The following is a 144,179-nucleotide window of genomic DNA, read 5'->3' as shown; positions in this document are numbered from 1 at the left end:
TGTGAAATAATAAATATCTGCTGTTGATTTTCCTGTGCAGATGCTGATGATTAGGCTTCATTCTGTCATGCATGTGTGGAAGTCATGGACACCCTTTTAAAGAAACTTCTATGGATGTTTCATATTGATAGGGCTTTGAGAAAGAACATTTCCTCTAAAATTCATGGTAGCCAGGAATTCAGGGCAACTGTGTACAAACACCTAAGGATATTGGTGCAGTGTAAAGATTTAGTTGAATTCCACAGTAAGTTCAGCAACTTCTTAGATGCTTGAGAAAATGATGACACAGGTAGAGAGTTTTGTGTGTACTTTAAAAAGGAGTATGCTAGTAGGTGGGATCAGTGGGCTGTTACCGATTAGGAATGCACACCGTATGCACCGTATGCATTTAGATGCCTTCCACTAAGTCCTAAAGCAAGTGGTAATGAAAGTTCTCCGAGTCAGAACGATGGATAAGAGCATAAATGCTCTGACTGTCAGTGGTAAAACACAAAGTGTTTGATAGGTTGCTAAAAGTAAATAAAGGAAAACTTAGCAAATCTGAGCAACATATAAGGCGGAGACACAAAAAAGTATTAAAATGTGTATTGATGATATGGCAGTGGAAAATTTCACTTTATGTAAGATTAAAAGCAGGAGGATAGCTGAGTTTTATAGCATCAGGAGAGAATGTGTAACATGTTATTCTGCTGTCCATTGATTTGCCTTGAATGTAAAATGTGTATTCATGGGTATTCATGTACATGATGTGACTATTCTTCATATTCTACAATATGCAAACATAGTATTTATTTGTTTTTGAGGAGATTCTCTTGTACTCATCTGTCCTGGAGTTCCTAAGTTCTTCAAATATTTTGTAACATTTCCCTAGGTGCAAATTTGTGCCCATGTACAATTTTATTTCACTTGTTCATGGTAGTTCATAGTTTACTCAACATATCTATAAATGTATTGTCATTCTCCTTGAGGAGGTAAGATTATTTTCCAGTTTACACACATTTTCTACAGTGTCTACAAATTAATCATTCAGTATATTTCATAAAAATGGCTACATGCCCCTTTTTTACCTTCCTACCAGTTAAATTTTTCTGCTCAGCCTGTCTTACATTTATTTTTAGAATCTTAAACGAATTTATAACTGTCACTTATTTTTCATTTTTCAGTGTGTCTTCTATACAGCCTAATTATTTAATAGCATTCTACCTTTCTTGGCCTTCCAAAATACCCTGCTTACCTTTAATGTAAAACAGTACCATTGAATCTCAATGGCTGCAAGAAGGGGAGTGTACCGTTTTGGCATGTTTTTTGATAAAGTATTATATTAACATTTTATTAAATGTATGTACATAAAAATAATGAGGTGACATTTGTTGAAAATAGTTGCTACATACTGAAATGCAGTTCGTGTTTCAATGCTGATAATAATGATCCTGCAATCATTAAATAGAGATGACTTAAATGTGTTAGTGATGAACTGTAGAAGTAGTAAAAAAAGGAAGAGAATTAGGTAATTTAATAGATATATACTTACCAGATATTGTAATAGGAGTTGAATCACAGCTGAGAAATGTCATAATGGATGCAGAAATATTCTCACGGAATTGGAGTGTGTATCGCAGAGACGGTATAGGAACGGTAAAGCGGGGGAATATTCATTCTGGTGAAAGAAGAATATCTAAGTTACAAAATGTTATAGGTGACAAACATGAAATTCTAAGTGTAAGGCTCAGCTGTAAAGATTACAGGCAACTACTTTGTTTTCAATTTTGCTTTACGTCGCACCGACACAGATAGGTTTTATGGCAACGATGGGACAGAAAAGGCCTAGGAATGGGAAGGAAGCGGCCGTGGCCTTAATTAAGGTACAGCCCCATCATTTGCCTGGTGTGAAAATGGGAAACCACAGAAGACCATCTTCAGGGCTGCCGACAGTGGGATATGAACCCACTATCTCCCGGATGCGACCTCACAGCTGCGCGCTCCTAACCGCACGGCCAACTCACCTGGTATAATAGGCAACTTGATGTCTTTAGAGAGTAGAGACCGGGAAAGGGTAGCTCTGATGCTGATTCAGGATTATTTGATAAGGTAATCAACTATGTGGGGAACGATATGAAAAGGAATATGACTGTAACGGATGATCTCAATTTACCAAATGCCAATTGTGAAGGTAATGCGAACGACAGGGAGCATGACGAACAAATCGCAAATAAGTCAATATGAGAAGGACAGCTGATTCTGAAAGTGGTTGAACCAACTAGAAGGAAAACATACTGGACGTGGTCCTGGTAGAACCAGATGAGCTCTATAGAGAAACCGAAGTAATAGATGATATTAGTGATCACGAAGCTCCTCTTGTAGTCGTTAAAAATAAATTCGAAAGAAAGAAATAGGGTTTTCACTTCTTGTTATAAAAATAAGGGACATTTGCCTAAAAATGCGGGATTTTTCACAAAATAAGGGACAGTTCATGAATACTTGAAAATCAAAAATTACGTAGTGTACGCTCCAGCGTCGACACGAGCACTCTACACTCAGGGTCTTTGACAGGTTCTTCTCGTTAGGGGGCTACTTCCGATAATTGCGACTGGTTAGTGTATAATTATAATGGTTCACACCCCCAATATTGAATAGTGATGAAACCCATCGATTATGAGATGTTGACCTGGGAATCCTATTGGGCAATCAAAGTGTCAGGTCGAAAATATGAAGTATCAAATCAATTAAATAAATTGCTTATGTTATATAGCTTCAAGTACATCGATATACTGTTAATATTTCCAATAATCGCAAATCATCTGATGTTTACGATGAGATTGATCATCTTACTAAAGTTGGCATTACCTTATGACTTATTTAGAACATTATGTAGGAACGAATTCACAAATATGATTGATTACAACTAAATAATATTGATAAGAACTGAGATATTCTGGATTGGATCAAGTTTATTCAAAATAAAGTCCCTAACAAAATTAAGACGAAACCAAAGCGTATCTTGACATCCCAAATATACAAATGTTGAAAGCTCAACCAGTCATTTATCCAAATTCAAAACAATGTAACGCAATGATAGCGATGCGTAATTTTCATATTCATATTTTGGAATGATTTACTGTCACGACGTCATGATTACCGTGTCTGACATCCACACCCCGTTTGATTTATGTTTTATGACTGATTTTGAAGCGGTATACTTGCGATATTTATGTTATTCGCCACACACATAGCTACGAGGATGTGTACCATGATATCTTATACAGGTTAAGAGTAGCACTTTAAGGACATAGTAGTTATTTAGTATGTAGATTAGATATCATGTGATATTTTGACTTTGCTATTTGAATGTGTTTGTGTTGTATTGATATTGTGTCATGTCATTTCATCTTTCATATCACCCATCGTTTTGTTAGGTTAGATAGATCCTCGAAGGTATGTGTGAGGATTGTTACGTGTTTATTTTTGCGTTTATACGAGCATCTTCAGCACAACTTAGTTTATTTAGGGTATAGTCGTCAACATTTGATTTCATTTTATTTCATTTGAACCATGAAAAAGCATTATTATCAGGACCAGATCTATGAAAATGAATGCAAATCATCAAAATGTACAACATGTATAATACTAAGTCTGGCATATACGTTTGAACGGTAATGCAATCAGGCAATGATTTTTACAACGCAGGTCATTATACTCAGGCAGAGTGTACCCAATGAGGCCACACAATGTTTTAACAATCTTTAGGATAATATTAATCATCACTGTGAACTACTGTTCGTATCAACTCCTATCCTTTTGAAACATGAAAATTACGCAACGCTATCACTGCATTACATTGATTTGAATTTGGATAAATGACTGGTTGGGTTTTCAACATTTGTATATTTGGGATGTCAAGATACGCTTTGGTTTCGTCTTAATTTTGTTAGGGACTTAATTTTGAATAAACTTGATCCAATCCAGAATATCTCAGTTCTTATCAATATTATTTAGATGTAATCAACCATATTTGTGAATTCGTTCCAAAATTATGTTCATAATAAGTTATAAGGTAATGCCAAATTTAGTAAAATGATCAACCTCATCGTAAACATTAGATGAATTGCGATTATAGGAAATATTAACAGTATATCGATGGACTTGAAGCCATATAACATAAGCAATTTATTTAGTTGATTTGATACTTCATATTTTCGACCTGAAACTTTGATCGCTCAATAGGATTCCCAGGTCAACATCTCATAATCGATGTGTTTCATCACTATTCAATATTGGAGGTGTGAACCATCATAATTATACACTAACCAGTCAGCATTGCTAGCTGTGGCGTCGCAATTATCGGAAGTAGCCCCATAACGAGAAGAACCAGTCAAAGATCCTGAGTGTAGAGTGCTCGTGCCGACACGGGGCGTTACATTTTGGCGCCCAACGGTGGGTCATGATTGATTGATGAACGAGGCGCCTACATTATGGCGCCCAAATTGGTGGCTTGATCGTTAAGGGAGTCTATATTTTGATGACCAACGTTTGAGCACGATTGTTAAGAGTCCATAGGTAATGACCAACATTTAGGCAGGATTGTTAAAAATGCATCGTAACTCCCAACGAGTTGACTTGATTAATAATGACGTATTCGTGGAACCAAACGCATGGTTATAGAGAATTATCATGACGCCGAACACAAAATTTTGAAGAAGATGAAATATGCACATATATATAATAATGTGATGACCGAGATACAAGATGTTCGTTATGAGATGAGATGACCAAGATGAAGATAATGATGAACACGAAAGAATAATTATAATATAGAGATGGAAGTTATTTTTGGAATGAAATAAGAAAACTGTAAATACCACAAAACTCTTGTAAAGTATTATTGTACCATAATTATCTGAGACTATTCTGGAGAGGTGTCACGTACGGAAACAATGTTAGGCAGTGATGTTATCAATGGCCAGGGATGATTTATTTGTTGGTAACACAAACGAACACGGTATTTAGGTTTACATTTGTTTTCGTCAGGTGTAGTTTTCCTCCATTTAGCCGTAGAGTTACCGCGGAAAGGGCTTGCTTGTTATTTATGGTAATAATTTCATTGTTGTGATATCGTTATAGAGATTGCTGATATACATATAAACATATAAAAGCTAAGTTGATAAACATGAGTATTATTAAGGAAGTTAAGGCACTCTTTGAAATATTGAGGGAAGAGATACGTAAAGACCTCAATTCCGTCAGAGGAGAGATCAATGAATGCAAGAAAGAGGTGATAGAAGTACAAGAAATCATGCGCAATGAGATCAGTGAAAGCAAGAAAGAGATGATAGAAGCACAAGATAACGCTCGTAAAGATAGAAGCGCAAAACAACGGGCATAAAGAAAGTATAGAAGCTCAAGAAATCATGCGTAAAGAGATGAGGGAAGCTCAAGAGATTACACGTAAGGAGAACATGGAAGCACAAGGAATTATGCGCAAAGGAAACATGGAAGCAAAAGAAACCATACAGAAGGAGTTAGCAAATACACTAGAAAATTCGGAAGAAAAATTGAAGGAAGTTGCACAAACGATAAAGGAGGAAATAAGCTCAATAAGAGAGGAAGTGAACATATTTGGATTGAACTTATTTCAGGTCCAGGAAGATATGAAAACCTTGAGATCAGAAGTAAATGATTCAATTGTAGCGAACCAGCAGGATATACTCCTGGTTGTAGAAACAGCAATACTGCAAAACATGGCATAACTGCAGGGAAGAATTAACATAGACATAGACGGGATTAGGATAATATTGATCATCACTGTGAATTGGTGTTCGTATCAACGACTAGCCTTTTGAAACATGAAAATTACGCAACGCTATCACTGCATTACATTGATTTAAATTTGGATAAATGACTGGTTGAGATTTCAATATCTGTATATTTGGGAGGTCAAGATACGCTTTGGTTTCGTCTTAATTTAGAAAGGACTTTATTTTGAATAAACTTGATCCAATCCAGAATATCTCATTTCTTATTAATATTATCTAGATGTAATCAACCATATTTGTGAATTCGTTCCAAAATTATGTTCATAATAAGTCATAAGGTAAATGCCAACTTTAGTAACATGATCAACCTTATCGTAAACATCAGATGATTTGAGATTATAGGAAATATTAACAGTATATCGATGGTCTTGAAGCCATATAACATAAGCAATTTATTTAATTGATTTGATACCTCATATTTTCGACCTGAAACTTTGATCGCCCAATAGGATTCCCAGCTCAACATCTCATAATCGATGTTATTCATCACTATTCAACATTGGGGATGTGAACCATCATAATTATACACTAATCAGTCACCCTAGCTAGCTATGGCGCCAAAATGCGCGCCCCTGCGTCGACACGAGCACTCTACACTCATTGTCTTTGACAGGTTCTTCTCGTTCTTATCGGGCTACTTCCGGTAATTGCGTCGCCATTTATCGCGTTCGATATGGTGAAGGCAGTTCATTCAGCTGACGTTACCACTGAATGTCTTGACAATTATTCAAGTGATGATGTTTCTTTGTCAGACTCAGAAAGTGTAGATGACGATTATAATAATCCAGCACCTCCAGTAAGAAATGTGCATTTTATACAAAATGGCCGAGTTTTTCATTGATACATAACTTTACACAATTTAATCTGTCCTTGGATCTAATGCACATGGAATCTTGATATTTACCCTGCTAGTAAACAGTAATATGACCTTTCTACTAACACCAATTACAAATTTATGCGTTGAACACCATTTTTCAAAATGACTTCAAAACTATCAAAATCTGAAATTTGAAACATTCTTTACGAATTTGTTATTTTTAAATTGAACTTTTCTGGTTCAAGGACATGGCTTACATTTATTGATAATAAGTGATATATAATCTATAAGTTTACAAACTTTCATGTTGATATCTTTATTTTTTTTAAATGTGCATTTTGGGGAAAATATGGCTGACAGTTTTCACACATCCATCAGCTGAGAGTTTGAAAGCGAAAGGGTTAAATAACGAAACAGATGCATTTAAACTGTTTATTACTGAACATATGACTGGGAACATTGTAAATTTTACCAATAAGGAGATTCAAATTCAGAAAGCTAATTATAAAGGTGACCAAAGTTTTGTGGGAGAAACATCAACAAGTGAAGTTCGGGCTTTTTTAGGATTGTTTATATATTTCGGTGCACAGCGCCAGAACCACACTTCGGCTGACATTCTTTCGCACAAGACGAGGGGTGTTCGAATAATCATAAGTGTGTTGTTTCAGAATCGTTTTGAGTTTTTTAGTGAACAATTTGCGTTTTGATGATAGAAAAACTCGGGCTGCAATAAAGAAAAGCGATCCTCTAGCAGCCATCAGAGAACTGTGGGACACATTTTTTTATAACTGTAAGGTTTCTTATACACCTGAAACTTACTGTACCATCGATGAACAGCTACTAGCGTTCAGAGGGAAATATTCTTCTAGGATGTATATCCCAAACAAACCCGCCAGATATGGAATGCAGATTGTAATAATGTGCAACAGTTGTAATGGGTATATGATAAATGCAATACCGTACACTAGCAAAAAGATTGACTCCAGAGGTAAGACTAAAGCTGAATATTTTGCGTAGAATATGTCGGAAAAAATTCATGGAAGCAACTGCAATATTACAGTCGATAACTGGTTCTCATCAGTTCCTCTATTCAAATGCATGATTGAAAAGCACAATATAACTGTTGGAGATCTCGCCTAACATCTCTTCTTTTACTCCGTGAACAAAGCATCTTTATTGTTTGTGTTCATTTGTTTATATATTGTCTCCGTAAATAAAGAGAAGTATTGCTACATAAAGGCGTGTTTCATTAACCTCGCTCTACCATCACGATCACGATTCACGACATTTTTGGCGCCGAAAACGCGGGATGTCAGGATAATCATGTCACGAAACACGTAAGTTTTGCGTTGTGTTTAAAACGTTTACATTTCGAGGTGCTAACAAATTTGTAAATTGTATAGTGCCACAACAACGCGTCACGAACAACAAGAAAAGAGCATACCGGTACTTCAGCACAAGAGATAAGTTCCCAACTAACACTGCATTTTATTTTGAACCCTTTGTAGATGAATTGAATGTCTGAAGTAGCTGTACAATTAGAAGACAATTACGTATATGGTTAGATTGCAACGGACCTGTATGCAGCCATCTTGTTACCGCATCTCCAAAGAGGTTATCTGGTAGAAACTCGATGCACTAAGAGGATTCTGGTTGAATTGACACGTGGCGCTATCTAGCGGACAATCGAGGGACTATTTGTACATCGGTCATCTTGTCAGAAATCAATCAACTGTTAACTTCGAATCTAATGTCCAAACATATTCTATCTATCTATCACACATAATTATTGCTCAACCTACGCAGCTGGACAAACTGAAACGAAAGCGCTCTACTCAACGTTCAAACGTCTCTCGCTTTTCTAGGAAGATAAGTAAATTTAACGATTCCTCACCAATTGACGAAGTAGAACACAATTTGAATAGACTGCAGGAAAGTTTTAATGATTTAATGCTTCAGGGCGATGCCATTCATGATCTCATAGCCGACGACGAGTACGAAAGCGACGTTCAGATATGCGAAGTGTATTTGGAAAGTGCCAAGCGTGCAATCCGCAAGAATAATAAACTCTTAGCAAGAAATAAATTCACTGATGCACGGGATTTAGGTCCACAGTCAGCTTCATTCACAGCCACGTCTGAAGTTAAATTGCCGACTATCAGGTTGGAAACGTTTACGGGGGACATCGAAGCACGGCCACGTTTCTGGGAACAATTCCACTCTTCCGTCGACAAAAAATCCGACAGTATCTACTATCAACAAAGACGTCTTTCTACGGGGATACTTGGACGGCGAACCGAAACGTCACAGCGGAAACGTATGAACAAACTAAAGGAATTCTTCAATCACGTTACGGAGACAAAAAACAGAATAATTCAGTCTCACTTAGGTTATCTCGAACACCTGCAGCCCGCAATCTCAGACAACCCTGATGTTCTCAATTCCACATTAAGGCCGGGCGCACATTGAGAAGCAGGTGGCCGCAGAGCAGGGCAGATCAGGTCAAGGCAGCGTAGCTCTGACGAAACTGCGAAGTGTATGTGAGCGCACATTGCCACGTAGTCTCGCGTCAGTTCTCAGAAGGATGGAGCAATGGCTAGCTACATTGATCGAAGTTCCGAATGAACAAAATTTTGATGGTGTTATGCATCAACTGACCAAGCGCCAAAATGGATTTTTTGTAGATTATTGCACCATCTGGTAGCTAAAGGCGTAAACTTTACATAGGTTATTGTTCAGACTTTTATTCTCAATATGACTTCGCGGGAAATGGATTTTGACCAAACGCCAACCTCTGAATCATTAAATTGAAGTTTTGCATCAAGTGACCAACCACCATTTCTGAGTCTGAATTACACATCAAATGACCACACGACAAGCGTGCAGTCGCTTGGTCGTGTGTTTGAAAATCCCGCTTCCAGCATTTGTGAATACTTTTGAACCATTGCCGTACGTTTTTGTTGGTGATGAGGACTTTCCATTGTTGGAAAATTTAATAAGGCCGTATCCCAAACGAAGTATAACCGGAAACTATGAAAATAAGATTTTCAATTACAGGCTGTCACGAGCATGGCGAACTGTTGAATGTTCTTTTGGCATACTGGCGTCCAGGTTCCGTGTTTTCCGAAAACCGTTCGAGATCAAAGTTGACAGTGTTGAAAAGCGGCTTGTGTGTTGCATAATTTTCTGAGATACAACACTTTGCGAAAGCCTCTCACCGCTGGGTTCCGCAGTTCAAATTCCAATCACTCCATGTGAGATTTGTGCTGGACAAAGCGGAGGCGGACAGGTTTTCCTCCGGGTACTCCGGTTTTCCCTGTCGTATATCATTCCAGCAACACTCTCCAATATCATTTCATTTCATCTGTCATTTATTAATCATTGCTCCAGGAGTGCGACAGACTTCGGCACAATTCCTATCCTCGCCGCTAGATGGAGGCTTCATTCACTCCATTCCTGACCCGCTAGAATAACATCCACGGTATCCTCTGCCTCAGGAGCTCTGAAATTTGGGTTGGCGACCACGGGGCCCTTAGCTGAGTCCTGGCATTGCTTCCACTTACTTGTGCCAGACTCCTCACTTTCATCTATTCTATCCGACCTCTCTTGGTCAACTCTTGTTCTTTTCCGACCCCGACGCTATTAGGTTTGAGAGGGCTAGGGAGTCTTTCATTTTCACGCCCTTCGTGGTCCTTGTCTTCCTTTGGCCGATATCTTCATTTTTCGAAGTGTCGGACCCCTTCCATTTTTCCCTCTGATTAGTGTTATATAGAAGATGGTTGCCTAGTTGTACTTCCTCTTAAAACAATAATCACCACCACCAGACCCGGTCGAATGACTGGATACAGGCTGTGCATTCTCACAACACTTTGCCTGAAAATAATGTAGACGAGGACTTTGTCAAAATGCCTGAGAACCAGTTGCTTCCATTGGCACACAAGAGGAGTGCATCCAGTGCTTACCAATTATTTCAACACGGTAGGAAGTGTGCCGTGGCAAGCGGATAAAGTTTCAAGAGCGAACTACTGACTTACAACGATGACAAGAAATTCCAGGTAACTGACAGTGTTCCTCTTTTTCAGTCTTATATGCATTATCAAAAATATACCTGGGGAAGCCGAATTACTGCCTGGTGTGCTGGCATATTCTTCACATTGTTTAATTTCTTTTTAATTTTCGTATTTAAGAAGATGACTTATTGTTTTATTGTCCGGCTCCATGGCTAAGTGGTTAGCGTGCTGGCCCTTGGCCACAGGGGTCTCGGGTTCGATTCCCGGCAGGGTCGTCTTCATCATCATTCCATCCTCATCACGACGCGCAGGTCGCCTACGGGTGTCAAATCAAAAGACCTGCATCTGGAGAGCCGAACTTGTCCTCGGACACTCCCGGCACTAAAAGCCATACGCCATTTCATTTCATTGTTTTATTGTATTACGATTATTCGTTTTCTACACATAAATGGCCTTTTCCTAAAAATAAATTGTTTTGATAGTACTTACTATTGTTAACATTCACGTCCTTGGCAATTTCGCTCCAAATATCTAGTTTTATTTTATTATTCACATAGTCCGCATGATTCACATCGTATAAAACAGGGTACGACCGCACGGCTTTGATATTTTTTTCCTCCATGCCTGAACTATTCAACTAACTACGCGACACGTGCGCAGGAAACTGTGTTTCGAAGACTGCGCGCGGTAGGCGGAAGTAGGTGCAGAACTGATGTGCTCTACTCTGACCTGACCTGTCTGTCAATTTGCGGTGGCGCAATGACTTGTGTGGATTACTAAAATCTGCTCTGCGCTGCGCTGCTTTAGCTGCTTCGCCTGCGTCCCAATGTGCGCCCGGCCTTATAGAATATCACCGAAGAGTTCAAGCCCTCGCCTCGCTAGGAGGAAACGTGGACTCGCATGGAAGAATGTTAGCTCCGAAAATCCTCCGTGCCTTCCCCGACGATCTTTGCCGATGTTGGCTTCTTCAGGCCAAAAGATCAGAATTCGAGGAAAGCAACATTTCACGACTAGTGGAATTTCTTAATGACGAGGTTCAGAGTGCCTTGACCACTCAAAAGATACGAGGGGATGTTTCTGTAACTAATGTGTGCGTACCGACAGCAGCCAATTTCAATATTAACGCCAGAGCAAGTAAGTCCAAATCTAACAACAAACGACCACCAAATTCATTTAGCGTGTTCTGTGAGAATAGCGGCCACTGGAGACAAGACTGTAAGAGAATGACAAACTTGAAGGAGAGAATTGAGAAACTGAAGGCTACGAACAGATGTTTTCTATTCCTAAATCGAGGACATAATGCACTACAATGTGTTAAATTAGACATGGCAAAGTGCACAAAATGTAAGAAACAATACCATGTTTCCATCTGTGACCACGGAGAAACTCTGCCTACTTCCGTGGGTAAAATTGACCCCTACACTCCAAACTTCACATTTCTTCAGACCGCGCGAGTATGGATAACGGGACCAACTGGGAAAAGTAAACTTACTCGATGCATTCTAGACGCTGGAAGCCAGTTGAGTTTCATCAACACATCCTTGGTTGATTTACTCCAGCTTATGGTTACTGACAAAAGAAATCTTGTAGTGACTTCATTCAAGACATCTTCCTACATCACAAGTTCCAGACAACAGATAAAATTTGATGTTACGGGATTTTCTACTAACGCCAACCTCTAACTCTCCGCCTTTGAAAGCAATAATACGTATTCACTCCATCCAACAGTACCAAACGACATGAATGCACTGGCATCAGTAGGTAAATTGAGACTAGCCGACCCGAAGGATGATTCATGTGATCTCCCCATCGAAATTCTCATCGGCGCAGACCATTATTGGAAGTTCGTGAAGATAGACCAACCAATTCGAGTAACGTCATCTTTAGTCCTCCTCCCAACGATATTTGGATGGGTCCTCAGTGGGAATAGATCAGACAGTACAGTCAATCAAATTACAGTCCAGCACATCTCTCTCTCCAACGAAATAACAACCAATAAGATTTCTCATGTATCACATGATACCCTACGAACATTCTGGGAACTGGAAGCCATTTGTACCACAAAAAATCAAGAACGTGTATTGACAACTAAAGACAATACCATTCTTCAAGAATTTCATGAATCTTATGGGATTGAAGATGGCAGAAGTGTTGTAAAACTTCCCAGAAAGAAAGACGTTCTACTCTCTAACAATATATCCATCGCAGAGAGACGCTTGTATAGCCTGGAGAAGAAGATGCAGACAAATTAAGAATTTAAGATTATTTAACACCAATTGATGCTTAATTACATTTCGAAAGCACAAGTAGAAATTGTTCCTGCCGACGACACAAGCAAAGAGAGATTTTATTTTCCACACCACGCGGTTAAGAAAGATAAGAAAGGTAGCACTAAATTTAGAATCGTTTTTGACGCTTCCTCGCATGAAAAGAGTTATCCATTCCTCAATGATGCCTTGGAAATGGGACCAAACCTGCAACCTGAGATACTTGCCAGTTTGCTGCGTTTCCGGTCGCTTGCTAAAGCAATCTTTTGCGACGGATGCCAGGCATTCCTACAGTTGAATCTTCACGACGATGACAGAAATTTGACTAGATTACTTCTGTACCGGGTGGCGCTGAATAACGAAGGGGACTATGTCACGAAGGACGACATCATTACATATCGGTTTACACGCCTTCCCTTTGGACTAACTAGTAGCTCGTCCTTATTATCAGCCACTCTACGAGAGGTAGCAGCACTGAAATCAGAGAGATATCCGAAGGCATCCGCCGTAATAGAGAAGTCTACCTTTATGGATGACTTTACAGCTAGTGAAGAAGACGATAACGAGGTCATTACGCTTTACTACGAACTCACTGCTTTACTGAAGAACATCAAGCTCCTTCTCTCATAATGGACCACAAGTTCTATATCTCTTCAAGATATATGGAAGGATGAAGGCCAGGATTATAAGTCAGAGACGAGTATTTTAGGAGTGGCCTGGAATTCCATGGACGACTATATCTTTACTGATCAGTCTGATATCAACGAGATCCTATTAGAAAATCCTGGATCTAAGCAAAACGTTCTTCGTGCGACATCCAAATTTTACCATCCTCTTGGTTTGTTCACTCCAGTCTCCATCATCGCTAAAGTTCTCTTTCAAGACTTTGGCTCAGAGGAATCGACTTCGCCGGCCCTCTCTACATCAATGTCTGCCACCAGGTCAAGAAATCATATATCGTATTGTTCACTTGCGCTACTACGCGCGCGGTACATCTGAAGCTAGCAACAGAGATGTCGACTGATAGATTTCTGATGGCTCTTCAACGGTTTGTGGGTCGCCGTGGGTTACCACACGCCGTGTACTCGGATAACGTACAAACTTTCCACGCGGCTAACAGAGAACTGATAGAGCTCCTCACTACAATTGAAGATCTCAAGGTACATCATTACCATGCCCATCACGCTGTCACCTGGAAATTCATACCACCACGGGCGGCTTGGTGGGGAGGATGGTGGGAAAGGATGATAGGTTCCTCCAAACGTTGCCTCAGAAAGGTGCTAGGCCGCGCACGAGTAGATGAATAGGGTTTAAATACAGTCTTAGTGAACATCGAATCCGCCCTAAACTCACGCCTCATCGTACGTGGTGGAGACGACTGCGAAGCCTTAACACCATCCCATTTCCTCAATGGAGAAAAGACTACCACTCTTCCGACAGGTCCGGAGCCAGAAACACGGAAAGATCTAAATAAGGAGTTCCGTATGATGATGAAATTCACGAATGTTCTCTGGCGGCGGTGGAAGAAGGAGTACCTCCTCCAACTGCGAAACTACCACGAGGTTAAGTATACTCGCAGTGGACATTCGAAACTACGAGTAGGAGATATTGTTTTGTTACAAGACGACGTGCTGCCCAGGTTGATGTGGAAAAGAGCTCGCACCGAGGAACTTCTCCGAGGAAGAGACGAACGAGTAAGAACAGTGATCCTGCGTCAGCCAGGTGGATCCAGAATTAGCCTACCGATTCAACTGGTCATCCCTCTGGAGATTGACCAGGGTGGGGAGGATGTTGGGGATCTCGCCTAACATCTCTTCTCTTACTCCGTGAACGAAGCATCTTTATTGTTTGTGTTCATTTGTTTATACAGAGTGGCCCACTTAAACCTTTCATCGCAGATATATCTGGAACAACAAGATACATTGAAAAATGACTTTCACAGGCATGAAGGCAGGGAAGGGGCTAATTAACGTAAATACTATGAGCCAGTCAAAAACGTAGGAAAATAGTATTTTCAACATCAAATTACGTATTATTTCGTGCGCAATCGTTAACATGAAAAATCACATAAGTAATGGCGTTTGTTTCATCACAATAGGTCAATTACATCCCGAGATTGCAACGTGAATTTGACGCTTGAGATAAACGAAACGTGCAGCAGTTGCATATCCCGAGAGTCAAGCGCGAACCTCACGGTCCTCTTACTCACGATATGATTGCCGTACTACGGTGCGACAGGCACTGTACTTAATGCTATTTGCACTGCTATCAAGAGGGATGAAAATAAGAGAAGGGTTTCCTGCCACAGCAAAAGGATACGTAAATAACGGTTTCTCCCTTGCGTGTTTTATTTACCTACACAGTACATTGCAGTACTCTGTACTGTACTATTTCAGAATGTACATAATTCGCACAGCAAAGTTACTGTAACGAAATTCTCTTATTTTTATCCCTATTTTTAGCAGTGCAAATAGCATTAAGTATAGCGCCTGTCACATCGTACGGCAATCATTTCGCGAGTAAGAGGACTGTGAGGTTCGCGCTTGACTCTCGGGATGTGCAACTGCTGCGTGTTTCGTTTATCTCAAGCGTCAAATTCACGTTGCAATATCTCGGGATGTAATTGACCTATTGCGATGAAACAAACGCCATTACTTATGTGATTTTTCATGTTAACGATTGCGCACGAAATAATACCGGGTGTCCATTTAAAAAAACGTAAGTTGATGTTAAAAATACTATTTTCCTACGTTTTAGACTGGCTCATAGTATTTACTTTAATTAGCCCCTTCCCTGCCTTCATGCCCGTGAAAGTCATTTTTCAATCTCTCTTGTTGTTCCAGATATATCTGCGGTGAAACGTTTAAGTGGGCCACCCTGTATATTGTCTCCGTTAGTAAAGAGAGGTATTGCTATATACAGATGTGTTTCATTAACCTCGCTCTCCCATCACGATCGCGAATCACGACAATAACTATGGTTGGAACACTCCATCGAAATAAACGTGAAATTCACACGTAACTACTTGCTACAAAACAGCGTAAAGCAGAAACGTTAACGTTTGTCCTTGATAAGGAACTTACATTGGTTTAATACTGTCCAAAGAAAGGAAAAAATGTCCTCGTCCTCTGTAACATGCACCAAGTCCAGTCTATGATGAAGAACTCGCAACTTCCCAGTTATGACTCACTTCTATAACGCTACAAAGGGAGGCTCGATGTATTTGACTAGATGTGTGGAACATACAACTTGTGGTAGGAAAACAAGACGGTGGCCACTTTGCCCTTTTTATGGATTGATAAACGCTGCATGCTTGAATGTGTACATAATCTACAGAGAGAACGTTTTTACACAAAATCAAGAAGTAAAATCTAGGGAATATTTTCTTTCCACATTGGGTGAAGAACTGATGAAAGCTTGGATGATACACAGACTTCACACCCCCACCCTTCTGAGAGGTATTCGCGTGGGCCTTATGGAAAAACTTGGAGTTGAGATGCCCACTAAGCCGTCAACATCCAATCGATCATCCGGAAGGTGCTCCATCTGCCCACGATCCAAGGACAACAAGACCACTGTGGTGTGCTCAGAATGCAAGAAGTATGAACGTAAACATCATAGATTGGTGTTTTGTCCTGAATGTGAGAAGTGAAAACGGTGATAATGATCAAAGAAAGAATGTCTACAAAGACATTGAACTATTGCTAATATTTTCTTTTTCTATTATATTCGCACAGTTATTTTCATTTTATAGTCTCGATAGTTAATGTATTCTGTGCTACGGGGTTGATTTTACACATTTGTATGTGCAGTTATTAGTAATATATATTTTTAATGGATCAGAGTTATGTGTCTGTCCTGGGGTACTCATGGATGATGATAAACGGTGTTCAGTCAGTTTGTGAGTTTCACTAATAGGAAAAGTCAACTCAGTTTTCATTACTGCATTGATAGGGTGAAAGTTCTTTATGGGGATCACTAAGTACCTCTGTGTTAATGTAAGGGAGGAACTTCTTTGGGGATTGTAAATAAAGTGTACCGATCTCTGCACATGATTTTGAGGGTATTTAGGTGTTGCCGCGAGGATGTACAGGAGATGACATATATGTCTCTGGTAAGATCCCAACTAGAGTATAGTTCCAGTGTATGGAACTCTCACCAGGATTGCTCTACGTGAGAACTGGAAAAAATCCAAAGAAAAGCAGCTCGATTTGTTCTATGTGGTTCCTGACAGAAGAGAAGCGTTATGAAAATGTTGAAAATTTGGGCTGGGAGACTCGTGAGAAAGGAGACTAAGTGGTACATTATGAGCTGTCTGAATGACATTGGTGATGAAATAACTTCGAGATAAAAATATGAAGATAAAGTTGGTATTCAAGAGGACTGACTGGGGAAAATTTTATGTGAAGAGGAATTAGCGACTGGAAGGATTTACCATGGGAGATGTTCAATAAATTTCAAAATTCTTTGCAATTCTTGAAGAGAAGATGGGTAAACAGTAGTTAGCGTGTCTGCCACCTGGGGAACTGCGCTAAATGCTTATCAATGGTGATTTTTTATTGACTCATTGATGGGAATGTCAGAAAAAACGACCAACAAATGGTGAATAAGTTAATCTGGAAAGTACAGCTGAATCAGATAGCGATGGAACAAATAACATAGAGAAGTTTTCTAGACATGGTGCTAATAAAACCAGTTGAGCACTATAGTGCTGAATTGATCATAAAGATCATGAAGAAATTTTCTCTTGTAGTTGAAAATAATGTGAGAGAATAGAAAGCTGTGAAAGTAAGACTATCAGGCAATATCATATGGTTGATAAGAGAGACATAGGGAAGTTTAAGAAAAGTAATTATGTTGAGTTAAAATGGTAAAAATATATATAAACAGACTATGGGATGGATTTTAATGAATTTGTTGGGGAGTATGAAAACAGCTAACTTATTATACTTTTTAAAAGTTGTGAAGAATGGTAAAGGCCCACGGTATTATAACAGATGTGCTAGTTAGAAAGAGAGGAAGTAAGGAGAGACTGAAAGTACTAGAAAATTTAATTTAGCAAAACGTCAGCTAAGCATAACATGATGGCAAGTACAATTGGCAGCCATGTGAATTTTAAGGAATAATGGACAGATACATAAAGGGCCCAGGTACTTTAAGACGGATATAAGTTCCAGGTAGGACATTCCGGGGAATATTAATGAACTATGAAAGTGGTTATGTGAGGACCTCCAGAAAGCATAAGAATTCAGTAAGCAGTATGCAAAGATATTTGGATGTAAGATTAATTTACAGGTTGAGTAAGTGACTAATACAAGCAAAGTAGTGAAATTTACCTATGATAATAAAGACATTTACAAAATTAATACAAAAGTTGAAAACTAGAAAAGCAGCTGGGCTTGTTAAGATTTCAGGGTAATCAGTTGGTATTTGCTGCCATATCTGAAATATTTATTTGATTACTGTTTGTAAGGAGGAGCTCTAGCCTCATTGTATAAAGGAAAGCAGATAATTACAGGCCAGTCAGCTTAATATGTGTTGCATTTAAGCTCTGGTTAGATAGAAGGCTGTTCATGTTTAGGAAAGGTTATTCCAGTTAGGTTCAACTTGTAAGATACCATCATGATAATGCAGATGATCTAGTTTCAGGTAAAATGGGCTGTATCGATCCAAGGTATGGTGGTGGTGGTGATAAATTTAAGAGGAACTGCGCAATCATCCTCTATTAACACGAATCAGAGGGAAGAAATGGAAGAGATCTGACATTTCGAAGAAAGAAGGTACCGGTAGCGGCCAAATTAGGATGAGGGCCATGAAGATTGTTAGAGTGAAAACCTCTCTAGACCTCAAAATTCCAATACCACTGGGGTTAGAAAAGAATGAAAAAATGACCAAGGGAAATCGAATAGGATAAATGAAAGTTAGGAGACTGGTTTACTAGTAATGGGAAGCAATGCCAGGACTCAGCCAATGTCTCAATAGTCGCCAACCCATGCTTGCAAGTTGAGAGTTCCTGGGCTCCTTTAAGTTGCCTCTTTTGACGGGCAAAGGATACCACGGATGTGTTCTGCAGCCCCATCAGCAGGGGGTAACAATTCAAGGATTTTGAAAGGGTAGATCACTAGAGACTACTGACAAAAGTGAGGGCTAATGGACGAAAGGATTAGTTGAATGGGTGGCTACATTTCTAGAAAACTAGAGTGGTTGAATCATTATCTAAGCTTGAAATGGTCATCTGGAATCATAGATAAGGCTTTTTAACTGATGACTTTATACGGTGTATTAAATGTTACAGGATTTTAAGGGACTACGAAAATAGATTAACAATGTTTTGAGATGGACAGCAGACAATGGGATGAAAAGTCACATTGTACACTAATTTCAATAAGGGGGAAAATTCCTCTCAGATTTCATTGCTCTGTTGATCAGGTGATAGTATCTCATGGGGATCACGGTCTAGGTGTTAATATAAGGAAAGATCTTCATTCATTAATGAAATATTACATAAAGTTTACACATCCCTTCGTATGTAATGAGGGTATTAAGGGGTTGAAGTACAGAGGTAAACCAGAGGGCATATACTGTGCAGTAAGTCCCTGGTAAGACCCCTAATTATAATGACTGAGACCCTCAACTGGACTGAACAAGTGACAAATACATGCCGTAAAGTGCAGAAATCCCTTTTTCCTCTCAAACGCTACTCTACTATATTTCCAAAAAATCTTAAAATACAACTGGTAAAATCCCTAATCTTACCAATTCTAGACTACTGCGACACTGTACTTACGGACATATCTCAAGACAGTAACAAGATGCTTGAACGGAGTTTAAAGACCTGTATTCGATTCATATTTAAGCTGCGATATGGTTCTCACATTTCACCTTATTACAGGGAGTTGTCATGGCTTCGTGTTCATGAGCGTCGCAGTCTCCACATGTTGTCTCTTCTGCATGGAGTTCTAAACACAGGTGTACCGAATTATCTCTCTTCAAAATTTAATTACCTCTCCTCCTATCATAACCACGATACACGATCTGGCTCCTCTTTAACAATATCTCTCAGTCACTCCAGGACCTACAACCGCTCCTTTGTAGTCACTGCCGCGAGGCTGTGGAATACCCTACCTGCTACCATTAGGGAATTGCGTTCTCGTAGGAGATTTAAGATGGATTGCCGAAATCACTTTCTGAATACCTCTAGCTGACTTTTCGATGTGTGTAGTGTGAATGAGTGCGTGAATGAGCATATATTCATAAAAATTAGAAATATATTTGCTAGTTATAGGTTTTTTTTCTGTGTTTCCGCCTCTTATTATCACTAGTGTCAGTTTTATATTTATTATCATGTACACTTAGATTGTAGTGTTGTACATTCTAATAGTTTTTTATTACAAACTCCAAATTTTCTATTAGTACCATATTATTTTAAAAGATCTGTTGTATTTAAATATTATATGTACGTTAATCATTTTAAATATTGTGGTTAAGTGTAAGAGAGGGCCTTGAGCCCTAACTTCGCCACGAATAAAGACGAATTACTTACTTACTTACTTACTTACTTACTTACTTACTTACTAATTAGAGGATGGATTCAGTGTGTGACTCCTGCCAGAATTACTTGATACAAGAACTGGAGAAGATCCAAAGGAAAGAAGCATAATTTCTTCTGTGAGATATCTGACAAAGGAGTAGTGTTCCAAAAATATTGGAAAGAAGGAGACCAGGGAGTAAGGAGACGAGATGCTCGATTAAGTGGGATGCTCTGAGCTGCCAGAGGAGAGATGGCGTATAACAGGATCATAGCCAGTGGGGGTGGGTTTACTGGGGTTTAGAAACCGCCATGGAAATTTTATAAAATGGAAAATAAACAGGAACTGAAAATAAACATGTGAAAGTCGACTGGCTGTTTGACTGGCTGGGTTGGCTGTTTTGAACATTCACATTCACCGTATTCTTTCGTATTTGAGTTTAAATTATGACTTTGATAAATTTAATTCTTCTATTTTAGGTTATCAGACAAACTTACGTAGTTCAAATAGCATGAACAGGCTGGATTTGATCAGTGATGCCCTAATCAGCTGATCAATATAAACAAGCTAGTTGGCATCACCAAAGAGAGGGGATTACGGAAATAAAATCTGCCACAGTCACATACACTGTGAGATAGATAGATAGATAGATAGATAGATAGATAGATAGATAAGGAATGGGTGAGCCCTGCCTTCGCAGAGCTCCACACGTAGGTCTGTGAAGACCCTTTGCGTCCCTTAGACGGGCTTGCCTAGCCCTAGTGCTCCTATAAAGGATACCAGTGTCCGGATGTTGGCATTCCTGATGTCTTCCAGGCTCACAAAATGTGAGCCAAGATATCGATGTCTAGTGCTTGCAAGAGCCTCGCACTGACACAACACATACGCGGAGGTCTCTTCCACCCTACCGCATCTTCTACACATCGGATCCTGACTGATTTTCATGATGTGTAGGTGTCTCTGTAAGGTATTGTGGCCTGTCAACAGTCCTACTACCATTCGTATTCTGGTCCTGTTCAAATTTATTAGGACCTTTTTATAACTTTGGCTAGGCCCTTCGATAAGTTCATATGCCTTCCTTGCTGTGGTTAGCCTCTTCTAAATGTCTAAGTGAGACTGGTTTGTCCACTGGGATATTACCAGTTTCACACTTCAGAGTGACACTCCCAGGAAGGGCTCTGGTCCTATAAAAGGACCTTTTGAGCCTTGTTTCGCTAGTTTGTCAGATTCTTTATTTCCTCTGATTCCTGTGTGCCCAGGAACCCATAACAGGGTAACTGGGCTAAGTTCACACAGCTTATCCTTTGGCACACCCATACCATTTTGGATGTTGTTCTAACTGCGCATAGTGCTTTTAACGCTGCCTGGCTGTCCCTGCAAATGGCGATGCATCTTCTACGTCCAGGCATGTTCCATATATGTACAGCACAGGCCAGTATTGCATATACTTCGGCCTGGAAAACAGTAGCATATTTACCCATGGGAAGGGAGAGCCTTGTCTTAGGCCCCCAGACCCCGGCGCCCGTGTCCGTCTCCGTCTCCGTCCGCGAGCCATCTGTGTACCATATACAGCCCCCAGACCTAAGACGGGCCCCAGCATCCGTGGCCCACTTCTCCCTTGTGGATATCACCACTGTGAACTAATAATTCAGGTTAAAACTAGGCTTCATCAGGTCCCCGATCATCATTGTATTAGGTCAAGTCTGGTGAAGCCTTATAAGAATAGAAGCATGACCTCTTTTCAGATTCTTGAAAGACAATCCTTCGAGTGACCAGAGGCAGTAAGAACTCATTCCCGCTACCTCCTTAACATATAAATGTAAGGAGGGAAGGCATAGAATGGCCTCCATTTCACATTATGATGTAGTATCCAGTGCCCCTGTTATTCCTAGACACGCAAGTCTTTGAACACTGTTTAACTTGGTGGTCACAGTTTTACTCCCAGAACCTGGCCACCAGACTAAAGATGCGAAGGTGATCGTGGGCCGTACAATAGAAATATAAAGCCATTGGACCACCCTAGGTCCTAGGCCCCAAGTCTTTCCGACGGCCCTGCGACAGGCCCACATAATCTTGCGAGCCTTATCTGCCTTATGGTCTATATGTTTCTTCCAAACTCAGTCTTGCCTCGAGAATTACCCTTAGGTACTTAACTGAGGTTGTGTTAACTAATTTCTTCCCAAATAGGAATGGCTCTGACTGTCCGTCTAGCCTCCTCCTCCTCGTCCTGGTAAACACCACGAGCTCCGTCTTGTCGGGATTAACCAACAAGTCCGTATCGTGGCACCATCTTTCCACCCTGCGTAGGGAGCTCTGAAACCGTACTGGGGAGATTTCCCACGGCCATCAGGCTAATGCCATCTGCATAGCCTTGGGCATAAATTCCTCCAACATTTAACCTGGTAAGTAATTCATCCACTACCAGACACCATAATGTTGGTGATGATACTCCTCCCTGTGGACACCCCCTGTCTATATTAACTCTCAGCATTACTGCGTTGAGGGTAAACAGAACTGAACGGCCCTGAAGTGAGGCCATAATCCATTTTATGAGTATCCTGCTCACGCCTCTTCTGGCTAGACTAAATTCTATGGAGCCCAAAGATGTGTAGTTAAAGGCCCCTTCTATGTCTGGGAATACCACCATAGCAAGTTGTTGCTAATCCCAGGCGCTCTCCGGCCTGGAAACAAGCTGGTGTAATGCCGTCTCAACCGACTTCCCTGATTGGTATGCATGTTGATGAGGATGCAGGGGACAGTCTCTTAATATTTTCTCCCTGATATGTCTATCCAACAATCTTTCCAAAGTCTTAAGAAGAAAAGGCGTTAGACTAATGGGTCTATAATCCTTAGGTCTAGTATATGAAGACCTTCCGGGTTTTGTATATACACTACCTTCGCCTCACGCCACAAGAAGTATACGTACCCCATGGTGAGACAGGCTCTACAAATTCTGACCAGGTATGGTATAAGGACCACACCCGCTTCCTGAAGAAGCGCTGGGAAGATCCCACCCATCCCTGGACTTTTATAAGGGGCAAAAGATTCTAATACCCACTTCACCCTTCTTGGGGTGACAATCTCTGAGGCTTCCATCCAATTACTTCTATCGGATTCGAGAGATCCGCTCGATTCTACTTCACTATTCGTGACTACTGAACCTGGAAAGTGGGCATCAAGCTATAAGCTCAGAGTCGCCCCCTCTGTGGATGTATATCCACCCGAAGGAGACTTCAATGAGCCCAGCCTTGCCCTTCCATCCAAGGTTAGAATTTTATGAAGACTTGCCGCTTCATGTTGACTCTCGATGGCGTCGCAAAACTGTCTCCAGTATTTCCTAGAAGCCTTTTTGACTTCTGACTTGTACTTTCTTTGTGATTCTTTGTAAGAATCTAGACTTTCTTGGTCTTGAAGTTCCCTGTATTTGTTCCAGAGCCTTCGTGTGTTTCTTCTCAGGCGTTCCTGATAACTGTTCCACTTGAAGCTTCCTCTTGTTCTTTTTGCCTTAACCACTGGGCAGTTTAAATCATAAGAGATAACTAGTGTCTGTGTGAGAAAACTCACACTGAGGTCCAGCTCGTCCTTATTCTTGATTACATTTGAGGGTCCTCCTACCAGCCCCTCCTCACATCCTCCCTAGAAGACGCCCAATGGGTTCGTCTAGGATTCCTGTAAGATGGGATCTCGAAGGAGCCCTCTATATTAAACACAATGTGTCTGTTATCTGACAAGGAAGGCTCCAATGAAACTTTCCAGTCTTTAAATTCCTGTATGATTCCCATGGAACCCTGGGTAAGGTCTATGATTCCCTCACTCCTATTATTGTTGAAGGTAGGGGAATCAGCTATGTTCATGATCTCAAGATCGGTTGTACATAGAAATTCAATGAAATTCTCTCCTCTTCGGTTTGTATATTTTCTTCCGCAAATGCTGTGATGAGCATCGGCGTCACATCCTACTATGAGGTTAAGTCCTTGTTTCCTACAGTATGTCTCTTGAATTCCTCCGGCGGGGGTGGAGATTCAGAGACTCCTGGGAAATATGCAGAACAGACAACCAAATCTCTTGGCTGTCCGCCCTCTTCATATCTCACTAGGACTGCTACTATGCCTCTAGTAATGAGGCCCGGTATAGCCCAGGCGTTATGATCCTTAACTAGTATACATGTTCTAGGCTTCTCCGCTACTCCACTGAAGAGAGTGAAGCCTGCATATTTTAGTCCCCTGATATGTCCCTGTCTAAGCCATGGTTCTTGTATCAGGGCGACCGAAAACCCACCTTTCTGCATACTTCTCATAAGTACCCTAGAGGCCGCTATACAATGTTGTATGTTTGATTGTATGAACGTAATCATTTCTTACCTTCATGCAATGGTTTACCTTATGCAGTCTGCGGAACATACAGCTCCGTCTCCCGCGATGGATCTTGAGGCTTGGCTGGCCCCGGCTCCCGTCCCGCTGGTCTCAGTATTGTCTGTGGTGGGGTTGATCCTCTGCTTGTCGCGTTTGTCCTCCACCAGGGTGAAGGCAGCAACATGCACCCCGCAGAAGATCTTCTTCCCCACCACTTTTTCCACATCCCTGGCGGACACCCTTCTTCTCCTCCTTGCGGCCGTAGATTCTCCAGCTACTGGGGTTAAGACCATGGTTCTGTCGTGGCATTCTTCCCAAAAGGACATTGTGTCCTTTGTTTGTCCTGGTATCCAGACCATGAGTCTCTCATAGGAGAGGAGTTTATCCATGCCTACAATTGTGAGCCTGGCTCCTTCCCACGGCTGCATATCTGTAACAAGACTAGAGAGCCATGCTACAGTCTCGTCATTCTCTGCAATAATGATGGCCGCACCTCCCGACAGATATCAGTTCAGGAACTGAAGCTTAAAGGGACCTTGCTCCGGAAGCCCATCTATCAGATTGGTGATTGCCTCCTCTACAGACTCCACCTGTTTTTCAGTTAGCTGCTTGTCAGGATATCCTTCTGGCACTATGGCCATCCTGATCCCAGCTTTAGCTGTCCTGGCATACTCCACCTTGGGTCTTTCGTGGACTTGCCGATCTTCTTCTGCGGTTGCCCCCGACAGGAGTCGTTTTCCTACTGGCGTCTTGATGGGAGGAGTCCTCTGTGCACTGGAAGCAGAGCCCTTTTCAGGGTCCCGCCTCTTGTGCCCATTGGATCCCCCCGCAGTAGTCGTTGCTATGGCAGTAGAAGGCCTCTCAGCTCCAGGAATTAGGCCCTCTTTGGCCTGCTCCCGAGCCTTTAAAGCCTTCTTGTACCTTCTCTTCTCAGTGCCGGAGCGCTGTTTCTTCTTCTTCCTTAGAAGATTGCCCACCTCTAGAGTGAGCTCTCTTACAGTCGAGGTCGTGGTATCCAAGGGTATCTCTGAAGAGTCCCCATCGGTTGTCGTCGAGCTAGTATTTCTCTCAGAGGCCCCAGAGGAGCTCTCCAGTTTTTTGGTTGCTACAGTGCTCATGTAGGTCCCACGAGTAGGTAGGGAAATATGACGTCCTCCCAGGCAGAGCCGAGGATGGTAGCCTAGTTGTACTTCCTCATAAAACAATAATCACCACCACCACCAGGCAGAGCCCCGCATACGGGGGTAAGGCTACTTACTTCGAGAGGGCGCCAGGTATCTCGAAGGCTCCGTTCATGACACATCTTCCATGTGCCATACACCTCACTGGCACGGGTCGCGTTACACCTTAGGGTTGGGTGATGCTTTAGCTTCCTTCTCTTTGTATACCGAATGGTTACCCAACGGGGCTCCATTTGGTATCTCAACAAAGGAGCTACTAGTCCCCCTCACCACGCAGAGGATCTTCAATTGAAGAGGGTAACCAAGGTTAGCCCCCTACAATTGTAGAAGCACACACGAGGGGGACACTATGAGAATGCGTTGTGACTGGCCAGGTCGTATTATCGTAGTGTTATATCGAGACGTTTGTATCGCCACCTTTTAAGTACGTCGATTGCTCAGTCCATGAGACAGCGTGGATGGGAGGTGCACAAGGAGCATCACTGCATCTCTACCGATGACTCTAATCGGAGGGCTGACATCATATCCATCAACAGAAAGGATAGTAAAGCAATGGTCTTATATCCCACCATTCGCTTTGAAAGAAACTCAAATCAGGCTCGGGATGAGGACCTAGAAATGTTCCGTGCGTGCCTTAGCTGTCAGCAAAGTATAAAATACCTATCGATCGGTGGATTCTCAGAGGCCTGTTATTCGGAGCAAGATGCACTCTCCCTAGTCAGAGATCGACCTTGCTTCAAACGTTGAAAGCTCCATCGTGCAAAATAAAAAATAGTAATACATGTAATGAGGGACACTCTACAAATCATTCATTTCCATACAAAACAAATATAAAGTGGCACTTAGGAAAGGTAAAATTTCTGTAAATATTAATTTCATTAAAAAGTTCCAAGAATTTGTGTAAAGCATCTTGGAGAGTAATTAAGGGTGTCACATCATCTAATACAGAGTCTGTCGCTATAAATGACCATAATTTGTTTAATAATTACTTCATCCATTCATCTGAAGACATCTGTTCTAAATTTCAACCATCAAGTAGTATGGCTATTGAGAGCCGAGAAGCTTAAATATCAAACTGACCACATATAACTTACTTTTAAATGGAGAATGCTTAAGTGTGAAGAAGTGGAAGAAGTTGTTAATAATATGAAACCTTCAAACAGCAAGGATCACTATGGCTTTACCAAAAACATTTTAAAATCGCTCATTCTATCTCTATTCCAATGACAATGTTCATAACTGAATGTCTTCAAATTGGTTACTTTCCAGAGCAACTAAACATTTTTAGGGTAGTTCCAGTATAGCAGCTACCGTTCAGTCTCTGTTGTTCCTGTTCTCTCTAAAATGATTAAATATGTGATGCTAGTGCATATTTATGAATACTTCGTGACATTTGACAAAATCTCAGTGTGACTTTATACCAGGAAAATCAACAATAAATGAACTGTATGGTGTTATTAGTTATATAATGACTAATTTTTAGGAAGGAATTAATGTTAAGGTTTTTCTATGCGACCTTAGTAGGGCCTTTCGTTGTGTATCACATGATATTCTGCTCGATATATTAGCATATTATGCCATGTCTTGAAATGAACTTAAAATGTTTAGATCATATATATTTGGTCGAACCCAGTATATGGAGGAAATGGGCTGTCTTCAAAAGAATCTGTGGTGGAATATGGGGTGCCTCAATTATCGGTCCTTGGTCCCTTTCTCTTTCTGATCATGATAAATGACTTAGATTAGATTGTACGAACAAATACTGTACTATATGCAGACGACTCTACGTTTTGATGACAATTTTGATGAACTATTTTTGTTGTCCGAATGCACATTTTAGGTAACTAAATCATGGTTTAAAATAAATGGTTTTCTCCTTAATGACGGGAAAACTCAAAACCTCAGAAATCAAGAGAATGAACTAAATATGTTAATCTTTTTGGATTACATCTTGACACAAAGCTGACATGGGAATACCACATTAACTATGATTGCGTCAGGCTTTCCCGAGTGGTATACCTACTCAGTTATATGGAACATGTAGCAAATGTCCCGTAAGTTTGCGCCACTCTGCGGAGATTATTTCATTCCTACTTTCTCTCCTCTCGCAAAGATAATTTTTTCCATTTTTTAAATTTACAATTTTTGCTTTACGTCGCACCAACGCAGATAGGTCTTAGGCAACGATGGGATAGGAAAGGGTTAGGAGTTGGAAGGAAGTGACCGTGGCTTGAATTAAGGCAGAGCCACAGCATTTGCCTGGTGTGAAAATTGGAAAACCACTATCTACCCGAATGCAACTCACAGCTACGCGACCCTAAACGCGGCCAACTTGCTGGGTAATTTATTTTCCACGTCACATCAAACCACCCACAATATTACCAACATCTTGTTTCAATGAAAAACAGGAGGGCAATTTTTCAATTAAAGTGAGGCAAAAGTAACTGTGCCTAGCTGAGTGGCTAGGACGGGTTGAGGCACTGGCTTTCTGACTCCAACGTGGCAGGTTCGATCCTGGCTCAGTCCGGAAGTATTTGAAGGTGCTTAAATACGTCAGCCTCGTGTCGGTAGATTTACTGGCATGTAAATGAACTCCTGCGGGACTAAATTCCGGCATCTCGGCATATCCAAAAACCGTAAAAAAGTATTTAGTGGAACGTAAATCCAATATTATTATTAAGAGTACCGGCAACTGTAGTTATGTCCGGCCCCGCGGTGTAGGGGGCAACGCGTCCGCCTGTCACCCGGTGGCCCCGGGTTCGATTGCCGGCCGGGTCAGGAGTTTTTAATTGTAAATGATTAATATCCCTGGCCTGGGGACTGGGTGTATGTATCGTCCTTAACGTTCCTTTCCTCACATTTAACACTTTACACTTCGGCCATTTACAAAATACGCGCAGGTTCCTCACATATGGGGCAAGTAGGGGCCAAAGATTTTTCTAGGTCGACGCCCCGAACAAATAGCATTTGTTATTAAAAAAAAACTGTAGTTATAGTGTATAATTAGCCTCTTATTTCCTGGATTATATTTTCCAGATAATTCAGTTTTATTAGGAATGTAGTTCATTCTTCTTCTTCTTAATCTGCTTATCCTCCAGGGTTGGCTTTTCCCTCGGACTCAGCGAGGGATCTCACCTCTACCGCCTCAAGGGCAATGTACTGGAGCGTGAGACATTGGGTCGGGACATACAACTGGGGAGAATGACCAGTACCTCGCCCAGGCGGCCTCACCTGCTATGCTGAACAGGGGCCTTACGGGGAGATGGGAAGATTGGAAGGGATAGACAAGGAAGAGGGAAGGAAGCAGCCGTGGCCTTAAGTTAAGTACCATCCCGGCATTTGCCTGGAGAAGAAGTGGGAAACCACGGAAAACCACTTCGAGGATGGCTGAGGTGGGAATCGAACCCACCCCTACTCAGTTGACCTCCCGAGGCTGAGTGGACCCCGTTCGAACCCTCGTACCACATTTTTTAAAATTTCGTGGCAGAGCCGGGAATCAAACCCGGGTCTCCGGGGGTGGCAGCTAATCACACATGTAGTTCATTTACGTTAATAGAGTTTGTCGTTATTTTTGTAAGCTATCCAAATGTGACACTGAAATTTTGGTGCAACGCCCAGCTTCAGATATCACCAGCCGCCACTGATCTTGAGGTATACAATAGATATTTTTATTACTGGAGTAAGCTCGTTAAGTTTGCATGGAGTATACGTGTATTGCATATTGTAATGTATTATGACAAAGGCTATTGCACTTGTGGTTTAATGCCAAATAAGTGAGTCAGTGATTCAATGATCTATACCTGAGAACGTGATTAACGTTCCTCCCGCCCCCCCTGGAAGAAAGGAAATAATAACAGCATTAACAATTACAATTCCTCGTTTTGTTGTTTTTGAATTCCATTGAAATTGTAACCTGTCTGTATTCCGGATCTGAATGGTCATCCTCAATGGAGGACAGACGATTTATTATTTCTTTAATAAATCTCTCTCTCTATCTGTCTCTCTCTCTCTCTCTCATGAAAAGAGTTACGATGTATTCTACAAGCACACATACGCCGTAAGGCACTCATAAGTGAGTAAAACAGAATACTCAATAGCTGAAGTAGAGAGGCTGGCTGCTTTCCTACCCAACAGGCTTCGTAAGCAAACCAGCATCTGCATTCCTATCAGTGGTGTATATTGAGGGCTACCAAGGCTATCTATCGGTGTTGAAACTTCAAATGAGAACGATGGAAATGTAAAACACATTATTATGTCAACATCTGACACATTGTTCCATTTACAAAACTTGAAGGCAATGAGAAGAAACGTCCCACATATTTCTGAGAGCAAGGCATCGGATACTGACCTTGCAGCCCAGGTTCTGCGTCCCTCTCCCCTCAACCCACCTCCCGCCGCTTGCTGCTGTACGGCCTATTGGTGCGGGTACAGGTGTGCTAGGCTTCGTTCTGACAGATCGCCACTGCTAACTTGAAACCATGCGTTACTCATCGTTTATTATTATTGTTACGGACTTTTCCGTGGTAGGTAGAGGTGAAAGAAGGTGCGGGTGTGAATGGGTTTCAAGCTACGAAATTATAGTGCAATGTAAAATTAATTTAAAAATTAACAAGGTTATATTTTCTTTTCGAAAACAAAGAAATAACAAGCATGGCAGGTACAAAGTAGCAATTCAAAAGGGGTTAGTTACAATATTTACAGAATTTGGGCTTCGCGCCCTGACTTCACAATGCTTGGGCAATCAGCTCAGTTTTACCTCAAACACAAGTTTTAACAGAGGGGGAGAAAACCCCATTCATACCTAGGAGCCCTTGCTCCAAATTACACTGAAAAACCTCCATGAGGCATACAACCCAGAATTTTCAAAAGAGCCACTCGCTCTCAAAATTTAAGCCTCTCCCAGGCCACACCAAACTCCACCTTCAAGTTGTCCTCAACGGACATAAACACAGGGGTAAAATACCCAATCTACTGAGGTCTATTAAAAGAAAAGCAGGTTAATTAAATGACCTCTAAAATAACAATTTGAGAGGAGGCGAACTAGCACTCCTAATACACTTTGATTAAGACCTACTTGGCACTAGGCCGTTAATACAAGGGCTAATCCCATGCTAAAGAGGTGACCTAAGAAAAGAACAATTTGTTTTACATTAACGAAGAATAGGTTGAGAAAATAAGTTCACCTCAAGACAATGTGAGTGGGAGCTCGAGAGGGTTAGCACTCTCTATCCCAATATGTCGTTTTACAAGAGAATAGATGAAAAGGGAAGTTACATTTTAGGAAAAGGTTACATGGTTGAACGCTTAGGACCCGCCCCGAAAGTTAAACTGCTGAGCTAGCAAGGAAAGAAGTTATTAATCGGCCATTACCTTGTGTTGAACGGCTGGAGAAGAAAGAGGCGCTTCCCGCCCCCTGCTATGTACTTAACACACTGAAAGATGGAACAGAAGTGGCCTAGAGACCCAAAAATCAGCAGTTTAAATACTCTCGCGGAAGTTTCTAGGCGTTAGGGGAAAGAAAACACCCTCCCACAAACTCTTTATTGGATAGGACCCCGCAACAGATTCAAGTTGGGGGAAGATACATCTGATTGGATAGAAATTAATTGAAGAAATTCGGGATTGGATACATCATAACAAGGGGAAGAAAGGGGTAAATATTGCCAACTTAAACAATGATAGAAAGAAGTTTAACAAAGAACAAACTCTTGAAATTAAATTTTCTCCAAAAAAATAGTTCTTTGACTCCGCACTAGGTTGCACTATTGTAGATCTTCAGTAGTGTCCTCTAGCAGAGAAAGTTCACACTTCTTACTTCAAGCGAAACAAAACCACATCAAAAATGACACAGTTCAAAAACTCAAAATTTTCCACGTGGTGACATCTTTTGAGAAGGTAGAAAATTAATACTGTCAATAAAGTTCAGACTTCCTCCAGCAGAGGAGTTTCACCTGGCGCACATTTTAAATTAGCGGAGTGGAGGTGTACCGCCCGGTACAATTATTATTATTATTATTATTATTTTTTGCTAAGGGCTTTACGTCGCACCGACACAGATAGGTCTTATGGCGACGATTTCATCGTTTTAAACTTCTGACTTAATTATATAGATAACAGAGTGCTGGTATTTCACTCCCGTTTACTTCTAAATCGCTCTAGGAAGAGAGTGCAGATCTGCTGCTATAGGAATAATACAGTTCTCTTTCCATAGGTAGATCTCCTAAAGCGAAATTCAATATTAGAGGTTTAGTGTTCTCTTTTGTTGATAGGAATCGAACCCGTGTTGGAATCGAACCCGTGATCTTGGGTCGCACACGACCACTGATCTCACGAGGAAGCTAATAAACCAGCGAACAATGTGTACGACCGCAGTAAAATTAATTTTAATTTAATTATTATTATTGACAATAATAATAATAATAATAATAATAATAATAATAATAATAATAATAATAATAATATCATCCACACGAATCTACAAGCACTGTGAGCAGAATAACGTCATAGCAATACAACAGAAAGTAGGGTAATTCCGAGAGAGTTGCCGCACGTTTTATGTCTTTTGTTATATCTCGGTATATTTACTTTAAAAATTGTTGCAAATTCATCGAGCATAATTTTAAAACATGTACATTTGATCAGGGATGTACAAAATATTGGCAATTGAAAGTAAATGGGAGAAAGGAGTGAACAAAGGAATTGTTGCATCTGCGGCGTCTCTCCCTGGATCCCGGTATAGATGCCGACTTTGCTCGGGAGAGATGCCGCGAGTAAAATAATTAATGACAAAATCAAATTTAAGCCAATTTCTTCAACTTTAATATAACCGAACACTAGAACGTACTACAAGACAATTATATCCACATAATATAATAATTCAATGGAAAAAAATCTATCTGATAATTTACAACATTAAAATCATATTTTAATTTCGATTTACTATAAATGTGCATGTGCAATGGATTCTTCACTGTGTTTTATAAAACCCCACGGCACTTAACACCCTTGAAATGGCTCTGGCCTGCACAACGACCGCTGCTCAGCCCGAAGGCCAACTATCAGAGAGAGACGCCGCACCCTCCTGTTTTCATACCTCAAGGCTATCATGGCCCAAAATTAGCTTACTCTCAACTACATTTATGCTTCTGACGTCTACTGTACTAAAAACGTCTGATTTAAGCATTTGAAGCCAACTTAATATACAATAAATTAACACACGCAAAAACTTTGTCAGGAGGAAACATGTACTCGCCTCATGATATCGGCTATAATTGGCGTAATATACGAGCAAATTTCGTCACACTCGCAGACAGTAGTTCTTCCTTAGAAACTGAAAAACCACACATATTGCCATCTAGCTGTAACGATGGGAACCTTTAGCTACAGTGTATGCGGCATCTCTACCGGGGCGGCATCTGTCCCGGATTTACCTTATGCCAACGCAGTTCGAAAGGATGTAAGGAACAACTTGCCGTTGATGCAGTTGTATGCGGACAGACCAGTACTATGCATCGCAGCCTGTGCATGGCATACATAGATTACAAGAAAGCTTTTGTTTCCACGCCGCATGGCTGACTACCAACGTGCTGGAGAATTATAGGGTTAATCCACAACTCATCAAGTTCCTGTCTCATGCCATGTTAACTTGGAGCGCAAGAATGCATCTCAGGGTACATTGAAACAGATACCATAAGCATACAGCGTGGAATATTCTAAGGAGACTACTTAAGTCCATTGTGGTTCGTCCTGGCAATGAATCCATTGTCAAGGATATTGAAACCCTCACGACTTGGCTATTCCATCGAGTCCAAATCATGAAACCAGTACCGATTGTGTCATCTTTTGTACATAGATGACATCTAACTGTATGCAGCCAACCAGCAACAGCTTGAACAATTACTGAGAACCCCTGATAACTTCTCGAAAGACATTCGTATGGACTTTGGGATTAAAAACTGCCATATTGTTAGTATAGTTCAGTGGCGTGCGGTGAACACATTCGTTACGCCAGCTATAAAAATGTTTTTAAATAGGGCTTATAAGCAGTCGTAGCCCCACTACACTCCCTAAAGTCAATAGTACCATTTTATAAGGCTGCGTTTTTCGTGGAAAGGTCTACCGGAAAGAGGTATTTTAAGAATATTTTCAAACACACATTCGCACACATTTCCAAATTGATATTCACGGGAGTGACGGCACCATCATAACTTAATATATAGTAGATTTTAAACTACCTACTATCTGCGCACTTTTTAGCGATAGATTTTGTACGGGTTTGAGGAGTAAGGAGGGAACACTTCCGGTTCCGTTAGTACTGCCAACTGAATGGAAATTAAATCTGAATTGAATTGATAATATGATCGATCGGTATGAATTTTCTAAACCTTTGTTATTTTAAGCCAACAACTGTGTCACACACACATTATATAACATTGCTCGATGCGAATCTTATTCCTAGAGTGAATTCTAAAGTTTGGCTTTGCTGTTTAAATAACAACAGTACTAGTACGTAAAGTGTACGCCAGATGTCGCACCGCGATGCGTAAGCGATTGATAGTTTGTGTTTCAAAGATTGCCAGTACGAATCGCGAAGATTGCCAAGGTCGACCGCTTCAGCACTAGGGTGCAAATCTATCGCTAAAAAGTGCGCAGATAATATGTACTTACAGTTTCACCCAGTGACACTTCGTGATAATTCAGTCAAGGTTTTCACAAAAACATACTGGGACTATATGTTTTTAACTTAGAAAGTCTAACCTAAACCGAATCAACAAATTTTAACTGACATTTTACCGTTGCCGAAATGTTATAGTCTTACTCGCTTACGAGTGTACCGGTACGTGCATCAACGACAAACCAGGGAAAAATCTTCGTTACGATGTATAACACACTTTATATTCATGAACAATGGCACAGAACTCACGAAAACTTCACCTATAATCCAAGAGCTACACCACAAAATTCACTATATACCACCATCACAGACAACCAAATACAACATTATTTTACTTCGCGCTTAACTCTGTGTTCATGCTGGGCAAACAAAATATTTTTCTGTGGCTGTCGGAAAACATACTCTACACGTGCCATCAATGGATTGCTGGGGAAAACTTTACAAGTGCCGAAATCCAAAAAAATAAAATATATTCTTCTATATTTCATAAACTGGCTCTGTTTTTATTAGCAAAACTATATACTGTCAACATGTTGATATTTTTTTTGTAGTCTTTAGTGTGTGGCGCTGAACACTTCGAGTGGCGAGTAGTAAAGCTAACATACCTTACCCGAGCTAGCTGGCTTGTCGCCGTACATTACTGTCGGGGGTGAGCGCACAGTCCCACCCCGTTCCTAGAACAAGGAAGCTTCAAGTGCATGCTTCAACCAAGCGACTTAAATTTCGCTAGCGTAGCTCTCTTTCACGTCTGCAAGGAAACCCAGTTCGCTTGTGAACCTGAACTGCTGTAGTGCGATCGGATTGTTGGGACAGCTATACTTGGCTTGGCTTAGATGTTCGCAGTTTTTAACATTTTATATAAAGCGTTCTAAGGAATAATAAAAAAAATGTAGGTAAACACAAAGATATTTACGCCAGTGCTTACCCCAGCTGCGCTCGGGTGGATGGGTTCAGTGCATGCCACTGGTACGGTTAAAGGTAAATTATGTGGAGAAGATTCGTTTGAGGTGAGAGATGGGTGATCAACGAAAACGATGATTTCAAACGAGCCTTACAAGTACTTGGGTACCTATCAAGCAAACATCGAACACAGAACACACAGTAGTTAAGTATGAATTGGTTGAGGAATTCGTTAGATGGAGCCGGTTAATCCTAAAATCAGGCCCGAACAAGAAAAATATGACTATCGGTAAAGTAATCAATACCAGTACCTATGCGATACCTGTTATTAGTTGCTCCTTTGGAGTTATCAAGTGGAGCTAGACTGACGTCGAAAATCTTGTAAAGAAACTGCGCTGCCTGATGACCAAGGAAGGAAAACACCCCCCAAAGTCAGCAGTAGAGCGACTGACTCTGCCACGCCGTATGGGTGGTCGTGGTATTGTGGACATTGGAACTCAGCTATCACGGCAATTAGTATCACTGAGGGAGTATTTTCATACATCAGCTGAAAACTCAGACCTCCACCGAGTGATATGTGAAGTGGATGATAGAACTCCGTTACTTCTTAACCACCGGGACTTAGAGCGATAACGAAAAACTGATTTTCAAAAGCTGGACGCGTGGCTAGCAAAACCACTACATGGGAAGAACCTCTACTCAGGCAAAAATGTCGATTTAGAAGCATCGAACTTTTTGGCTCACTGCAGGACAAATGTTCCCAGAAACAGAAGGTTTTATGTTGTCTACACAAGACCAAGTCATTCCAACCAGAAGCTACCTGAAAAACATGGTGAGAGACCCAACAGTCATAAGGGACTCGTGCCGATATGGCTGCCAAACGCAGGAAACCTTCCATCATGTTCCTTGTGAATGCTCGCACTTCTCAGGAAGGGAGTACCGGTACAAGGAACGCCACAACCCGGTTGCCAAGATTTGCACCAAGAACTTGCCATTAAATACAGACTGGTTGATGAAAGACTTCTCTATTTTAAGTATAGCCCTCAAACTGTACTCGTAAATGACCGAACAATTCTCACGGATAAAACGATTGTCTACAACAGACCGGATATAGTGGTGTTAGAAAAGGGAATAAAACGTTCTGCTCTGATCGACATAGCTGTCCTGAACACCGGGAGCCTCCATGAAAAGTATACTGAGAAAATCAACAAGTATACACAACTAGCAGAACATATTAAAAGATTATGGCACTGTGATAAGGTGATAATTCTACCAATCATCCTTTCGAGTACAGCTGCTATACCTAAAACTCTGGTGGAAGGACTGAAGAAGTCGGATGTCAACACCAACATCTACAAAACCATGCCGAAGACGGTGGTCATTGCCACGACTGGAATTATACGGAAATTGTACAGCCTCCGTAGCTCAGCCGGCAGCGCGTTGGCCTCTCACCGCTGGATACCGTGGTTCAAATCCCGGTCACTCCATGTGAGATTTGTGCTGGACAAAGCGGAGGCGGGACAGGGTTTTTATGCAAATGCGAGCCCCACACGTAGAGAGCATAATTTATGCACTTAATTTGTTCGATCTAATCTATTAACGCGCTGTAAGCGGAGGAAGTGTATGGCGACGCTATTTTGCCGTGGCATCACCCAGAGCGCTGTAGCAGCCATGTCATGTTAGCCACTCTAGCTCGTTGGCCTGCACATTAAATTTGTTACGGCACTATAAACATTTAGATCGTAATCTGCAGTCGCTCCCCAAATGCTTTTCTAAATCCAGCCTATTATACTGGCTAACAAAAGTCAAGCTTCTTCGTGAAGCATTCGGTTTGAGTGATAACAGCTTATAATTTACGATTACTGCATGGTTGAAGGAGCTATACGGTACCAAATGATTGGAGAGTTGCTATAGTAGCCCCTGTGTATAAAGGAAAGGGTGATGACATAAAGCTGAAAATTACAGGCCAGTCAGTTTGACATGCAATGCATGTAAGCTTCGGGAAAGCATTCTTTCTGATTATATTAGACATGTTTGCGAAATTAATAACTGGTTTGACAGAAGGCAGCTTCCACTGAAGCTCAGCTTGTAGGTTTTCAGCAAGATATAGCAGATATCCTGGATTCAGGGAGCCAAATGGACTGTATTGCGATTGACCTATCTAAGCCATTTGATAGGGTAGATCTTGGAAGACTACTGGCAAAAATGAATACTATTGGACTAGGAAAAAGAATGACTGAATGGGCGGTTATATTTCTAGAAAATAGAGAATTAGAGTAGGCGAAGGGGAATTCCTCAAGGCAGTATTATTGAACCTTTATGTTTTCTTATATATATCAATGCTATGTATAAAGAAGTGGAATCAGAGATAAGGCTGTTTGTAGATGATGTTGTTCTATCTGTACAGAATAATAAATAAGTTACAAGATTGTAAGCGGCTGCAGAGTGACCTCGATAGTGTTGTGAGATGGACGGTGGGCAATGGTATGATGATAAACGGGGTTAAAAGTCAGGTTGTGAGTTTCACAAATAGGAAAAGTCCTCTCAGTTTTAATTACTGCATTGATGGGGTGAAAGTTCCTGTTGGGGATCATTGTAAGTACCTAGGTGTTAATAAAGGGTACAGATCACTGCACATGGTTATGAGGGTATTTAGGGGTTGCAGTAAGGATGTAAAGGAGAGGGTATATAAGTCTCTGGTACGGTAAGACCCCAACTAGAGTATGGTTCCAGTGTATGGGACCCTCACCAGGATTACTTGATTCAAGAACTTGAAAAAATCAAAAGAAAGGCAGCTCGATTTGTTCTGGGTGATTTCAGGCAAAAGAGTAACGTTACAAAAATGTTGCAAAGTCTGGGCTGGGAAGAACTGGGAGAAAGGAGACGAGCTGCTCGATTAAGTGGTATGTCCCGAGCTGTCAGTGGAGAGATGGCGTGGGAGGACACCAGTAGACGAAAAAGTTTGAGTGGTGTCTTTAAAAGTAGGAAAGATCACAATATGAAGGTAAAGTTAGAATTCAAGAGGACAAATTGGGGCTAATATTCGTTTATAGGAAGGGGAGTTAGGAATTGGAATAACTTACCAAGGGAAATGTTCAATAATTTTCCAATTTCTTTGCGATCATTTAAGACGAGGCTAGGAAAACAACAGATAGGGAATCTGCCACCTGGGCGACTGCCCTAAATGCAGATCAGTAGTGACTGATTATTTTGATTGAGTGATTGATTAATAATATCAGATTTCGTTTCGAAGTGGTTGGTATGTTGTTTCGTATTGTATTAAGCGTATAAGGAAAATCGCGATACGTCGTACATTTTTATTCTGTTGTGTTACTTCTCCGTGGATTTTCATTACGGTATTGTGGTTCTATCACTTTATGCCGTGTTCCCAACCTCTAACATAGTGTCGGTAAAGTTCAAAGCTCAGTAATTTACTCTTGCCGATCTTCTAGATCTCAATAGTGAAATTCATATAGTACATTGTGTGAAGTCTTCATTAATCAGGAATTAAGCAAAACTGTTTAAGAATTCCACATAATTTGTGCTAGGTCTATTTTTGTTTGTTTAATCATATCACTTTATATCTTTTTGAAAATCGTTAGGTTTCGCTTTACATTTGCCGGTAAGTTGTATTAATGTATATACCATTTTCAACTGCATGGTGTATCTTAATTTAATCTTGGAAAGAAATAACAGCGCTTAGTGCATAATTATTGTATTGGCGTGTTATTTATCTGAAGTGTGTGTGTTTCTTTGTGTGCGATTTAAGAGGGATACTCGGAATATTGATGTATTTTTATTTAAAATTTGTAGCCTTCAAAACATGTTAACCCTGGACCGCGCGCGTAGGCGGTGTTTGGACCGCACTTTTGGATTATTGATTTGTATTATCGTTTAATGCACACTCAGACCGATTAGGTCCACTGCTAATCTTTCCTTACTCTTCTAAGCATCAGACAGCGCTATTGATATGTTGTGTAATGCTGCAGTTCAGCGTGGGAACAGTCGTGAAGACAGCCTCCACCGTTCAGCTTGCCGGCAGCGGTCCTAACACCGCAACGCGCACAGAAATGTAAGTATATTTTTGAGCTTATGTTTACTGTTCCAAGCGGTGTTATACATTATTTCCGCTGTAACACCATTCCATCCAGAATGTTTTAGTGACTAATGAAGGTGGATACTTCATTATGTATATAATTGCAGGTATGAAGTATTATACGTATATAAACATAGTAATCTTTTTATTTTTTTCGCTACAGGGATCGAAGAAGATATATCCAACCTGATGACATCCAACAGTGTCTTATGGAACTCTCGGAGCAAGACGGAGTAGACAGTGACTGTGATTTCGAAAGTGACATCGATTTTGAAGGAGAAGGGTTGGTAGATGACGATCATTCTAGTGACTCGGCACAACGAGTGATACTCCAATGGAAGAGTACACACGGTACAACGATGTCAGATTTTATATTGGAAAAGATGGTGAAACGATCTGAAAAAGTACTCCTGTGGTTCTGAATGATTCTAGAACCCGTTCGAAAAATATCGTGAAGACGTTTCCCGGGACAAAAGCGCGTGCACGAAACACTCCAACATCGCTGGATGCTTTCCTGCAAATAATTTCCCTTGAAATGATCGATGATATCGTAAGATACACTAACATTTACGTTGCCAAGTGTCGGTCAAAGAATCCGGAATCGCGAAGTAGGGACTACAAGGATACTACACGTACCGAGATTATGGCACTTTTGGGGGCATTATTTACTATTACAACTAAAAAAAAGGCAACCGTGCAGATACTTTAGAACTTCGGTCACGAGACGCTACTGGAATGATAATCCTGAGAGCAAATTTTAGCTCCAGGCGCTTTCTGTTTTTGATGGGATGTTTGCGTTTTGATGACGTAAGTTCTCGAAACGTACTAATTGCGACAGACAGATTAGCAGCCATCAGAGAATTGCATTTGAAGTTTGTTGCTAATTGTCAGGCTTTCTACTCTCCAGGGAAGTTTGTAACAATTGAGATGTTGGTAGCTTTCCGTGGCCACTGTGGATTTATCCAGTATATGCCTCTAAAACCAGCTAACTATGGGTTCAAATTCTACGCTCTGTGTGACAGTAGAACATTTTACATGTTCAATTTGGAACTCTACTGTGGCAAACAAGCCGAAGGTCCTTATAGTTGTTCCAACAAACCGATGCACGTCGTCAAAAGACTAACTGACCCAATAAAGAATTCACATAGGAATGTTACCACTGATAATTACTATAGTAGCATTCCACTGGCTGAATACCTATTGGAGCAAGGACTGACATTCATCGGGACACTAAAAGAGAATAAAAGGGAAATACCTCCCAAATTTCTAATGGAAAAATCTCGCCAGGTTTGCTCTAGCATATTTGGATTCCAACCTGATATGACACTAGTGTTCTATGTGACGAAAAAGAAGACAGTTGTCCTTCTTCTATCAACTATAAATGACACAGGTGAAATCGATCCCACAACTAATAAACCATTCGTGATCCTTGACTATAATGGGACCAAGGGTGGCACAGATACTGTTGATGTGATGTGTTCTACGTATACAACAGCAAGGAAAACCAGGCGATGGCCTCTTGTAGTGTTTATCCGTGAACTCGATATTGCAGGTATAAACTCGTACAAGATTTCTTGCCAACAGCCCATCAAAGGATTGTGTGAGAAGGAAATATCTCACTGATTTGCGACTGAGTCTGATGGAGGCAAATCTCCGAGAAAGAGCTCAACTTCTGTCTCTTCCAAGTGATTTACAGGTATTCTTATCGAAGTTTCATGAAGCCAAGGAGACTATGAAGTGTGCATCACAAAAGAAAGTCTGCTTCATTTGTGGAACGCACAAAAATATGAAGACTGGTGTTACCTGTGACCTATGTCGTCAAAATGTGTGCCGCAATCATAGTCGGCATAAGGTTACCTGTGAAAAGTGCAGCCAAGAAGATGAAGATGAAAACTAAATTTGCTTCATTTCATTGGGAACAGTAACCCGCTATTTGACTTCATAACTCTATGTAGAGCAGTCCAGTGTTTGAATTTCTTGACTTGTATTTGTGTATTCTCCAAAACATGCTCATTTTCATGAAGTGTATATATTTTTGACTTTTTAGAATACACATTACATCTTTCAATTATTTCAATACATTTGCATATAATGTTAGACAAAGCTGGCAAACTACGTTGTGCGGTCCGAACACCACCGCGCGCACAGGAGCGTGATATGGAGTGGCGCGCACGGTCCAGGGTTGATGAAAGTGTTTCAGGTTTGATAGTCCGTTTAGGTTTTCTGTAAAATCATCTGTATTTCTGTAGAATTTTTTGGTATATCAGTGTCGTTTTGGAGATTCTTCTGTATCATAGCAGTATCCCACAAAAGCTGTTTTCATTTCATAGCCGTATTTACTCCCGACATTCACTTTATATGACATATATCATAAAAGCAAGTTACCTCTCTTCTGTAAGATATTTTGTAAGAATTCTCAGTGCATGCAAGAACTTCTATAGGACTTAAATCTGACTCTGGAACCATAAAACCGTTAACATACTAATAGAATAACCAGTGTTGGTCAGAGCAAATAAACCGGGTACCCTGCAGTATTGTCCTGCAAAATATAACAAACATTCAAGGGTCTTCTTGATGTTACCATGATATAGTGTTATGGAGGGCTGATTTAAACCAGGATAAGGATCCAGGTATTTTGGGTGATAAACAAGTGGCCTAGTCAGTCGAATTTCATGAAGTTTGCTGTTATTGTGTCCTGATTAGTGCAATGGGGACCTTTAAATGAAAAGTCATACCCCTGTGGTTTAATATCTATGTAAATCTGTACATCCTATGGCTGATGGTTATGTAAAACTATAAGTTCTATGCCTATTATCACAATATTGTCAGTATTGTATAACTGTAATTCCTCATCATTGCTATATTGTCAATATTGTAAAACTGGAGGTCATATGATTATGGTCACAATATTGACAGTTGTGTGAATCTGTATGTCCTATGGGCATCATAATATTGTTAGTACCTACTGTAAAACTGTAAGTCTTCATCATCATAATATTGTCAGTATTGTAAAACTGTAAGTCCTATGGCTATCATCACAATATTTTTAGTATTGCGAAACTATATATCCAATGGCCATCATCACAATATTGTCAGTATTGTATAACTGGAGGTCATATGATTATGAACACAGTATTGACAATCATGTAAAATTGTTAGTCCTATGGCCATCATCATAATATTGCATAATTAGTAGTTATATCAATATGATCATGATATTGACAGTCATAAGAAACTGTATGTTGTATAGCTATAATAATTATATCAGTATAATATATTATTTCTGGACCATATTTCAGTTCATGGTCATTGGAAAAAATTTACAAACTTAGCACCTTCGAACTAATTTATTTGCAGTGTGAAATGGACCAGAAAATAGAGATCAAAGGAGAACTATTGTCGCTTGAAGGAACTGCAGATACTTCATTTGTATCATTCCAGATAACTTTTACTGAATAGAATTTAATGCTTAGTATTCAAATAAATTTGGCAGATTACTGTCACTATAGCACATCCCAAAGCAAATACCCTGATGATGGAGAAGAGGTGAGAGAATTTAATGATATGTCTTTGCTCTGTTGATTACTACACACAACACGTACCATTTTAATCTTCTGAGTGTGTACCTTCTAGTTCAGTGGCTCTTAACACGTTCAGTACCTGCTTCTGAGCGGGACACTTGAATGCCTGGACCGGCCATTTTCATGCCCGGCCCTCTTGACGTGCATCACTTATCACAATTTACAATTACTCCTAAACTATAAATGTTAGAAAAATGATACTTTGTGCTTACCTGTAGTAAATATTTAAGGTGTGATATCTGTTGTGACAGGTTTCAAAATACGTCTAATTTTATACAGCCTAACTGTATTTTCGGCATAACGATTACTGTCATCGAAGTGAAGAAATGAAAGAATATGAAGGAAGCGTATTCGGAACATTGTTTTAGAAAATATCGTAGTATGAATAACAGGGTCTTCGGTCCAGTACATTTCTATATCATGATTTTGGACTAATCGGTTTCCATGATTGCATGGTGGAATTCTTTGTGAAAGGCCGGGGCGCCGCACTTCTCACTTGACTCGCGTATAGATTGGTCTGCTCACACACATACTGATAAAATTCGTCATTCATGAAAATACTCACGTAACTCAAAATATCCTGCTTATTTTCTATTTGAATGTTAAACCTGAATTCTCTGTAAATGGTGGAACGGGTGGACAATAACTAGGATGATATGTATCAGGCACTTCACTTTTCTCTATAGGCCTATCGGATTCGGGAATCGCAATTTCCTCGTCATTCTCACTTTCTCTATCTGAGTCTATTTCAGGAATAAGTTCATCACCAGAATAATCATTGTGAACAATATCTATTTAATCTTCAGTAAGAAACTTTGTATTATAAGCCATTATACTACACTCGGTAAGGACGACACGCACTGCATTGGAATCTCAAGTACCGACTTGACGCGCGAGGAAGTTATGAGATTTTTCAGCTAAAACTGCTGAGATAAACATGAGCCCACTCAACGCGAGGGTTATCTCAACAAGGTCAACCAACTTCCTGCTACAATCAGTAACGCTGACTAAGGTGTAAGAATGCATAGATGACGAATATAAACAGCATTGCTTCGCGCGGAACATTAAACGTCTTACGCCATCCACGGCCCGCAGCATAGGAGCAAGCTTGAATGTCTTACGCCGTCCACGGTCCGCAATGAGTTAATCGTGACAGACTTTTTTTGTCCAAACATCAAAGTAATGTTGAAGAAATTAGTGCCACTGTCAGAGCTGAAATTTTACAAGTGAATGCCTTATTCTTAAGAACATGCTGTACTGAGTTATCTTAATGGATTCATTGCAGTTATAAATACTGTTATAGTTAACATAAACTGATGTTTGGTGCATAATAAAAAATTTACAGTTGCACAGTGCGTCTTCATTTCATCATATGGCACACATATAGGTGGTGGTCTAGTTAGGCTAATATAAGTTGTACAGCATTTTGCTACTGTTGTCCATCAGAGAAGCAGTGATGCAATCCCGGAGGTCATTCATTATTACTGAAAATTGTGGGTAGTTCCTGACTTTGGAACATTGATTTTATGCCATTTTCCTGCTCATTATTTTTTGACTTCACTGTTTACAAGTCAGCGTGTTGATGTCCAATTTCTTAAATATGTGACATAGCAACATATGCATAGTGCTCAAAGTGCAGTGTTTTCATACATTGCTAGTAATAATGACACTATCCGGTGGTGGGGCTTTGGGCCAATCTCATGACCTTTAGTGGGAGAGTTTAGTTAAATGTTTGGTTACTTTGTAGTTTTTACTGTCACTATCAAAATTCCACAGCTAGTTTATGGGTTTAGGGGTTACCTAGATGTTCAGGGTTATATTACCAGCCCGTTAGGTACCATTTTACTTGAATAGGAGGTCTGATATGATATTCACTAGGCCTACATGAAATCAATTCAGGAGTTATCTGAGGAGATGGTAGAGACTCTGGTCTAAAAAAGCGAAGGTGGCTGAACGTTCACCACCATACAATCTTCAAGCCTCAGGCTTAATAGCAGTCGTTTGGTAGAAAAATGATCACTTTTTTTCATTTGATGATAGTTTCTGTTACAGACATTCAGGTCATGTTTTTTGAATATTAAGGTTTCATAGTAATCAAGCAAGATGGCTACATGGTTTTGATCACATAGCTGTCAGCCTACTTTTGAGGGAATTTGGGTTTGAACCATTCTGTTGCCAGCCTTGTGGTTTCCAATTTCCATACCATAATTATGGCAGTAGCAGCTTGTTGCCAGTCCTACTCCTTTCCTATACCATCATTGCTGTAAGGAGTGTCTGTGTTGGTATGATGTTAACCAAATAATATAATACAATTTCAGTTGTCATGGCTGACCAGTATATCTGGCTAGGAAATGGAAATAACACTAACGCACTCCTCATTTCTTTAGTGTGCCTCCTCGGTGACACCTAGGCTCTTTATGGCAGTCGGTTGTTGATCTGTTGGGGATCCAACCAGTCTTATTGCTGGGAACGTAGTATACAGTAGGTGAGATGGAAGAGATTTCATGCTGAGCTGTATTTACTGGTATAAAAAAATCAATTTGGGGGATCTAAATTCTACAAATCATTTTGTGTAGGATGAGTAGAATAATTTGTCACTATTTGTTTACATTACTGTTGATGTCACAGTGATATTTTAAAAGGTTTTATATGTGATGTAATTGCTCCACAATAAAAAATATCCCTCGGCATTCAAATAGGATGCCTTCTCTCTTCTGAACTGCACTCTTTGATGTTACAGATTTTCTATTTGTAAAACATTTTCCCTAAACATTTGTGAAATTTTGAAATTAACTCAATTACTGCTAGATAATGAATTATCATGTTGATACATTGGTAGATATGTGTGAGGAGCATGCCTAATATGTATACTTTTTCCTGCAGGAAAATTTTCAACTTATACCAAAAATGTTTGCTCTGAAACAAGAAACCAAATCAGAGTTGACAGAGCAAGGGCCAACACAGGGAAACACATTCAAGGTAATGTACATGATTTGGGAAGCCATTGTTTGATAATGTAATTTGTGAGAAAATAGCCAACATAGTTTACTGAAAAACATTCATTTCAATGCATAGGCCTTCGGAAAGAAGTACATTTTTATAAGACTGGCAGTTTTCTTACCTGATTTTTATCTTTCCATCAAGTGGTTCCAAGATCTTGCATTTGGTGTCATTTGGCAGATGGTATAGTTCCAAGGGCATCTACTATGTGTCCTATGAGAGCTGGTATCATTGCTGCTGCTGGTACTTTTGACTGTATAAATTCTTTGAACAGAGAGTTTCTATGTTATTATGTTGTTAATATTATCAACACTTTGTAAAATAAGCTATTACATTGATTTCAATGAGGGACCCCTTATCTTGAAGCATTAAGTGTGAAGATTCTTTGAAAAGTAGTAGTTTTCACAGGCTTGGTAAATTTCCTGTATAATTGTAATTTTCTTCAGTTTGGGTATTGTAATGCATAGCTGGGTGTTGTGTGACAAGTAGCATTGTTCGAAGGCCTATTGCTCCGTACCATACAACAGCTAATGTATTACTATGATTTTTTTCAAAGTGCATGGTGTGTGGCAGCTGGTATCATTGCTACTAGCAGTTTGTTGCAGTAATTCTTCTTTGATCTGCACCCTTTGATTGTGAGGATCCTCTATATGTAGACATTTTTCCTAAACTTTATTGAAATCTTGAAATGAACTTAACTGCTTGCATGAAATGAATTTTCATGGTCATTTGTAGGTGACTAGATTGGTAGATGTGGATGAATAGCATGTCTAATATATGTTCTTTTCCACAGGGACATTTTGAACCTGTGTCAGAAATGGTATCTTTGAAGCAAGAAATCAAATCAGAGTTAATGGAACCAGTGCCAACACAGCAAAATGCACTTGAGGTAAAGTGTATAATTTGATAAACCATTGTCTGAAATAGAAATAAAGTGAAAATTGCTGAACACATTTCATTGGTTGAATAATCTTACAGAAATTAAGCAAATTACTTACTTGTGACAATAATCTCACATTAAATTAAATAATTGCAAAAGAGGTTCAACCTATTCAATACATAAGAGGGTCAACACTCTGGCAAAAGTCAAAAGGCCAGATTAAAAAATTATCAATTTAAAATCCAGCTCCCCAAGTAATACTCCATGAAATAGGAACACCATATAGATCTAAATAAAATTTAAAAATTAGAATTTAAGATAAAATAAGAAGTAACAACACAATTTAAATTTGATTGCTCATAGTTTAACATGTGAGGTACCTCAATTCTATATTCTTTTAGATAATAATTCATAGTCACAATCATTTCTTGAAAAATGAAAGGTAATTAATTAAATCTGCCAAATTAAATAACATAAATTAATTCTTTGAAAGAAAAGTAACTGTTCAAGATATAGAACTTCTTCATTTAAATAAATCAGATTCTTTGAAAGAATAGAGAATAATTTAATATATAGAACTAATTCAATTAAATAAATAAGTTTATCTTAATTCTGGAACCCCAAAATTATTGCATTGACTTGGTAAGTCATGTAGTGAAGTTAGTACCATATCATGGAGAGAATTTAATATCAATTAATTCCAGAAATTATGTATCATGTATTGAAATAATCTCAGTATCTGAGGGTAGACAAATAAGTGATAAACCAAGTAATTTAACCTTTCAAGATTCAAGTTAGAAACGATGAAGTAAATAAAAATTCAAGGTGACATGCTCGCAGCAAATCAGTAAATGTCAGTAACAAGAGCCCCATCCTTCATTACTGAAAAAAGCAAAAGGGAAAAAACAATACCTCATTAAATAAAAGAGGGTATCAGACAACAAATTGAACAATAAACCAAAAGTATATAATCTTATACAGTTAACCCTTATAAGATGTGAGAATAATTTTGAAGTCTCATTTTCACCAGTGTAAATTTTGAATTGAGTATCACTAGGATAAACTCTATGATTAAATATTAGACCTAGTCTCACAATATAGCAAAATTCACAAGAATCAAATATAGTTTCAATGCAATATCTACTTTCATCAGTAATTAACATAATACTCTTACCATATGTTTTTCTTTTTCAGGTAGTTTAGAAATGTATTACTCAAAATTAGTTTTGGCAGATTGAAGAATCTAACAGTTAAAAGAAGTAAAAAGAATTTGAGAATATTAAAAAATTAAATTTCACTGACATGCCCACATTGGTAGTAGATATCACCTTTAGCAAGGATTTTTAAGACATCCAATGACACTAATTTGAAAGTGGATTCCAATATATGACAAAGTTCCTTAGTAATTTCACGAACATTAATTCCAGTATATATGATTTGGATGTCGTAAGGGAATTTTTTATTTTTTTTGCTATTGGCTTTACGTCGCACCAACACAGCTATGTGTTATGGCGATGATGGGATAGGAAAGGGCTAGGAGTGGGAAGGAAGCGGCCATGGCCTCAATTAAGGTACAGCCCCAGCATTTGCCTGGTGTGAAAATGGGAAACAATGAAAAACCATCTTCAGGGCTGCCGACAGTGGGATTCGAATCTACTATTTCCCGAATACTGGATACTAGCCACACTTAAGCGACTGCAGCTATCGAGCTCGGTCTAAGGGAAATATAATTTTTTATAATATCGTCAGTTTTCTTACCTAATTTTCATACTTGCTTCAAGTGGTTCCTTGATCTTGCATTAGGTATCATGTGACAAATGGTCGAGTTCCAAAGACCTCTACTACATATCATGTGGGAGGTGATATCATTGCTACTAACACTTTTGACTGTAAATATCTTTGAATACACAGCTTTTTCTTTTTGTCAGTATTCTTATGTTACTGTTATTGATAGTATGTAGAATAACATGCGAAGATTACTGAACAGATTTCAGTGAGAGACTCCTTATTTTTAACCATTAAGGTGGAAGATCCTCTGAAATGTAGTTGCTTTTCTAAGCTTGGTAGATTTGCTATATAATTTTGTCCAACCAGTTCCAAGGTCTTCTACTGGATACTGTAATGTGCAGCGAGGTGTTGTGGGACAACTAGCAATTTTCCAAGACCCACTGCTCCATACCATACAACGGCTGAGATGGTTCCATAATTTTCCACAAAATACAGTGTGTGGCAGCTGGTACCATTGCTAATAGTGGTATATTGCAGGAATTGCCTATTTCAAGCAGTGTTAGCCCGTTCTCAATAGAGTACCTACTGAGAATTTTACATGAGTTGATGCTTTAATGTATACAAGAACATAAATTAATGCACACCTTCATTCAGTCATCAGTTTCCCAGCCACACTGGTACCTATCAAAACCTCAGTGAAACCTTCAGTATCATTAACACTAGAATGGCCGAACATTCCTCATACCTATAAAGGCCGCAGGCGGTCATTTTGACCGCTTCCACTTACTGACATATACCTAGGATCCAGGATCTGGGAAACATGAGAATGTTCAATAATTTATTTTAAAACAACAGTTAACATTAGGATGTATTGTATACAGATCAATCCATTGTTAAATATTAATAATTGTTCATATTCCCTCACTTCTAATAGGTAACAATGAAATATTTCGGCGGACTTGCTATTGAATGCCTTTGTGAAAAATTATGATAAAAATAACGATCTCTATTTGTTTACAAGCCTATTTAGACACTTGACAAGCAATTTATGCAAGTTATTACCTTACACGAACATTTTCCACAGACTACTTTGTTGCACGAATAACATGTGTCAGAGGTTTTGTTCTGTTTACAATTGGAGTTCACTTGACATTGTCGTCGCTTACGACTGGCACATTGAACCTGAATCTGAGGCTCAGGCTGAAGTGTATGGAGTTCAATCAACCGGGATCTTGTCTTCACAAAATCAGATCTTAGTTCTTGTATTACTTCAAGAATATAATCATGTCGAGAGATTCTCTGTCCCGTAACTTCCTTGTAGACTATCCATGAATATATTGCTGCTAGATCAAGTACGTTGTAAAATAAAAGAGGGTATCAGACAACAAATTGAACAATAAACCAAAAGTATATAATCTTATACAGTTAACCCTTATAAGATGTGAGAATAATTTTGAAGTCTCATTTTCACCAGTGTAAATTTTGAATTGAGTATCACTAGGATAAACTCTATGATTAAATATTAGACCTAGTCTCACAATATACTCTAGTGGAGTATTTACGCGCCATTTGATCAACTACATCCACACCATACTTAGTTCCGTTATAAAATTCAGTAGTACTAGGGAGCTTCTTGTTATCTTCGCTGACTTGAACGCTTGGGTGTAGAGTGCTTAGCAGAAGCACATTCTTGTTCACTTTTCCTTGATATACTGTGAGAGTAGTGTGATCTTCCTTCTGAAGTACGACAGTCTCGTACAGATTCACACGTACTGCTTTGATTGACACCGGGATTTCCTTCCTCACTCGATTGATTGTTCCAACAATACTAGTTTTCTTCTCTTCCAGTCTCTCAGCCAACTTTACCGATGTAAAGAAGTTATCAGTGGTCACGTTACGTCCTTTCATGAGGTATGGATCCATAAGTTTCATGACAACATTTTCAGGCAGTGACTCATTGGTGGGTCGCATTTCGTCTTTCCCAAGGTAAGGAAACCCATTGCACACATACTTAGAATCAACGTCTACCAGTAGCCAGAATTTTATGCCATATTTATCTGGCTTGTTGGCCATATACTGCGTGAACCTGCACCGAGCTTTGCTGTGGAAGAGTTGTTCATCAGCTGTGACATTCGCTGCTGGTTTATAGCACGCATAACAATTCTCAATAAATCTGTTCCAAATAGCCGACGCCAAAGCAAATTTATCTGTCTGCAAACGAGTGGATCTAGTTTTACGGAGATCAAAGCGCAAATACCTTAGAATTTCTTTGAACCTGTTTCTTGCCATAGTGTTAGTGAAAACAGGGGGACCCCATAAAGAAGACCACATATGATCTACAGCTAGACTAGTAAGTTTATAAGCTCCACGGGTGTATAACAATGCAATAAAAGCATCTAATTCTTCCAAAGAAATAGACCAATTATTATCCGTTGTCTGTCTACGAGCTTCGGTCTCTGTGCACATCTTTATATGCTTCAACATGGATGCGTCAATGAATAAACGCCAGGCACTAACCTTGCTGTTAGTCTCTACGTTACGCTTAGCGTGAGAAGTAGACTCTGCTGCCTCTTTCAGTACATTCTGAGCAGCCATCCTTCCAAGGGGGTTCCCACTACTGTCGACAACAGTCCAAATAGTCGTTCCATCATTACCACATAACTGATCCCCTGGTGCAAATGAAGAAGACTTTACCAGTTCATGATTTCTCCCATCTCGCCCCCTTCCTCTTCGAACAGGTTGCCCGCTGCTAAGAGATCGTCCTCTGCTGCAAGATTGATCACGTCCGGTTGAAGGAGTAACTGCGTCTATCGTAGGTGCGAAGTCCACTGTGTGCATATTTTCATCAGCCGAATCTCCATCACTATCCGACATATTATCACACTGTGGAGGTATAAAATCATCATCGTCACTCATTGCGTCTATATCTGATAATGTATCTTCGTCACCTGATTCGTCTTCTCCTAGCTTTTCAAGTTCTGCTAATAATTGAACAGGGGTAAGTTTTTGCCGCCGAGCCATTATTACGCACTATACGACACAAGGGACAGGCACTAACACGTCCACTCGCAACCACTGTTAGAGGCATATTATTTAGTTACATCATACGCCCCTATAGTGCCACTTGTAAATATATCACAGGAAGCAAGCAGTGAGCAGAATAGAGCTCTCCGTATCAAGGAAGTGAAGCGGTCAAAATGACCGCTTATGGCCTTCCTAGGTATAAGGGACAATATCGGTGTTCCCTTATTATCTACGGATGTAATGTTTGGTGTGAATGTACATAACCCTAAAAGATTAAAAGTCACAAAAGAACAACCTCGTGCGTAAAAAATTACGAGCGTGGAAATATCTTGAAATTCGCTAACGGTCAAAATGACCGCTCCGGCCGTTCTAGTGTTAATCTGTATTTCCTTTGCTTATAGTTCTTTGAACCAAGGACCCTTTTGTATGGTATTGTACCCTGTAGTCACTTGCTGCACTAAGACTTAAAAATTTGAAGCATAACATTTCCCTAACCTCTCTGTTACACCTCTGTGCAACTTCACCACCAAATAGTGAATGGTGAAATTAATGAGCCATCATTTGATGAAGTGCACCAGCCGGTACCATCCTTTGAGCTTGTACGAGTACAAGTTAAACAATACTTAAAGATGAACTGAAATGTTGGGCACATACACCACACGAATGAAGGCCAAGGCAATGAAATACTTACCTTCAGTACACTATGAATTGCCGTGGATACCATGAAACAAACTGGTACAGTATTAACCGGTTTAGCACTAGTTGAAAGAAAGACAAACGAGATACTAGGATTCAAAAGGTTTAATTTTAAAATTTGCTATAACTGGTTTTACAACTGAGAAGGAAAAATACCGTTATATTAGGCTCACTAAGCTGTAACATAATCAAAATTAATTAAAGTTAATTAATAAAACTTACTTGAAATAAATTAAAAGTTAACTCAAAACAGTTTATAGATAGCCACCTTTAAGTTAAATGATGAGAGATAATTTTTGTAGATTAAGTACCACCTACGTTACAAGTAATGACCCTCGTACTCAACCAATTTCCTCACAAAATTTAGCTGTCACACTTCAAATGTATTAGGTACACTTGACTAGGGTCAAGTTTCATGCCATGAGTTTTCACAAGTGTCAAAATTAAATGAGAATTCAATCACGAGCCAGAAATAGGCTAAAGAAAACAACATCCCCCAGGAGACCAGACAAATAAAATATAAGTGGTGGAATACGAGGCAAGTACGTGGAAAAGCTCAAAGAACTGTGAAGAAGGCAGTAACTCCACTAATTAACTCCATAATCAATTTATTCCAGTACCGACTAAGGAGTACCAACTAGTCCCATACCTCACTAGTAAACCCACAGAACTGTAAGATGACTGACTAATCACCCATGTCAACAGACACTAAAAGATGCACTGAGGAAAAGAAAACACCATGGAGTGGCAGGTAAAGATTAAATGAGCTCCACAGTAGTACAAATTAAACACAAGACGACATCAGAACAACATGTAATGCAGGAAGACAGGAGATGAAGAAACCAGGCCACACAAAACCAACAAGTTACTTTATATAAGATAAAATTATTCCATCAGAGCAATAGACTAATGCAAGAGCTTATTGCCAAATCTACTGAGACACACAGGTAAAATTAAAAGCAACACACCGCCCATACCGAAGTGCCATAACCACCTAATTACACAATACAGTATCAGCAATACAACCATGATAATCCTCAACAGACATGTGTCAGCCCAAAAGGATTTGAAGGGCAACTCACTATCCTCAAACGACATGCCATGAAGCCATCATCCCACCCCAAAACAACCCATGGTACCATGACACATCTCCCAGATACAGGACCAGAACCAAACCTAGGCTAAAAGGACCTCCACTCCTCAGGTTTAAGGACCCTATTGCATAATACAACAACAAGTGGATAAGGTAGGGATGTATGGAATCTACAACTCAGAACACAACAAGGTAAAATAAGACTAGGTAACAAAATTTTGCAGCAGAAGGATTCCAAGGACGTAATGACTACAGCAGTGCACTGAAATAACTATACCGAGAACAGTCAGGCACAAGAAAACTTAATACATCAACCAACATTTACATCAAGAGGTCAACAGAATAAATTTTTCAGGAACAACAAGTTAGGTTAATTAATGCACAACTGAAAATTCATGAGCAGGAAATCTTGACTGAGACCACACCAGGTGACTACTCTGAAACCAGGTGACAGATCTAATTAGGAAGAGGGCACAGGGTCCATTAGAGATGGAGAAACACAAGCAACCAATAGTCAGAAAGGATTAACCACTAAAGACTCAAATGTCCAGGCGCCAGGTCAACAAGTCACCCACTCCAATACTGATTAGCAGTGCTCAACCATAAACAGTAACCACCCAATAAATAGATGACATAGGTGAAATGCCTCGAACCACTGCCCAGCAGTACACCAGCCCATACTAATTACAAGAGCGGGGTAAAAATTGGAAACCATTCAGGCAATACGCACACACCAACCTCCCAATCAGTACCGACCAGCAATCACACAGCAGGAATAGGAACACATCACCAGCGATAGGTCATATAACATCAGAATTAGTCACCTACAGCTTGATATATCTTAAATGATGATGAGAGATAATTTTTGTAGATTAAGTACCACCTATGTTACAATTAATGACCCTCATTCTCAACCAATTTCCTCACAAAATTTAGCTGTCACACTACAAAGGTATTAGGTACACGAGTAGGGTCAAGTTTCATGCCATGAGTTTTCATAAGCGTTAATACTAAATAATTCAATCAAAGCCAGAAATAGGCTAAAGAAAACAACATTCGAAGGAGGAAGAAAAATAATCAGAGATAACAGGAAATGGTTTTTTAAAACATCAGAAAAGAATCAAACTACATGCAAATTATGGCACAGGATACAGAATTCATGCCAGTGAATAATGATATTTTCACTTCATCTGGTCATTCAATAATCAACAATCCTCAAATTAGTAAACATCACCATGAGTACCGTTGCAGACAAAATTACAAGCAGGCACTGATCCCAGCAATCCCACAGTAATGGAATTCATGAATGAACAAAAGAGAATCAAGAATAACGAAGCTTCAGAAAATTAGCTAAAATTAAGAGAAAGGATAATCCAAAACTAAATAGTATCAATAAGGGATTGAATACTATTTATAAATGCTTGTGGGAACTCTTTCAGGCATTACACAATCAATTGATACTTTTCTTTAGAGTCATAACAATACCACCACGTTACTCCTGAAAACTTTACTTTTAACATTTAATAATAATAATAATAATAACCGAATCATGCGAGTAAGCATTTTGAAACATACATAAATGAAAAACCCATGCTTCTATAAAAAAACTCAGAGTCTGAAATGTTTTTTTAAAAACAGTTTACGTTAATTTCAAAAGGGTCACTCAAGACCGGAATCCAATCGAGGTTTTAGCATTTCCTAAGTCACGAAGCGATTCGTGATGAAAGCTTGGATGCCATAAATAAAAACTTACAGTCCAGATGATGCTTCCATGTTGGAGACACATGTTGTTACATACTCACAAAATTTAACTTGCGGGAGTTGTACTTAATCCGGTAGAGAGAAGTGAAATGTAGAACATGTCATATAGAATTCAAAAGGAGTTCTTGAGGATGAACAACATTGCACAATGATTACTATCCATAATCCATGGCTACCCTGAGAGTTAGCCTGAGGTACATTGAAACGTGCTTCTTCTTGCCATTATAGCAACCACCAGACTCACGGCTTCTTCAACTAGGTGGAAAATAAATAAATACTTAATTGTGAATCTATTGAAGTGCGATACGGACCATGAAGCTGATTTTATGTAATTCTTCAAGTTAGGCCGAGAGGTCCGTTATGTACCAATCCTCACTAGCTGTGATTGGCCAGAGATATAGGCAAGGCTAATAAGTTGCGCTCGCCTGCGCAGAAGGCAGCACAAGACAGATACATGTTCAGCGCTGGCTTGCACTGAATAATGGAAACACAACATACAGTTCCCATATTAAAATAAGAATGAATGTTTTACGCAAGGTAGATATAATAAATGAGGAATATGACCTCCAATAATTTAGAAAACAACAGCAGAAAAAGAGTTGAAACATTAGCATGATGTGACACTGATTTCTACCGCATTTGCCAGACCAAAGACATAAATAGAGAGGGCTCCAAACGTTACCTCGGTAACAGAAGTCAAATGTGATCTTCAATCAAGCATAATGATCAAACTTCAGTATGAATAACTGAGGTATGTACATTGTGATTTCATCACTTAAATAAAAATTAACCTAATGTATGAAATAAATTAGTAAAGAAGGCTTAAATAAGCTCATAAACGAACTATGTTCAAACTGAACAAGTAAACAACTGTGAAAATATTTGTTATTATAAAAAGCTGTTATTAATTTAAATTAAAAATCTTACTGCATGTATCAGTGCTAACAGAGAGCATTCTGAACATTTCATGTAAAAGAGTTTCATGTGATTCCTCAAATCAATTTGTCACTTCAAAGAGAAAAGGAAGCCTGCTGGTGGACCTATCTCATGTTTGTTGACAGTATCCTAGTGAAATGCAGAAGTGGTGTGGGACAGGTGGTGCTGCTTCTTGTGAAAGGCATGACTCAGATGTACAGTTCGTAGCTTAGAGCAAATCGATTCATTGCCAGTACAGATTCCAACTGTTTGTGCACCAAGTGAGTTATGTTGCCTGTAAATTCTAAACTGAAGTTTATGACTAAAGGAGGACAAATGCGAAAGATGTTCTAAATATTTATAGCTTTATAAAGAAAGACGTGGAGGGAAGTAACAATAAAAAGTAAGTAGAATATAGAAGAGAGTTTTTGAAAGTAGAACAAAGAGTAGCAGATCCAACTAAAGTGTTGTTGAGTACAGTCAAGAGAATTTTAGTAGAACAGAGACAACACAAGACTGCAGGAACTTCATTTGCTACACCAGTGAAACCAAGAAAGGGAAGAAGTGTGTAACCAGCATTGGCGATTTTGAGAAGTATGTTATTCCTTGCATAATCCATGAATCTTACATTCGTCTGAAAATAAATCCATCAATATATAAGTTATGGTTTGTGTTAGAAGAGATGATTGGTTTGATTGTAAAAGAGCTAGTCGTCAGCTGGAAGAAGACTAGATATAATAGAAGGGTTTTAATCGACAAACATGACATAGGATGCTTGCGAGTAACCTACTTTACAGCCATAAACAAGTACAAGGAAGAAGGCTGCACCTTCGTAAATGAAGACAAAACCCAAATACATAATAGCCATTCAACGTCTAAAGCATGGATGGATGATGGCATTTCTGGAGTACTACCCCATCACGAGAGGAGAATGACTGATTATTCTGAATGCTGGTGGTAGGAGAAGTTTAGTTCTCAATGTGCTGCTTACCTACCATCCCCACAAGGAAAGTGAAGACTACCACAAAGATATGAATTGTGAATGTTATATTCGTTAGTTGAAGGAGAACACGATCCTTAATTCAGTGCTTGCTACTGACAATGCCTCAAACCACAGCATGCAGAAAGACAAGGCCCAGACATCGAATTCTAATAAGGATGCCATCAAAAACTGGCTGCAGATTAAAAACATTCCATTCTGTGATTCGATGCTGAAAGTTTAACTCTTTTTATTTATTAAACCTCATAAGCTGTGGCACAATACAGACATGATTGATGACTGCTAGTAGATGTACAGTGTATGGAGACTGCCTCTGTACTATGCTGATCAAAACCTCTTAGAGCTCATCTGGTCCAATGTAAAACAGTGGTTTGGTGCAGATAAGGTCACCTTTAAACCTGTTGATGTTAAATGCCTTTTGCAGATAGAGATTTCCAAAACTAGGGGAAAGACACATAATTAGCATTTGTGACCGTTTGAAAAAAGGAAAAAAGAAAATGATTACCATGAGCAGGATGGACTAACAGCTGAGAGAATAGAATCTGTCATAATAACTAATAACAGTGACCGGCGGGATACAACAGGAGAACATTCCAATACAACTCATTGCCAGCTTCCAACAGATTACAATTACACAAATAAAATCACACGGATGTTCTCACCATTTAACTTCAAAACACAGGACAATTAATCCTACAAGAACTAATGTTGTCAAGCACCCAAATATAGTGCTAAAAAAATTTTAATGGATTTTACCAAAGTTTATATGCTTCAAAACATGCAAAAATACGTACTTGTTTCAGTATAGAAATGCATAATTCTTCAAGTTTTTGTAAACAGAACATAAAGGCCTACCGGGCGAGTTGGCCGTGCGCGTAGAGGCGCGCGGCTGTGAGCTTGCATCCGGGAGATAGTAGGTTCGAATCCCACTGTCGGCAGCCCTGAAGATGGTTTTCCGTGGTTTCCCATTTTCACACCAGGCAAATGCTGGGGCTGTACCTTAATTAAGGCCACGGCCGCTTCCTTCCAACTCCTAGGCCTTTCCTATCCCGTCGTCGCCATAAGACCTATCTGTGTCGGTGCGACGTAAAGCCCCTAGCAAAAAAAAAAAAAAAAAAAAAAAAACATAAAGGCCGTACCAGTGACACTTCACCAATGAACTTTTAAACCTTTAAACTCCAATTTGATGCAAGTTTTATTACAAATTGTATTATTTATACTCAGACATAACTAGTGTTTTAACATTATTGTATGTTGTTTTATCAAATTAAGGTTCTTCAGCAGCTGAAGGTGGCCTCTAATAGAGGCCGAAACCAGTACTGCTAAATGTATTAAATACACAAACAATAAATCAAGTATTGATTGGGTAGGAAATCCATGTTTGTAAGTGTGATTGTTGGAACTATGTATATGGGGCTAATGAAACTAATAAACTATGATAACAATGACTGCTCAGAGAGGGAGGCCTGCAATATCTATTTTTATTGTTACAACGGCTGCTCGCAGAGGGAGGCCTAGAATATCTATTGTTAATATGTAACAATGGCTTCTCATAGATCCTAGAATAATAATTGTTGTTGTGTTAAAATGCCTGCTAGTAGAACTAGGCCTTTAATTCGCTATCCATGCGAGAGATGTTTCTTGAACCATTATGTCCAGGTGGGACACATCACCATTTATGATAGACTTCCTATTACGTCTCAACTTTGCTGTAGGAAAATTTTGAAACTGAGTCATCAGTGACATGTTTGAAAGAAGAAACTAAACCAGACTTGATGGAGCAAGGATCAACACAGATAAACCCATCATTTGAATTAAGCTTTTTATCTGATAAGCTGTTACCTGATAGTAGAAATTGTGAGATAATTACTGAATAGATATCATCGAGTGACCCCCTTTTGAAGACACAATTGGGAGGTCCTTGGAAAAGCAGTAAGTTGCTAATTTTCCTTCCCATTTTCCATATTTTTTTCATGTTGGTTTGCTACATACTTTGTGTCAGCTGGAATAGTGCTCAGGCCCTTCTCTGCATAGTGTGTGTGAATGGCAACCGGTTTTGTTGCTACTTGAGATATAAGAGGAAAATTGCCAGTCTTGTCCAGATATTTTGAAATTCATTTCTTACCTCATGCTCAGTTTTGTCTTCAAGATATTCAATATAAATTGTGTTCATTTAACTTTAGTAAGATTCAAATTGATGAATTCAACTGACCATGGTTCAACAGATGAAATGCTTAGTGACAGTTAATTATATTGAAATCTTTCACGAGTATCTGACCAGTCATTATTTACTTCTGAGAGAGAGAAACATGAAGCTTCTCTGCAGTTCCTCTCCTTCATAAACACTAGAAACATCATCAATGAAAGCATGGTGTGCAAAGTCAAATCATTTCCTGTTGAATGAAAATGATGAAGTTTGTAGGCTGCTCTGCTGATGTATTGCAGTAGTTTAAACTAAATTACCCATAGTACTTTTGAATAGGAGTAAAATTATTGTGAATTGATAATAATCAAGACTTCAGATTCTATGGATTTAGAAAACAATTGGAATGACTCACCCTTTCTAGACTGAACTTAGATATGGTAGACAGTAATCAACCTGAAGGAACAAGCAAATTACAGGTCAAGTCATATAATACATAAACACAATGACAGACAGGGCAGTGTAAAGAAAAGGAAGAACTTAAAGAGAAGACAAGGGAAGGCGTTGTGTGAAAGTTTGGAGTTTGTTGTTTTCCTTTCAAGTTCAGCCTTTTCTGTTCTCTTTTCTGGTGCTGACCTATCCTTATGTTTATCCTATTATGCTTTCCTTTTAATGTTCCTATTTCCCGATAGGACTTCTTTGATTCTGTCCATTACATGTACTGGGTAATTACAAGTGATTCATCAGGTTTTGGATGAATGTATTTTGGAAAGTATTACATACAGAAAAGTGAATGATGCATTATACGAAGAACCACATTTTGAACTTTCTTACATGCCATTGCAAATGTTCTGTGTGTCCTTGTGTTACACGATACAGATCTTTGCAGTATTCAAGTTGACTCATACACATTCGAGCATGTCCCTGTCAATGATCACCAGTTCAGCAGTGATATGATTCTGGAGTTTAGCTAATATTGTTGGCAAAGGTGGTATGTAAACAATGTCTTTCATGTATCCCTCACCCACAGGTGAAGAATACACCCACGGTATCCCCTGCCTGTTGTAAGAGGCAACTAAAAGGGGCAACCAAGGGATGATCGAATTAGAACCATGAGACTGCTTGTAATTAGCATCATCACGCAGGGAAATCCATGGGTCCTGTTTACTTGTATGTAATACCACTATGTTAGGTACGCAATAGGTTTGTGATTAGTAGCAACAGTGTGTGCTTCTGCCTGGGTTTTACGGTACCTGCGATTAGTACCACTATATGAGCAACACCATGGGTGAGTGACACCATGGGTCTGCCTTGCCTATGATTAGTACCCACTGTCTGAGGAACACCACGGGATAGTACAAGTCCCTGTGGTTAGTAGACTTATGTGAGGAACACCATAGGTTTGCATTGCCTGTAAATGGGACTGCAATGTGAGAAACTCCATGAGTCTTTCTTACATATGCATATTACATTACATTACCTGTGAGTAGTACCATAATATGTGGAATACTGCGATTCTACGCTACTTTTGATTAGTACCACAACATGACAAATACCATGGTTCTACTTTTCTAGCAATACGTACCAATATGAAGGGCCAATGAATTGCATTTTGGACCCCTTTAGACTACAAGCATCATTGATTCAGCATTGTTCTTTAGAAACAGTTCCTTGGTCAGCAATACTATTGTTTAATGCTAGTTTCTGGTAATGTGGGGCATTGCGGGTCGGATCCACTGATTGTTTTAAATTCATATCCATCCATTCATTCCTCTTCCTCACGTTTTGAATTATGGTCAGTGGAGAATTTTTGGACTTTTACATTGTCATTACATTTTATCTCATTTCATACCATTAGGGGTGGATGACCTAGATGTTAAGGCCCTTTGAGACATCAAGCATCATCGTCATCATCATCATCACGTATCCCCCAAAAAAATCACAAACTGTAAAGCCAGGAATCTTTGGGGGCCATTTTAATGTTGCCAAATCATTCGGAGCACAACGCCCAATCCTCCCGTTTGGAAGTTCCTTGTTCAGATGGCGACACACTTCTCTATGTCAATGAGGTGGAGTTCCATCTTGTTAGAATATGAAGTTTGGGTTATCGTCTATTAGTTTCGGAAACAACTAGTTTTGCATCCTATCTAGATACGTTTTTACTTGTCACAGAGTTCCCAGGGTAAAAGTAGAGCCCGTAAATGTTGGTACATGAAACAGCTTAGAAGGCAATTCTCCTGTGGGGAATCTCTTTTATTCTTCAGTGTAACGTGGGAATTTACTGTGCCCGATATGCAGACTCACTTTTCCGTTTAGCTGGAACATTGCCTCATCACTGAACACGAGTTGGGAGGCAAATTCATCATCTTCCTTTGCTTCCAGCAAACGTTCACAAAATTCTAATCTGATGGTGTAGTTGTTTGGCTATAAATGTTGCAGCAGCTGTAGGCAATATGATTTATGGCATTATCGCTTGCACAGAATCTTCCACACAGTCGGTTGAGGAATGCCCAGTTCACGACTTGCATGACGTGTTAATTTCTTTGGGGTACGTAGGAATGCCTCTCGGATGCTTTGCACTCTTTTGACTGAAACATCTGGTCTTCCAGAGCTTTGTCCTTTACAGAGGCAACCTGTGTGCTTGAACTGTTGATACCACCACAGAGTGCGTTGATGGATTGGTGTACTGTTTTTGGAACGCACGCTGTATGGTACTGACAGATTCAGTCTTCTCTTATTACAACAAACAAAATACTTTCTACTGATTAGTTGCTATTTCGAAAACTGTTATCACACTGCCACCTTGTGAATCACAATGAAACCTGCAATGACATAATCAAAACTTTCAGATATTCTCTTTCAATTAGTACAAATGGATAGGTATTATGTATTTGAAACCATAAGATGTGAACATCTGATGAATCATTTGTATTCACCCTGTATTTTGACAAGAGAGAGAGAAATCGGCTGTGGATAGCTACCCTATTATTAGGCAAACCACAAAGTTTCAGCCTCCTGTCAAATCTATGAAGGAAATTAATTTTCATTGAAATCTAAGGAATGTTAATCATAATGATCCGAAGTATCTGTGGAACAGCAGAGGTGAAAGAAGGTGCGGGGGTGAACGGGCCTCAAAATATGAAATTAACGTTAAGATAAAATTTAACAAGGTTATATTTTCTTTTCAAAATCAAGAAATAACAAGCATGGCAGGTACAGAGTAGCAAGGCAACAAAGTACAATTACAGTATTTACAGGATTTGGGCTTCGAGCCCCGAACTCACAATTCTTGAGCCATTAGCCCAGTTTTACCCCAAAACAAGTTTCAACAGAGGGGCAGAAAACCCCATTCATGCCCAGGAGTACTTGCTCCAAATTACACAGTAAAGCCTCCTTGAGGCGCGCAGAAAACAAAATTTTCAAGAAAGAGCAACTCGCTCTCAAAATTTAAGCCTGTCAAAGGCCACACCAAATTCCACCTTCAAGCTGTCCTCTAAGGACATAAACACAGGGGTAAAATACCCAACCTACTGAGGCCTATTAAGTAAGAAAAGGTTAATTACATGGCCTCTAAAATACCAATTTGAGAGGAGGCGATCTGCACTCCTAATACATTTTGTTTAAAACCTATTTGGCACTAGGCCGTTAATGCAAGGGCTAATCCCATACTAAAGAGGTGACTTAGAAAGAAACAATTTACATTACGTTAAGGAAGAAAGGTTGTGAAAATAAGTTCACCTCAATGCAATATGAGTGGGAGCTCGAGAGGGTTAAGCACTCTCTATCCCAATATGTAGTTAAAACAGAAAGAATTGACACCAAGTATCTTTACATTATTAAAGGAAAGTTACATGGAAAAGGCTTCGGACCTGCCCCGAGAGTTAAACTGCTGAGCTAGCAAGAAAAGAAGTTGTTAAAAGGCCATTACCTTGTGGATGAACTGCTGCCCGAAGAAAGAGGCGCTTCCCGCCCCCTGCTACGTACTTTACACACTGAAAGATGTTACTGAAGTGGCGCGGAGACCCGAAAATCAGCAGTTTATATACTCTAGCGGAAAGTTCGAGGCGTTTCAGGAATGACAACACCCTCCCACAACAACTTTATTGGCTAGGGTTAAGCAATATATACCCTTTGGAGAAGATACACCTGATTGGTCATAAATTAATTAAAGAAATTCGGGATTGGCTAAATTCAAAACAAGGGGAAAGAAAGGGTTATACAGCCAACTTAAACAATAACAGAAAGAAATTTAACAAGGAACAAACTTTTGAAATAAAAATTTCTCCAAAAAACTGTTCTTTCACTTCGCACTAGGGTGCACCATTGTAGTTCTTCAGTAGTGTCCTCTAGAAGAGAAAGTTCACACTTCTTACTACAGGTAAAACAAAAATACATCAAAAACGACCCAGTTCAGAAACTTCAAAATTTCCAAGTAGTGACATCTTCTGAGAAACTTGAAAATTAACACATTAGATAAAGTTCAGACTTCCTCTAGTAGGGGAGTTTCAACAGGCGCAAAGTTTGAATTAGCGACGTGGAGGTGTACCGCCCGGTACAGACCTCCCCCCCAAAAGTCCCTCCAGGGGTGACACATGAAATTTGTTTGAAAACAAGGTGCAAGTTATGATGTTGATATGGAGATTAATTGCAGAAGTATTTACCAACAAATTTTCTTAAAATGATTGGATCCAGTTTCAAAATTCTTGTAGTAACTGTTGAAGTAATGTCTTTATGCTCGTAGAAGTTGAATTCAGAAGGAAACTTTTAGTTTTTAAGGTTGAGGAAAAATTTTCTAAGTCCACCAGATATTGCAGTAAAATCCAAGAAAAGGTAGTAATGTTGAACTGGAATGTCCATATAGCTGGATATGTACTTTAAACGTTGATAAGTTTGACGGCCAGACCAGCCGCCGCTGCTTGAGTTCAGAGGAGGCCGCTCGGACCCCTCAAGTACCCTGAGATACCGCTCGCCCGCACTATGAGAGGAGTAGTGGAGTTGAAGCACGCCGCGCCCGCGGCGAACATGCAGGTCGCGGGCCAGTTACAGGTTGTGCGCCGCACATCAGCCTTGGCCGGGAGGAGGACTCCGGCTCGCCGTACACAGGTTGGCCTCACTGGAGAAGGGCGGGCCCGTACCCTGCCTCAGGAGCGGTACGGCGCCGCGCTGCTGCGGGGGCACTGAAACATTAATGCTCGGCGGCAGAATTTTGTTGGACCATCATCTTTTTTGAGGGCACAGGCATTGTGGAGAGGTTGAGGGGCCAGCGGCGTGAAGATATTCATGGCATATATAAGCCACTGTGTGTTATGTTAGCAGGAGACGGGAGCGTGGTAATGGCCATGGTAAGGACAGGATGGCAGTTTAACTGATCGGGGGAGGTTTACAGAAACTAATTACACACAAAGGAAACAGATTCCAAGGGCAGAAGGCCTTAAAGTTGAAACCCCTCAAAAAAATATAACCTTCATATTTCTTTCAAAATTATATGAAGCAAGTTAACACAGAAATTACACCAGTTTCACCTGTGACAGGTGAACCCTAAATATCCTCTCGGTGGCTGGATTACTTAACAATAAGGTAACGGGAGTAAGGAAATCGAGAATGATACACGGCCCATGAAATCTGGGGGCAAGCTTGCCCGCGGGAACAAAATTCTTAACCATCACCTGGTCACCTACCTTCAAATGGGTGGGTCTCCGTCCACGATCATATCTTTCCCTAACCTTTTCATGAGACACTTTAAGGTTGGCTTTAGCCTTCTTCCAAAGATCTTTAATGTTATCTGGGTCTATTGTCTCAGGTAGAATGTCACTCAGAGACCAGAGGATAGAGAGCGGCGTGTTGGGAACAAACTTGAACATCAGCGAAGCTGGCGTAAACTTATGAGATTCATGAACCGCCGAGTTCAAAGCAAAGGCTAACCAATGCAGGGACGTGTCCCACCTAGAATTATCTTCATGATGATAGGCAATAAGCGCGGACCTGAGATTACGATTAACCGGTTCAGCCAGAGATGGTTGAGGGTAATAAGCAGAAGTTGTCACATGAGAGATGGACAGGTCAAAGCAGAATTTACGAAATAGATTAGATGTAAAAGCCTTAGCATTATCAAATACAATATATTGACACGGACCAAAAGAAGCAAAGATAGAATTTAGACAAGTAATGGTGGACTGAGCAGTAGCCAGCTTAGTCGGAAATAACCAGGAAAATCTTGTAAAACCATCTACACATACAAAGATGAACGTGTTGGCATTTCCCTTTGACTGGGGGAAGGGTCCTACATAATCAATATACAGGCGTTCCATGGGGCGCGAAGCCTGATGAGAAGACAACAGGCCTACCTTGGTGGACATGGTGGTTTTACTAAGCAAGCAGGATTTACAAGCCTTTACTAGTTCACGGATTTCACCGTCCATACCTTTCTAGATGAACATTTCACGAATCTTCTCACGAGTTTTAAAGATGCCTAGGTGCCCCCCTAATGGGGTCTCATGATAGTACTTGAAGATCATAGGTACAAGAACAGCTGGAACGACAACTTTCATCATCTTATCATGCCTCCAAGGGCAACATAAAACACCATTCCTCAGTACATAAGGGACGACATGTTCCCCGGAAGAAAGGGTTTCCATTATCGGAGCCAGCGTCGGATCTTCACGTTGGTATTTCTCGATATCCCTAAAGAGCATGGGAGCATCTGTTAAGATGGCATTAACATCAGATAGTATGGACTCGGGAGGTGATGAACTGTCGACCGGTTCATGGGTCTCAACGTCGTTGGAAAACATACGGCTGAGTCCATCAGCAACAACATTTTCGGTATCTCTGATATGCCTGACATCGAATTGGAAGGCAGAAATACGGATGGCCCAACGGGCTATACGACCAGTACGACGCGGCCTACCTAAGACCCAGCTTAAGGCTTGATTATCTGTCTCCAGGTCGAATTTGACATGTTCCAGATAGAGACGGAACTTTTCTAAGGCAAATAAGACTGCCAAACCTTCGAGCTCATAGATAGAATACTTGGTTTCTTGAGCCGATAGAGTCCTAGATGCATAGGCGATGGGTCGCCTCCCTAGTTCAGTCTCTTGAAGAAGGACTGCAGCTACCGCCGACGACGACGCGTCAGTTTGGACGATGAATTTCTTCGAGAAATCGGGCATAGCAAGGACAGGGGCATTACAGAGAGCTAATTTAAGATCTTCAAAAGCGGCTTGTTGAGAAGGTCCCCACTCAAATTTGATGCCTTTCCTACGAAGAAGGTTTAAGGGCGCCGCTCTATTAGCGAAGTTAGGAATAAACTTCCTGAAGAAATTCACCATACCGATGAACCTGGCGATACCTTTAATGTCCTTGGGAGGTTTAAAATCACGGATGGCCTGTGTTCTAGAATGATCGACTGCGACACCATCAGGTGACACAATATGCCCTAGAAATGACATGGAGGGCTTAGCAAAGGCAACCTTGAACAACTTAACAGTTAACCCAGCCTTACGAAGGCGATTGAGAACTTCTCGCAGATGATCTAGATGTTCTTCAAAAGTCTCCGAAAATACGACGACATCATCCAGATAGTGATACAAGTACTCAAATTTGATGTCGGAGAAGACCCTATCTAGCAGTCTAGTGAGTACAGCTACCCCCGTGGGGAGCCCGAAAGGCACGCGGTTGTATTCATACAAATTCCAATCCGTGGCAAACGCTGTAAGATGTTTAGACTTCCGCAAGGGGAATTTGATTGTAGGCCTGATTCATATCCAAGATGGTGAAGAATTTAGCTTTACGAAACCACGGTAAACAAGAATGAAGGTCGGGAAGGGGCACAGATTGTAACACCACCTTTCGATTGAGAGCCCTATAATCAATGACAGGCCTGAAGCCCCCTTGGGGTTTCGGGACTAGAAAAATAGGTGAAGAATACGCCGACTTAGAGGGCCGAATAATACCATCCTTCAACATGTGATCAATAATTGCTTTCAGAGCGTTCATTTTAGGTGGAGACAGCCTATATGGTGGAAAACGGACAGGAATCGAATCCGTGACCTCAATTTTGTATTCAATAAGGTCAGTAACACCAAGAGTATCAGAGAACACTTCTGAAAACGACTGACACAACTTACGAATACTATCAGCCTGCTCCTCAGGTAGATGTCTAAGGTCTGACAACATTTCATCCTGGGTAGGCGTAATAGAGGAACATGATACAGAATTACACTTCAATAATGGGATTTTACAATTATACGCAAATTTGAAAGTGTACGACCTACTCTGAAGGTCGAGCACTAGACCGGAGTGATAAATGAAGTCAGCTCCCAATATAATGGGGCAAGACAAATGCTTGGCCACAAACAATTTAACTTTCCATGTAAATTTAAAAATACGAATTTTGACATTTAAAGAGCCTAAAATTTCTAATGGAGAAGAATTAGCCGAAACATATTGGACCGAAGACGAACAATAGTCAGGAAGCTTACAAACAGATTTCAATTTTGAATACCATTCGGCCGAAATAATAGAACAAACATTGCCTGAATCTAATAGAGCTGTTATAGGCTCATTATTTAACTCAATTTTGAGAAAACGTACGGGTACGGGGGTATCCGCCGCAATCCTAAGACATTCTTTGGGGCCTTCAAAAGATGAATTTGAAGGCTGAATTTTCCCTGAATTTACGACCTGTTTACCAGGGGCTGAGCCTCGGGAAGAGGGATTAGTCGACTCAGCCGAAGCCACTAGTCATTTTTTATTATTGGCATTGGTGGAATTTGCGCCAGAAGTTGAGCAGGAGGGGGTGCTATTCGAATTTGGGCAATTCTTGGCAATATGTGAGAAAGCCCCACATTTAAAACAACCTTGTAATGAACCAGCTCCATTATTTGCCCTACTAGATTTGACCAATGGACATTTATTGCGAAGATGGTCAGGCGACCCGCAAGCATAACATTTACGAGGTGTGACTGGTCGGCGAGGTGGAGGCCGAGGATTACTAAAAGAAGGAGAGGGTTCTTTCGCGACAGGCAAGGAATCGGCGTATCTAACTCCTTCCGCTGAGACGGCCAATGCTTCAAGTTCAGAGAAGGTTTGCGGGCACGCCGCGAAACACAAATATGACCTATAGGAAGGCGAGATATCTTCCACAATAGCCTGTACAATCTGATCTTCAGGGAAGTGAAGAGCAAACACCCTAGTATAGAACTTAATATCTTGGATGAAATCTGCCAAGTTTTCATCCAAGCGCTGTACACGATAATAGTACTTCTGAATAAGTGAAGACCTGGCTCTCGCCGAAATGAAGTTAGCTAGCAAGTGGGCGTGGAAGTCTTCAATAGATGATTGCTCGGCAATGGCTCTTACTATTTTGTCTGAGAGAATACCAATTGCATAGGGATAGATGATTTGCAAAATCTGACATGGAGAAAGAGAAAAAACAGGAGCATGGTCCTGGAACTCAACTAAAAACCTTAAAAATGAAATTACTTCACTGGTGGTATTAACAGAAAACTTAGAGATGCCTCTGAGCAACATTGCTAATGGATGAGGCAAGCTGCTGAACCCAGGTGACATAGTAGGTAAAGGTTTAAGTGGCAAAGAAGTTAATTCAGAACGTACATTATTCAACGAGGTACGGCGTTCAGACTCGTTGTCCAATGGGGCAGAGATTGTTTGAGCTGCAACGGTTTTCCTATTGACGTCTCCCTTAGGAGGCTCTTCCTCGCTACCTACATTCACCGTGGCGAGTTGATCAGTTTTGGGAGGAACTTCCCCAGTTAACAATTGAGTAACCTTACTGGACAATTCCGAAAGATTTTCAAGAACCATACTAGCTTCCTTCCTCTGAACGTCATTCAACTTCAGAGACAACAGATCGTTAACTCTATTAGAAAAATGAAATAACCTGGCTTGCACGCGCTTAATTTGATTAGGAGAAGGATCATTTTCTTCAAAAAAACTAACTACAGATGCTAGCTCAGTAGTATTGTCGGTGATCGTGGAAAGAGAGTCGTCAATTTCTTTCTCTCCCAAAGTGGGGATGGAAATGGGCAAATCAAGGGACTCTCTAAGCTTGTTTGTGTCTACCGCAACCGTGCCTCCAGATTGCACATTTCTGATAGTTAATTCATAGATCAACTCCTCCTTGCGCAAATAGTTAAGATGGAGAACATCGCGAGGGCCGGGCATGATGACAGAACAATTTTGAAAAAGAAAAATAAAAAATTTCCAGCAACAGAGAAAATTGTTAGAGTTCGGATCAAAACAATGTTTAGCCGTCAAAAGGGGCTAAATTGAGACCCATTCAACCACGCTCTGCTACCACTTGTTCCGAGGTATCTCTGGAACAGCAGAGGTGAAAGAAGGTGCGGGGGTGAACGGGCCTCAAAATACGAAATTAACGTTAAGATAAAATTTAACAAGGTTATATTTTCTTTTCAAAATCAAGAAATAACAAGCATGGCAGGTACAGCATAGCAAGGCAACAAAGTACAATTACAGTTTTACAGGATTTGGGCTTCGAGCCCCGAACTCACAATTCTTGAGCCATTAGCCCAGTTTTACCCCAAAACAAGTTTCAACAGAGGGGCAGAAAACCCCATTCATGCCCAGGAGTACTTGCTCCAAATTACACAGTAAAGCCTCCTTGAGGCGCGCAGAAAACAAAATTTTCAAGAAAGAGCAACTCTCTCTCAAAATGTAAGCCTGTCAAAGGCCACACCAAATTCCACCTTCAAGCTGTCCTCTAAGGACATAAACACAGGGGTAAAATACCCAACCTACTGAGGCCTATTAAGTAAGAAAAGGTTAATTACATGGCCTCTAAAATACCAATTTGAGAGGAGGCGATCTGCACTCCTAATACATTTTGTTTAAAACCTATTTGGCACTAGGCCGTTAATGCAAGGGCTAATCCCATACTAAAGAGGTGACTTAGAAAGAAACAATTTACATTACGTTAAGGAAGAAAGGTTGTGAAAATAAGTTCACCTCAATGCAATGAGTGGGAGCTCGAGAGGGTTAAGCACTCTCTATCCCAATATGTAGTTAAAACAGAAAGAATTGACACCAAGTGTCTTTACATTATTAAAGGAAAGTTACATAGAAAAGGCTTCGGACCTGCCCCGAGAGTTAAACTGCTGAGCTAGCAAGAAAAGAAGTTGTTAAAAGGCCATTACCTTGTGGATGAACTGCTGCCCGAAGAAAGAAGCGCTTCCCGCCCCTGCTACGTACTTTACACACTGAAAGATGTTACTGAAGTGGCGCGGAGACCCGAAAATCAGCAGTTTATATACTCTCGCGGAAAGTTCGAGGCGTTTCAGGAATGACAACACCCTCCCACAAAAACTTTATTGGCTAGGGTTAAGCAATATATCCCCTTTGGAGAAGATACACCTGATTGGTCATAAATTAATTAAAGAAATTCGGGATTGGCTAAATTCAAAACAAGGGGAGAGAAAGGGTTATACAGCCAACTTAAACAATAACAGAAAGAAATTTAACAAGGAACAAACTTTTGAAATAAAAATTTCTCCAAAAAACTGTTCTTTCACTTCGCACTAGGGTGCACCATTGTAGTTCTTCAGTAGTGTCCTCTAGAAGAGAAAGTTCACACTTCTTACTACAGGTAAAACAAAAATACATCGAAAACGACCCAGTTCAGAAACTTCAAAATTTCCAAGTAGTGACATCTTCTGAGAAACTTGAAAATTAACACATTAGATAAAGTTCAGACTTCCTCCAGTAGGGGAGTTTCAACAGGCGCAAAGTTTGAATTAGCGACGTGGAGGTGTACCGCCCGGTACACATAATATCCATTATTAATGAGCAGCTACTCCCTGACATATTCTACTTGTTTCATTAACACTTCCTTTAATTTATACAGAAGATTTTGTACATTTTTGAGGGAATCCCTCAAAATTCCTGTTAACAGAACTTGCAGACTTTTCTTATTGAATTGAAGCCATTGGAAAACATTTACAGAGAGAGATTTAATTGTTCTGTGCACAGCAAGCGCCATACCAATTACATCCCTGTTGTTAATTTTGTACTTGACCGGGCGAGTTGGCCGTGCGGGTAGAGGCGCGCGGCTGTGAGCTTGCATCCAGGAGATAGTAGGTTCGAATCCCACTATCGGCAGCCCTGAAAATGGTTTTCCGTGTTTTCCCATTTTCACACCAGGCAAATGCTGGGGCTGTACCTTAATTAAGGCTACAGCCACTTCCTTCCAACTCCTAGGCCTTTCCTATCCCATCGTCGTCATAAGACTTATCTGTGTCGGTGCAACGTAAAGTCCCTAGCAAAAAAAAAAAAATTGTACTTGTGAGTGAAGTCACAAAAACACAGGTCATAGTGCCTCTTATTTTCTGTATTACTCTACTTTATGTATTGCTTTGCATCTTGCTCAGACCTCATAGTTGGAATGATAACAGCATCTTTCTTGGACTTCCTCTTGAAGACTACAAATTCAGTTTTTTGAATTGAACCTTCACTTGATGTACATGTTATGTCTTCATATATTTCAAACTGTTTTGTAATTCTAAAGCAGCCAGCTGTTCTTGATGTGAGTCTATAATGCCTGTTGTTTCTTAAGAGCTCCTCTTTGTGGCAGAAAGCAAGAACATGAGGAAGAGTCTCTATCTTGCCACAATCACAGTAACTTGAATTCTACCGGAAATTCTTCATGAAGTCTGACAACATTGCAGTTCTATCTTTGTTGTGTTTGTCCATTGAGAAGAAGATAGTCCATTCTTTGTGGACATCCAGGTGTTAAGTGTCTTCTACTCTAGAAAAGAGATGCACCTCTTCCACAATGAGGTTAGCTTTTCCACATTTAAATTTTTTTATGACACTGCTTTTTTTTTACATTTAACACTTCATCAAAAACTTAGGAAACCTGTCTTAAACTATTGTAAATTTCTTCTTTGAGATTTCTGGTATGTTGCAAAAGCATATTTGTATTGCAGATGAGGAGGTTGTATATATATATTTATATATATCACTGTATTGAAGAATTATGCCAAACTGGGTGAGATATTTTGGTTCAATATATTTGTTTTTTGTCAGGTTCAAGAGTGATGAGTTAATGACCTTAATTATACTGGAATTTATTTTATTCACCACTTTTCCTTCTTTTGATAAAAATTCATCATAAAACGTTCACCTGGTTATTTAATATTTCTTTCTCATCAATTATTGTGGATATTTATATACCACTCTTTGAAGTAAGTGATGTCTTCTTTAGTTCCCATTCTTAATTACTATTGCAGTTGATTTTTGTGAATTCAAGTTAAATTAATGATTTTTGAATTATGCAAATATAGCATTTATTTTATCTGCTCCTTCCTGTCTATTTATATATTTTTATTTTTGCTATGTTTTTACACTATCTTAATTTTCTCTAATTACGTTTTCCTTACAGCCTGTTACAGGTATTAAGGAAGAAATAATCATAGAAGAACATGCAGTTGACCAAATGGCCCCATGCTTCAAAGAAGAAAACAGGTAAGTACAGTTTAGTTGTACACCCCTAACACTAGCTCCATGTGTGGGCCAGTGGTAGAGTGTCAGCCTCCAAATGCCAAGCTCTCACTTTCCAACCCAGCAAGTATTTTAATCAAGAAAGGAAAAATTATCACGGAGGATAATGTCTTCAGAAGTATTAATCTATAAAGTGGAAACAAGGAAATTAATTCACAATTTACATGAAAATACAACCTTAAAGTTTTTTCTTTTATAGTTTTGCAGTATTATGTAGACTTCACTAGAACCTGTACATAATGCTGGAGAGGTTACTTACGAATTGTTTAAAAGGGAGTTTTAAAAATTGCATTATGTAAATATGTTTCACAGGAAATTACAATCACAGTTAAAAATACCAATTTATAACTGAGGAGTGTCTGTTCAAAGGTGCTATTTCCATTACAAAAAAATTGTTGGAAAACCTGTAAGAAGTGTATAATAAAATGCACATGGAACATACCCATGGTCTGGTATGGTACAAATTTTAAACTTTCAAGCGGTAATGACAGCGCAAATCATCATAGCCACATGGCTTCCTAAGCGGCCATGATGGAATATTTCAGCATCACATTGTAAATGTCTTTCAGCGATGGGTATGACGACTTATTCCATCATAGGATTCAAGATCGCTTTCATTTGTGTGCGTATATCAGTTTCGAACTTTGCATACATCACCACTCTCCTAAAACCATGTGACCGGGCGAAATGCTTTCGTTCTGCACCCAGCTGGCAGCCAGTGATTGTCGGCTGTCAGGCTGCTGTGAGTGGTAGATAGTGCATTATGGCAGGTGCAAGCAGAGCTGAGAAACGTCTGCGAGAAGAATAATTTTTGATTTATTTCACTGTGACATTTTGGAGAGTTATTTATCATCTGATAGTGAGACTAGTGTTGAAATGTCAGGAGATAGCGAGTGCAATGGGGAAAGCGACTCCAGTGAACATGACGGTAGTACTAGTGGTGGTATTCAGTGTGGTGTATGGAGAAAGGTAGGGTCTGAACGGCCAAGATTTACATTCACCGTGCAACCTGAACTGGATGTTCAAATTGAAGATGTAAATAATCTGCTAGAATATTTTCAATTGTTTCTCACTCCTGAATTAGTGGAACTAATAAGTACGGAAACCAACGGGTATGCTGAACAGTTTTTAGAAAGCACACCAACCTTGAAACTATATTTGAGACTGAATCAATGGACTGACGCGAATAAAGATAAATTATGACTTTACTTGCATTCTTTCTCTCGCAAGACATTCAACAGCTACCCGACAACAAGAGTTACTTTTCTCGTAGACAGATATTAGAGATCCCAACATTCTTTAAGCTGTTCTCTGAAAGATTTCATCTACTTCTCAAATTCTTGTACTTTGTCAATAACAAAGCTTACGATGAAGCCACATGTGGTCTGAAGAAACTCTGCAACTTGAAACCTAAATGGACCACTTGAATAGCAGATTCCAAAGTGTGTACACACCCAAAAGCAATGTGTTCTTGATGAGTCTCTTATATAATTGTATGTTTCCTGTTGCTTTCCTCACTGAGCCAGATTCTCTTTCCTTGCCCTTGGCACTGTTATCATTTTAATAGCTTGAAAGTGAGACTTTGCCTGATAAAAGTACTGTACTGCACAACATTTTCTCATTATATTTACCTCCCAGTACCTTATGGAAAATGTGCCACTGTGGTAGTAGCTACTCAAAAGAAATGTACCAGTTGAAATGTTAAGGAATTATATCCTTTTGTTCTGGATTGTACATAGCATTCAACCACTGCAATGCATGTGGGCAAAACAGATGAAAGTGGATGAAAATTGAGGAGTGTCTGTTCAAAATAATACTGTTACCATATGTTTTATTTTTCAGATAGTTTATGAATATGTATTACTCAAAATTAGCTTTGACAGACTGAAGAGCCTAACAGTTATAAAAAATATTTTGAATTCCTTGATTCCGATACTGAGACGGAGTTCGCGACTGAGCTGGTCCCACACATGTTGTATCGGGAGATCATGCTGGCTACGGGAATACCTCAGCATCATGCAGAGAGTTCTTAGAGATACGTGCCTTGTCTGGATGGGCATTGTCCTGTTGAAGAATAGCACTTATCATAGTGTCACATGAGTGGTAACACAAGAGGATGTCTGTGACATACGTTGTGCCATCAGTGTTCCCTCACTCGTAAGTGTTCAACTGTCAATATGGATAAAATGAAATTTATAGTCTGGAAGAGTTCCCTCAAGCACTATCAGCCATGAACAGAAGTCTTATGCAATGGCACCCCACACCATGATGCCAGGAGTAAAACTGCTGTGCCTCTTCAAAACATGGGAAGAATGAGACCTCTCCCCAGGTGGCTGCTGTCGAGGGTAATGCAGTACATTGATTCATTGCTGAACACAATGCAGCACCATTTATCAGCATTCCATCCTTCCCGGTCATGGCACCATTTCAAACGCAGTCATTTGTGTCGTGGTGTTAACGGCAGCCTATGAGTGGGTCGGTAATTCCCCAGTCTGGTTGCTGCTAGTTTCTGATCAATGGCATAGGATGACACAGAATGTTCCAGGGAGTCCGTTACTGGTCCTCAACTGGCAGACACAGATGTGAAGGGATCAGGATGTATTTGTTGCACAATACAGTGGTCCTCCCTTGTGGTGGTCAAACATTGTCGACCGGATCCTTGACAACAAGTATGCATGCCCTCACATTTCCATGCAGTCGAACATTGGGCCAATTCACATCTGAATGACTCACAAATGTGGATATGGAATGATTCAATGTGCAGGCCAAATGGAGACTCACAATGAGGCCACTTTCAATCTCTGACATGTGCCGATAACACTGTCTCACATAAGTACATGGCATCTTCGTGTCTTTCATGGTGATCACCCAATATCTGATGCTGTTCACGCCCCTTATATACCCAGCCAGGTCTGGTAACGTTACTAAACCTGAACAATACTAATGCACTCTGGTGCCATTCTACCTGTCACAGAGAATTGCAACTCTACTGATTTATATACCCGCTGATGATGTGTACGTGTACGAAGTTACATTGACAACCGAACATTTCTTCTGGATGCTAAATTTTTTTTAGGTAGTATAGTTCTGGATTGTATTGAGACATCTCAACCATCTCCTTCATCTGATCAATCCACCTTGCCAGAGATCCTTCTTGGGTCCCTGTTCTTTGCACTTTTCCCTCTATGATCAGCTGTTCCATAGCTCCAGTTTGCATTGATATGTGGCCAAGGAATCTCAAATAGGCTGGGCAAATCTTCTTCATGAGCCTGTCTCTGATCTTGAGCTCTTCTAGGACAGAAGTGTTCCTCCAGTGCTCGGTCTAGGATACTTTTAGAACTCAGTGGTACACCATTTCCATCTCTTCAGTCTTCCTCCTGTAGGCTTTATTAACTATCCGGGTTTCAGCTACATATGTCGCGATGGATAGAAACAGAGCATTTACCAGCAAGAGTTTGGTGGTGTAAGTGATCACTCTGTCTTTCTAGGCCTTGGCCGTCTTCACTGTCGCATAGCGTGTCATTCCTGGGTACCCCTGATGTTATCCAAGCAGCCCCCATTGCTCGTTATCAGGGCAGTGAGATAAATTAATCTGCTCACCATGTCCCAGCCTCCTTTTAGTCTCACATTTTGCAAGTTGTTGTTTTCCCAGTCCACAATCATGGCCTTTATCTTAGCAGTGTTAATATCCATTCCATGCTCCCCGTTGGCACTTTAGAGCCAGCTCACTATAATCTACATCTTCCTGGCACTTGATGCTATGATACCACAATTTGGTGGTCATCTTTCCTGCTATTCAAATGCCTCCTTTTCAGTCTTCCAGCACCTTCCCCATAATATGCTCTGAGTAGGTGATATAAAGAGCTGAGGTGACTGGATGCTCTCTTGTTTAATGCCTGCCTTGGTCTTGATTGGTTGTAAGAGAGTATCATTGATTCAAACATAGGACCTGTTATTACTGTTAAGGGCATTGACTCGATTCATGAGGTGTTCTGGAGTGCATCCCATCTCACTTTGTAGAAGGATTTCTTGAAGTCAGCGAAGCACAGAAACATCGTGATGTTGAATTACCTGCCTTTTTCAATAATTTGATGTATATTCATACGTCACAATATATGTTATTAATTGAAAAATGCCATCATATGTTAATTACTTAGCTCATTTTACGGTCATGAATAACAAGGGTTTATTCAACTTCTTGGATATGGTATTCCATAAGAGGTACAAGCAGTATGTTTATGAAATTGAAAGAGGTTTATATCAGACTGAAGTGGGAAAGTATCATGTTGGTACAAACACATCATTTTCATAAGCTTGGCGTCCAATATGGGATCATGTTCCAGAAGTTTCCTCGTAATTAATTCCCCTTGTATTTGGGTAATTTCATGATTCATTGGTATTATAAAAATCTTTTTATTTAACTGGAGAAATTAAATGTTATGCTACATAAATATTATTCCCAAATACATTTTTCTCATGTTAAAGCAAACATATCGTGGGACTACCAGAATGCGTGCAAATACTCTACTTCTTTATATTTGCCTCTGTTTCTTTTCATGTCGAAAGTTCTCACTTCGTTTGCGCGGGATTATTTCGAGCAGTTGAGACAAACTGCAGGAGACGATTCCTGAGAAGATAAGGAACAGGAAAGGTCTCTTAGACATGTGTCTGAAAAATCCTGGGTTTCATGCTAGAGGGAGGTAGTGTAGTGCAGCGGTTTGGAACGATCGCTAGGTGTTCTTTTGGGAACAGGCCTATATGTTCTTTACATTTACACATCCAAATGGCAGTTGGCGGGAGGCTGAACGGCTGTATGAAGAAAAATACCCATGCTAACATCAGCCACAATATGAAATATTATTGCAGGAAATAAATTTAATGTTTTAGTCCATTTTGAAAATAGTATTTATATAGATTAAAGGAGTCCATATTTTCGATAAAATGGTTAATGTATTCAGAATATATATATATTACCTGACAAACGACGAACGTATCACATACTGATACAGATATACAGACTGCTCATTGAAGACAGACCACTATACATTTCATCCCAGCTTAAGTATTTGTCCTCCTTTCACATCAGTAATACTCGCTCTGGTTCCTCCCTTTCTATTCCTGTTCACCGCTCCTCTATGTACAACAATTCCTTTGTTGTGGCGGGTTCTAGACTTTGGAATTCACTGCCTGTCAGTGTCAGAATTTCCACCTCATTACTTCAATTTAAGACTGCTTGCCGAGACTACCTGCTGAATGCAGCTGACTAACTTGTATGACTGGATTGAATGAATGTTCGAATGAATGTGAGTTAGAAAAGTGTAATGTATTTTTGTGTAGGTTTTTATTTACTATATAATATGTACTCAAACTGTGCTCTCAGTGATGTATTACTACAGTGGTTAAGTGTAAGAGAGGGCCAAATCCCTAACTTCGCCACCTACAAAGGCATAATAAATAAAAATAAATAAAAATAATAAAAATTTTCAACATTTCAGTTCATGTCTTGTGTCCTAGTTATGGATACTTTCAGCTGATGAGGATACATTATAAGATATCCAATATTCAGACATGTGTTAAAATTGACCATAAGAAGTATAAAATGAGTGATGCACAATAATAGGAACACTATAGGACTTTTTGAAGTTTTGTGAAATAACCTACATGGAGAAACTAGCATTAAACATAATTGAAAGTATTCATTGAAATAGGCCAAAGTAAAAAGTCTGAAGAAAATTAAAAGTAGCCTTGGAGTCTTCTGTATGAAGCATCATGTAATCATAATGATTTATTTGGCAGTTGAATATTATACATTATATATGAAGGTAATAAACTTTAGGGAACTCCTTCTTTTTCTAAAAACAAGGACGTAAGTTCATATTGTAAGGAGTTAGTTAGTTAGTTGTTTGGTTAGTTAGTTAGTTAGTTAGTTATTTAAGAGATAAGGTATAAGTTACTTATAACAAGGAATGTTTTACAAATATTGATTTACATCATAATATCATTATCTTACTTGGAAAAAGAATATATTCAAAATAACCGAAACAGGTGGAAAAATAGGTACACAGTGGTTATCGATTTATTCTCCAACATACTGTTCAAGGAAGTACCTATGTACTTCTTTTTAAAATCTGTACAACTTATTGATTTGTTTCGATTTTGGAGGTAGATTATTAAAGGTTGTGCTTGCCGAATAAGAAATACTTTTAACACTATATTTGGAAGTGTTAGTGGAATCATTGTGAAACTGGTTTGCTGATCTTGTGTTATGTGTGTGAATATCTTTGCTGTATCAGAGTTCTGTATTAACAGAAGTCATATTTCTTAAATACCTGAACATAAAATAAAGCTTGAGAGTATTTACTGTAATCTGGCATTGTACTGGTAATATGTTTGTTTCCTGAAAAACTTCCACAGATGGTTTTAGAAAATCATATCCATATATAATATATAAAGCTCTCTTTTGGAGTACTTCTAGTTCCTTTACAGCTTCCTGTGTCCAATTCCCCCATATTATGTTCATGTACATAATGTGTGTATGTATGCAGGAGGTATATATGTTTCTTAAGTGTTAGTTGTTTATTCCATAGACCTTCAATCGTTTTAGTACTAAAATTACACTAATAAATTTTTTTCTTTACATTTGAGATATGCTCATTCCAACTTAAGATATTCTCTAAAGCTTTACTGCTTTACTCTCTCAATGGGCTCATTGCCAGCTTTTACTACATTACAGGTATTAATTATTTGTATTGGTTTATGGAATATCATGTATTTTGTTGTTAAGGTGCTTATTACTAGATTATTTTTGTTTAGCAATGATGTTAGTATGTCCTGATGTCTTTGCATATAATCCATAATCTTTTGTTTGCAACTGTTGTCATAAAACATGAATATCTGACAGGAAACTCAAGATAACCTATATCATGAATGCTGTTGTAAAACCAGAGGGGCTGTACGGTTCAGAATGCCTTATATTAAATAAAAAAGGGGAACTTAAAGAAATTGAGAAGAAGGAAAGAAAAGTTCTGAGGAAAATTCTTGGACCTCAGAAAATGACGGCTGGTACGTGGAGGAAAAGGAGAAATGAGGATCTTTATAAGTATTCTGAAAATATCACAGACACAATGCAAAAACGAAGACTGAAATTTTACGGACATCTCCTCATAATGAATGACAACCGCCTGACTAGGATATTTAAATATATAATTGGATTGAGGAGAAAAACGAAATGGGTGGAGGAGGTTAAGAAGGACGCAGAAGAAATTAAAATAACACCAGAATTGATCCTCAACAGAAAGAAGTTCAGAACTCGTGTAGATAACCACAAATTTTATGAAGAGCAACGGAAGAATAGGTCCTAATTTGTAATATCTGAGGAGCAGAGAAAAATAAGGAGTCAATGAATGAAGAAGTTCTGGGAAGAGAAAAGAAGAAGACTGGCCAGAACGCATCAAGTTTCTCGTGGTCCACAGTTGGCCAAATTTGGAAGCAAGAAGAAATATCAGAAACATTAATGGTCCCAGCACTGACCCTTGTGGGACTCCATGTTTAACATTATAGATGGGCCCTTTAGTTTCATTGATATTAACATATTGCTTCCTATGGAGTTAAATTGACAATTAGCCAAAATGATATAGAAATAATTTCAAGATTAAGCATTGTCAAATGGATACTTATAGTCTAGAAAAGTAAAAGGGAATGGAGGAATTAGAACAAGAATAGTATATTGAGAAGGAATAGAGAAAGAAAGAAATGTGGGAAGTTCTCACTCCCCTGGTGGTCATACTGTGCGGGCTGAGTGAAAACTGTTGATTGCTAGGTTGAAAAAATGAGCGGTTGTGAGGAGAGGAGGTTGATGTAAAGGGTGGGGCTAAGTTGTACGAAGGGGGCGACATGGGTCCATTGCGCTCTTTGTGTTTCATTAGGTAAAATGATAAATTTGATTAATCCTTTGAAAAGGGTGTTGTGTTATTTTTCTTGTTAAGCTTAACATTGGGACTGATCCTTTGGTTCAAACAGATGAAAATGTTTTTCCATTTGTTCATCAGAGTGCTCTTGTTAACCACACATACAATAGTGAGATCCTGATCTATCATAAGAAAAGAATATTTAGAATCAGTCTTATTTATTTATTTATTTATTTATTTATTTATTTATTTATTTATTTATTTATTTATTTATTTATTTATTTATTTATTTATTTATTTATTTATTTATTTATTTATTTATTTATTTATTACTCAGGCTATGAAGCCTGCTATTGTGTGCAATCATACATACACCTACATGAAGTGTTAAATATACACTAAATTATCTAGAATTTAATATCTTAAGGTATCAATTAAATGTTTTAATTAACCTAATAACATAGATATGATCTAATTGTACTATGTTATAAGAAATTATTATTATTTATTAACCAGGTTTGACAGAGTTTCTTAAAGCTGAGGTGGTTTGACATACTCCTAATTTCAGCAGGTATGGAATTCCAAATTCGGCTGGTGGCGACTACAAATGATCTACTGTAGCCAGTTGAGCGGTGAATGGGAATGCTTAGTACTGAGGTGGGTGATGATCTCGTAGGAATACTAGAAGGTGGTGCGAGGTAATGGAATTGTGTGGCAAGGTATTCAGGTGTGTTAAGGTTCAGTATACGATGTAACAGGGAAAGAGTGTGTAAATTTCGTCGCTCTCTTAAGCCTAGCCATGAAAGCCTACCAAATGTGGGGAAAATATGGCTAAACCTTGGTATATCTGAAATAAATCGAACACATGTGTTATGTGCCTTTTGGAGCTTGATAGAAAGTGAGGCATTCAGGTTACTGTATACTACAGCACAGTAGTCGAATAATGGCGTTACCATACTTTGGATAAGCAGTTTTCTTACATTTTGGGGGAGTAAATCTCTGAGGTTTTTAAGGGAATGTAAGGAATAAAACACTTGCTGACATATACCTGTTACATGATCATTCCAACTAAGGTTTTTATCCATTTTCATGCCTAAGTTTTAACTGTGTCTTTGAATTGTAACTGAGTGCCTCTTAATGTTACTGAGTGGGTATGGACTTCTGTAAGTCGTGCGTGGGTTTTTTGGGTAGCTAAAAGAATACACTGCGATTTTTGGGCATTGATTTTTAGTACTTGGTCATCGGTCCACCTACATATTCTTCCTAGGTCGTCATTCATATTATTTATTGCAGTCGGTAAGTCATGAGGATGTGCATGTGTATATATTTGTATATCGTCTGCGTACACATGATATTGACAATGTTTAATTACTCGTACTTGTGTTAGTCCTGAAATAGAGATCGAAAATAGGAGTAGCGCTAGCACTGACCCTTGTTGTATTGCAGTCTCTACAGATTGCCATGAAGATAAATTTTCCCCTGTAGATACACACTGCCGGCGAACAGAGAGATAGGAATACATCCAGGATAGTGTGCTTTGTGAGAAATTAAGAGCACATAATTTTGCTATTAGTATGTCCGCGTCAACTCAATTGAAGGCCTTGCTAAAGTCTAGAAGAGTTAAAACAGTAACTTATCCCTTATCCATAGCTTCTCCTATGTTGTTTGTAACTTTAAGCAGTGCAGTAGTTGTGCTATGATTGCTTATAAAACCAGACTGGTATTTGTCAAGAAGCATATTGTTATTTAAATATGCGGTTATTTGTCTGTGAGCTATTTTCTCCAAAATTTTGGACAGAAATGGTAAAATGCAAATGGATCGAAAGTCTTTGGGTTCCACGGGATTGTTGGTCTTGGGGAGTGGGCGAACTATTGCATATTTCCAAAAGGAAGGGAATATGACGGTTATCAGTGAGGTATTAATGATTTGGGTTTGAGTTGGTAGGATTACGTCTAGAGTTTTTAACAGTAACTGTGGAACAATCTCGTCACATCCTGTCGCAGTTGCTTTTATTAATCATGCAATTTGTCTCAATTTCTCACTTCTGCAGGAGTTATGAGGTAAAAATGTAACTGTTCTCCTCCATTGTTAGTATTGCCATTGTGTAGAATTTTGTTAATCGTCTGTTCTTTTGTTGTCTCGTCGATGTTAACGGGTCTTGTAGAAAAGTATTGATTTAAATCATCCAGTGATAGCTTAATGTCAGCAGTATGTATTTTATTTCCACCTAAGCCCATTTTGTTAATTGTTTTCCAGATTGTTGTCGTGTGCCCGGTTAGCAAAATTTTCTGTGAGTGTCTTATTTTAGCATTCCTTACGGCGTCGGCTCCATGGCTAAATGGTTAGCGTGCTGGCCTTTGGCCACAGGGGTCCCGGGTTCGATTCCCGGCAGGGTCGGGAATTTTAACCATCATTGGTTAATTTCGCTGGCACCGGGACTGTGTGTATGTGTCGTCTTCATCATTCATTTCATCCTCATCACGACACGCAGGTCGCCTATGGGTGTCAAATGGATAAGACCTGCACCTGGCGAGCCGTACTTTTCCTCGGACACTCCCGGCACTAAAAGCCATACGCCATTTCATTCCATTCCTTATGGCCTGTGTGGTCCTTTTACGAAGGGTCTTGTACGGGTCAAAATCGTTTGGTATTTGGCTAGTTTTAAATTTTCTGAAAGCTTTGTCTCTCTCTGTCATTTCCTGAGTCATCCATGGGGCCGCAGGGCGTGTTACGCGAGCAGCGCGTTTTGGCGCGTGTTTGTTAAGAAGAGCTAGCAGTTGTGTGTTTAAGAACTCCACTTTATCATCTATATTATCTAAAATATGGACATTATGCCAAGGTATGTTTGCAGCGTCTTCTAGTACGGCTTCGCTATTTATACGTTTTAGGTCTCGGAATGTAATTAATTTAGGTCTGTACTTGGGACATTTAAGTGAATAAGCTAAATAAATTAAGTCGTGATTGGATAGTCCACAAGCAGACATTTGCCCGTGGGTCAGTACCCTTTCAGGGTTATTCGTCACAATTAAGTCCAGTAATGTATGTGACGTGGCTGTGTGAAGTGTTGCGTTAAGTGGCAAAATGGTCATGTTACAAGATTTAAATATGTTGATTAGTTGTATAGTCTCAGTCATTTTATCGTTAAGGATGTCAGTATTGTGGTCTCCTAGTAATAAAACATGCTCATACCTGAGTAAGAGGTCAAGTAAGATGTCTTCAAGGTCGGTGATGTATACAATCTTTGGTGGGCGATACACAACACTCAGTAAGCACTTTTCACCTAAAGCCTCAATTTCTGTGAACATGAACTCAGACCTCGCGCAGTGTTCACTAATTGTTTTGTAGATTATTTTATATTTGAGGTCGTTCCTAATATACATAGCTACTCCGCCGCCGGCTTTACCTGTGCGATCATTTCGGATCAAGGTGTAATTTTCGAGGTGGACAAGAGAATCTGACAACCAAGGTTTCACCCAGGTTTCCCCGTTCATGACGATGTGAGGGTTGACATTAGCAATTATGTTACGGAGTTCGTGGAAGTGAGGAATTAGACTTTGAACGTTAGCATGTACTACCTGTAAGGAATGTGGAAAGTTGTTAAAAGCATTTGTAAGGGGATTGGTATTAGGGGGATGGGTAGGTATGGGAGTGGAGATTCCGCTCAGCTGACCACCAGTAACCTTGCCGAAAATAGAAGCATGTACAGCACTCTCACTTTGAGTTGCCAACCTGTGTGCTATCTTGCCGAGTTATTATATGTAAATCTAATGAAGATAGAATCTAAAAGTAATAGTTTGAATAGTAATTATAGTCTAGTAATTAAGTTCTAGTGTCTAAGTTAGTTAAAACTGTAAAATGTGTAGTGCCATGTAGTTTCGGTCTGTCGGTTTATTTAATCCTGTCCAATTCCGCTCGGTTCGACACACGATATTTCACACCATTGTGTTTCACAATAATTGGACCTTCTATTGTCCAACAATTGGACACAAAAAATTTAGTGATCGCTTCTTGCAACAGTTTCATCCTGATTGACGTGAGGTCTTCTCTAATTGTTTTGCCCGTTCCTTTCAGTTTCTTTTTAGATTTGATGATGATGATGATGATTGCTTGTTGTTTTAAGGGGCCTAACATCGAAGGTCATCGGCCCCGTTTTAGATTTGAATAGTTCGTTCCGTTTGCGGTACGACACGAACTTCACTATTATCGGACATGGCTTCTCTGAACTCATCTTGTCTACCCTGTGATTTCTGTCTATGTCCTCATGCGTTAAATGTACTCCAGTACTGTCAGCTAACTCGATGACAATTTTGTTCGTGTCCTCACCACTCGATTCCCGCACCCCGAACACACAGAGTGATTGCCGCCGCTGATATTGTTCAAGAGCATCGGTCTTAGTTTCGACCTGTTGCCTGAGGTCTGATATTGTCTTGGCTCTGGCCTCGAGCGCTTCCCTCATCTCCTCGATTACTTTCGTATTAAAATCTATCGTAGCTTTAAGTTGGTCTATAACAGCCCTGGTTACCTGGTCTTGTATGATGTTTGCTAGCGTGGCGAATGTTTCCTTGTCTCTGAGAGCTTCCTGTAGGGCACACTTCACTCGGCTGTCTGTTGTTGCTACCATTCCTTTCCCTAGCATGGCTATTTACAAGAAGGATTATGTTCTTAATTACTTGTGATACACTTTGAACTGGCTATTCGTAGCACGGTAGTTTTACTTATCACTTAGTTGAAAGTTCCACACGTAAATGCCGATCTTACACTTCAAATCACTGATAAACCTGGAGACTGAAACACACGCTACTAAGCACTGGTTGCCATTTCACTTATAAGAGTCCATTGCTGAAATTGTAAAGTGTCTTTTGGCATTCACATGGTCTTAGTAGTGGATTAAAAAGCTTCTTCCTGTCTGATCTACATATGAAGCTTTCCGCTGACTGTATTTGAGCTTGTAAATTCCTCAATTAAATAATCCTTTTTTTATTACTTTAGTTTTGAAAGAAATATTTAAATTATGTTTTTCGAAATTATTAATAATTTGGAAAATGTTGTACTGGTGGAAGTGAAATTAACTAATTCTTTGGTTTTTGTATCTCTGATGAGTGTACTAGTTAGTTTGCTGTTGACTTTGTTGATTATTTTATTTAAAATATGATTACTACATCCATTACGTTATGGAATATCATGGATGGTATTAATTTCTTTTTTTGAAGACTTCATATGACATGGGAATATTGTAAGCCATGTCGACTAACCTGGAAAATAGGTGCTCTCTTATAGGCTCCAAGATGAAGAGAGTCTTGTTTAATGGTATTAACGATTTGTGTGTTTTTTCTGAAAATTTTGAAGTAGAGTGTATTATTGTTTCTTCTCACTGTTTTATCAAGAAAATTAAGTGAGTTTTTAATCTCATTTTCCAAAGTGAATTTAATATAGGGGTCTGAGGAGCAGATTTCATTTATAACTGCAGAACTACTCATAATTCATTGATCAATAATTATAACAAAAATATTTTCTACATATATGACGTTAATGGTTTTGGAGTCCTCAAGGTTGCCTGTATAAATTCTGCTATGATTCCGGAGGCCTCACTTACAGAAAAAGGCATTCCCCCTACATTTATTAACGTTAATTTTACTGTAATATTTAACCGCAACAGAAAACATTATGCTTATATGATGCCTCATAGAGAAGACCTCAAGATTACTTTTAATGTGTTTTCTTCAGACTTTTTATTCTGTCCTATTTTAATAGAAATTGTTAATTATTTATAATACTAGTTGCTCCTTACAGTTTGTCTTGACAAAAAGGACTCTGAAACCCTACAGTGTACCTACTTTGTGCATGCCTGATTTTATACTTCTTATGGCCAATTTAACATGTCTGAACATTGGGGGTCTTATAATTAATCTTCGTCAGCTACCTACCCTTGTCCGTACTTACGGGTCAAAACATGTTCCGAAATGTTAAAGATTTAATAGTATATTATTTCTGAATATCAGTTGTATTGTAAAGGTGGATTCCTCCTTTAATCAATATACCCTACGCAAAATGTTATCAACTGTATTTTGCCATTTGTGTTAGACAGGCTCGTTTACGGGAACGGGCAACTCTGTATTATCACCATGCAGCTGGACTGCCAGCTTGGGGTATGCCAGACAATCATATGGAACATTCTTCATAAAAACTGCCAATACACATGTCATTTGCCAAATATCCAAATTACCAACCGACTTTCCTCACAGAAATTTTGTTGCTTGTTTGTTGAACTGGATATCATCAGTCTTTGCAACACTCTCCTGTGGGCAATTCAGAATCCCTAAAGTATGATGGCAACCCCGATTCACCCTCAGTGTGTGGGCAGCGATTATTGGTGACTGCCTCTAGGGACTAGTCATCCTTCTGCAACACCATATCTTAACATCCTGTGGGTGACCTTGCCTTGCCTGCTAGTGGTGAAATTATTATGAGGCTGCTAAATGAAGATGCATCAGCTCACTTCTCATTACTGTGTGGAGGCATCTCATTAACATCTGCCCTGATGATGGATTGCGCTAGGAAGTCGAGTTGCATGGCCTCATGGCAGCATGTTGTGAACTCCATCGTACTGTACAGCAATGGTGAATGAATTAAGCGAATTGTCTGTAGCATAGAACCTGTGCATTCCTGACATGTCCATATGACTTGCTATGTTCCTTATCCTATCAGGGATCGTCTTCTGCAGTTTACCCCTGCAGGGCTGAGTGCTGAGGCGCTTGCTGTCTGATGCCAACTTGGCAGATTTCATCATGGTTAGTCCGAGGGTGTTTCAAGGCTGTCAAGTACCTCAGCCTTGTGTCAGTAGATTTATACCATAAGTAAGAGTTTGGTGCCTTTGAAGACAGTTCCACCTATTGTATCATTCAGCTTTGTCGGCCTGGGCTTTGAGGTGGTCAAGACGCTCTTGCATAACTAATAGCTCCTCCTTTACACAAGAAATTTCCTCTGAGATGTACTGACGGAAGTCTTTGAATTTAGAACAGAGGGAAGGCAGGTTTTCATTGGCATGGTCGTTAATGTTGGCAGCCTTACTGGCACTGGGTCCTGTTTAACAGAATTAGTTTTAAAATCCATTACACGCTTATTTACACTTTAATGGACTTGTTTTTGTTAGACCTTGATGTCAGTTGTCTCGTGTAATTATTGACACACACTTACCGGTCCTGTTTGCTAATTATCTTGCTAATTCTGGGTTTTAACATGGAGCTCTACTACACACCACATAAAACATCTAAAAAATTAGCGTTACACAGAAAGAATTTATATTTTAATTAATTTTAAGGTGGTTTTTGTCTCTTCTGCTGCAACTCACCTCACAAATGTAAACAGAATAATGTATGTTAGTTACCATGCCTTCTTCAGTAACATAAATGAATGAACAAATGTAGAATTATTTTAGTGAAATGGATCGTGTACATATATGCACATAAACTGTGCATTTACTTAGCTTTGCTACAAAATCTTTCTTCTGTGGTGGGCATCAAAGTATTCTACAGTTGACTAGAAGGGATTTCCAGACCATGATTTTCAATATTGGGTTCTTTTCTGCATTGTTCATTTAACACAAACATGATGTAATTGTCCTTTACCCCACAAGGCACAACTCCCTCAATGTGTCTTTCTCACAGTCAAGGCATTTTATGGACAGCTTTCGGTGTAGCCTTCCCTTCTTCCTCACGAAAATTCCTTCTGTTATGCCAGGGTGGACACTGACCTGTGAAACAAGACTTTCCCTTTTTTCATTGCATCATCAGTCTTCTGCATTTCTTCTTCCCACTTACATTGTCAAGTCTTCAGCTAAGCACAGGAGCATAGGACACCCCTGTCTCTTGCAACTTTATGCTAGCATGTTCCAGTTTTAATTCAGAAGGAAGCTTATTACATGACAAAACTGAAATTACAAATCTATACCAGACTATTTTGAAAATTGAAGGATATTGATTATTAGAAGTAGAATTACTGCTTGAGTTTTCAGAGGGATTAAAATAAAAAATTCCATGTCATTGGTTTTCAGCATGTCTATGAACTTACATGGGGAAGAATTCAGACAGCCAGTCTCTTACGATTGATGGGATTTGAAGGAACTTTAAAGTATTATTATTATTAAACTGAGAATTACTTGTGTTTCATCTATTCAAATAGACATCTCCAACAGTCTAGCTCGAGCAGTCGAGGAGAGAGGTTGCGTAGCGAAGTGCGTGCTGTAAACATGGTTGGCATTGAACAGTACCGGGCCGCTATTGGGAAATGGCAGGCAAGGCAGAAGAAGGAGGTCAGGAATGGATTGGTGACGGACGGATTGAAAATGAGTGAAGCGGTGCTGGTGGTGACAGTGATAGCAGTGTTACTGGTTATTGGGGGGGGTGGAAGTAAACCCAGGCCCAAATACCAGTGGAAAATATAGCACAGAGGATTTGGCCGCACTCAGGATGGTTGTAAGTGAAGTGATGCAGGAAAAGTGTCAATGGGATAAGGTGCAGGAAATAAAGGACATGATGGAGGAGCAGAGAAGGGAGATAGGGAACATGAAGAAATGGCTTGAAACGAAGACAGAGGAATCGAGCAGGAGAGTGGTCAATAACGAGAAAGAAATTGAGTTATTGAGAGGGGAAGTGAAGCATCTGAAAGACGAGGTGATGAAGATGAAGAAAGAAGCGGAGGGGTACAGGCAGGAGAGATTGAAAAAAGCCATATTTTTATATGGAATTGAGGAAGGGGCGAGAGAGAGCAAGATTGAGCTGATATTTAAGGTGGTGGAAGCTATACGGGATGTTATGAAGGTAAACTTTAGTGAGGTAGACATTGATGATGTAGAGAGAGTTGGTAGAATCAAAGGTCGGAGGCCAATTAGGGTTACATTGCTCTCAACCCTAATGGCAGATTCTGTGTTAAGAAACAGCAAGAATTTACAAGGGCGGAAAATAGGGGTGAAAGGAGACATGGGAAGAGAAGGAAGTGAAAACGCGAAGATCTTGAATAGGCACCTTTGGAGAGCGAGGAACCAGGGGCTAAAGGCCCGAATAAGAGGTCTGAGGTTGGAGGTGACGAACGGGCGATGGGTCAGAGTTCATTCAGTTTCTAAGCTAAAGGAAATGGACGAAAACGAGAGGGCTGAGAGTGGTGAGAGGTCAAGACAAGATGGGAAGAAGAAAGAAGAAAAGAAGAGGAGGAGGGACGTGGCAGGAGAGCAGGGCATCTCGGAAGAGAATGGGCAGTGCAGCCGGGAGACAGAAGACCAAGATAGTGAAGTGGACGGTGAGAGTGGACCGCAAGAAACGGGGAGAGGAGAGTGTAGTGGTGCAGTGAGTAAGAAAGGACAAAGGGAGATGGATTCAGAAGTCCAAAATAGTGAGGGAGAGAGTGGGGGTGAGCAGCAAGAAGAGGTGAGTGCAGGGTGCAGTGGTGTAGCGAAAAAGAAAGGTCAAGAGGAGACAGATAGACAAGAAGGTAAAAAACTTATGAGTAAAGTCAGGAGTAAGAGCTTAAAAGACATATGGGGAAAAGTACGTAAAGGGATGGAGGATACAGAGGGAGAGAGGTCGATAAATACTAGAAGTAAGAATAGAGTGGGAGACCTAGAAGGGAGGGAGGGAAAGTTATAACAATTTTGGAAGATAGGATGTGTGAATATTGAAGGAGTAAGGAGCAAATTAGGAAACAAGAAAGTTAGGGAAGTAATTGAAAGTTTCGATGTTGTGGCACTCTTAGAGACGTGGTTGGAAACAGGGAGGGAGATTGCATGGAAGGGGTTTGAGATAAAATATAAATATAGAAGAAAAGAGAGGAATAAGGGACGAGCACCAGGAGGGATGATAGTTCTAATTAGGGAAGAAATTAGTGAAAGAGTAGAGGATATAGAGACCGATATGATGGAAACCATATGGCTGAGATTGAATTTGGGAGAGAGAGAGGGACGGAGGAAGAAAATAAATCTAGCTTTTGTTTACTGCCATCCTAGTAATTCAGAATATGCAAATAAATATTTTTTTGAAGAGTTATTGGTGGATATTGGTAGGATAAGGGGAATGTATCCAGGGGAGGAGGATATGTTGTTATTTGGGGATTGGAACGCGAGAATAGGAGAACAGAGCCCAATTTATAGTAAGGAGGATGGAATGTGTTTGTTAGAAAGCAGAAGGAGTGAGGACAAAATTACAAATAGTTATGGAGAGAAGCTCCTAGAGATGTGTGCTGTGGGAAACTTGTATATTCTGAATGGGTGGATAGAGGGTGACAGGACGGGGAAATTGACATATGTTACGGAGAAAGGGGGTAGTGTGATAGATATGGTTCTGAGCTCGGAAGGGATGATTGGGGAAGTTGTAAGTATGGAAATAGGAGATTGGATTGAGTCACACCATTTCCCGGTGAGGGTTATGCTGAAAAGAGAGGTAGAGAAGCGTACAATGAAGGAAAATGAGACAAAGGATAAACGAGGGAGGGGTTATAATAAGTACAAATGGACAGAGAAGGTGGGCCGGGATTGGAATAGGGTAGTAAAGGAGCAGTTACATCTTCTGAAATTTGGGTGGGAAGGGGCGTTAGAAGAGAATGATACTGATAAAGCCTTGGAATTGTTGCTACATCCAATAAAGATGATAGCGCAGAAGGTGAAAGCTAGAAAAGGAAATAAGAAAGAGGGAGAAGAATGGTTTAATAGGGAGTGTGAAGGATTGCGGAGGAGGGTGATGGACGCTTTAGGAGAATATAGAAGGAAAGGTGGAAGCCAAGAAAGGGAGTTTTTCTGTAGATTGAGGAAGGAGTATAAAAAGAAAATTTCTGAGACAAAAAAGACGTGGTTAGAGGAACAAATGGAAGCCATAAATAATGACTGCAAGACTAACAATTTTGAGAGAGTCTGGGATAAGATTAATAGAATTATTAAGGGTGGAAGGAATATGGAGAGAACGAGTATTGAGGAAGTGCAATGGGTCAGGCACTTCGAGGAGTTACTAGGAAAAAAGGGGGGTGATAGATTGAGAGGTTCGGGAGAAGAAGTAATTTGGAGTAATAGGGGAGTGGCAATTTATGACTTGGATAAAGAAATCACAAGAGAGGAAATCCGGGGAGTGATAAGCAGAGCCAGAGCGAAGTCGGCCGGGGGGTGTAATGGTATAAATAATAAGTTTTGGAAGGAAATTAGTAAAAATGAGATAATGATAGAGGGCATGGTGAAACTATTCAATAGGATATTCGAGGGAGGAAATTACCCTAGGGAATGGGAAACAGGAATTATATGCCCTATATACAAGGGAAAGGGTAGTAGGAACGATGTGAACAGTTATAGGGGTATATCTCTGCTGGATTCTCTGAGTAAAATATATACTGGGGTGCTAGCGAACAGAATAAGTGGGTGGGCGGAAGAAAATGGAATTTTGACAGATTACCAAGGGGGATTTAGGAAAAAGAAAAGAACAGTGGATAATATAATGATAGTAAAGACTATTTTAGAAAAGTATAAGAATATGAATAGAAGTACGGTTTATGTAGCAGCAATAGATTTTGAGAAAGCTTTTGATAAGGTAAATAGAGAGGCCCTACGAGAGAAATTAGGTAGGCTAGGGATTTCGGAGAAGATGTTGAGGGCAGTGGAAGGAATATACAGGGATGTCAGGTTTTGTGTAAAATTGGGAGAAGGGAGAATGAGTGGACCATTGGAGTCCAAGGTGGGTTTGAAACAAGGTTGCAAGTTATCGCCCATACTGTTTATTTTATTTATAAACGATATTTTAGAGGGGTTTGGGGCAGGAAATTGGGCTGTACCGGTAATTAATGGTGTGGAAGTGCCAGGACTGATATTTGCGGATGATGTGTTATTGATGACGTTAACTTCAGGGGCGATGAATAGGGCCTTAGAGTCAGTGATGCTATTTGCGAGGAAATGGGGATTGAAAATTAATGGAAATAAGTCTAAAATATTGATAGTACAGGTGAACAAAAGAAGAAAGATTGAAGGGAATTGGGTAATACAGGGAGAAAGATTGGAACAGGTAAGGAAGCTGGAATATCTAGGAGTTATTTTTAATGATAAAGGAACTTGGAATGACCAGATCAAAAGAATGAAATATAGAGGCTTGGCAGCCTTAGCCTCAGTCAGAAATTTGCTACTCAAGTTCCCGGGGATCAGTTACAAAACACTGAGACTCGTGTTCAGGTCGGTAATAGTGGGGAGGGTATTATACGGAGCAGAAGTTTGGGGGCTGGATGAAAAAAGAGAGGAACTAAGAAAGATTGTTAGTAGTTTTGCTAAGTTAGTGATGGGCTTACCGAGGTGTACAGCAAATGTAGGGGCGGAATTAATGTGTGGGGAGGATTTGGAATCAGAGGGTGTGAAAAGAATAGTTAGATATTGGATGAATTTAAAAAGACAGGAAGGTGGGAGAGTTTTACAGGCTGCATATGTACAGCAATTTAAGAGCATGTATAAGGGTGGATGGTTAGAAAAAATAAAAGGGTATTTAGAGAGGATAGGATTAGGGCACCTGTGGGGGGAGGTTTGGTCAAAGACAGAAGTGAGAGGGATGAAAATACTGGAAAGGAGAATTAGGGATATCCATAGGCAGAAATTATTGGGGGAAAGCAGACTAAGAAATTCGCTGAGTGTTTTGACGAAAATAGAGGAGATAGCAGGGTTGAATATTAGATACGTCGATAGGTCAAATAGATATGGGATGATGTGGTGGCTTTTAGGTCTGCCAAGGAATAAGGGCTGGTTACAGGGCAGGGATAAGACAAGGTGTGTACTTTGTGGAGATGTGAATGATGAGTTTCACTTGCTAAGAGACTGTGAGGGAACGAGGGGGTTAAGACATGGATTATTGAGTGCCGAGCATCGGGAAATACTGGGGAGAGGGGATGAGAACGCAATACTGAGATGGATTCTTAAACAATGGGAAAAAGGGGGTGAATTGAACAGGTATTTTTGTGCGACAAAAAAGGCCTGCGAGAGTAAAATGAAGGAGAGTGAGTTAGAGGGTGGGCAGGGGAATAGGGGGGTAGAATAGTTATCTCTATAAGGGAAGGAGAGAGTAGGTTAAAATTTTAATGGTTTAGTGTATATAGGGACTGAGTATTTAGTTAGGGGAGTTAGGCAAGAGGACAGGAGGGCATGGTCTGTTTGTTTTATGATATGTCAGTAATTGTTATTCATTGTAATTTTATTAGGTTATGATGGTAACTATTTGTGAAGGCTGAAATATGGTAAATAATTTGTGAAGGCTGAGACGTGGTAAGGGTGAAGTGATATATTTATTGTGATATTTGGAGTTGACGCTGATTGGTAAGTTTTATGATATGTCAGTAATTGTTATTCACTGTAAATTTATTAGGTTATGATGGTAATTATTTGTGAAGACTGAAATGTGGCAATGGTGAAGTGGTATATTTATTGTTGATGTATATAAGAGAGAGGATAGCATGATAGTGTGGTATGAGATTGAGAGGTGGTATATGAAGCGATGTGTTGGTATTGAAGGGAGCTGTATTAGCTTTTGGTTAGGTAGGAGGTTTATGTAATGCTAACTAAGTGAGTGTTATGAGGGACAAGAGTTTTGGATGGTAGAGATTGGAATGTGGTGTTGGTGAAGAGATGGTATATGAGTGTTTGGTAGTTTAAGGTGAAGATGGCCTGGTATCTAGATACGATTAAGTTAAGATGTGTCATATTGCTGAAATGAGGTGTTGGAGAAGTGGTGGTATAAAATGGTCGCAGTTATTGAGGACTATGGTTGAAATATGGTGAGAAGCGGTGTTAAGCGGTGTTATCTTTGTAAATCTGAGATGTTGTAAATTTAGATTTAGTGGTGTATTGTGGAAGGTATATGAGGTGGATCGGGAATGGAAATTGTGGGTAAGAGGTGGTATCTGAATCCGGGAGTTTGTATGTAGATGGTTTATTTATTGCTGAATTATTTTAGATTTATCGATTGAAACAAAATGTGGTGTGGGAGAAGTGTTGGTATAGGCGAAGATGGTTTGGTAATGAGATGGTTTAATTTATTGCTGAAACTTTTGGAGTTGGAGAGATGATTGTATTAAGTGCGGGTTGGTAAATGTAGTGTATGATGGATTGAAGGGCGAGTGCGGAATGTTGGTTGTTATGGTTTGGACAGAGAGTAAGTTAGAGGACAATGAAGATGACGTAGTGCTGAATCCACAAGGACACGTAATGAGTGGTGGTTGCGATAGCAAATGTAATGCTGAGCATGGCTTGGGTTTTAAAATGAGATCAAGCATGGCTAAATAATGGGCAAGTTGCAACATGAGAGGTAGTAATGCATTGAAATAAGAGTGGTATTTAAGGTAAGTGTGGAGGGAGACCAGTGTTGAAATTTGATTGTAAGTTATTATGATTTTCTGCTGGGTTAGGATTGTGTTATTTATTGTTGTGAACGTGGAGGACTTTTGTTTGGGTTATGGCTGGTTAGAATGTAAGTGCTGACTGTCGATGTTTTGGTATTGATCGGGAGTATGTCAGGGAAAATGAATGTGACGAAAGTTGCTGTAGGCATAAGGACAAGTGATGAGTTTGCTGGATCCTCGAGCCGAGGACTGCTACAGAATTGTTATCATTTTTGTTATTATTTATTCCTATTATCTCTATTATCATTATTATATTATTATGTATTTAGTTATTATTATTATTATTATTATATTATTATTATCATTATTTTATTATTATTTTTATTATTATTATTTTTTATTATAATTATTAATATTGTGTCTTATTGCTTTGTGAACATGTAATGGGGCGGAAAGCCTGTTTGTTCATAAATAAGTAAAATAAGTGTACCATAAAAAAATAGACATCTCCACGTAACTGAAATTGCTACAAACCAGATGAAAATGGCATGCGTATTTATTTTAGAATCGTAAGGCTTTAAGTGTTAAGTGTGCAAACCTTTGTTAAATAACTTAGCACCTCCATAATCTTTTGTACAGCTACCTTTTTTACTGTATTTTCTAAACTTTTATCTTTAAACCATTAAAGGCTGAGCCTAACAACCATCATTAGATTGTCTGTTGTTTCTCTTACCCTCCATGGCTAGTCACTTAACTCTACCTCTTCTGTGTGCCCCATGTGACCGCTCCGGTTTTTGCATAGTTTACAATTTCTTTCACCAAATCAGACAGATCTTATGACTAGGAGTGGGAAGAAAGTCTCCTTGGCCGTAACTTTCTCCTGATTTGAAGATAGAAAACTGCGGAATACCACTTTTGTGCCTGCCGATATTGGGGTTTGAATCCACTAAATCATGAATGCAATCAATCAGCTAAATGACTCAAATCATGGAGACCCTTGCTAGGTGTCCGTGGAGTTTATACCTATCTTAGCCTTGACCTCTTCATTTAATTACCTTCCTGCCTGTTTGTCATACCAGTCATGTTTCCTAATTGCGTATGTGTTGCTTCTAACGCCAGATAAATGTTATCGATCTACCTACCTTTCATTCCTTTGCAGCAAATCGGTCTGAAAACAAATATATGTAAGACAGTCATTGGCAATGTCTTGAAGGACAAGGATTCACCACCAGTGGAGATGTCCATAGGCTCTCGTTTTCTAATATTCCAGGTAAGGGCTGATATTCTAGATAACCCTACCGCTGCACGTGGAAATATCACTGATCGCGCTATCATGTTCTAGACATTTAGAAGCTAGTGTGAGAATGTTGATGCATCCAAAAGTAACATTAGTGAGCATCTACCGATTTGCTCAAGTACGACATTGAATCAGATACAGCAATTGGCTTAATGGCAGGTACCTCTGGGTTCATGGGTTCATCCCGGATAAAAAAAAGGTCACTCTAGTGCGCACGCACAGATGGAGCCAGTACAGATGGCGTAGCGAACTAGTCCCATGCTCAACCGTCTGCGCACTGCCGCTTTGTAAGCGTAAAGCAGTAGCGATCATTAAGTCATTGATGTTTTAAGTGGACAGTGTATGTCCTCATGGGCAGATGTAATGATGTGACAGATTGGCAAAAAGGGACAATCTTGTTTGGCCGTGCCCGTGTTTCGCAGAAGGTGTTCAACGTGTCTACAAGCAGTGGTGTACTACACGTGGCCATGAAACACGACGTCAGAATTGTGGTCGGAGAAAGGCCTTGTCTTAGAGGGACCGGATATGTGTTTCACGACTAATGAATCAAAATCGCTTCCAAACCCGCCAAAAATGGCTGACTGGCGGAACGTAATTTGGTCTGATGAAACACTTATTTTCCTGTATTAAGTGACGCACGTCGTCAAGTGCACCGAAGTCCAAATGGGCCATATATCCTTGATTTGTGCAAGGTCAGGTTCAAGCCAGAGGTTGGTCGGTGAAATTTTGGGGGTGCTTTTTATATGATGGATCGGCCCCGCTTACTGAGGTGAACATTAACTTGAACCAGCTTGTTTATTTTAAAATTCTGGATGATCAAGAGTTGCCTTTCGGTAAACTTCTGCATGATTAGTATGCTATTGATAACCTGAGTTTTCAAGATGGCAGCGAAGTTCATCGGGATGGATGCATACAGTATGTGACTGGTTTTGTGAACACTCCGCCACAGTATTACATCTTGATTGGCCTGAAAAATCACCTGACTTCGACCCCATTGCAAGTATGTGGGGCGTGTAGGAACAGCAGGTAAAACGCCGACATCAGCATCCCCGCAATTTTTTTGGAATTGCGTGACCAAATCGTCGGCGAATGGCTTAGCCTACATGCGAAGTACGTTCACGACCTTGTTGACTCGCTAACTGAATCAAGGAAGTTATCAAGTCCAGAGGAAGTGTTATGTAGTATTAATTGTTGCTTGCAATGATTTTTTCAGGGGTGAGACTTTTTTTGTCCTGTGATGTTACATGATAAATGTATTGATAACAGTTTTGCCTTTCCTCGTACAGTTGTAATTGTGTTCCGTTCCTTAAAATTGTTAATTTATTTTGCGTATGTTTCAGGGTGGAGAATGTAGAATTGATCATGTTCAGTGGAGAACGAGCGCACCAATGTAAGCAATGCAAGAGTACGTTTTCGCAAAGCAGTAGTCTACAAGCCCACATGGTCCATCATACTCGAGATAGACCTTATCGGTGTGAATTTTGCAAAAGTTCGTTCAAGCTACAAAACACTCTTCGGAAGCATATGGTAATTCATAGTCAAAATGCAATGTTCCGGTGTGAGGAATGTAACAAGGCATTTGTTCGGCGATGTGACCTCCGTAAGCACACGTTAAATCATACTTCAGAATGGCCTTTTCCCTGTAACGAATGCAATAATACGTTTACTAAACGTAGTAGCCTGAAAGTACACATGCGCCGTCATTCCGGAGATAGGCCCTACCAGTGTGCTGAATGCAATAAGGCGTTTTTTCGGCGACGTGATCTCCGAAACCATATTTCAAATCATACCGGTCAAAAGCCGTACCAATGTGATGAATGCGATAGTACGTTTGTTGAAGGAAGTAATCTCCGTGCTCATATGGTTGTTCATACAGGGGAAAGGCCGTACCACTGTGAGGAATGCAGTAGTACGTTTGCTCAACGAGGTAGTCTCCATGCCCACATGGCACTTCACACAGGGAAAAAGCCTTTTCAGTGCGCAGAATGTAATATGCGGTTTAGTCGTGGACGTGATCTGCGTAATCATATGCTAAAACACACTGGAGAGAGGCCATACCGGTGTGATGAATGTGGTAGTACGTTTGCTCATCGAAGTAGACTCCAAACTCACATTGCTATTCATACTGGAGTGAGGCCGTTTCCTTGTAAAGAATGCAATAAAGCTTTTGTTCGGCGAAGTGATCTCCGAAGACATGTGTTAATTCATACTGGAGAAAGGCCGCACAAGTGTAAGGAGTGCAGCAGTACGTTTGCTCGGCCATGTAGCCTCCAAAGCCACATGCTGATTCATACTTCAGAAAAGCCATAATAGTTTGAAGAATCCAATGGAATCTTTACTCGGCGGAATTATCGTTCACAGTGTCCATTGTAACAAACGTCCAGATTGCCTGTAAGGTGTTAAATGGAATGACGTACAACAGGTCACCCTAGAGGCAAACATAGTCACCATAAATAGGTAGTAAGATAAAATAGTACATAATGAGCCACAGAATTGTACTTTCGAGCTTGTAAAACTACACTCGGCCACCAACTAGTTGGACAGAAAGTTTGAATAATCCACAAAGTGAGTTACAAGTTCATGGATCACATCAAAATCAAACTGATGAAATGAACTTAATGCCAATCCAGACTTATTATTGTTTATTATTAATTAATAGAATGCTCCCGGGACACATGGTAAATTCTTTAGATACGCTCGAAATCTACGTTAATGATATAATAATCATAACAAGAGATGGACACATCTGTTAGAATAAAAAGTCCCTATTTAATTACATAATTAGTAAATTAAATGTGCATTATGAGCATGGGATTATTACCAAATTAAAATTGATATTTTAGCTCATTTGAAGAAAGGTTTTTCTGGTGATGCATAACAGCAAAGAATATCTCATACTTCAAGGTAATATATATGGGAAATTAAATTTAAAAACATTTACAGAGAATAATTAATTAGAATAATTACTTTGAAATTTGATCAATAAAAACATTTATTCTACTAAGTAATTTCCAAATTCATAGTGAAGTTATTTAATGAAATACGAGGTAAGCAGCTGATGTTGAATAAGCCACATGTGGGACTGCCTAAGTGCAGACCACTGTTTATTGATTGCGCGCCCCCTGCCGGTGGCTATGGTGAACAGGGCGTGTGAAGTCTAGATGGTCTGATACCGTGCTTAGCTGGTTCCAGTCCCCTTCGTTGAAAATATTTTCACCAACAGAATGTTGGCATGTAGTTTCGGAGAGGTGGTGGTGAGGTATTTCTAATCACAAGATTCCCTGCCAATAGTCTGGATTCAATTCCAAATCTTACCACAGTGTTCATACGGAGTGAGGTAATATGATGCTGCTGACAGATTTGTCTGTCAGATGGGAATGTGAAGCCTCGAGGAGACCCCTTGTTGCTATTTGGCAGGAGTAGGCTATGTCCTGGAACCGGTCTCACACCTTCCTACTGTCATACATCACAGCATTCATTTCACGTCATATCATTGACTCCTTTGATGAAGTTCACTGAGGAAGAGGATCCGAGCTTATAAACATGCTACGGAGATCCATCTCACTTCACACTCAACTCCGTAGAGAAACGGAAAACGGTTGGTCATAAATTACAAATAAATGGGTACCGAGCTCACTAGCTGCAGTCACTCTAGGGCGGCCAGTAGCCATTATTTGGGAGATAGTGGATTTGAACCTCACTATCGGCAGCCCTGAAGATGGTTTTGTGTGGTTTGCCTTATTCACACCAGGCACTCACAGGTAAGGTCTGTACCTTAATTAAGTTCACGGCTGCTTCCTTCCCACTCATAGCCCTTTCCTATCCCATCCGTCGCCGTAAGACCTGTCTCTGTCGATGTGACGTAAAGTAACTTCTAAGAAATAAATAGGTGACTCAAAGAAATAAAACCAATACGAAGATCACTGTACCGAGTAATTTGACCGAGTGGTTACGGTCGTGCAACTGTGCGCTTGCATTCGGGAGATAGTGGGTTCAAATCGCGTCATCGGCAGCTCCGTGGTTTTTCGCTACCTTCCCAATCCTTGCCCTTGCCCTTTCCCATCCCTCCGTCGCTGAATATCTTCGATGTAGCAAATAGCTTGAAATAATTTAAGAAATTCAGTAATTAACTAAAGAGCAAAGTCACGATAAAATATCTCCCCACAAAACAAATTAATGACAAAGTAATGGACATCATTAAAGACCAAGGGGCGTGGCCTCGTACCTTAAAACAGCTGAGACAGACATTATGACAGAAGTAAGAATCAGTATAAACAAAACAGTTTTAAATGTAAACTCCGAAGTGGACTACAAATGCGTTTAGGTATTATTAATAGGCCATAGATCATTCATTGTGAATATAAAGTTTACATTAGTAATCATACATCATAATTTAAATCCAATAGCTGCTGATATAAGATCCATAACCCAGAATGGCCCCAACATGTGTTTATGCTGTGTTCGAGGACACGCGAGAACAATAGGAAATGAGAAAACAGACCTGTTAGCAAAAGAAGCTGCAAAACCTGCGATGGAAGTATCATATGATAAAGCTCTAAAATGTTACCTGAAAAGGAAGCTTAGAAATCTCACATCTCTTCAGTGGAGTAACATCTGGACCACAAGCACAAAAGGATCCGTAACGAGAGAACTGTTCATTCCTGAGATCCAGCATTGATTCCAGTGCAGAGTACTCCTGCCTAATTTTGTGCTTACACAATTTCTATCTGGCCATGGCAAATTTAAATCATATTTTGAGCAATTTAACATCTATGTCTCAGATGATTACTTATGCTTTTTGGATCCTCTCAAAGAGTGCAGCATTTAATTTTTGATTGTCCTACTTTCGAAAGATCAATATATACCCTAGTGTGTCACCTGAACTTTTGTGAAAATGAATTGAGCAAACCTCTATTTCATATATTTAAAAATCAGTGTTATTATAATAATTTTCTAACTTTCATCATACTGTTCAATCTGTTGCAAATTGTATGTAATTGTTAAACTATAGCCCTAATATGCTTTTGCAAAATGGGGTTCCCTGCTATTTTCATTGTAAATTCCATAAATAATGAATAGTAATATTACGTCTAGTTGAGAGCAGAAATTAGGGGAGGATGCATTCCAAATTACTTAACAGAACTTCCCATTGTAAAATAAATTGCGTTAAATTAATGTAATGAATTTGGTGTCCAGCTATATTACGAAATCGTCAGCGTGCTCGCCTTTCGTTAAGAGTGTCCAGTCCTAGTCTGGGATTTTAACCTTAACTGGCCAATTTCCGTTTCTTAGGCTGCCACCTGCAACATTAGAGTACATCATAGGTAGGACGCCATCCTCACACACGTGCAAGTCGCTTATACGTCGTCAGCTTGAAAGACCTCCAGGCCACACGCCGTTATAAATTTGGTAAACCAAATTAATAAGGAGTTCTTGAACCATAATAATCACAGGAGCGAACAACATGCATGTTATAGATCAATAGAAGACAGACACTCAATGGAATTATTGACTTAACTCGCTATTATTTTACCCAATAAAACTGTGAATAAGAGGTAAAACAGGAAGATAAATTAAAATAGCAGCAGTTGAGGAATAAAACCCGCGAAACGGGCATTAAAATATGAGCAAATATTGGCAATCTGAAGGAGCGAAATATGTACCATCCAAATTAATTACAGTGAATGTTATGTTTCCCACAGACTTCACTTTATATTTGTCATTATTACAAACACACGCCATTATCGTTCGTCGCTGAGGGTAATGGTTTCGCTCTTTGGTGACGTTAACAATGGTACAGAAAGATATACGGTTAGAAATCTGCAGCGGGAATCCTTGCACACCTTGGGCGCTGTAGTTGGGTAAGTTTCTGCATGTAGATAATTCTATACATGTACATTTACCAGTTTTGCACGAGCTATTCAGAATATATTAAAATCTGTATTAACAGATTACATTTTAAATCTCTTACACCGGAAAGGGAATTGTTGAGTTCATTTCAGTCAAAAGTTTGGACTTGTTAAAGAAGATAAGCATTAGATTTCTTAGCATGAAAACATTTCCTACTTTAATGCCAAAGAGACTGAAAAATTTTGAGCTGGTAAATGGTACGGCTGGGAGAGAAGTGAAGTTAATGTAAGATTTCAATGGACTCTTCTTTATTTTGCTAGTGGCTTTATGTCGCACAGACACAGATAGGTCTTACGGTGACGATGGGATAGGAATAGCTTAGGAGTTGGAATGAAGCGACCGTGGCCTTAATTAAGGTTTACCCCAGCATTTGCCTGGTGTGAAAATGGGAAAACACGGAAAACCATCTTCAGGGGTGCCGACAGTGGGATTCGAGCCCACTATCTCCCGTATGCAAGCTCACAGCCGCGCGCCCCTAACCACACGGCCAACTCGCCCGGTGACTTTTTTTAACAGCCGGTGAAGAACAAAGAGAATTAATTTTGCGGCGTGTGCAAGATTACCGGAAATAATACCCTGATTGTACAAAGAGAGAAAATTGTGCTGAAATTGGTGGTGTTATATGGTGTGTTACACACTTTTGCATTATTACATTATATAGTAATACATTATTCAACTATATTTAATTATATTTGAAAAAATATATATATTCTACTTTCAATTGTTCATGATAGAATACACTCATTTTTTCTGTATTTTATTCTTATATAGATGTTTATATCCAGTGTGCCAAGGGTTAATATTAACTAATTGTAGTGAAATTTGGCACATCAAAACATGCCAAAAGAAAATGGGAGGTAAACGTTGATATCACTGGAAATGTTTCGTAATCCCCTATATAAGGACCGCACTAATCTTTATTAAATAATTTTGAAGATGGAATTCCGAAGTGTAAACTTATTTTCCTGCCTGTATGTTTGCGTGACGTGAAGTTCCCGATGAGCTTTTGCACCAAATTGTGTCGGAACTTCTGTTTCCATGAACTGTGAGAGCTGGACGGTTGCTCATATCGTGAAGAATGAAACTGTTCACAATACACACATTGTCAAAAAATGAAAAATTAAATTTCCACCATTTTTAGACGATGGCCCAAACCAGTAGTATTCAAATCTCTGATCGCTGATGCCCACTGCACCCATGTTAGTGTAATTTATGACAGCACAAGGACACGCAATTTCTATTTATTCATTACCTTTACCGCTTTTCCGTTTCACTGTACCATCAATTTGTTGACAGCATAAGAACGGTACATTTATCTTGCTAATGTGTAGCTGTTACTCTCTCATTTTGCATTTTCGTACATTATTCCCTGCTGTGTTTCAACTGTGCAGGTTTTCCGAAGTTATCAGGCTACCCATTTCTGTTTACCCTTGTTGTCGCACAACTTTTGGCACTACGCGTTTTTGCAGAACTGAAAAAGTTATTAAAGTAAACGTGATGCCAGTTACCCCAGCATGGCTCTACTGGATGTAAAATTAACTGCTCTCCTAATAACAAATTCTGGTCCCGTGTTTCTTTTTCCCCCTAGTAAATAAAATTTATAAAAATCTCACATTTCAAACTAGCCATTTCCACTGTCAGCAATAACCCATGCCTTGATATCCCATTTGGTGAGTTTCCTTGGGAGGTTCTAATTCAAGATTAACCTCACATGGCTTCATCTACTGCTAGTTCCCGGCTAGATGCGCATAAAATTCCAATTTTTTTAAAGTTCACTTTGTTCTGTTTTCAGGACTACTGAAAAGTAACCATTGGTCTCTTAGGAAATAATCATCAGTTTCAGGTAAAACAACCAAATCCATATAAATTATGACACCTACATGTGTCCTTATTCCGTCAGCGTTAGAGTGTCATGCCAGATAATATTAACAGTACCAGTTCTTCTTTGTAAATATTCAACATGAAAATCCGTCCGCTTTGCCATTAGCTCATACTGTTCGAATCCCATAAATAATATAAAACTATTTTCTGAAATGCAAGAAGGTAAAAATGGTGGTATGGGTCAGCATTGTTCTACCATATTTTCAGTTCGTCAAGACGGACATTGAGACTTCAGCTATCATTGGTTTTCACATTATATTTGTTCACAATTTTCATGGTTCTCCGAATCGTCATCATTACCATATTTATCAAAATACAATTCTGAACCACTATTAGAAAGTTTACTATCACCATTAACTTCTAACATATCTCCAAATTCTTACTTGTTCAAACCTTTTGACACTATTCCACGGTAAATAAGCTACACGGTGTGAACTTGAACACGAATTATCTCTAACTAGAAGCGACCTTCAATACTAGGTCTACTTGTGGTGAACACACAGAAAAGGACATCAATGGGGTGCTCAGAGCTAATTGAGTCATGGTAATGCAGCATAACTTCACAAGACCGTTCAATATTTCGGTCAACACACTTATAATAACCGCGTGTGTGACAATCGTTTTGGAGCGTTCAGGATGGCCTACGAGTCTTAAATAGGAACGGCACAGGTTTGATTATTTATTCATTTCTCTTTTTGAAACTAAGTAGTATACTTTTGTACAAGGCCGTACCCAGGGATATTTTCGGTGGGATTAGGGTACGAAGGGGGCCTTTCGAAAACAAAAACTAGAGTAACCACATTTTTCTACTTTCATAGAAAAGTTTGAACTAGTTTTAGAGCAGCACCTTTTACAACTCAACGGATGAAGTAGAGCGGTCTGGTGGGCACGACACGCTTTCATACGTACATGCAGCGCGACAAAGATTTCTGTCATTTGCTTAAGAACGGAGTTAATAGCATGTTTCACGGTAAGTATTAAAAAATTGAGGTTTGATTCCTTTTGTTTACAAAAATCTTGTAACGGCTGGATAACACGAAAATATTTCTATACATTTATTGAAAATGATTTTAATGGTGCAAAATGTACTAAGAACATAAAAACAATCAATCCGTACATCTCACCAAAACTAAAATTTCCTGTAAGGTATATGCTGTTTAACTTTTATTTCAGATGGGGTTTGAACCCCCTAACCTGCCCCCCGTGAGTACGGCCTTGCTTCTGTATACAGTGGCTAGAATAAACACTTTCTGGATAAGAGAAACAGTTGATCGAGAACAAATTCGTTATTACTTTATTTTAAGCAATTGTACAGAAGCAGCGGGTACTTCCATTCATAGTATTCTTGAGGATAATAACGAAACAATATGTCGAACACCTTACATGAAAATAAAAATAGCTCTGAGAAACAGCCCACCAAGAAACAACGGAACGAATTGTCAGCTATGCTCAAGATCACCATGGAACAAAGTGAAAAAACACGAAGGAAGAACGTGACTTGAAGATGCGGGTACTGGCTGAAGAACTAGCTTATAGGAAGGAGATGAGCATGAGCCAACAATCACTAACAATGCAACGAGTTCATGGAGCTAACAATAACATTCAAACCTCTGTCGGGGGTTTTGTTGAGTATTTTGTCGGTCAACAATGGACAATTCAGATAACACAGATACTTAACAACGAGTAACCTTTCCATAGCCGGAGATTAATATATCTCAATTAAAGTTGAAAAAATGCCAACATTCTAAACTGGTTCACTATCTTTAATTATGAATACCATAATTTATATGTTTCACGTAAAGTGCCTTCATAGTAAGTCATCCCGTGTCCTAACATCTTTCTCCAGATCATGCTCGTATTCATTTGCTCCTTACCCAGCTCCAGGTTCCTCCTCATCCTGTTCGCCTTCCTGATGCTCCAACTGCTCACCGATGGAGCCACACTTCCACTGTCCTCTCCTTAAGCCATGATTAGGGAGAACTGCACATGCCGCAACAAGCAGGAGAAAATCGGAGGGGACTTTGTGTATTTATGGTGTGAAATACACACAGAAAAGACCATCAATGCGATGCTCAGAGCTTATTTTGCCATGGCAGTGCAGCATGACTTCACAAGACCATTCAATATTTCTATCAATACACTTCTATAATCGAAACCGACTTTCAACCTATTAGGTCGTGTTACGTACATTTAGAACGTGTTGAAGAGATGTGAAGTACTGAAGTTACGTACATTTAGTACGTGTTCAAGAGATGTTAAGTACAGAACACAAAGAGCCAACCGGACACCAGTGGGATTCGAATCCACAACCTCCCGATTTCGCAACCAACCTACGTGTCCGGTTGGCCATTTTTGTTCTGTACTTAACATCCCTTCAACGCCTATTAAATGTATGTAAGACGACCTAATAGGTTGAAAGTCAGTTTCGATTACAATGTGGCCGTGAAAATTCAATATTCATACACTTCTATAATACTTCTAATTTATTCTAGGCTATTTAAAAACCCGTGTGTGTAACCCATATATACAACGCATGACTTCGCGAAGAAATAGATATGAATTTTACCTTAAAATTCTTTAGAAGGGAGATGTGCTCATCACGAATGCTAGGGACCCACCCAACTCGTCTTATAAAGTTCATTTACTTTTATCATCTAATGAAGGATTTCACGCGCCATTGTTCTTTAGCCGACTAACATGACGTCGTTCCCAGAATTCCTAAGCCACTGCTTTCTTTACCAAGCCGCACAAAGTAAAAACACAAGAGAAAGCTCTGTTAGTAGATGTAACCTATCTTTGCAAATCCAGGCCAAGCTCTGTCATAAGAACAGTGGCCCCTTCGGGGGCCACTGTCATAAGAACAGTGGCCCCTTCGGGGGCACAATACCTACGAGAGGCTCCTAACAATCGCCGTGGCGCATACTGCCCGCACGGCAAGAAACGAAGAAACGAAAGTAATTTAGTGATTGTAACATGCTTTCGAATGCCAGGATGGAATAGCTCCCGTGCTTTAAGTTGGATATTTCCGTAACAGTTGGTAACAGTTCGCAGCTCGTAAAGACTCTCCCCACGGCAATCCCGTGAACTAAGCATAGAGCAGAAATAAAAGAGCACCACATACCGCCGAGCCTCCGTGTGCAATGAGTGGAGTGAGTGGAGTGTCTACATTAGGCTCATGCCGTATTGATATACATAAACCGGTTTTTCCACAGGCCAAAACTTTTCTATGCCTCATTTCATGTGTTTTAGTGCACTCTGGTACAGCAACCAAGGAGGCGACACCGGGTTTGAAAAGGACGACATCTGAAACATGTTGCATCAGTAGGCCAGATACCAATGAATACATTTCGTTCTGACCTTGCACACAGTTAAGAGCTTAGAAATATTCTAAAATCAAGTGTGCTTTCCTTCAATTTGGCAACGGTGCATATTAGTTAGTTTCCCGCTCTAGTAACAGAGAGAAATGTTGCCTTTTATGTTTCAATATATCCCTTTGTCATCTGGAAAACCGCATCTTCTGTAAAAGTTTTCTTTTGTAGCAAATTAATATTCATTAGTAAGCAAATACATGTATTATGTTCTCAGTAGTCTTCAAATTGCCGCGACTACTTGGTGAACATAACAAGCAGACGATTCAGGAAGCTCTGCAACATGATGCAATGTACCGCTTTCAAAAAATCTGTCACTAGCAATGCAACAAGTTCATGCAGCTGACAATATCTCCAAACATAAGTAGGATTGTCGTATTACCGTCTAAATTTGGGGTAAACACTCGATTATGTTGATTTGCATTTTCCTTTCGAAAACGATACCGGTCAATAAACTCATGTTCCGACAAATAAACGGATTACAGCCGATTTTTTGCTGCTGAATTGTAGGGCCTTGAGCATACACATGGTCCTGATATCCAATAAAAATAATTGGTACTTCACTTTACTTCACTTCACTTCACTTCACTTCACTTCACTTCAAAGGTCACCGCCCCAAAATACGTAATTTGCGTCTAAACTAATCCTGTCTCGTTCGCGGGTCTAAAATGAAGCCCTAATATAATATTCAACTTGGAGATTCCACCTCAGTTCGCGGTAAGAAAGACTAGCGTAATGAAATTAGAAACCTTCCCTCAGCGTTTAAATCGACTTTTAGATCTAGACTAGAAGTAATCGCCGACTCAGCAACCGCTCATTTAATTTACTAATAATATTAATTTTTCTTGAAATGGGTCTTCTTTTTCAGACAGACTTGTGTGTATTTGCGCAATATTTAACGTAGATTTCGAGCGAATCCGACCTCCATATCGCGTTTCCGAAAGAATATCCGTTTAATTCTTGTGAAATATCAGTTAGTTTCGGTATCAAGGTAAGTGACTGTGCTTCTGGTACCCATGACTTGGTCGTGATTTACACATTTTTATATTGCCGTTTCCTCTAGTCACAAGATATCAAACTAACATTCCCTGCTAATCATGTGGTGACAATTGCAAGGCTTATCCCTCGTTTCATGTAACAATTTAAACAACCGAGGGTGGTGAAGGCTTTCTGAACATTCTGAAGAGCACTTCATTGTCTTGTGTATTAACAAATGTCACTACTTATTGTTTTTAGTGTCACCTAGTTATTTAGTGTGTTAATGCTTTAGTAGAATATTGTTCCTTTTAGTGTGTTAGTACTAGATATTTATTCTACTGTTGCCACTACTGTTTGTGCAAATTAAACCGACCAATGAGTGCCCAGCTCGTCCGTACAAATAATGGTAATCTTGACCCTTACGAGAATATAATGATCGAACCAAAAACTATGGCGAGTCGGGGCGGTATGTGGGGTTAGCGGAAAGATTTCCCTAATATGTGAACTTACGGCATGTAAATGTTTGGGTTCACTGCTTTTAATAAGTTATGAATTTAATTATGGTACGTATTGACAATTGATCACTATCAAAGGGTAGAGTACTATTAGACTAATATTATACCTTATATTATTGGCCCTATTTTCGACCTTGCTAGATTAGATTATCTTCAGCCATGACCAAATTGAAAATACATGCACATATACACCCACGAATAAAAAATAAATAATTGGTATACCTTGAGTAAATTTTTAACCTAAAACAGTGACGAATTGTTAGACCAGACATTCAAAATTGGAATTAAAATAACGTATTAAAACTGTTGTGAATGGTATTGTTGGACTATGCCAATGTTCTTATAATAAACAAGTATTCTTGAGTCTTGAATTGATCTTGGAGCTGATATGCTTTGTTTGTATAGTGGACCCATTTGATCTGTAAATTATGCCTTATGGAATGGAATATACGAGTAACAGTTTATATAGCTTTAACGGGGACGTTCATATTTCGAATCTTTGGTAAAGGTTGGTGCTGGTGTCCGTGCCGATTGCACATACATTACGACGAACATGGGGATATTCACTTCAAACTGAATTAAAACGGAAAGGCCACTTATTCAAGCTGTGAACGTCCCCTTCAAAGCTATATAAACTCTTAGTCGTATATTCCATTCAATAAGTTATAATCTGTACATCAAATGGGTCCACTATACAAATAACGAATATCAGCTCCAAGATCAATTCAAGACGCAAGAATACCTGCTTCTTATAAGGACATTGTCATAGTCCAACAATATCATTCACAAGAGTCTCAATGTGTTATTTTAATTCCAATTTTAAACGTGTAGTCTGACATTTCATCACTGTTTCAGATTAAGTCATACCAATTTGTAAATTTTTGGTGGTTATATGTATGCATGTATTTCAAATTTGATCAAAGTGACCCCTCTTTACGGTACCAGTATACTATCTACCGATAATTTGAACGGAGAGGTGACTGAAGAGTAATTCAGCGGTTTTTTTTACATTAAAAAGGCAACTACGGGCCACATGCGTTCAAAATAACCAATGGTCGATACTTTCAGATGATGTAACAGTCAATTTTAAATAACGTAGTATACCAATTATAGAAAATAAAATTGTGGGAAATGTAAGTTCTTTCCTAACTTGAAATACATTTCTCTGGTATTAGAAGCATTTTTCGGTTTCAAAATTCTAGACGAGTCTTTGTTGGCAAGCTAAATGGACGTTTACAGAAAGCATAGCATGTTAAGGGTATCCTTTGGTGACGTAAAACCTTATGAAGACCTGTCTTCCGAGTTTTCGACGTTCTTCGATACTGACAGATCAGCTGATCAGGGATCTGTTATTCCAACATTTTGATAATGCCATTCAAATTGCTTTGAAAAGCTTTGAAAAGGCATGTTTTTAAACAATGTTCTTATTTCGTAAGTAGGCTAGCACTCATTCTCATTATAGAGACAGTCGTGAGCCGGAGAGGGAAGGAGCAACAACGACGTAGCAAGTCCCGGGCTAGGATCCGGATCTCCTCTCCCGGACAGCTAGCCAAGTCGCATCGGAGCAGGGTTATGTCATCTAACCAACGATCACTCAAGGACATATACCCTGAGACTAAACAGACTCCCCGTACGACCAGAACGGGCCGGAGACAGTCGAAAAGTAGAGAAAGTTCCATCGACCGCCAAGAAGAACAGCCTTATCCTGCCTACCAACCGCACATGGCCTCTGCATCTCCAGACATCGCAGTCACTCCACTGCTCAACTGCGAGTTAATTAACATATAGAGCTTCCTTCTTATCACTTGGGATAAAGATCGATTGTATTCGTCCTATGAAAGCGGTCTCAGCAACGTTATTTACATCAAGATGCATCAACAGCAAATCAACCATATGTAGGTGACGCTTCCTCTTAAAATGTGTAGAGAATAACTTTTCTCATTTTTCGCAAACATTCGCAAGTATTTTAATCAGCCATCACAGTACCCACTAAAATAAAAAAACGATAAAAGCAACTAGTTCTCTACATATACCAGACGACGTACAAGATAATTACTCACAGCTTCATTGATGATTTAGCAAAGCTATGGTGACAATAGTAAGTTTTCCCACTCACAACGCTCGTTGGTTCACCCCATACTGGTTGTAACAGTAACATAACAAAGCGACAGCCTGTCAGTACTGCAAATGAAATAATTATTCTTCCTAAGTGTACTGAACCAATCAGTCACTCGGAGAAGTTCACTAATTACAAAGAATCGTTTCAGGCAAGGCTGCTTAGCAATATACGCCTAACACTACAACGATTTTAAGTCCTGAGTGGAACGACTCCACAAAATTATAGACCATCTTCTGCCCCCGATTTAGAAGTGCACTGACGCCAAGAATCACTTACGGTGTGGGCTGGGAGCGGCCTGCTGGAGACGGGATGCAAGGTGGATAGTCATGCATATGTCTGTGAGATTTGTAAAATGTTGGCTACATTCATTTTCACTGGAATTGATAAATGAAACTTACCTCATGACAATCATCTTTTTTACCAACATAGGACATATTCACATGAGGTAATACACCAATCGATACAATAATAAGAGTACAACAGCTCGAAGGAACTTTACTTCATTATCACTTGTAATGTTAAGTTAGTAGTAAGCTCAACCTATAGTTTCGTAAGCTGTAGTGTTAATCACTGGAAATAAATTGTGTGTGAATTCGTATGTATATATTATTATGCTGGATTTAGAATGTTAAAATAGTCGTATTTCTTGTAATATTTTCTTTCCATTGAATTGCTTGTTGTACTCTTGTTGTTGTGTAGGTATGTTTTAACTTTACTTTACTATCACGTATAATACTAAGCCATACAGTTAACCCTTTAGCTTTCAAGCTCACAGCTGATGGATGTGTGAAAATTCTCAGCCACGTTTACCCCACTATGAACACATTCATTTTAAAATTAAATGGAAGGCACACCTATGAAGATATCAAAATGAAAGTTTGTAAACTTATAGAGTATATACGACTCATTATCACTGCATATAAGTCATGTTCCTAAACCTGAAGGGTTCAATTAAAAAATAACAAATGCGGAAACAAAGTTACAGGTTTCAGATTTTGAAAGTTTTGAAGTAATTCAGACAAAAATATTTTAAGTGCATTAATTTGTGATTAATGTTAGTAGAAAGGTCATATTATTGTTTACAAGCATGGTAAATATCAAGATTCTATGTGCATTAGATCCAAGGGTAGATTAAATTATGTGAAGAGATGTATCACAGAAAAAAGTCGGCCATTTTGTATAAAATACTTATTTCTTACTGGAGGTGCTGGATTATTAGCATCGTTATATACACTTTCAGATTCGGACAAAGAAACATAATCGCTCGAATAACTGTTAAGATATTCAGTGATATCGTCAGCTAAATGAACTCTCTTCGCTATGTCGCGCGCGATAAATACCTAGGCGTAACTTCAATGAACTATATGCGACTAGGCTATATCTAACACTTCGCTTACTATATGCACCTAATTACCTAAGAAAAATATTTAATTACCGAGCTCGATAGCTGCAGTCACTTAAGTGCGGCCAGTATCCAGTAATCGGGAGATAGTGGGTTCGAGCCCCACTGTCGGCAGCCCTGAAGATGGTTTTCCGTGGTTTCCCATTTTCACTTCAGGCAAATGCCGGGGCTGTACCTTAAATAGGCCACGGCCACTTCCTTCCAGTTCCTAGGCCTTTCCTATCCCATCGTCGCCGTAAGACATATCTGTGTCGGTGCGACGTAAAGCATATAGCAAAAAGAAAAATTAATTAATGAACTAGCAATAAATATAACTAAATATAACGCTTGTGATACTGTTTAATTTCACTATGTAATCAGTATCATCAACAAAAACAGAGATAAATACTCGCATGTTTGCCGTCAACCAAGACGTAAATAAGACACTGAACTCCAGTGAGCACACGTTTTAACTATAAGAATATCGGTGAATACGGCAGTTCCCGCGGAGTATAACGTGTGTTAAAACTGTGCTCTTATTCCGTGCAAAATGCTGCTATCTGGCATGTAAATAACGAAATAATAACACCAAAGTCCAGTAACGATGGATCGTTACCATGTCAGTTTTCGCAGGAACCATGGGTACCGATAGATTGTTACCTTGAAAGGATAACCCACACACTATCGTGGCTCTTATGGGAATATATCCTGGGTGCAATTCGGAAATGTGTTACCACATAATACATTTATTCATTTAAAGCCTGCCCATGTGAACATATTCTAAGTTTATTTTGACTATGATGTGTTACCATATCGTAAGGAATGAACCTGTTCACAACACACACATTGATCACAAAATTAAAAAAATAAATTTCCATCATTTTTCCGACGATCGCCCAACCCCATAGTTTTTATTTTCTGATCACTAATGTCGATTTCACTCATATCTCTGTGTAATTTATGACAGCACGAGGATTATAAGCTATAAATGCCATTTTTGTTCCGTATTGAAGTGCAATTATAAGAAATAAATGGACAATTGTTTTTCAATACAATATATCAATAAATAATATTACATCAGTCTTGGGACTAGTTTCATCCACTTAGTGGCCATCTTCACCCAAAAAAAAAATTAGGGTATGTTTATGCTGCAGCTTCGATGCTGGCACATGAATGCTCGTCCTAGCACCTCGCTACTGGCAATAGCCAGGCTGCTCGCCATGGAGCTTTTACCCTGCACCAGTTTCGCTCACACGCTGCTGGCAGCTCACAGGTGTAGTCGAAAATTCAAAACTGATTGAAACAGTTTGTAAACATGACATGGACATGTCATTGTGTTATTCCTCTTCCTAACTACATTTTCGAAGTAGCCTAGGGCATGGAAATTGTGTCAAGATTTACTCTACGCTGGTGGCGTCGTTTTCAATTCTGTTTCGTGGTATATCAGGGTTCACTTTTCCGCTACTAATCTGTGTAGGCGCTCAAGTCTGAGCTCCTCGTACGTACTGACATCTGAACTGTGAGCTAGAACTACGAGACTCCGCCCATTAACCAATTAGAGCTCACTGCCGAACGAACTCTGCCTTGTCGATTCTTGTTTTGGCGAGCCGGCCATATTATTGTCTGGACTGTGGTTTGAGATGGACGAGGATTTGGCGTGTCTCATCTGTGAGAAGTTTGTGGTGTTCGCAATGGATGTAACTTGAAGGAAGGAGTAAGAGGGTTTCTCCCTTGCCCTCATTATGTGTTTCTGTTTCAACCAACGCGGGATATTCTTCTCTAGTTTGTATGCTTAATGCATTTGTTCGCTTGGTCTCTTCAGCCTGTAAGTAATCTTTAAAAAAGGCGATGGCGTCATTGCTTCAGTGAAGATTTTCGGCATTTTTAAGTGTGTTATCCTCTTCAACTTCGGACAATTTTAGTATCTGTTTTGTGACGTTTGTGAACTCTAAATTTCTGGGAAAGCAAGATCTCGAAGCTTCTTTTAAAAAATAATATAAAAATTTATTATTATCATCTTTTCGTAATGTAACTTTTCGTGTTATTAATGATGAAAATTAAGATGTATTGGGGGAAGTTGAGTACCTTATGCTAATGTGAAATATCTTTGGTACGTCTTGAAATGTTTTACAGTATTGCTACCGTATGTAACACCCCAAGTAAGTTTGTTTTAACCATGTGAGTTCTGACCAAGCGGACGGGATTAATTTATTTTTCTCTGATTCTTAATTTTTGCTTCTGTTCCTAGTTCTTCGTCTTTTCTTTCTTTTCCCTTGTTTTGCGGACTTTAGTTTCCGTGGTTACCTGTTACCATCTTTTTTTCTTGGCGTTTGTTGGTTACCTCGCCAACGGTTTTTGTTGATGATTGTTAAGTTTTTTAAAGGGAGAGATTGGTCCCTGATCGTTGATGCTGTTGGATGTTTGGCCAAGTTCTTCGTCTTGATGTGATGATATTTAATTTCGTTTAATTTTCCTTACCTTTGTGTCCTTGTGATCGCGTTGGGGTGATTTTAATTTTTTTAATATCCGGTCACTTCCATTTCTTCCGGGTATTAAGTGTTGTGTTTATTTTTCTAAATTTCTACTATTTATCCCTTGGTGAGAACTCTGTGGTTCAGAGAAGTTTTAAAAAAAATTGGCACATTGTGATCTGATACTAATTTGAAACTGTCATTTTCTCTGGAATGTTGAGGCCTCGCTTAATTAAAAGTTTTGTTTGTTTTTCAATTTTCTAGAGATCGATCACCGTAGATTTTAAATCAAGTTTAACTTAGTTTCCTAATTTAAGTACTTTTCCCTATTTATTGTTCCTGTGTTGTTGATTTATTTTCCTAACATTCTAAACATTTATTTAACTAAATAAAAAATACCGGGCGAGTTGGCCGTGCGTGTAGAGGCGCGGCTGTGAGCTTGCATCCGGGAGATAGTAGGTTCGAATCCCACTATCTGCAGCCCTGAAGATGGTTTTCCGTGGTTTCCCATTTTCACACCAGGCAAATGCTGGGGCTGTACCTTAATTAAGGCCACGGCCGCTTCCTTCCAACTCCTAGCCCTTTCCTATCCCATCGTCGCCGTAAGACCTATCTGTGTCGGTGCGACGTGAAGCCCCTAGCAAAAAAAAATTTAACTAAATAAATCCTTTGTTTTAAATTTCCTAAGAATGTGTTCTTCTTTCTTGAAGTAACTGATACCAGGTATGAATTTCTTAGCACGAGTTCTTGGTAACACTTCTTCGTCCTTTAATGATAAGTTTTCTGTTCTTGTCTTGTAATTTTGTCTGTTTTGGGTGACCCCAGTTACGCTTCCTGTTTGAACTTTTCAACTAGCTTATTTGTGTACCAGCTAGTTGCCCCGTTTGCTGCCCTAATCGTAGTGTTCGGGATTGACCTACGTTACGGGACAAACATAACTGTCGGACTTTCCGTGAAAAACGAGGTACTTCATATAAATCACCTGCTTGTAATGACAGAGGTCCCTTAAATAGCAAGAATAAAAGAACAAAGTTGACATAATCGTTCCGCATTCTTTTTCCACTTCATTCCATAGTTTGATGATGATGATGATCATGCTAGTTGTTTAAAGCGGGCTAACATCTAGGTCATCGGCCACTGATGATACAAGATGAGACGAAATTGATTAAGCGTTACAATTAACCCACTGACTAGGATTAGAAAAATTATAATGATGAGGAAAATTATTATGAATTTAAAATAATCAGTGGATCTAATTCCTAATGTCTTTACTCTAAAATTAAAAAGAGTAAAATGTAATAAAATCGAATAAGGCACTGACATAGAAGCAACATAATATATTTAATTCAAATTAAAAATACACAAGATAGATAAACACATAGTCAATAGAATAAAGTAGTAAACAATAAAAAATTAAAAACAAATAGAAACTTTACTTTAAACACTATAAAACAGGCCACTATCCCCCATAAGATGGAGAACGAGGTCTACAAACTGCTCGTCATCTCGTCACTCCTTTTACATCTTATGAACCTCTTATGATGATCCGCATGCCGCTGGTTCCAAATCGCATTGCGTTCGAAGACAGGTTCAGATAGCAAGTGAGCAAGTGATCACTGAACGTGTGTATAGAGTGGGAGAGCGGGTGACCTTGAAAGAACCAATCACAGTCCAAGTTACAGGATAGCGACGATGGGCCAGGCTCGAAAATCAAACGTGTTTGAGACCATGGATGTGGCGAGGAGAGCTGCCAGCAGAGCAGCTATGAGCCGGGCTCCAGGGTAAAAGCACCGATTGAGATCCATTGAGTTGTTTCATCATCGCCTAAAATCGAGCAGCGAGGCTTGGCGATGTGCCAGCAGCGAAGCTGCAGCATAAACGTACCCTTAAACAGATTATGTGATAACTAAAATATATGTATACAAGACAAAGAAAATATTGCAGAAATAATTGTAAAATTAAAATTATGGTTGTGATCTTCTTGTGATAATATGATGTTTTAAGTACAGTTAGGACCTCAGGCAATGAAGTAAATTTGAAAATGATAGCCAGAGTTAGGGATGAATAAACAAATAGAAAAGAAATTTAAAAGGAGGTAAATATTATTTATGAGACTCACATCTATAGTGAAATGCAGAGTATATCTAAAGTCTGATGTGGAATACACACTAACATTATGGAGGAAGTCGACAGGTCATGGGAACAAGCACTGACCTGTTGTAGGAAGCAGACAATGGAAACAAAGGAGATAGGGAGAAGAGGGAGGGGGTAAAGAAGGTTGAGAAAGGATGGGGAAGGGAAGAGGGAGAGGGAGAGTTGGGGGTGGGGATGGAGAGGCAGAGGAGAGAAGGAGTTGTCTAAGGTGGGGCTGAAGGATGTTAAAAGAAAACCTGCTGCTGAAAGGGCAATTTAATGAGATTGTTAAAGAAAGAATTCTTTTTATCTGAGACATGATTACTAAATATAGGTATTAAAAGGTCAAATTAAATGTTTGATTTCTCTAAAATTTCATTTAGATTGAAGTTAGGATTGAAAAACTGTTCCAGATGGATAAAACAATTTACCATAATATTGAGCAGGGGGCCTTTTTCTATAATTTTGAGAATTTTTATATCTTGGTTGACATTAGTGAACTTATGGTTAGTATCACCCATGTACTGTCCCAAGGCCGAAAATATGTTATATTTCAGGGCATTAACATTCTCTGCACCTTGTATGGAAGCTCCTACCTGTTTGGACGACATAAGATGGGTTGCAGTTATTGCAACTGGGTCTATAAACACCTAACCTGGTGAACTTGTTGCTGTGGTTAATCGAATTGGTATTGTGTAAAATATCTGTGTTTCTGTTACAAGTTTCGAAGGGTATTTTGACATCATGCTTTTTAAATATGTTTGTCATTTGGTAGATTTGTTTATTGCTAAACGCAAAAGTAGAAAAACAATTGTGGTGTGATTTTTCTTCTGTTAAGGTCTTTGAAGGTTGGTGTTTGTGTTTATTAATTATTTTCTCTATAAAGTAGTTGTTGTAGCCATTAAATTTAGCTCTACTGCGAATGGTGTTTAATTAGTTTTTAAGTTGTTCTTTAGACAGTGGGATGCTAAAAGCACAGTGTACCATACTATGGTATGCTGCAAATTTATTGGCATGTGGTTGTATGGAATCTTGATGGATTGTGTTAGCAGTATGCATTGGTTTTCTAAAAATCTTGTAGCTCAGTGAACTAGGTTGTGTGATGATCGTTAGCTCTAAATAGCTTTTTATTGTTCTCTGATTGTAGTTTAAACTTGATATGTGGGTCAATGTGAGTAAGTTTGGATAGAGTGTCATCCATATAACTTGTCCAAAAAATAATATTACTAAAGATCATATTATTAATTTTGGTGTGTTCTAGATCATGTAGATAGATTTCAGCTGATGCTGGCGATCCTATAGCTAATCCATCTAGATGATAACTGGTATTGTCAAATGTGAAATGAATGCAAAAAGAAACATTTATAGAATTGTGATTAAATCTTGAACTTCTAGTGGGCTCAGGCCACTGTGTTTATTTAAATTGTTGTGAATAATGGGACAAATTTTTGAAATTGGGATGCTAGGGTACATGTTAACAATATTGAAGGAATGGACATAATAGTTGGGTTGAATAGTATTATGATATTTTTTAATCAATTCATTAGTGTTGTTAATGGAATTCCCAGAAAAATGATAATTTCTTTTGAGGAAATATTGGATGAACTGTGAAATTTTATATAAAGTGCTGGGTCTGTAATTAATGATGGGTCGAATAGGAACATCAGTTTTACGTATTTTGGGAAGTGTTTTGGCAGTTTGCAGGCCTCAATTCATACTAATTTACTTATTTATTTCCTTGTCTGTTAACCGACATGATGCATGTTTGGGTGTTTGTTTAAACTGATGCTGAATCTTTAGTGTAAGGTCTCTTTTGGTTACAGAAAATGAGATATCTGTGAAGAATTATTTAAGTTTTCTATGTAATCTGACTTATTCATAATAACATTGGAGTTATTGGCTTTTGTTATGACAAGATAATTGTCAGTGATTTTCTTCTTGAAATCTAATATTTGTTCTTGTGTTGGGAGTTTAGTTTGGCACACGAGATACTTAGAGCATGTTAACGTCCTGAAATACAACAGATCCTCGGCCGTAGGGGACCACATGGGTAATACTAACCATAAGTTCATTAACATCAACCAAGACATGAAGATTCTCAAAGTTATAGAAAAAGGCCCCTGCTCAATGAAATGAAAATCTACAGCCTGCTTTCCGGTCAGTGACTGGGTCAGGGATGGAGTGAATGAAACCCCCATCTTGCGGCGAAGATAAGAATTGTGCCGGCTGCCGAAGCCTGCCGCACTCCCTGGGGCAATGATTAATGGCTCACAGATGAAATGAAATGATAGTGGAGAGTATTGCTGGAATGAAGGATGACAGGGAAAACCTGTCCAATCTCCACTTGCTCCAGCACAAACCTCACATGGAGTGATCGGGATTTGAACCAAGGAACACAGCGGTGAAAGGCTGCCGCCTTTGCCACGGAGGCTTAATTTTGGCTGAAGATGTCTACTAAGTGGCTGAAACTAGCCGCGAGACTGATGTAAATTATTTACATGATACACATAAGAAAATGGAAATTGCAACACCATGAAGGCATTGGTCGTTTTTGTTGATTTTCAAGATATGGAACGATGCTATGTAGGTATTTAACCGATCAACGTTTCAGATCCATTGGATTGTTGCTACAGGTCTCCCCACGTGATTGGTCGCGGAGGAATCAACTCCAGTATACGACTCTGGTGTAGCGTAGTTGACTTGCAATCTGTGCAGTGAAGTGTTCCCCGTCAAACATGCCTCGAGGACAGAGAACAACTGTCGCCGTTTGAGAGGGCTCGGATAATTGGGCTGTGTGAGGCTGGCTTATCGCTAAGGACTGTCGCTGCACGTGATGACCGACAGGCATCTACGATACAACATGTATGGCAGCAGTGGTCAAATGAAGGTACCCACACTCGTAGACCTGCCACAGACCCAGCGCGACAGATAACTGTGAGAGAGGATCGCCGCATCATTCGGATGGCCCGGATGGAACCCCGTGCAACAGCAGCGCAAATTCGAGCAGCTGTAGCACCCCACGTTACACAACAAACAGTTGGTAATCGCCTGCGTGCAGCTAGCTTACGAGCCCGTGTCCCTGCAGAAGGTGTTCCATTGACCCCACAACAGCGACGTGTAAGGCTGGCCTGGTGTCGAAAAAGATCGACGTGGGTCGACGAATGGCATAGGGTCGTCTTTAGTGATGAATGGCGCTTCTGTCTTGCCCGCAGTGATCGCCGGAATCGTGTGCGCCGACGTACCGGGGAGAGGGGCCGCCCAGATCTTATTGTCGAGAGGCAAACAGGGCCAACACCAAGCATTATGGTCTGGGGAGCTATTCGCTTTAATTTGAAATCACAATTAGTGCTTGTTGAGGGCACTATGACTGCTCGACAGTACGTTGATAGGATACTCAGTCCAGTGGTTGTCCCTATGATGGAGAACATTGCTAATGGGATGTTTCAGCAGGACAATGTCCGGGTTCACACTGCACGCATCTCCAGATAAGCTCTCCACGACATCACAACCTTAGAATGGCCCTCCAGATCCCGGACCTCAGTCCTATTGAGCACGTGTGGTACATGATGGGTCGACAACTGGCCAACCGTCCTCAGCCACCCACAACTCTGGAACAACTGACCCGTGCAATACAGTAAGCATGAGCCGCAATTCCTCAGGAGGCGATCCAGGGCTTTATTGACTCCATGCCTCGACGAATTCATCAATGTATTGCAGCTCGTGGTGGGCACATCCTGTATTGACTGTTGTCGAAACTTGCGGTCAGAGGGACCTGGAGGTGTAATCATCGAAGCACAACCGAACACTCGTCCTGCATGTTCAGTTGCAGCAATGTAGCGCCACTCCTTCTGGGTGTTGCAATTTCCATTTTCTTCAGTGTATATTGTGTTGAAACCTGGACCCTCTTGTCAATTTATTTCTTATACAGCACGAGTAGATGCAATTTCAATTTCATCAATACCGTTACCACTTTTCCGTTTCTTAACAACAGTACGTTTACCTTGCCGAAGTGTTGCTGTTGCACCACAGGTTTGCATTTTCCTACCTTCCCTCCTCTCAGTTTCAACTGTGCAGGTTTCCCAAAGTGATCTAGCCACCCAATCCTATTTACCCTCGTTAGCAATAATTTATTCAGTTTTGCAGAACAAAACAGTTATGAAAGTGAACGTGGTCCTTTTTCCACAGTATGACTATTAGATGTAAAACCACCTGCTCTCCTAATGACAAATTCTGGTCACATGTTTCTTCCTTGACCTTGTAAATCTCACATTTCAGAAGGTAGCAATTTCCACAGACAGCAACACCCCACTTGTTTGTTTTCCCTGATAGACGTTGTTCTAACATTAACCTAACATAGCTTCGTCTACTAAAATTCCCAGCCAGGTGCAAACAAAATTCCAAATTTTTCGGTAATTCAGAGAGCTGATTTGTAAAGAATGCTATATTGTTCATGTTTGCCTGTTTTCGTGACTACTGAGATGAAAATATTGCCCAAGTCTCCTGAATCACTTCAGTGTCACTGCCTGCCTTCAATGAGCTAGAAAGAAGACTAGGCTATAGAGTAGCTGTTACACCGCCATATTTGAATCCACTTCAACGCCGCATCTGCAATATTTTAAGCGATCAAAATAAGTGGGAGTGGTGACGAAGCATGTACACAGGCAGCAGGAATGACCATTTCGCTGTTTTCTCAATTAGAAAAACACAAAAAGCTGCATTGTGACATTTCAACTGCATGAGGTTTTTGTCCAAAAATGAACTGAAAAAAATATGGAACTGAAATATATTTTATTTAATAAATAATAAAACATAACAAAATTATATTGTCCTATAAGGATTTCAATATTATTTATTGATACAATTTTTATTAGGTAATAAGTAGGCCTTATTATGGTATACCAATAATTTATAGACTTATTTTATACGACCCTCGTAGTTATTAATCAACTTTTCATGTAAGCTTTGTCTTTTTGGCAGCCTACAAATGGGGAAAACAGAAATAAATACATTTCTCTCTCTCATGGAAAAAATGCACTTTACATTTTGTTGCCATGTGGCTTTATAGTTCTTGTACGGAGACATGGTACTTTGTAAATAAGAAGAAATTGCGCACAATTGTGCATTACATTTTAGAGTAATCCAATAAGGAAAGTGTTCTTTTGCTGCATACACTGAAATGGTATCGTTCACATCGTTTGTTACATAACACGCACACGCACTGCACAGATGGGTCATGAAAACCAGGTCGTACGCACAGTTTGTGATGGAAACCATGTATGGCCAGTCTATTCAGAGCACTCCTCAGTTCGTTGTTCGGCCCAGTCCAGCTTCGGTTAATCATTGCGTCCGTCCCGTAGAATTCCAAGTCAATTTCCGCTCGTTTTCTTAGTCTAATATGAAGTAGTTCCTGTTCTTGTCGTGTGGAGGGTAATTGTAGTCTCATTCTTATGTCTTCCATAAGGAAGGTTTCTCTGGCTAGCTGATAAGCAAGTCTTGACTGTGACATTTTGGAAATACCTAAAATTCTTTTCAAGAATCTAGCCTTGGCATTCTCAATAACTCTAAGGTCAGATAGAGTTAGATGTTCCCAAATTAGCTCCAAACCGTATGTCAGGGCAGGTAGAACCTTCGCATAGAACAGCGTCATGGCTGTATTTAGAGACAGTTTAGTGGGTTCCTTCAAATCATACATATTTCTTATGGCTGCCAATGACCTTTCTCTTATATGAATCCTAAAAGTAGAAGAGGGCTGGAGCGTAATTCCCAAGTATTTGAATGAATTCACAACTTCCAGGACTGTTTCGCTGCTTGTTATCTTGTCATTTGCTGCTATTCTCCCTCCTTTCCGGAAAACCATTTGGACTGTTTTATTTCTGTTGATTATGAGACTATTCATGTCGGCATACTTATCGAGTTTATCCATTACAGCTTGTAGGTCATCTCTGTTGTTCGATCCTATTGCTATGTCATCTGCATGCTGGTACATCACAACCGATGTTTTGTGGATGATATTTGAGATATCTGCTAAGGCTATGTTAAATAGTATCGGACTAAGGGGGTCCCCTTGCAGTACCCCGTTGCTTTGTATAATGGCTGCTGAGGACGCTTTGCCATCTTGTATCGTGACCCTGTTGTAAGCAAGTATGTTATTTATGGCTATGGTTAGTGGGTTGTCTGCTCCAATCATATTCGCTAGTTTTCTAAGGAGTATTTCTCTGTTTAAGAGGTCAAAAGCCTTCTTAAAGTCCACAAAGATTACATAAAATTTCCCCTTTGACCACCTCATTGATTCACGTATATTGTCCAAGAGATTCTTGACTGCATGTAATGTCCCTCTTCCTTTCGTGAAACCAAATTGGAGTTCGGGGATCATAGTTCCTGTTTCTGCAATTAGTCTGTTCTCTAGTATCTTGACATAGGTCTTATAAATGTTGTTTTCGAGGGCAATGCCTCTATACGAATCAGGGTCATCTCTGTCTCCTTTGCCTTTGAAGAGCACTTTGATATGCGACTGTCTCCAACCTTCGGGTATTTTCCCTGTCGTCAAACACGCGTTGAACAGAGTGGTCCATGTATGAAGCAGAATGTCACAGGTATCTTTCAGATTTTCATTGAGAACTCCATCTGGGCCAACTGCCTTCTTATTTTTTATGGACTGGATAGCAGTTTTGACTTCCTCCTGATCTATAGGTCTTGTTGTACAATGTAGATTTTCTCGAAGTGGGAGAGCTATGTGGAGATTTTGCTGATTAAGGATCTCCGAGAAATGTTTCTCCCATGTAGCTATTGGAAATTCTGGAGAAGGGCACGTAGCTCGTTGTTTGAGAGTAATGTAAGGGTCTTTCATAGCATCTTGAGCTTGCAATTCAGCCTTTTCTTCTAGGTAGTGCGCCTTTTTTCGTTTGAGTAGTTCCTTATATGTTTTCCTTTTCACTGCATACTCAGCATATGTGGATTCCCCACCTGTTTTCCGTGCCTTGTGTAAAAGGTCCAGAGTATCTTGTCTGGCCGTGTAGCACTCCTTGTCGAACCATCGTTTGGCGATCCTCGGAGTCTTCCTGATTTGTGCTTTCTTTATGAGGTCCAGAACACTATCCAGAGCAGCGTCAATCATTTATCATCTGTGGTACTCTTTTCAAGTCTTCTTTTCCACCCTCTATGACAGGCATACACATTTTCCTTGTAATGCATAGATTAGAACTCTTCTTGGTTACTGGATTTTGATTTCCTAGCTCAACTTTAATGGCGACAGGTATATGCTTCCTAAGAACTGCTGTCGGATGTGAGGCCATGACCTCTCGATCGAGAATTGTTAGGCAACGTCCTTTGACAAAAAGAAGATCAACAGTACTTTTACCATTTGGAGTCATATAGGTTACTTCTTCTGCTTCATTTATCAGTTTATAGCCTTCATCCTGTAAGTAATCAAGAATAATGTTAATTTTATGATCAGGTTTGTCTAAACGACAGTTAATGTCGCCCCCCAGAATCACATTTCTGTTATCTTTTACCGCTGTTATTGCCTTAACTATATGTTCCATTGCATCGTCTGGTGTTCTAGCTGGGCTAATGTAGATACCGATTATGGTTATTTTGTCCGTCTCAATTATTAGCATATTTTCGTCTTTATGAACTTCCCTTGGTGAGCCGATGCCTTCTTCATACAGAATACTAACTCCTCCTTCGGGCCTTCCTCGCTCCTTTGGTGTGGCAAGAGCGTGTCTGCTGTAAAGCTGTGGAAAACTTATGTCTTCCAGTAGAAAAGGCTCAGTAAGTATGGCTATATCAAACTGTTGCCAGAAATTATCAGGAAGGAAAGAACAAAGAGATTTTAAACCTTCCACATTCCAAAGAATAATGTCCAAATTTAGTGTCTTAGTCTTGTCGTGTGATCTTATTTTAGACGTGCAACTGTACACCGGTTCTTCCTCTTGAGAAACGAAAAGGCCGCACTAAGATTCCCTGAGGCCAAACGTTTTTGTCCTGTAATGAATCAAGGTATCTCAAATCCACTCCTATTTTGAATGCCTTGTTTGATTCTTTTGTTTGTAATGACTCGCATTCGATATCTCCAAGGATACCATTTGTTCGGAGGAAGTTTATTATAGATTCCGACTCTGTTTCTTTGTGGAGCCTCCCCATATACATCCACGCTTTCTTGGTAGCTGCCTGTAGCTGCTCTATATCCGGTTTAGTTCCGATTATTGTGTCCCCTTTTGCATGCCCATTTCTATTCCGCAATGTTGTTGGTCTTCTTCTTTGATGGGTAATCCAAGGTCCAGTATAGCCCTGATTGACATCATCGTTTGTTTTTTCTGCCACATTAGTATTTTCTGTCATATTTTCGGTGCAGTTGTCAAGGGAATTCTTGTTACATTCTTCCTGAGTATCTCGTGTATGATTATGAGAGTGGTCTTCGATTATCGTTTTATCACCTGGTACCTGTAATCGTGGCTTCCCGTGCATTATAGTGCTTGGTACTTGGGAAATGGGAGATTTGGCTTGTTGGTCCGTGCTGCTTTGTGAGAGTTGTGCTTCATCTTGACAGCAGTATTGTAGTTGATCCCGATTGTGTGCAGAATTTTCGTCTGCTTTTGAAGTTGCAGGATTTCTGATTTATTTCTGTTTTCTCTTACTTAGGTCATCAATAGAAGTTTTAACATTTGCTATTTCATCTTCAATTTCCGATTTGCTCGGAATCAAGTCCAGTCTCTGAGCCAGGCTCTCAATTTTGTCCCCTGCCACTTGCCTTTTGTTAAATATCTCATGCTTGCACTTTTCACACATCCATAATAATTTGCAGTTTTTACGTTTCAGCATATCAAATTCACCTGAGGTCATTAATGTGCACTCCTTGTGATGCCATCTTCGTAAATCCCGTCACACTGTATAGATATATCTTCCTCTCTTACTCTTTTGTTGCAAGTTCCGCAAGTTACCACTTCAGCGCTGCACCCTGACGTGGCCATCACTTTCGTACTATCTAAGCTATAACTTCCGCAGATTTTGTACTCCTTGCAGGTATGGCGCTTTCCTTTACTTCACGTATTCAGATGTATTACTTTTATTATTATATCTACACTGCGGAGAATTCTTCTGTTTCACAGTCACTTCGGCAAGAGGTCCTAATCTTTGTTAACTAAAATTTGGTATGTTTCGTATATACACTCTTACTATTCCCCGCACTTTTCTATCACATGAAGAATACGACACCAATTAATGCATTAGGCAGTTTTGTTATCCGATAGGCCGTGATTTCCAACTGTAACTACTCTTCGAAAATATGCTCAAGTTGGTAGCACTTCACCTCAATGTTTACACTCACAGATTCTTCCTCAAATAACTTAAACTTGGCTCGTAACACATCACTCATTAAGATCTAATAAAAATGTAATACGTGCATCAATTCTTCACCTTAATAATCCAGAGGCACACGGTTTCACTTCGTTATTCAAACTACGTACAACCAAAATCACAAGATATTGAGGAGCACTACCGTCACACACCCGCTAATTCTCTGTTCGCGCAATTTCTTCTTATTTACATGGTACTTTGAAAGGTAGTTAACACACCTAATTTGGACGTATTGGAATTTTAAAAGTTTCTGTTCAGCTTTGAAAAAATATAAATTAGGCCTACACATGTATATAAATTCAAAAATACAAAAACGTTAAGCACAATCTCTCTGTGCACAAGCCCTACATGTCATTACGAAAGGTCACGAAAAAATTGCATTTTTTGGTGAAACACAAATACACCTTGCATTTTATGCACTCAACCCTCACAAATTCTTCACATCTTGGACCTCTGCATCTCCCTTTCTTCTCAGATATTTCAGGTAGGTGACCAACTCTATCAAGTCATATGTTAACATGAAGCGAAACTATAGGCTGTCCTCTCTTCTTTTTCATCATTGCACTCTGTATGGAACTATCACAAGGCCTCCCTTCTCCTTGCCACACATCAACTTAAGTACAAAGGTGGTATAATATGTTTTTGACAGGCACCCTTTGCTAAGCAGTAACTTTCCTGTACAGAAACCAGGCATTGACCAACATGAGATCTAACAAATGAAAAAAAATTATGTAGTACCACTTCTTAGACCTGATTTGTGTCCTATAGAGAACAATCACCGAGTCGACCAGACCTACATCTCCCATAAATGGGTTGTAGTTTACCACACTGTTTGGGCATGGAATAAATCTTTTTTGAGCTTCTTATTGTACTTGTTTACTTCATTTGTGGGTTCACTACCAACATAATTTCTGAGCAATGTAACGAATCTGTTGTCAAACCACTTGGCAGCAGAATACTCCATCATCAGAAATACATGTTTCCTTGTCAGTTGCACTTCTTCCCTTTCTCTTTTTCATTCTCAAATGTGCATCATTTCAACCTGTTTTGCCTCACCGCTCCACTTGTAGTTGTAAACTAAAAAAACAGTTATCAAAGTACACTTTACAGTTTTGACCTTCAGCCAGTATAAGCGCAGCATTTCCACAAGCTCCTATATCAGGGAACCCTACACACTGTTCTGACTTCCCAATATAAATTTCGCAAAATCACAAATTATGAACATTTTTAGCACCACTTCTTTGGTTTCTTTGGGTTGTATTGTTTTAATAATATAATTTAATGCAGCCAATGGCTATGAGATAGATATATACATAAATACATGGATAAATGTTCTCTTACAATACCATATGTAGTTCTCTGTGTAAATCACTACAAAAGGACACCACTCTTTTTCCACATTCCTGGAAGTGATAACAATCAGAACCATTCTTGCACAGCCGACATCCTCCTGCAAATCATGAGGTTTCGTATTAACACATATTCTGTGATGGAAGCCATGTACCGCAAATTGTGTCATGACATGCCATAGCTCATAATTTGATTGTTTCCAATCTTGAGTCATCATGGCATCCGTGGTATAAAACGTGCTCCATATTCCTTTTCCTTTAAATAAAGTTCTTGTAGAATACTGTCGTAGGAGGTGTAGAATGTGGTAGCATCCACTCTCGTAGGTCCTCTATGAAGACCCTTCCCTTACTAGTTCGTATACCAATCGTGAGGGAGTAATATTGATGGGCTTAGAACTTTCTTTAGATAAACAGTTTTGGTCTTCTCTAAATCTCTTAAATTACTCGTGGTAAGATGGTCCCATAGTATCTGTAGTCCGATGAATCGAGGTTCCAGTTGTATCGAGCTGATGGGCACGTGAGAGTGGCGTATGCCCCATGAAGCTATGGATCCTGCGTATCGTCAAGGTTGCGTCCAGGCGGGAGATGGCTCAGTTCAGGTCTGGGAGGCATTCTTATGGTTGCAATTAGGCCCCATTTTCCGGCTGCAGGGAGTGCTGACAGGTGCACGATATCTGGACATTTTTTAGACCATCTGCCTCCCTTCCTGGCCTTAGAGTATCCTGATGGAGATGGCATGCTTTAGCAGGACAATATGCCATGTCACCGCTCTGTGGTGGCACGCAGGTGGTTGGAGGAGCACTCCAGTGAAGTTACACCCATGGATTGGCCCTCCAGATCCCCCAATCTTAATCCAGTCGAGCATTTATGTGATGCTGTCTATGCTGGTTTACGCTCCATAAACTCTGCACCAAATACAAAAGACCAATTGTGGGTAGCAGTGCAATATCCGTGGGTCCAATTCCTCCAGAACGATTCCAGCACCTAATAGATTCGATGCCTCGCCGTATTCCTGCCATTCTGAGGACTCGCGGAGGAGCAACTCGTCGTTTTTAACATAACATTCAGTGTCGCCCCATGACGTTTGGCCATAGTGTATATAGCATAAATCAAGATGATTATTATTGTCATAGTACAGTGTGTGGAGTGCCACTAGGACAATGTATACTTCAGTTTTCAGTGCACAACTTACCATCACTGGTTAAGAGGTTATAAAAATACTATGCAATATGAGCATGGAATAAAAATTTTCTTTCATGTAAAGTACAACGACGAACTAAGAAACGCAAAGTACGCACACAATGTTATTGACTGCATAAACCGTTTCCCAAAATTAATATTGATCCGCAGATGGCACCTACGCTATGTTTGTCAACATATAATTTTACTATACCTCATGAAGTCCAAAACTGCAATAAGAATTTAGAAATCGTTTCCCGGGCTCCCACAATTAACCCTGTGTCTGATATATTTTGTAGTCCATACTTCTCTTTACAATACGATACTTCTCTGTATTATCTTCTACCGGTTGATCAGAATACGATTCAAATCGCATTCCATTCCATTTGTGCTCTTCGGATTATAAGCTATTAGCCCGCTGCTTCCATTTGTCGCCAATCCAGACATTTCCTCGTAGACAATACAGCCTCGTTCTTTGAGTGTGCCGGCCATCATGTGTCGCACCTTGTGATGTCGAATTTTCTTTAAAACACCTCCGAACAGACAAGCATCCAGGGCATGTGTATTTCGTGCTATCCCTGACAACGCTGACAGAGGGCTGCTGTCCTGCGTCGTGCCCAATAGGGAGCGAACTGCGACAACTTTAGCCGTAGTCTTGATTGCATCCCGCCATTCTCCATCTACCACCCCTAGATTGTACAAGTACAATTTAAGGAAAATACAGAATAATACTGATTATCATTATTATTAATAAAGTCCACCATATGTCCCGTAAGAAACTGGACTGTCCTTTTTTCCGGGAAATATGCCCCATGTTCCTATAATTTTCTTATAAATGTTTTCTATGCGGTAATTTCTTTCAACTTGTGCTAATTGTTCGTCAGTTAAAAATTTTAAAAAGCAAGGAATGTTGGACGTAAATAAGTTAATATCTTTATAAATTTTACCTTACGTTGCAACACATACAATTAATTATTTATCAAGTTAATATGGAAGTATAGCAACAGGGTTTCACAAAATCAACGTTCGCCATTGCTCCTTTGCTAAGTCAGAATATTTGTGAAATCATCAGGGGCAGTGATCACTGACGTCCCCACCAGAAGTCCTCTAGTACCCCTCAGGTTCGAAGCTCGAGAGCGGTGGATCGCTAGAGAGACCAGCAGACGGCTGTCAGTCCCACGAGTGGCTGGAAAGATATTTCTTACTTTTTTATAAAAAATGGGGGGGCGAAGCCCGTTCCCTCCGCGTGGCAATCGACTCAATCTACATTTCGTCCGACATGCTATTAATTCTAAGAATAAAGAGATAGCAGGGAAGAGTAGGAAAGGTACTACAGGAGTACCTGCCTGTTTGTACGTTAGATGCATTACCAGGCAAGGTTTGTGTTGGTAAGGTGGTGTTAAAGCGTGGTATTGAAGGGTCAGGGGAAAACCACATAGGCAGAAAAGAGCCTACATGTAAAACCTGACAAATTTTGATAGCACATGCAAGGATGTGGGCTGGAAAAGTCCAGAGGTTTTGTTAGTTGAGAGTAGGTATTATGCACCAGCCATTAACCGTAGTCTCGCCATTCCAGTCGTTAGGGGATGGTCCATCTGGGCACTGCCGTGACTAGCGCGGGCCTTGCTGGTTGCGGAGCCATGTGTCAAGTACCACTATGGTCCGCCGCACAGCGCCACCTCCTTGGAGTTCCTCCTACCCAGTCTCCGATCCCGGAGAATGAAGCCAAATCCGCCTCGGCGGGGGCCTCCTGGATAGGGACGGGTCATGACGCCGGGCCTCCTTATTCTCTGCCCGCGCCATGGCCAGGTAAACAGGGCAACTGCAGTGGGAAGCCGGGTGGCACCCCGCGCAGTTGGCGCAAACCGGCGCCTCATTACGTGCTGCGCAGGCCGTGTAGTGGTGATCAGCCCCACAACGGATGCACCTCACTAAGAGCCCACACCTCTCCTGCCGGTGGCCCCACCTCAGACAGCGGAAAGACTGCAAGAGCTGTTGAGGGGGACGTTTCAATCTCACCTGACTGCCGCTACCCGCTGAGGTCCTCTCCTGATTTGCTCCTCGGTAGACAGCAGTCCTGGGTTGCGGCCTGGAGGAACTCACCAGGTGGGCCGGCGTTGTCTTCTGCCTCCTGGTCTGGGGGCGGCGTCTTCTTCCCGAGGGTAGGGGTCTCTTCTCGGCTGGGGAGGATGCCTTGTCCTGGTGGCCCTTCTCCCGGCCTGGTGACCCTGGGGTCGCTGGTGGTGCCGCTGTGGAGACGGCGTCTGCCTTCTTCGGGCTGGCGGCGGTGGTGTCAGTCTGTGCTGACACCCGATTGCGTTCCCTGTCCTGTGGGGTGCACGTCGATGTCTGCATCTCAACCGACACGCTGGGAGACCGGGCCTGGACAGCAGGCTCCGAAAGCCAGGGGGCGTCCTTCTCCACTGCTGTGTTGCCGTCTGCCGTCCGGGGCGCTTTCCTAGATTGCGCCCGGGTGATAGGCCCTTCCTGGTAGGCCTTGGTCTGCGTCCATTTCGAGAAGGTGGTCCATGGAGGAGCGGTGTGCGTCCATTTCGCAGTGCCGAGCCGCTCGGCCTGGGTCGCACAGTCGTGGCGCCAGGGGGCGGCATGATCCACCTCCGTGGTGGTGTCGCTTATCTCCGGCTGGGTGGCTTGGACTAGGTCGGTGTTAACCGCCCTATGCCTTAGCCTCCTCGGCGTCTGGGTGAAGGCCTCCCTGGTCTCCGTCTTGGCCCTCCTCCTGAGGGCGCCGGCGTTCATCCCTGGCACGCCGTCCCTCCCTGGTAGACGGATGACCTGGAACAGAGTAGAGAGCTCCTTCTCCGCGTCTCGCATCCGCTCCTGGTCGTGATGCCTGATGATGAGGCCTCCTGGTAGAAAGCTCTTCACGGACATCCTGCCTCCGTGGCGAGGGCACCGCATTCTGTCCAGGACTTGGCCCCGTTCAGAAGATACTGGGCGCCCCGGCCTGTAGTAGACAAGCAGCGCCTCGCACTCTGCGTCCATGCAGCCCTCGGAGAAGAAAAAGCCGTTACGGGGGTCGCACCCGTCCATGTACGGCTCCGTCTCCACCTCGATCTCCGGTGCCTTCTGCTGCAGCTCCGGCTCGGGTGCCGGCGTCTCCGGCTCCGTGTTAATCTCCGGCGCCGATGGCACTCGGCTGAAGAGGTTTCGGATCATGCGTCCGAACTCCATCGCACATTCTTCGGGCGTCATCTTCTGGCCGTTTTTCGCCGTCGTCATCCTGAAATAAAACTCCTGAAAGAGAAAGCGAAACTCAGAAGTGCTTCAGCTAAGACAAATGCTCTTTCGGATGTGTACCAACAAGTACAGCTGCCTGACTAGTACTGATCGCCTGGCGAGGAGAGGAGAGAGAGCGAGTGAGAGGAACACGTCCTTCCACTACGACAGCTCAGCTCGTCCTCCTGGGAAGATATGGTATATCCCGCTATTATAGGCCAGTGTAATGTAGAGTGGAGGAAATGCGAACCTGCAGGAAAAAATACACAGCGCCACTATCGGTCAATGGTGGGGCATATAGAGGGTAGCAATTTTCATAGGACGGCGGTACGGGAAGTTGCAGGGAGGAATACGGATGGCACTATTGGTCAGTGCTGGTGGGGGTAAAGAGGGCAGCATTTGTACAAGGATGGTGGACAGGTCATATGTTTCTGAACCAGATCGGTTATTTTGAATGTTGATAGCTGTCACATGTGCCAGAGAGTTACTTAAAAGCTGATAGAGCCCAATTCGAACATAAGATGCTGGTAGATTTTGGACCGATTGCGCCTGTTTTGTATTGGCTGATACATAGAGCACCTGCTAGAGAGAGAGATTCGTGGTTTGACAGTTTGAGACTTGTTGGAACATAGTAAACGGAATTGCACGTGTCAATGCACTGACATGGCTACGTTTAACGGGTGACACTCAGTCCTCTTCCTTATGTGGACTGTTCAGACAAGGACGGTCCGTGCTGCTGGTTCCATCTGCATGTGTCGGCTGTATCAACAGATGACGTCGACGTTTGTGGACCATTCGCAGATCCACATGTGGACTGCCAAAAGAAATGTAAGTGGAGTGTGGGAAACTTGGCTTCTGGAAGAGTTTAAGATCAGTCTTTTTACAATTGCCTGATATACTTACGGTATCCTCGAGACATGTAGCTAGAATATAATCTTCCAGACGTATTCATGAAGTAATGCGTACCTCCGGTAGGCTGCAAACAATTTGTGTTTCGATCTTAGCTGTGCGTATTATCGTCGATGAAGTAGAACTGATTGAGATATTAAGAGTAGAGTTTAAACATATGAAAAAAGGCATAGGTTTTTTTTTAAATATTGTACTACCTTTCTGTGAGCGCGATTTATACATGCTCTACTTAGGTTAGAACTTGGAAGAGGTTGGGTTAACGTAACAAATTAAAGAAATCAATCAACAAATACATTAACTCTCACAAAGCATATGTATTTATGCACATGTACGACATTTTTGCTTCAGGTAAGTGCCTTTTCCCTCCGTCACATAGACTTTATCTGCTGTTCTTGTCTCCTTACACCACCACCTACCATTATTTCCTGTTCATTGCACCACTGATAACAAGCGCAACTATCTTCTCTGCAAATGAAGCATAATCCTACGAAGAAGATTTTCATCAGCTATGCGTATCACCTCATGCTTTATCATGTTTATTAGAATCAGAAGCAAGGTATTACTTTTTACAAGCAGCATTCAGCATATTAATACCAGGATCAAAACACGCCAAGCTAACACCGAATCCGGCTCCATCTCCACAGTACTGAAAGTCAGGAAGTTGAAGTTCAAAAGGAAGATCAATCGCTTTACTGATGAGCCCATACGCAGCATGCTTTCTTACCTTCCTCCCAGCGCATCTCCTCTTCCTTTACTGTGCCTGCTTCTCCACTCTCTTTGCCGCCATGGTAGGTGTACTTAAACGAAGTCCACTTGCTATCTACTGTATAGGGCTGGGATACAGTTTAATGAGTAGTCCGGCGGAGGGTCTCTCACTTGGTAAAGACGTAGAGTGCACGGTTGAAGCGCCTATATAACAGGATCTGGTGTCCATCACGATACATTTTCTCGCACATCTTCTTTACAGTATTCGAAACTACGTTAAATAGAAATGTCCTTTTTAACGCATTCCACTCCTTCTCAATAAAAGTGTTCAATATCTGCTTGCAAACCTAAAACTTTACGATCGCCTTTTCAGTAGCGTTGAAGTTACACTCAATATCGGGTAGAAATAACATGATAGCTTCATTGTACATATGTTTCTTTTTCCACTGACGGAAACGACATTTGAACACTGTAATTTACATAATAGGTAACTCGCCTCCCGGCATGCATTGCTACAGAACCAATCAAAGACCATACAGATATGGAGTAAACATTTCATAATCGGTTTTTCAATTTGCTTTACGTCGCACCGACACAGATAGGTCTTATGGTGACGCTGGGATAGGAAAGGAGTAGTGTAAATTGGACAGTTCGGCCGCCTCCACCCGCAGGAAATTTGAATTCTGGCGGGAAATTTGAATTTTTGGCGGGAAATTTGAATTTTGGCGGGAGATTTGAATTTGTAAACAAAGCCACGTGCTTTTTGACAGCTGTCATCGACAACAACGCATCGCTAACCTCACTGCTGCCATCTTGACGGGCCTAAACCTCAGTGGTACCAACTTAACCTAACTAGCGCGAGGTAAACAAAGCCACGTGTTTTTTGACAGCCACGTGCTTTTGACAGACAACAACGCATCGCTAACCTCAGCACTGCCATCTTGACGGGCCTAAACCTCAGTAGTACCAACTTAACCTGACTAGAGCGAGATAAACAAAGCCACGTGTTTTTTGACAGCCACGTGCTTTTTGACAGACAACAACGCATCGCTAACCTCAGAACTGCAATCTTGACGGGCTTAAACCTCAGTGGTACCAACTTAACCTAACTAGCGCGATATAAACAAAGCCACGTGCTTTTTGACAGCCACGTGCTTTTTTGACAGCTGCCATCCGCCATCTTTAAACTACAGAGCACTGTGCTGCCCTCTTTATCGCAGTAGCTGCAAATTCGTCACCTGTCATCGGCAGTGCTGCCATCTTGGCGGGCCTAAACCTTAGTGCTACCAACTCAACCTCACTAGCGCGAGATAAACAAATTCACGTGCTTTTTTGACAGCTGTCGAATTTGTAAACAAATCCACGTGCTTTTTTGACAGCTGTCATCCGCCATCTTTAAACTACAGAGCACCGTGCTGCCCTCTTTATCGCAGTAGCTGTAAATTCGCCACCTGTCATCCGCAGTGCTGCCATCTTGGCGGACCTAAACCTTAGTGCTACCAACTTAACCTCACTAGCGCGAGATAAACAAATCCACGTGCTTTTTTGACAGCTGTCATCCGCCATCTTTAATCTATAGAACACAGTGCTGCCCTCTTTAGCTACTTACCTTTGAAATGTGGTGGCGGATAATTTGAAAAATGCTTTTTGACAGCAGCCATCTTTGAGCACCGTGCTGCCCTCTTTAGCTAGATACCTGTGGTGGCAGACAATTCTACGTGACAGCGGCCATCTTTGAGCACAGTGCTGCCCTCTTCGTGGTGGCGGGAAATTCCACGTGCTCTTGTTTGGAAACAAACTCTCGTGCTTTTTTCTGACAGCTGTCATCCGCCATCTTGCGTCACAAACCTCAGTGCTGCACTCTTTAGCTAGATACCTTTGAAATGTGGTGGCGGCAAATTCTATGTGCTCTTGTTTGGAAACAAAGCCACGTGCTTTTTGGACAGTTGTCATCCGCCATCTTTAATCAATAGAGCACTGTGCTGCTATCATGCGGGCAATTTCGTCAGCTGCCATCCGCCATCTTTAATCCACCGAGCACCGTGCTGCCCCCTTTATGACATGTAGCAGCGGGCAATTTGAAAAGTTCTGTTAGCTGTCATTCGCCATCTTTAATCAAGAGAGCACCGTGCTGCCATTTTTAGCTAGATACCTTTGATATGTGGTGGCGGCAAATAGAAAAATTCCACGTGCTCTTGTTTAGTAAACAAACTCACGCGCTTTTTGTCAGCTGTCATCCGCCATCTTACATCGCAAACCTCAGTGCTACACTCTTTAGTTCAAATATGGTGGCGAATAATTTAAAAAGAAAAATTCTACGGCAGCCATCTCTCGACGCTAATTGCACAAGATGGTGGCTATACATGACTCCTTAAGGGTGCTTACGCAAGATGGCCGCTATACATAGGTTCTTATGAGACTCCCTTGGGATGGTTGCGCAAGATGGCTGTTGCTCTTATGAGGTGGCTTAAGGGTCCTTGCACAAGATGACTAGAGACGCGCTAAGGATGCTTGCGCAAGATGGCGGACGCAAGATGGCGGCTATACACGACTCCTTATGAGACACCTTAAGGGTGCTTGCGCAAGATGGCTGCTGCTCTTATGAAGAAAGCTAGCTTAGAGGCTAACGTGTCATGCTAGTTCGATTCATTAAATTTGGGGGCTTAAATGCAAAATGTTAAATATCTCGCAAACGGTGCATCGTAGAGCAAAACGGACAAAAAATTTTCTGCCCAATACCTCGGTTCGCAGTACGAGGAACAAGAAAAACAGTCTAATGATGAGATTAACGGTTCGGTTCCTACTTAGGCCCTTTGGCATTCGCTCTGTTTTAGTTTGTATTGAAGCAAGTCTTCGTAACATGATCAGGTCTAGCTATGGTAGAGAGTATAACGTGCCGTGCAGGTTCGATTCATTAAATTTGGGGCTTAAATGCAAAATGTTAAATATCTCGAAAACGGTGCATCGTAGAGCAAAACGGATAAAATTTTTCCACCTGATACCTAGGTTTGCAGTATCAGGAACATGATAGCATAAGAAAAACATAGTCTAATGATGAGATCGACGGTTCGATCCCTACTTAGGCCCTTTGGCATTGGCAGCTATCTAATTCTACAAAATGGCGGCTATACATAGCTTCTTATGAGGCAGCTTAAGAGCGCTTGCACAAGATGGCTGCTGCTCTTATGAGACGCCCTAACGGTGCTTGCGCAAGGTAGCAGCGACAAGACGGCGACTATACACAGCTCCTTATGATACGGCCTAGAGGTGCTCACACAAGATGGTGGCTGCTCTGATGAAGAAAGCTAGCTTTGCATCGTGCAGGTATCTTATCAGCACTAAACCTCATACCTTTGAAATGTGGTGGCGGGTAAATTGAAAAATTCTACGTGCTTTTTCTTAACAGCAGCTATCTTTAAACAATAGCGGCTATACATAAGCTGTTAAGGCCTCCTCTTATGTCAAGGCATAGGTCTATCGAACAAGTTTAAACCTGCATCGAGATAGCTAGAGTAAGCACGTGCTGCAGTGATGACGTCATTATGCATGTTTAGACTTGCAAATCACTAAAGCAACATAACAAGACTAGGATCGAACACTGCACTCTATACCGTTAACTTTATGATGTGATCGGAACATTGATTGAAGTGTTTAGAACACTAAATAAGTGATCAAGACTAAAATAGAACACTGTACTCGATACAACATGTGTTTAGAACATGTCAGGGGTACCTTTGTTCTAAGAAGATTAGATTACCGCACATTCCTTGTAGGGCTAATAGGCTAAAGGGCTAATGGGCAAAAGGGCTAATGGGCAAAAAGGGCTAAAGGGCTAATGGGCTAATGGGCTAAAGGGCTAGGGTGCCTCTCCTCTCTTTATCCGGGCTTGAGACCGGCTCTACAACTAGAGGCGGAGTTAACACCCTAAGGAAGGGAGAATGTTGGGAAATAATCTATACGAATATAGCCACTCGATCGACTATATACTACAGATGGATGACTTAGGTGAGGGTAAGCGCTTACTTAATAATACCTACACGACGTAATTCATGCTCTATTTCAAAATATCTTCTTTGTACTGTGTGTAACCAGCATAATGATAGGCTCTTAGCAGCTGTAAACGTTTTACCAGTACGTTGGGGTCTTTACAGTAGCTTATATCTACATAGGATAACAGAGGCTCGTTGTGAACTTTGAGTCTATATGCAGACAGTTGATGTGTAGGGACTTGTTTTGATGTAATACGTGCTTCAGCAGTAGCGTTTCTCGGTACAAACTTAACTTGTTTCGATAGCGATGAAGCGTTGAAATTTCCTTCTTCTTTACCTTGCATCTCTTCTTGAGATGTTTGCACTGCGACAGAACGTGTAGTAGGCTTAGGAAATGAAGTAAAATCATCAAGCTGTAATGGCAATGAAACATTAAGATTTTCTTCTTCTTCTACCTTCCCTTTACTACTGTTTTGATCAACATCATTATCCTTATTATCATAATCATGATCTTGCCTCTCTTTATCTTGAAGTTTCTGCTTAGTAACAGAACTTGCAGCAGGCCTAGACAACAAGGGAGAATTAAAAATCTCTCGCAGAGGTGTACTTTTTAAACATAAATCAGTGTTCGCTGGAATATGGTTGAGCTCTTTGTATTTTGTTCCCGATGAAGCTACATTACACGCGGCTTCATGACGTTGAGCGTTGTATGCGTTCTTGAACTCTCTTCTACAATGTTTGCATTGAAAAATTGTCCTACATGATACCCCATGACGTCTCCTGTGATAGCTTCGGGAAAATGCTTTTCCACACTCTTCGCAAATATACCTAGAAATAGGTTTTTCCATGACGGACTTTTATCTTCTGCTAACAGATTCTTCCTTGAATCTACTTGACATTTGTTACTCTCTACTTCGATGATGCGAACAGCTTAGCGATTAACAGTAAACTAACACAAAAGCGTATAACCAAGGTAGCAACAGTAAGGTTTAAGCCCATCAAGATGGCAAGAGTGAGGTTAGCGACGTTCTGTTGTTGGATTTTAAATTCCGCGCTATAACATGCATAAGGTGGCAGCCTTGAGGTTTACCGCCGTAAAGATGGCAGCAGTGAGGTTAGCGACGCTCTATTGTCCTTCAATGTGAGGTTAGGGTCCGTCAAGAAGACAGCTGTCAAAAAAGCACGTGGCTTGGTTTACTAAACAAGAGCACGTGGCTGTGACGTCACGGTCACTTAGTATGCTGCTTCAGCGTGCAAAGTTCAATGTCTACACCTACGTAGTTATCACTCTGCTATGTTCACAAGATTTTTACACATAACTATTCTTTATGTTTTAAGTTCGTGCACATAGGTTATGTTAAGATAGCAGCACACGTACAAGCGATGTCGCACGCTCGCGTAGAAGTTGTTTAGTACGATAATTGATGTATGCATTATCAAAAGGTGATACGTACACGCTTTTAAACCTTGCTATTCTTACTGCTACTATGTTCGCAAGATTTTTAAACATCGCTATTCTTTGTGCTTTAAGTTCGTGCGCATAGGTCATGCTAAAGTAGCAGCGCAAACACATGTGAACGTTGTACATTCTAGCGGGATGTGTTAATATAGTTGATGCATGCAAAATCGATAGGTGTTGTGTACACGCTTTGAAACTTAACTATTCTTCGTGCTTTAAATCCATGCACATAGGTTATGCTAAGATAGCAGCACACTCTAGCGGGAGAAGTTTAGTACTCTAGTTGATGCATGTATAATCGATAGGCAATGCGTACACGCTTTTAAAGCATTGCTATTCTTACTGCTGCTGCTATGTTCACAAGATTTTTATACATCGCTATTCTTTATGCTTTAAGTTCATGCGTATAAGTTATACTAAGTTAGCAGCATACTTATAAGGTTGTCGCACGACTAGTGAAGAAGTTTATTACGAAAGTCGATGCACGTAAAATCGATAGGTGATGTGTACACGCTTTGAACATGGGTATTCTTTGTGCTTTAAGTTCGTGCACATAGGGTATGTTAGGATTGCAGCACACGCAAGCGATGATTGCACGCTGTTGTAGAAGAAGTTTAGTACGATAGTCGATGCATACATCATCGATAGGTGATGTGTACACGCATTGAAACATAGCTCTTCCTTGTGCTTTAAGTTCGTGCACATGGGTTAGGGATACACAAAAGCGATTGCTACATGCTCTAGCGGAAGAAGCCTAGTACGATAGTCGACGCATGCATCATCGATACGTGATGTGTACACGCTATTATTTATGCTTTAAATTCACGCACATAGGTAGCAGCACACAATTGCGATCGTTGTACACTCTAGCGGGAGAAGTTTATTACGATAGTCGATGTATGCAAAATCGATAGGTGATGTGTACGTGCTTTGGAATATAGCTATTCTTTGTGCTTTAGCTTTATACACATACGTTAGCAATACAGATATGCGATCGTTGTACACTCTGGCGGTAAAAAATAGTCGATGCATGCAAAATCAATAGGTGATGAGTACACGCTGTTAAACATCGTTATTTGTTGTGCTTTAAGTTCGCCGGTATAGGTTATGCTAAGATAGCAGTACAATCTAGCGGAAGAATTTCAGGGTGATGTGTACACGCTTTGAAACATAGTTATTCTTTGCATTTTAAGATCGTGCACATAGGGTATGCTAAGATAGCAGCATAATCTAGCGGAAGAAGTTTTAGTACGAGAGTCGATGCATGCGAAATCGATAGGTGATTTGTACACGATTTGAAACATGGCTATTCTTTGCACTTTAAATTTATGGGTACAGGTTATGCTAAGATAGCAGCACAATCTAGCGGAAGAAGTTTAGTACGAGATTCGATGCATGCAAAATCAATAAGTAATGTGTACACGCTTTGAAACATGGCTATTCTATGTACTTTGAGTTCATGCGTATAAGTTATGCTAAGATAGTAGCAGAATCTAGTGGATGAAGTTTAGTGCGATATTTGATGCACGTGAAATCGATAGGTAATGTGTACACGCTTTGAAACATGGCTATTCTTTGCACTGTAAGTTCGTGCGTATAAAATTATGCAAAGATAGCAGCACAATCTAGCGGAAGAAGTTTAGTACGAGAGTCGATGCATGCAAAATCGATAGGTAATGTGTACATGCTTTGAAACATGGCTATTCTTTGTACTTAAGGTCATGCGTATAGGTTATGCTAAGATAGCAACACGATCTAGCGGAAGAAGTTTAGTACGAGGGTCGATGCATGTAAAATCGGTAGGTGATGTGTACACGCTTTGAAACATGGCTATTCTTTGTACTGTAAGTTCATACGTATAGGTTATGCTAAGATAGCAGCACGATCTAGCGGAAGAAGTTTAGTACGAGGGTCGATGCATGTAAAATCGATAGGTGATGTGTACACGCTTTGAAACATGGCTATTCATACTGCTGCCCTGCTCCCAAGATTTTTAAACATATCTAATCCTAATGCTGCTCTTAACGACGTAGATCTAAGGATTGATTACATGACAGTGACGTCACTGCCACGTGCTCTTGTTTAGTAAACCAAGCCACGTGCTTTTTTGACAGCTGTCTTCTTGACGGACCCTAACCTCACATTGAAGGACAATAGAGCGTCGCTAACCTCACTGCTGCCATCTTTACGGCGGTAAACCTCAAGGCTGCCACCTTATGCATGTTATAGCGCGGAATTTAAAATCCAACAACAGAACGTCGCTAACCTCACTCTTGCCATCTTGATGGGCTTATCCTTACTGTTGCTAACTTGGTTATACGCTTTTGTGTTAGTTTACTGTTAATCGCTAAGCTGTTCAAATCATCGAAGTAGAGAGGAACAAATGTCAAGTAGATTCAAAGAAGAATCTGTTAGCAGAAGATAAAAGTCCGTCATGGAAAAACCTATTTCTATGTATATTTGCGAAGAGTGTGGAAAAGCATTTTCCCGAAGCTATCACAGGAGACGTCATGAGATATCATGTAGGACAATTTTTCAATGCAAACATTGTAGAAGAGAGTTCAAGAACGCATACAACGCTCAACGTCATGAAGCCGCGTGTAATGTAGCTTCATCGGGAACAAAATACAAAGAGCTCAACCATATTCCAGCGAACACTGATTTATGTTTAAAAAGTACACCTCTGCGAGAGATTTTTAATTCTCCCTTGTTGTCTAGGCCTGCTGCAAGTTCTGTTACTAAGCAGAAACTTCAAGATAAAGAGAGGCAAGATCATGATTATGATAATAAGGATAATGATGTTGATCAAAACAGTAATAAAGGGAAGGTAGAAGAAGAAGAAAATCTTAATGTTTCATTGCCATTACAGCTTGATGATTTTACTTCATTTCCTAAGCCTACTACACGTTCTGTCGCAGTGCAAACATCTCAAGAAGAGATGCAAGGTAAAGAAGAAGGAAATTTCAACGCTTCATCGCTATCGAAACAAGTTAAGTTTGTACCGGGAAACGCTACTGCTGAAGCACGTATTACATCAAAACAAGTCCCTACACATCAACTGTCTGCATATAGACTCAAAGTTCACAACGAGCCTCTGTTACCCTATGTAGATATAAGCTTCTGTAAAGACCCCAACGTACTGCTAAAACGTTTACAGCTGCTAAGAGCCTATCATTATGCTGGTTACACACAGTACAAAGAAGATATTTTTGAAATAGAGCATGAATTACGTCGTGTAGGTATTATTAAGTAAGCGCTTACCCTCACCTAAGTCATCCATCTGTAGTATATAGTCGATCGAGTGGCTATATTCGTATAGATTATTTCCCAACAATCTCCTTTCCTTAGGGTGTTAACTCCGCCTCTAGTTGTAGAGCCGGTCTCAAGCCCGGATAAAGAGAGGAGAGGCACCCTAGCCCTTTAGCCCTTTAGCCCATTAGCCCTTTAACCCTTTTTGCCCATTAGCCCTTTTGCCCATTAGCCCTTTAGCCTATTAGCCCTACAAGGAATGTGCGGTAATCTAATCTTCTTAGAACAAAGGTATCCCCTGACATGTTCTAAACACATGTTGTATCGAGTACAGTGTTCTATTTTAGTCTTGATCACTTATTTAGTGTTCTAAACACTTCAATCAATGTTCCGATCACATGATGAAGTTAACGGTATAGAGTGCAGTGTTCGATTCTAGTCTTGTTATGTTTCTTCTGTGATTTGCAAGTCTAAACATGCATAATGACGTCATCACTGCAGCACGTGCTTACTCTAGCTATTCCGATGCAGGTTTAAACTTGTTCGATAGAGCTATGCCTTGACATAAGAGGAGGCCTTAACAGCTTATGAAAAAGCACGTCGAATTTTTCAAATTACCCGCCACCATATTTCAAAGGTATGAGGTTTAGTGCTGTAAAGATACCTGCACGATGCAAAGCTAGCTTTCTTCATCAGAGCAGCCACCATCTTGTGTGAGCACCTCTAGGCCGTATCATAAGGAGCTGTGTATAGTCATCGTCTTGTCGCTGCTACCTTGCGCAAGCACCGTTAGGGCGTCTCATAAGAGCAGCAGCCATCTTGTGCAAGCGCTCTTAAGCTGCCTCATAAGAAGCTATGTATAGCCGCCATCTTGTAGAATTAGATAGCTGCCAATGCCAAAGGGCCTAAGTAGGGATCGAACCGTCGATGTCATCAATAGACTGTGTTTTTCTTATGCTATCATGTTCCTGATACTGCAAACCTAGGTATCAGTTGGAAAATTTTATCCGTTTTGCTCTACGATGCACCGTTTTCGAGATATTTAACATTTTGCATTTAAGCCCCAAATTTAATGAATCGAACCTGCACGGCACGTTATACTCTCTACCATAGCTAGACCTGATCATGTTACGAAGACTTGCTTCAATACAAACTAAAACAGAGCGAATGCCAAAGGGCCTAAGTAGGAACCGAACCGTTAATCTCATCATTAGACTATGTTTTTCTTATTCCTCGTACTGCGAACCGAGGTATTGGGCAGGAAATTTTTTGTCCGTTTTGCTCTACGATGCACCGTTTGCGAGATATTTAACATTTTGCATTTAAGCCCCCAAATTTAATGAATCGAACTAGCATGACACGTTAGCCTCTAAGCTAGCTTTCTTCATAAGAGCAGCAGCCATCTTGCGCAAGCACCCTTAAGGTGTCTCATAAGGAGTCGTGTATAGCCGCCAT

The 144,179-nt window shown here is 40.1% G+C and overlaps 1 protein-coding gene across 1 annotated transcript; it reads left to right on the top strand.

Annotated features, from left to right (window-relative positions):
* Positions 1-38,736: 38,736 nt before the first annotated feature.
* LOC136874703 (zinc finger protein 708) lies at positions 38,737-99,447 on the top strand. The gene is made up of 5 exons (XM_067148351.2): positions 38,737-39,162; positions 46,101-46,196; positions 47,011-47,106; positions 72,875-72,957; positions 97,876-99,447. The coding sequence occupies exons 2-5, from the start codon at positions 46,125-46,127 to the stop codon at positions 98,843-98,845; spliced, it is 1,221 nt and encodes a 406-aa protein (XP_067004452.2). The 5' UTR covers positions 38,737-39,162; positions 46,101-46,124; the 3' UTR covers positions 98,846-99,447.
* Positions 99,448-144,179: the final 44,732 nt, after the last annotated feature.

The sequence above is a fragment of the Anabrus simplex genome, chromosome 5, assembly GCF_040414725.1.
Source record: "Anabrus simplex isolate iqAnaSimp1 chromosome 5, ASM4041472v1, whole genome shotgun sequence".
Taxonomy (NCBI): domain Eukaryota; kingdom Metazoa; phylum Arthropoda; class Insecta; order Orthoptera; family Tettigoniidae; genus Anabrus; species Anabrus simplex.
The sequence above is the reverse complement of the archived record's forward strand: the minus strand, read 5'-3'. Positions and strand labels throughout refer to the sequence as shown.

Coding starts and splice junctions, on each gene's coding strand:
- LOC136874703 (XM_067148351.2), top strand. CDS start 46,125: ATGTTTGCTCTGAAACAAGAAACCAAATCAGAGTTGACAGAGCAAGGG. Junction 46,197..47,010: donor CACAGGGAAACACATTCAAG/GTAATGTACATG, acceptor TCTTTTCCACAG/GGACATTTTGAACCTGTGTC. Junction 72,958..97,875: donor TGCTTCAAAGAAGAAAACAG/GTAAGTACAGTT, acceptor CGTATGTTTCAG/GGTGGAGAATGTAGAATTGA.